Consider the following 144,179-nt stretch of genomic DNA (forward strand, 5'->3'; position numbering starts at 1 on the left):
CTGAACGCACAACACGTCAAACCTTGAGGCAAATGGGCTACAGCAGCAGAAGACCACACTGTGTGATACTCCTGTCAGCTAAGAAGAGGAAACTGAGGCTACAATTCGTACAGGCTCACCAAAATTGGACAATAGAAGATAAACGTGGTAAATCGTTGCCTGGTCTGATGAGTCTCGATTTCTGCTGGGACATTCAGATGGTAGGCTCAGAATTTGGCGTCAACAACATGAAATGTTGGATCCATCCTGCCTTGTATCAACGGTTCAGGCTGCTGGTGGTGGTGTAATGGTGTGGGGGATATTTTCTTGGCACACTTCTTGGCCCCTTAATACCAATTGAGCATCGTTTCAATGCCACAGCCTACCTGAGTATTGTTGCTGATCATGTCCATCCCTTTATGACCACAGAGTACCCATCTTCTGATGGCTACTTCCAGCAGGATAACGCACCATGTCATAAAGCTCGAATCATCTTAGATTGGTTTCTTGAACATGACAATGAGTTCACTGTACTCAAATGGATATCTGGTAACTGTTTACCAGATATCAATCCAATAGAGCACCTTTGGGATGTGGTTGAACTGGATATTCGCATCATGGATGCATATATATAAATTCTCTGCTTGGCTGCTAGCACCTCATCTAGATGGTTGGATCTGTATCATTGTCCTCTGGAGATTCAGTCTCTCCTCTTCTCTCCCTTGCTCCTTAGTTTGCATGCTATCATGTCTCTCCCTCCCTCCATGTGTTTGTTTTTCTCTCCTATCTGTGTGAATGCTGTGCTTGCCTCTTCTGTGTTGTCTCTTCTGGCCTGCCATCTTTCTATGTCTCCATGGTTGAGAGGAGGTCCTACCTATTTGGCGACATCTGAAGCTACTCAACGTCTTCCAGGATCCATTATCTTTTACAATCTACATACAGGTCCATTTGTACTTTTGTGATATTTTGCTTATCCATTCTGTACACATGACATGGGGTGGCTGTGGAGCTCAGGAGTTAGAGTGGTTTGGTGGTTTGATCCCTTGCCCTTGCAGTTTATGTCCTTCAAGATACTGAACTCCAAATTGCTGTCACTTTAATACAAGCAAAAATAGATTACATATCATAAAACCAAGTAAAATACGACATTTTAAAAGAAGTGCAGCAGTACATAAGCGCAAGGCAAAGCGCAAGAGTTTCAGAGCTGTGTCAGGAAGGAAGGATAGCTAGTTAAAGGCTAAAGTGAAGAGATACATTTTTAGCTTTCTTTTGAAAATATTCAGCAAGCTTCTTCCTTGATATCTATCAGTAATTGGTTCCAGAGCTTTGCGGCGTAATTGACAAAGGCTGCATCCCTGATTTTCTTTCGACTGCTGCTGGACACCTCCAGTAGACCAGCAGCAGATGATCACAGTGTTCATGAAGACAAATAATAAATGAGAGAGTCAGCAATGTATCTTGGTCCTAGTCCATTAGGGCCTTTGTATACAAGCAGGAGGACCTTAAAATCAATTGTAAATGTTACAGGAGGCCAGTGCAGAACAGCTACTGGACTAAAACTGGACTAATGTGACTCTCGTCTTGGTTCTAGTTAACAGCCAAGCCACAGAATTTTGAGTAAAGTATTGAAAGTAAAAGTATCTGTTATTCAGAATGGCTGTTAGAGCGTTATATATTTATGTACCACCAACTTTCCTTGCGATCACATCGTGACAATAAAAGCATATTTTGTTATTGCTGAGTTGAGTTAATGATTCGACACATGCATTAACATGTAAGCAGCATTTTAATGTTGTAGCTGTTTGAAATCAAGATATGTTTTTACATGTTGCTGTTGAGGTTTAACTTAACTAATCATATTATAATAGCTCACTTGTTTTTCTGGAAAATCTTATTAAAGTAACCAGTAACCCCAGCTGTCAGATAACTGTGGTGCAATATGAAGTACAATATTTCCCTCTGAAATGTACTGGAGTAGAAGTATTAAGAAGAATAAAATTTAAAATTCTCGAGTAAAATAGAACTACCTCACATCTGCACTTAAATACAGTACTTGAGTAAAATTAGTATTTTGTATTTAGTTACTTCCCACTACTTAGCACTTCTTACAGGTACTTTATGTTGTTTTTGTTTGGGAGGAATGGTGAGGAAGGTTAATGGCTGTACTCTGTGTTCACTTTTTCTATTTTTAATTTTTTAAACCAAACAGTGCAGGCTACTATATATTTAAATGTAATGTCTTAATTACTGACTATTTAGCCTTTTCATACCATTGACAGTATTTTTCAAAGTATTTCCTCTATGCAAGCTGGGATGAAAAACATCCACTGATATTTATGCTAAAACTGACAATAAACAGTATATAAAAAAGTTCATACAGTATTTTAAAAGCACCTTATTTCCTAGATTTCCGGCGGACGTTAAACGCAACATTAGTTTGCCCCGTCTTGGGTGACGTCAGCAGCTCAGGTGAAGCGGCACACCTTACCTTATCCGTGTACACACGCGCACAAGACCAGTCGTCTGAAAATATGCGGAAGTGGAGCGAGGAGAAGAGTCACTGATGAGATAAATTTTAATTTATGATTGGCTGATTTTAATAATGCAGCGCTGTTAATGAGGCCGGGCAGAGCTGCACGCGGGAACATGTACTTCCTTGGATGTAGTTTTCTCTGACCGACGCAGCAACACGGCTGGAACTTCCAACATGTTCTTCAAGACTGTGGAGGTAAACTAACTCTCTCTCTCACAGACACACACACACACACACACACACACACACACACACACACACACACACACACACAGCTGAACTTAAGTTCACTGAAGTTTCAGGTGTGGGTGTTAGCTAGCTGCAGTAAATTGTGTTATCAGGCTTGTAATGAATAACGGAACTGCTCACTGTTAAAAAATTCACTTCACTCTCAGTAATGCTAACTAGCTATCCTTTATCATGTAACTAAATTCATTACTTCAAGTGAAATTTCGAGGTGCTTCAGTGTTTTAGGCTAGGTCTTGCCTAGTTTATACCTCTATTCCACTACATGTTAGTGTACTCTTACAGACAAAACATATGTATGATGTCCAGTCATTAATCCGATGCATTTAATTGCCCAACAATCTATAAATATAGTCTAAGTATGTGTAGATGTGTGTGTGTGTGTGTGTGTGTGTGTGTGTGTGTGTGTGTTTTGGGCTTTAATATATGCCCAAAACATTTGTTTACTTGTCATTCTTTTTCATGTTTCTCACTTTGACTTTACAATAATACATATAAAGTAAGTTATACACAATTATAAGGTAAACAAAAAGATAAACCATATTCATCGTTTAATACCATTGTTGTTTCAGGAGACTCTCTCAGGTTTGTCCATTGAATGTAACAGGGCACCAAACCTTTTAACTAGGAATTGGTCCTTAATTCTATCTTTTCATATGGGACACAAGAGCGCAGCCAACAGGACCACATTCATACACAGAGTGCAGTATAAGGGCTGGCTTCTTTTATTGCTCTTATCAGGAAAGGTGAAATGGTTAATCGACTAGAAGCAGGATACAAAGTTTTTGTGGGCAGATTGTTTTCTGTTAATGTACTAAAAGGTTTAAAAAACATTTAATCCGGACCCATCAAATGTCCTGGTTCACTTCTGGGACTGACCTGGGAACACTAAGACAGCACTAAGAGAGAAGGCTCTCTTTTTCAAATGACATTATAATTACCTGAAAACTTGAATTGCTAACACAGTTTCTTTCCCAGCAGTCTTCATCAGATTTTCTAAAATGTGTGCAACTTCCCAAATCTTCATAGATGTCAAATATGAATACATTTTGGGGAACCCTGAATATAGACATGTTTTAAACAAGTGCCAAAATAAGTAGACTTAAGCTGCACCTAACAGTTATTTTCATTATCAATTAATCTGCTGATTATTTTCTCTAATAACTGAGTCATTGTTTTGGTCTGTAAAATATCAGAAAATGAAGAGTGACGTTTACAATTTCCCACAGCCCAGGATAAAAAGTGTTTCATTTTGTCCCACCAGGAGTCTAAAAATATTCAGTTTGAGAGACTAAAAACATGGTTAATAGTCACGTTTCAGAGGCTAGACCAGAGACTGTTGATTTGAAATAATTTTCTGATGCTGCATGAATTGATTAGCTGTGAAGAGTGTGAAACTGAAGAGATGAATGAACGGCCTTCTCTGTGACTGTCGTTAAATGTGTGTGAAGAGTCAGTGATCAGTTAAATCAGTTGTGTATGTGTGGGCTCAGAAGTGAAACCTGTTTATCACTGGGACCAGTCAGGGTCACACCCATGATTAAGGTTCACTGCAGTATATGTGGATCCAGCAGATCCAGAGACTAGGCTTATCTATCAGCTTATCTCAAATGTAAATTGTGTAAGGGTAGTAAAAGGTGGAAACGGTGTTGAGCAGAACAAGGCAGAGGCTGAGAGAGGGAGAAAACAAGACAGGTCTGGACGTGCAGGCTGCTAAATGTCTGCTAGGGAGGAAAACAAAGAATGACAGCTGGCCACGGTTGTATCATATGAATCACAACACACCATGTGATCAGCTGGAGGAATGATTTAAGGTTTTACAAGCAGCCTTGCTAAAAGTTATTTTAAAATAAGTTATTCCACTCATCACACACAGTGATCAGTAAGTGGAGATCTTTGTAATTCAACAGCCGTGTTATAGATCCTCCTTAATGAACTTATAATGTTGGCTCATGTAGGATCATGTTGTGAGCTGGTGAACTGTGATGTGTTATACTGACAGGTGTTTCTGTTGCTCAGCCACCCCTCATTGATATAACCAGTACCTGACTGTCAGATTCATATTGGGACCCTATGAAATCTATTCTGTTTTATATTTTCTCAAATTCTGTGTCTTCCACTTTGATTTTTCTGAATTCTGTGTTTTATAATTCAGGCTAATTATCATTAATCATTAATTATCATTCAGAAACAGTGTCTAATCATGTGTAATGATGAGTAAAACAAGTAATGAGTAAAATTCCAACAATTAAATGAAAAAACATTCAAAATGTAATGAATATCAATTAATTGGATACAACACAACATCATGTTGTCTATCAAAGAAAGTGCTTCAATATAGTTAGAAAACAAATCATTTCATCTCTTTGTAAAATCAAGTGCTTCATGTATGTTGTGTGTGACAATAACAAATCTTCTTGGAAAGAATCTCCTTCACGTCTGAACTTCACATTGTTTTGCTCTAAATTTAGCTGCATTTGTCGAGTTCCTCAGTTTTTTGGGCCTCTTCGACATGACTGCAAGGTCCTTGGATTTCTTCTGTCAGCAACTCAACATCAAAGAATGAAGTCATTTCCCTCACAATTCAGTTGGATTTCTTCATTTAATAGGGGCGCTAATGTCTTTTATACTTCCTGTGAATATAAGCCAATTAATCTTATTTCTGTGTATGTGTGTGATTCTACTCTGTGTTAACCCCACGGTGAAAAAAAATCATTGAAAAAAATTAAAAAGTTAGAGTTAATAGGAGCTTGTTAAAGACACTGACAGTTACAGATTTAAGGTGAAACTTCTCTAACACTGGGAGATAATGTAGCAGAAAATATCGAAACATGGGGTAGCAACTCAAATGAAAAAATATCTTTGTTAACATTTAAGCACCACAAGCAAACTGGTCACACAGACCAGACAGGCACTAAAACCACTGAGTGTATTCATTTGAGGAAGAGTAGTGACTGAACTTTTCAAAAGAAATAATGAGACTTTTCTCCTTTCAGGACTTACAGAGAACTTATCATTTCTTTGTAGAGATCTTAAAAGTGAAGTTATTTGTAACTCCAGGTCAGCATTTGAATTCCAGAGAAGACATGATGTAATAAGAAACGGAATTGTAAAGTTGTCACATTGACATTTCAGATCTGTCAGTTGATTCACAATTGAGTAACATGCACAAAAACATGCCACCTTAAAAGTTGCCAGTAGCTGCGAGTAGCCTTTGAGTGGCCTTTTTTCTCAAGTCTATAGTTAGCTAACATTAACTATTAAAAATTAAAGGCAGCAGAACATCCTTTCATTCATCATTCCCTCATTTTGATGGGTTCTTCATTTCTGATGCATTTGCAAAGAAACATTACAAAACCAGCCTGTTAAGCTCGGCCAGCTTGTGCTGCATCCACAATGCCTGCAGGAAATGAAAGCTTGCATAGCTATGTTTTCAGAGCCTATTAGATGAGCTTGATGTCTGCCTGCATGTCAGCTTGTTCTCAGAATAGATGTTTCAATGCGGCTTCATTTGCTTGTCTTGCAAAAATATATCCAATGCTTGTGCTGACATCAGGGCTCCTGTTATATAGCATGAACAGAATAGATGTGCTCCGGTATTTAAACAAATAGCTCAGGAGAACAAGAAAAAAATGTTGATTTAACTGTTATGAGCATCAACGGGCCACTGGCCTTTCCCCAGCTGATGAAAAAAAAACACTGCAGTTCTTCTAGATAACATCCACCATAAGTCAACTGGTCATACCAGACAAGGTGAAACTGCAGTAGTAAACACGCGAGTGACCTGAAATGACTGTTTCAAGGACAATCTAAGAATTTAAGCTTTTATTTGTAAGAGTAGTAATGTGTCAAGTTACACAGTATAAACATACATGTCAGGAGCAAAATGAGACAGGGTTTAAAAACATTTTAATGCTAATCTTTCTCTCTCTCTAATATTTACAGTCAAACCAAAAAAAAAGCAACTCACTTTTCAGAGAAAATCCTTTTCTAAAAAAAAGTCCTCTGCCTGGCACAGCCCTCGATAAAACACTTGAAACCATTTTGTAATGTACATAATGTAATGTGATGTACCTTTAACCTGAGTGTGTTTGTGTGTGTGTGTTTAAGGAAAACATTGAACTGTGGGACAGACAGAAGGACAGTTACGACACTGAGCCTTTACTTCCTTTAACGGTAAGAATCCTCGTTTCTGTCCTCCTCCTCTTCTGAACTTTTCATACATGAAGCAGATAACTGTTGACAGACCTCATCATTAGCATGCACATGGAGAACATATCTGCTTATATGAAAGGATTCATTGACTCTGTTGAACAGATAAACCTGTGTGCCATGAGACATGAACAGATACCAAGTTTCCTGTTAAATGCCCTGCTGTCACCATTCAAGATAAAACCGTGAACCTGTCAGCTGTCTCATTTGCATGTTGTATCTTGTTTATTGGACAAAACATGTGTAAGAACATTTCCTATCATTAAACGGTTCTGTCACATGTGCTCACTGCTGTAACTCTGAACAACAGCACATGATGTTACTCAGAGCAGGTGTAGTAACCTGAACCTGTGTCTTTGGACAGAACTCAGCTGACTCATTCAATGAGTGGATGACTAGCTTACTAGCTAACAAGACACAGCATGTAGGTAAGACAGGTGTGTTGTTGCAGGGCCTCTAGTCTTTGTGCTCAGCTGAGGTGCTGGACTGTGAGTCCTTCAACATCTCAGAGATCACAGACTAACGATATCAAACCGTAAAAAGGTTGTACAAACAAAATGCCATCAAAAACTCTTTAAACTCAGGATATATAATTCCTTTTTTGTGTTAGTGTCCCTCCACGGCAGTCAACGAGGAAACACTGTGAAAACACAAAAAGGAAATTTCATACTTAAAAATTTGGAAGATAACCACTTGATGTGTCAGATTGTTTTAGCCTCCATTATTTGCATTGAAAACACATTGTGATCTGTTAATATCCAGTATAAACAGGAGGAATGATTACAGGAGAAAACCCTGTTTCAATGTTCATATAGACACCTATAGTATTATTTTAAGGCACACTTCAAAAATTATAAACTGGTCCTTTGTAGGTACGGTAGTTCAACATTTTGGCAAATTTCAAAAGTACAGAGCTCTCAGAACCATGGGTGGTGCTGAGGTGGGCCATATTAAGCCTGGTCGCTGAAATCTACCAGCCAGCTGTCACTTTTTTAAGCTTTTGGAAGTTTGCAGTTTATAGATCCTCTGCTTGCCAACATTCCCCTCCCTGTCTAGCTGTCTCCCCCCTCTATCCAGTCTTTATGCTGAACTAAGGTATCTATCTCCTGGCTCATCTTTGAAAGTGATCTGATAAATTGGACTTAAACCAGCTTAGTACAGTTCTTTTAATGCCAATTAAATGTTCCAGTCTCGAATAATAGTAATAGGATGTGATTGTCAATGGTGTTGAGTGCAGCACTAAGATCTAACAAGACAAGTACAGAGACAAGTCCTTTGTCTGATGCAGTTTAAAGGTCATTTGGAACCTCCACCTGCCTTAGTGCTATGATGGACTCTTTCTAGAAATGAGACGTGCTGCATCAAAAATGGGAAGAATTCCATCTTCCGAATCAGACCAGGTCCTTCCCAAAAAAAGTGCTAACTATCTACAAAGCCAGCATCATGTGCTCAAGAGCAAGCTGTTCATCGATGACATGTGGCTAAACATATCATCACTGGTTAGATTTGGTCAAGGTCCAGAGAAAACTATGGAGTCTGACATTGTCTTTATATATGGACAAATCAGCAGTATTAATTTTGGTGGCCTTGCCGTAATCAGGTGTCGTTTCCACCGACATGAATACCAATCTACCAACAACTGAGTTTCCTTGGTTACTTCCAATTCACTAAGCCTCGCCTCAAACACAGCCATTAAACTATTTTTATTACATGTACCAGTAACACTAAAGGAGGCAGAGCTAAATATCTGACACACTGAGCAAGAGATAACAGAATGAGAGGGAGAGAGAGAGGCGATCGATAACTGTGAACACAACTGAGATAAGCTAGGGCAGCAAAAGTATACTACCAGAAAGACACAGTAACACAGTAATCGGAAATCAGATAGCATACTGACACCTTAATACAGAGTCCTAAGGAAATGTTAGCTCTCTTTCACACTTTGTTTCTATTGGTCAAGGGGAAAACAATGGTCCACAGTTGTCCTTCAGTTCTGGTTCAGTTCATGTTCACACCGACTTTTACAAACAGACCAGTAGGAGTAAACATGAAGTCATATAGACTGACAGGTAACGTACTAATTGGACAGTTTTGGTGATGTTATCCTGCAACATCAGCACATCACATTCAGGTGACTGACAGCAGGTCTTTAGAAGCACTTTAATGCTTCTGATATTTTAATTTATCTCCTCTGGTGTCACAAAGCTCACAAAGAAATAACTGATTGTAAACATTATTAGTATTATGAGACTGAAACAACTGTATGTTTTGAATAATGACAAATAGGTAGAGACAGGAGGAAAAGAGTTGTCGTGTACAGAAACAGGAGGAATACTGTGGGTTAAGTCACTTATCCCAAATATCATTTATCCATCACATTGAGACATCTTTGATATACTTTGTTTTAGCATATGGACACTATATTGCCAAAAGTATTTGCTCACCCATCCAAGTAATTGAAGCCAGGTGTTCTAATGACATGGCCACAGGTGTATAAAATCAAGCACCAAGCCGTGCAGACTGTTTCTACAGACATTTGTGAAAGAATGGCTCACTCTCAGGAGCTCAGTGAATTCCAGCATGGTGCTGTGATAGGATGCCAGCTGTGCAACACGTCCAATCGGGAAATTTCCTTGCTGCTAAATTTTCCACAGTCAACTGTCAGTGGTATTATAACAAACTGGAAGCAATTAGGATCGACAGCAACTCAGCCACGAAGTGGTTGGCCATGTAAAATGATGGCGCAGGATGCTGAGGTGCTTAGTGCACAGAGGTCGCCAACTTCCTGCAGAGTCAATCGCTATAGACCGAGTCAAGGCAGGTGAGCCAATACTTTTCGCAATATAGTGTCTCTGACTACAGTACTTATTTTGAGCTACTTAACAATATGTAAATATTTATTTGACAGCCCACCCAGAGGACATTTGACTATGTCCTGGTGGCCGACAGGGTGGATGATGACATGGACCAGAGGGTGCAGAGACAGACAGCCTTCATCCAGCAGCTCGAAAAGAAAAACATCACTGTCACCGTGAGTCTGCTTCCTTTACTGTCCCACGTTTCTTCCAAACACCCTTACCTAACACGTGATGTAATATGGTGGGAATGATTGTATGAATAAACTAAAACGTTTGTGTTAGAGGATCACCCACGATGACAAAGTGTTTTTTGGCCTCCGTGCTCCGCATGAGACTTTTGAAGACTACAAGTACCTACTCAAAGTCTCTGACTCCTGCAACTGGTGCGGAGATGTGAGGGGCAGCGTCACCCAGGCTACCAGGTAACACAAAAACACATATATACATATACATAAGGGCATTCACGACTGCTGTATTTTAGTAGTCATGAACAACTTCCAAAAATTAGTCAAGTAGTTGATTAATTGCAGGAGATGTATTTTTTCACCGAATGTCAATGATCAGTTCTCATCAAAAAGGTCTGAAATACAACCAGTAACTGGTTAACTAATGTAGGCAGGACCAACCAGGGGGTTGGTTAGCAGAGTCCTTGGTTGGCCCTTAGAAGCTGACAAATGAGTCATGTTGTGATTGGACTAAACTCCTGGCACGCTTATCTGAGCTGGAGATACTGTTAGACAACAATAACAGTACAACCGCGTTCTCGCAGGGATAAAGGGAAAAGTCTTCTCTAAATGCCTTGAATTCTGTTTGGTATAATGTAGAAAATGATTGTTGTCTGCTCTTATAAAGTATATACTACGGTATATGGGATACTCCATTCAAAATATTATTCTACCTGTAAGGTAGAGCAGAGTAGAGTAGTGTAAGGTTAAGAATCTAAGAGCAACCTGTGCCTTAATGTAGGTTAATTAGTGAATGTAATGCGATTCATTCTCAGAGTTAGACAAGGTGTTGGATTAGGCATCTCAGCAGCATTTATTTGGCAGAAAACCCAAAGTACATTATATAACTACAGTCATTGTACCATGGAGCATGTCTATCAAGCACATTTACATATGACAGCCACAGACACACATGATGGGGCACGCAGCAGAGGGGGCTTTCTGTACCAACAAAACCAGCTGAGTTTGTGTATTACATTGTGAATTGTGCAGATGACGTTGGGTCCAGACTACACAAAAAGCAACATGAAAAAACATTTTCCTACATCCAACCTGCTTCTCTGGTTATTTAATTGGCTTCAAATAAGGCTTAATGTTCACACAGTTTCTCTTGACTGTCCCTCAATATTAAATATGGCAACGTTGCTTCAGCATGTGGGTCAACAATAGATGCTACTAGCCACAGTAACCATGGGACATGCTAACAGCAAATTCAACAGGCTAACCAGCAAAATAAACAGTAAAGCAACATAAAAATGGCAAAAGAGGTTCAGTCAGTTTGAAGTCAGGATTGATTCATCCTTCAGCTTCAATTTTGAAGTAAAACCTGCTCTGTTTTAGGCCTCAAAGCAGTTCAAAGTAAAATGATTAACAAACACACAGACATTTCAAGTTCATCCACTGGGCTTCCACTTCCTGAGATGGTGTCAGTGAAGAAGAAGAAGACTTTTGTGTTGGTTACCTTTCATATCTCAATATTACAGAAGTCAGCTTTATAGCGAGGGAAATAGTAGTTGGTGGATGTTACTCCAGTTCTATGAGTACATGTGTAGCCCTCTACCTACATGTTATCGCAGCCAATGTAAAGCACACTATTTATATAGGCTAAAACATTTGTCACACTATTGCAAAATCCAAGGGTGACAGTGACAGAACTGTTTCACCCCCCACCCCTAACAGCAACCAAAGCAGAGCAACAGATCATGTGTGCACTGACTGCTTTTTTGGTTCATGAAGGTGCAGCAGCACAAAGTGCAAAAGAGCTGGGTGAAGGTGAAAATAGATCAGAGGGTGTTAAGATTAATAAATAAACCCTCAGCCAATCACATTTCTGGTCTAAATCACTCTGAAACGGCTGAGCAAATCACAGTGAGGCATGAGAACAACTGCAATAAATCATGCTGTTGTCTGGACATTATAGCGCGGCACAACCTGAACACATAGAACCACAAATCAACAGCCAGAGTCAGACAGTGATGTTTTTTTATTTAATCTGTACAATGGTGATAAAACAAAAGAAAAATGTTGAAGGAGCTTGAAGCAGGTTATATAATCACATCAATCCGCTGTTTCTACTTCATCTCATGTTGTAAATGTTACATCATATTGTAAACGATGTGACAACAGCATTTACACTGTAATGTATTTCAAGAATAAAACTTGAACGTCTGTTCCAAATAAAGCTATAAAGGAGGCTGTGACACACAGGACTAATGAGCTCTGGTAATGGTATATCTCACACATACAACAGAATACAGAGTTATAACGGACCAGTCTGATGTGTGTAGAGGTGTGTGTGGTTATTCTATAGCAGCCTGATACATGATTTCATGTGGTTAGCTGTGTGTGGTGTAACTGCACTCCCCCTACCTGTTTTTTCCTCTCTTCAAACTGTTTGTTCCTCCCCACCTGTTTGCCCCTCTCCTCCACCTCTTTACTCCTCTCCACCCACCTGTGTTTTTCTCTCCTTGCACTTGTTTGCTCCTGTCTTTCATCTGTTTGTTCCTCTACTCCCACCTATTATTCTACTCCTCCACCTCTTTGCTCCTTCCCTCCACCAGTTTGTTCCTCTCCTCCACTTATTTGTTCCTCTCCTCCACCTGTTGGAAGAGGAGCAGAACTTAAGTTTTATTGACAGCTGGACTGACTGGATTTAGGATACGGGATGGATTTATATGCTGTATACTAACAGCTGTACAGTCAAAATACTGTCCAGTCAAAATACTATATGAATATTCATATATTCTATGAACCTACTCATTCGGATCCCACAGATACAGTTTTTTCACTTTTTACTTTTTGTTGTTTCACCAGGATCCGAATTGTCAATTTTATCCTTCATCAGACCTTCATCAACACAGGAGGTGAGTGTGATTGGTTTTATTTGATACTATCATCTGTGGCTTTGTAGACCTTCAGCAAACATACAGGAAATATGAGAACATATCATCCACACAGACATTTAACAGGCATGAGTATTGAATATCACCATAACAGATGTATAATGTCTTTTATCATGGAACAAATGGCAGTCTTTCATGCAGATAATGTTTTATTCAATCAGAGAACCTGGAGGAACTGTTGATGAAAGATGTGTTTGAGACCGTGTTCTGCCTGCATGAGGTGAGTCAATATTTGACTGATCTCTTCAAACTATCTTACATTCATCAGCTTCACTACTGACACATCTGATTTTTCACACTTTACTCACACAACACTGAAGACACTGGTTCAGAACTATTAAGCTGATAAGTTTAAATAATTGATCTGATATGAATAAACATTTAATTGGAGAGCTTGACTCATGAAACTGACTTGAAGCAATCTGCCAGAGAGAACACATCTCGCTGTAGATGTTGAACTATAGAAACACTCAGTCAACTGTGATTTTCCAATGGTGATACAGAGTGGACCTTGTTCCCTCACAAATGGTCTTTGGTTGAGTACAGCCACACAAACCAACGAAAACAGATAAGTTTCACTGTGTCCTGTCATCAAGTTATGTACAGAATTAACATGAATTACTGACAGCTGATATGACCTGAAGCCAGAGATGTTTGTCATTTTAACCAGTGAAAGTGACGGTCAGTGCCAGCAAAAATGAAATGTTGCTTCCTTCACCAGGTCTTGTAAAAGCTGAGCTGTCACCCCACACACGATTTACCTAATTTTGCCAATTTACAAAAGCCATGGAAGTCTGTCGTTCACTATTTATTGGAGGGAGGACGTGTCTAAGTCCAAACAAGAAGAATCCTGTGCCTTGTAATGTAATTACATAAGGGTAATGAATGCCACCAGGTCACGGCCGTGCCTCGGAAGGGGTCATCAATGGGGGGACACCAAACTGAATCTGTTTATATGCTGCATTTCAAATTCAGAGCTTTTCGGTGTACTGTTTTCTTGGAAATCCACATGACATAATGTGGCCCCTCAGGTACACCTTTAAGGCTACCCAGAAGCGTTCTAATATCAATAAAGTGAGATTCATACTGACTAACAACCCTATCTGAGTAGACAAAAATTCTACAAAGGCACTGGAAAAAAGGGGGACTGAAAGTTGGACATTCCCATCGATTCCCATTGTGTCATCTGTGATCATAATTCATGAGCGAAAAAAAATGACTTTGTGTAAAGATGACAAACACATAAAAGGCTCAATAACTTGACACTGTAGTTAAAAAGTAACATGACACACTCACACACAAAAAATCATAGCCGTGTCCTCAGGGTTTGACAAGAGTGTGAGCTTTGTATTTCATGAGCAGTATGTCATGAAAAACATGACTTTTACTTTTACATTTTTCTAAATATAACCCAGTAAGAAGGTGATGAAACAGAAAGATCTGTTATTTCTTCTCTTTTACAAAGGCATCAGTGTTTCTCTCTGCTATTGACATTGAGTGAGAACTGTGAAGGTGAACACATGAAATATTTCTAAACACTTTGAAATACACTTTGCCCAGATGTTGTGGTGTTGATGTGAAATGTGTTCAGTGTATTATTATACAGGATAAAATCCTAATGTTTCCATGTTGATTTTTTTCCATGATCTTCAGAGAAAGAAGCAGAAACAGCTGAAGAAGAAGTGGGCTCGATGGTCGGCTTTGTTTACAGGCCAACCAGTCAGCGATGTCAAGTCAGTCTTACTGTATTTCACTGTCTGTCTGTGTTTAACTTTAATGCACGTATGTGTCTGTATCTGTGACTGTTTCTGTATCTGTGTTTAAATCTTTGTAACTTTATCTGTATGTAACTGTTTGACTGTAGCTGTCTGTTTGTCTGTCATTGTTAAGGATGTTAGCGTAATGGATTAAGGAAACCAGATAAAACCTGTTGAAGTCAGGTGTTTTAAAACTGAAGATACTGTGTGATGTGAAAGGGACAGGTGCGTGCAAGTGTTGCAAAAACAGCAGTTTTGCGTCTGGCTGCTGATTTGACCAGTTACAGTACAGTCAGCAGTTGAAGCAGCAGCAGTGGCTGTGACACACAGCTCAGATGTTTAAGGTAGTTAAAAACACAGATTGCTGCAATTTGTGTCACACTTCCACTTCCAGAGTCTATTATTATCTCTGATGTCCATCATAAATAAACATCCATGAATCTGCTTAGGAATCATAGAAAAAAAGACTCTACTCATAACAGCAGAATCTGCACGAGAAGCTTTTCTTTGGCATCGAAGTAATTCAGTTGTCTGTACATCCATGGGTCCATTGCAAACATCCATCCATCCATCCATTGTCTTCCGCTTATCCGGGGCCAGGACCCCGGGGCGTTCCCAGGCCAGTCGAGTGACATAGTCCCTCCAGCGTGTCCTGGGTCTTCCCCAGGGCCTCTTCCTGGTGGGGCATGCCCGGAACACCCTCCCAGGAAGGCGTCCAGGAGACATCCGATAAAGATGGCCGAGCCACCTCAGCTGGCTCCTCTCGACATGGAGGAGCAGTGGCTCTACTCTGAGCTGCTCCCGAGTGACAGAGCTCCTCACCCTGTCTCTAAGGGAGCGCCCCGCCACCCTGCGGAGGAAACTCATTTCAGCCGCTTGTATTCGAGATCTTGTTCTTTCGGTCGTGACCCAAAGTTCATGACCAGAGGTGAGGGTAGGAACGTAGATTGACTGGTAAATCGAGAGCTTTGCCTTTCGGCTCAGCTCCTTCTTCACCACGACGAACTGGTGATTTATGACAAGTTTGCCCGGTACAACGACTGCATTACTGCTGCTGCACCGATCCGCCTGTCAATCTCAAACTCCATTCCATGTCGCCATTGCCAGATTCTGAGTCCAGGGATTGGGCCGTCGGGGCCCCTGCCCATGACTGCCACCCAAATCCCACAGCATCGGCCCCTTCTGATCCCTCCTGTGGGTGATGGGCCTACTGGAGGACGGGCCCATGTCGCTCCTTCGGGCTATGCTCGGCCACCAGGCACTCGCCTGCGAGCCCCAACCCCAGGCCTGGCTCCATGGTGGGGCCCCGGTAATGCCAGTTCGGGCGACGTAGTGGTCCTTGTTTTCTTGTCTTTCATAGGGGATTGTGGAACCGCTCTTAATCTGACCCATCACCTAGGACCTGTTTGCCTTGGGCAATAAGCCCCAGACAACATAGCTCCTAGGATCATTTGAGTACTCAAACCCCTCCACCACAGTAAGGGGGCAGTTTAAGGAGGGGCCCATTCAGAGTCTGGCCCTTTAATATTGTTGGAGCCATTCAGAGACATTAGGCTCTGATTTTATTTGTGGGGTTGTTGTCTTACTTTAAAATAAGTCATCTTCCAGATTGCAGCAGGTTTTCCTCCGGGATTGTTTTATTTTGCTGTATTTGTATTTCCCTGTAGCTTTGCAAGTCTTCAGGGCTGCAGAGAAAGCAGTCTTTATGATTTATGTCTGCTGATCCTTGAAACAAACTAGATCATATGACGTTTCAGTTGTTGAAAGGCCGAAGTGTTTATAGCTCTTCTGAATTCACTGGTCTTTGTAAAGCCTGTATCGCACTGCCTCTCCCAAACTACAATCCCATCTTGCCGTGTCTTTCTTCCCTGCAGGTGTTACTTTGGAGAGAAGGTGGCTCTGTACTACCTGTGGCTTGGCTGGTACACCAAGCTGCTGGTTCCAGCTGCAGCTCTGGGTGTTGTAGTTTTTCTCTATGGACTTGCCTTTTTCAACACCAACACTCTCATGTGAGTTATAGAAGTAATATTATGTGGTAAATGGTTTAAACCTTGGAAAACACTTGTCCTTTTGCATTAACAAACTGCTATAAAACAGTTTAGAACTTGAAAATGTATGATGTTGGGGACTTCTAGTGGTTGTATCCAAAAAATACAAACATCAGCCATCATGAAAGAACATTTTCATATTCTTCTCCTAACCTATCTGAGTTTCTCTGTGAGCTTTGTGTGAATTATTAAAGTCTGATTCAGTAGAGTCTTTTAACTGGGCAAACTCGTCATAAATCACTCATTTCAACCTGTTGAATACCATCTATATCTAAGCCATCGTGACATTTGATCGTGAGTATAATCAGCTCCCCTAAAATTGGCATAGGATTCCTGTTCTGAACTGTGGGCAAGTTTCATTCACAAGATGTTACCAAAGAGTAAGACAAATTTAGCTGTGTGGAGAGGCTGAAACGACGAGAAAATGGGAATAGTACAGCTAAAAACAACATGCTCTCAGAGCAGAGCTGTACTCTGACAGAGAATGATATTACATTCTACAGCAAGTTGTCAGCTGTTATAACAGAAGATGATACTGGACAGAGACCAGATGCTGAGACAGCTGGATTTATGTAGCATCTACAATAAGCTGCTCTACTGAAATATGACAAGAAAAATAATTGAACAAATATGAAGAAAATTCAGTCAATTAGCAGCCATGATGATCTGACGGAGAGCGTATTTATTTGGCATTTTGTCTTTAAGTTATATTTAATATATAATTATATATTTTGTATCAAGTTTGGTACCATATTTAAACTCTAGTTTCATTCAGATTAAGAAATCATGATTCCCAGGGCAAGTGTTTTCCCCTTGTTGAGAAAGTCAGCAGACTGTACATGACTTAACAGATTTGGAAATCTTGTGAAATTAATTTGTGCCTAACAAACTATTTTGAATACGAGAAAATGGGTGAAGGCTACACATTCTGTTAAATCACCCCTACATGCTACTTAAAACAAATCTGTTCATATGACCGGTTCTTGCATAGGATCCATTGTCACTTCACTTCACTTTCCACAGCAAGCCTTTATTTGAAAAAAATTCTTTCACTGGACCTCAGCAGAGCAATGCGAAGCCAGCTCTTCCTGTTGATCGTGTTTGTGCAGACAAGAAGCAGCTGAATCACTGACACAACATGATTGACCTTATATTTCCATTAACCCTTTAATCATTGTCTCTATGTGTGTCCTCAGTAAGGAAGTGTGTCAGTCCAACATCATCATGTGTCCTCGATGTGATAAGAGGTGTACAGTGTGGCATCTGTCAGACACATGCACCTACGCTAAGGTGAACTCATCTCATCTCATCTCTGTCTTTATTCTGTTGATCTGATCTCCTCATCCAGCTGCTGGCAGTTCAAATTAGAGTGTGAATCAAATGTATAACTTCTCCATTACTCACTTAAAATGGATTGTAACACACAAACTAGGTGTGACTGAGATTACGTCTGCATTAAGTTATTTAAATTTTAAAGTCCTGTTTTTGTGTGATAACAATTTGTGTCCACACCAACGGTGGTTCCAGGTGATTTTAGTAGAGGTTTTAGCAGTAGCTCATCTGTCTGCAGTGAAACACCTGAGCAATATAAAAACAGTTCAATCTCCTCTATCCTCCTCTTGCCAGTTACAGTCAACCAAACAGCATCACAGCCATCATTTGTTGAGGAAATCATTATTTTCTGACAAAATCAACATTGATCCACATTAATGACAGCTCTGCTGTTAATTGCATATATCAACATTTAAAGTGATGGATTGCACAGAAAGTTTGTGGCAAGTGTTGTTTGACCTATACAGAGTCACAAAGTCCACCTTTGCTGGGCATCATACATTATCATTTTTTTGAAGCTCAGTTTCCCTCATACACATTGAAGCACCACGTTTAGCTATACACTCTGGAGAGAGTTTTAATGAAGCCCCTTTAAACAGGCTTCTTCTTGGTTGACCCTTATTTTACAGTGTATGATGCTGCACTGACTTATAGGAGGTCCCTGGGGTTAACATGAGCTGTTCAGCCCTGTTAACCAACTTCTGTGCTTACCAGCTGATATCCATGTCGAAAAAAATTGAAATGAAGAAACAGCATTGTTGCTGTATTGCAGAGTAGTTGGTTAGTCCTAATAGCCCCAGCTAACAGGATTATAAGGAAAAATACTGTATTATATTATACCAGGAAAGAAAAATGTTATTTTGCTCTTACAAACTGTCTGCATATAGATAAACATACTGAGATGAGCCACGCAGAGGTTAGAATTGTGCTTCATTAATGTTTCAGGGTGAGGACTAACCGATGAGTATGTCATGCAACACTATCTCTCGTAACAAGTTAGGGTATAGTATCATCAGTCTTGCTGCAGCTTTAGCATGTAGATAGATGTAAAGCTGGACAGGTCTGGAGTACCAAGTCACAGCTGCTAATGTATGTTGGGATAAGGGTTTGGAATTTACCACAAACAACTGACACAAGTGGGGTGCTATAAATATTTCTTAGTAACTGAGTAACAAACGCTTTACCAGCTAACAGTCCTTAAATTTGAGTGGTGAAGAGGTCTGGGTTTGTGTGGTACCAGATTTTTGATCTTCCTTCTTTGTTTTGTTACACAATGATGTGTTTGTATCTACACAGGTCAGCCATCTGTTTGACAATGAGGGCACTGTGGCTTTTGCCATGTTCATGGCAGTCTGGGGTGAGTGATGTATTATGATGTCTAATCTAATATGATCTCTTGTGATTTGGAGTACCTCTTTATCTGGCTGTCTCTTTGTTTTCAGCCACTCTGTTCCTGGAGCTGTGGAAGAGACATAGAGCCAGACATGTTTCTAAGTGGAAGGTCTATGACTGGTGTGAGGAGGAGGTACTTCTTTCTGCTTAAATGTGCAGATCATACTGTATCTTTGACTGAAGACAAATCTTCATCTGAGTATAGATCCTGTGCAGTTATAAGTAGTGTTGTGTTGCACCTCACTGATTGCATCCCTACAATCAGTGATGTACTGCTATGAAAAATCTCAAACTGCTCATGAAAGTTCCTTCTTTATGGTGTCAAGCTGAGCTCAGTGGAACGTTCATAAAAATCATAAAAAAATCCCTAAATGTGTTACCTGAATCATAAACCTCTCATTCTCCAACGCAGGGTTGTACAATGAAATCTTAGCTGTAGTCTCTTTACATTGCACACAAAACAAAAGAAAACCCTTTCATTTATGGCAGAGTGTTGAGGATGAATTGAGGAGTCTCACAGTCTACATAAAGAAGCCGCTCTGTTCTCTGGTGGTACAGCAGCGTTTACATCCTGTCCATGCTGTGCTATGTAGATGGATACCAGTAATGCTCTGGGCAGGTTTAATCACCTACTGCAGGGCCCTTATGGGTCGTGCATATCCCATTTTGTATTGTTTCCAGTCAGGATGCTTTCAATAGCACCTTTGTAAAAGTTAAAGGGAGCAGGGGAAATTTTCCTTCTTCCCTTAATAAATAAAGTAATTTCCGAGCTTTTCTCACCTGACTGAAGATGTGTGATGTCCATGACAGGTTTTCTGGGATACTAATTCCCAGGAAACTAAAACTGTTCACCTGCTCCACCTCAGCTCAACTGATGTAGACAAGGATGTGTGTCTTTGCCTCCTTTTTCCTAAAATTAGTGTGTGCACCACCCTGCAAGGTTGTTAATTACATTGCAATATGAAGTCACATCATTGTTTGAAATCTGGCCAACAATGGTTGTGTCGCTCGCAGACTTCAAAACAGAATTCTCTCCATCTTGGGGATTGCAGTTGTGGGTGTACAGTGTTTAAAGGAGAGGGCTGACCACACAAACCTGGCAGGCTCAGGTGTTGAACACCAAAGTCAAGGTCCAACTGCCTGAGATCTCATGGTTGGAAGTCCAATATCCAGTTTCAGAGTGTGGTACTCAAGCCCAGAGCACAGTTTTCCAATCAGTTTCATGGAGGAGATTATATTAAATGCTGAGATGAAATTAACAAACAATATTCAAATGAACTGCAGGTGTTGGCATTTTCAAGATGTGGGAAGACTAAGTGGAGGAGAGTGTAGATGGCATTCTCTGTAGATCTGTTGGTTCTGAATGCAAACTGGTGAGGGTCCAAGCTGGCTGAGATGTCTTTGATGTACTGGAGAGCCAGTTTCTCAAAGCACTTCATCATAATGGGGGTGTGTTAAAACAGGCAGTCATTTAGGGTTGTCCAAAGTAGGACCCACGAGTTAAAGTTAATTGATCCGACTGACCAAAATGTGGGCCAGGGAAGGCTTTGTAGCTGCTATGAATGTTAATGTAAACATGGTCCAGGGTTGCTTACTGGTGTTGATGTGGATATGCCAGTGAAATTTAGGTAAATAGTTCTGTGGTCTGGTTGATTAAAATCACCACCAACAATAAAAATACCATTCTTGTTATGGCTGCTAGTGACCTCATGCAGTTCCTGTAGTGCATTATTTGAATCTTAATCTTCAACACAAACACACACACTTTGACTACATTTGAGCACCAACCACCAGTGATGTAAACACAGAGTCTGCTTCTCCTTGTCTGACCAGAGTCTTGCATTCTGTCAGCACAGAACATGGTCCACCCCCCAAGTGCAATAGTTTGATCCAGGATGTTGTGATGGAGCCAAGTCTGTAAAGATTTGGGCACAAAAGTTTCTGACTTCCTGTTTTTTTTTTTGTAACATTATTAGAGAGAAGCACTCCTGAAAGTCAGATTAGCTTTGCTTTTATTCCGGCTTTCCTCCCTCTCTTCCTAAGGGGATCACACCATTTGCAGTGGTGTTTGGTCTGGTTGGTCCGGCTCTGTGGCCGGGAGCGATTGTAGCAAGGTCCGCTGCACTTAATGCAGTGAAATATCAATAGCTCCTGTTCAACACAGACCTGCCCTAGAGAGCAGCATAAAACATTATTACAACAATAAATACACACAACCCAACCCAAACAGTCACACGCTACAAACAATATACCCAATATCCAGTTAATATGCTGTAAAGGAGTGTACCCAATATCCAGCTAATATACAGTAGAACACTATATTATCCAGTTAATATGTAGTATACACAATATGCTGTTAATATCCCTTAAGACATCACAACTTCTCAGATCTTTTTCTCCTTTGCTCTTAGCCCTCAGTTTGTTTGTTCTTCTCATGCTGCAGCCTGCATGTTTTACTATATCATAAGTAAATTAGCTGCACCAGACAGATCCTCACTGACTGCATGTTGTGATGTAAACCTGTACAGTCAGTGGGCACAGCAGCTGCATGATACTGGGAAAATGATGGTTAAATTCATTTAGTTTTTTAGGTTGATGGGTAAAAACTACACAAGTGGACACATACTACTGTGTCTAACTACTGCATATCTGTTTTAAAGTGTGACTTGGGCCACATATTTCTGTCCAAACCCACCCCTAGTCCAACTGAGCAGTGACCATGGCCGACCGGAATCCAACAGGCATTCTGTCCTTATGTACGAACCCAACCTGATCCCAGCACAGTTAATGTAAGCTGAAGGGTTGAGTTTGTGTTGCCCTTTCAAGCAGTTGTTACCATTGGTTCCTGTAGGCTATAGGTAGATTGTTTAGTAAATAAATTCTAGTTTTCATTTACAGAATTACAGTTACATTTATTTACGATTTAGATGATACATTTCCAGATTTGTTTTTTCAATCATGATTATTTTTTTTATCTTTACATTCCACTGAGCTCAGTTAAGTGTCATCATTCTGGACCTTGGAAAATTTTAAGTCAAGGTCTGCTGAGGGGCTTCTGCTTACAGTGTATGTAGAAACAGCTGATCTTAAATCATATTATCTGGAAACAAGTTTTTAGTTGCAGGTTTCTTTCAAATGATCACCACTAATATTTACAGTCACACCCAAAAAAGCAACTCACTTTTCAGAGAAAATCCTTTTCTGAAAAAACACCTCTGCCTGGCACAGCTCTTGATAAAGCACTTGATCCATAGACAGAAACCTTTCTGTAATGTGCATGTACCTTTAACCTGTGTGTGTGTGTGTGTGTGTGTGTGTGTGTGTGTGTGTGTGTGTGTGTGTGTGTGTGTGTGTGTGTGTGTGTGTGTGTGTGTGTGTGTGTGTGTGTGTGTGTGTGTGTGTGTGTTTTGACAGGAGGAACTGATTCTGGAAATAGTGAATGATCCAAACTGTAAACCCAAACAGTTCAGACACTCCTACCTGCGCAGCGCTCTAGTCCTCATTCTGGTAACACTCATGGTAAGAAACACACACACATAAGGGTTTGTAGTCTGAGACCTAAAGTTAGTGTGTTGAAAGCGTCCCTCAGGAAGAGTATCTATCCTGCACACATCACTGACAACTCACTATCCAAGGAATATTCACTAACTACTGACATGTTCACCTGCTAAAATGAAACCACTTCACGACTGAAAGATCAGTTGGGATTACAGCTGTAATATCATATTACCCACCTCTTCCTGTTCACAAGACACTGAACCCCACATTGCTCCCAATAGTAAGGCCAGTACCCATTGTGGTCCCTCACTGCCATCAGCGTGAGTGTGTAAATGGGTGAATGAGCGTTTTAGATAAAAGTTCTATATAGATGTTGGCATTTGCCATTTAACATGCACTTGCAACTGTGCACTTTATTGCAAAATAATTAAAATTAATAAAGAAAGTAAGGCCAGCACAATAGAAGAAGACATAAATGGTCGTGGTGGACTGCAGCAGAGGGGGTGTGCTGGAGCAGGAATAAGATGCAACATGTTGGTGTTTTTAATTATGTTCCAGTTGATGCTGATCATTGGCCTCGCTCATGCCCTGGTGGTGTTTCGAGTGGTGGCTGCCCCCTTGATGTCTGAGGGCAGCTGGGAGTTTATCAGGGACCATGCCAACACTGTGGCTGTGATGCTGGGAGCTGTGCTGCACTACCTCACCATTCAGATCATGACCCGGGTGCGTATACCTGTATCCTGATCCTCATGCTGCAGTCACACAGTGTCCACGCAGTATTCCAAGGTAGTTACGATAAATGCTAACCTTGTAGCCATACCAAACAAACAAACAAGGTTCATTAGTTGCATTTCGCATTTGTAGCAGTTAGTTACAAAGTGAAACCAGATGAAAAGAGGGAGAGAGAAAAGTGAAAACTCTACCTGACAACAAAGTGTTGTTGGATTCTGTTGGTGGTATGTGAGAGCTCAGACTCAAAGCTGGTTTGATTTTTATGATCCTGCCTCTTATACAAGAGCATAACAGATTGTGCCAGGCATGTGATGGCTCTGTCATTCATGTTAGAGATATTGGGTGTTGAAAGGCAGATGCTGGTAAATCTATTGATCACAGAGCCTGACAAACCTTCTCACTCTTCATTAAATCAATATTCTCCACCCATAACTTTTGTGTTTGTGCAGTTCGGGGCACAAAAACAACATCACATGGTGATCTCCACTTCAGTTCTTAGTAATTCTGGCTTGCAGTTTCCATGTGTCGAAGTGCATCTCACTCATGATCGTCTATAAATGCTTTCACAAAAGCTCTCTCCATCATCTTTAAACTGACAGGACCATCATCAGACTACTGAGAGGAAGAATGTTCTGCTGGAAGCTCATGAAGAGCAGCTGTTAAATGTGAACAACCAAACCTGTAAACACCAAGCTTCCAGCTCTCAGAAAGGTCTACCTGCTAACAGTGTATTAACCATAAGATCTCTCCTTTCTGTGTGTCTCTCTCCTTCAACACCACCCATAGGTAAACAGATGGGTCTCCCTCAAGCTGTGTGAAATAGGTGAGAACAAAGTAGGACACTTCATTCAGTATGTTGTACTAGCAGGTGTACAAGGGTTCAATACACAGATAAAGAAATACACTCATTCTTGTCATTCATGTCTAGTTAAAATATAAAAAACACAATTCTATTATTGAACTGTGACAAAATCAGATATTCCAAGACATTTTGTCAAATATCTGTGTGTGTCTGTGTGTGTGCGCGTGTGTGTGCGCGTGTGTGTGCGTGCGCGTGTGTGTGCGTGTATGTGCGTGTATGTATGTGCGTGTGTGTGCGTGTTTGTGTGTGTGTGTGCGTGTCTGTGTGTGTGCGTGTGTGTGTGTCTCTCTCTCTCTTCAGAGAAGACTAACTCATTCGCTGCCACAGAGAGGAGCTTCACAGTCAAGATGTTCACCTTCCAGTTCTTCACTCTCTTCTCCTCCCTCTTCTATGTGGCCTTCTTCCTGGGCAGGTACTCTGTCTGTCTGTAACTGTCTCTCTCTGGATCTGGTGAAGTCAGGTTTATATGGCCAAATATCACAAATCACAAGCCACAGCAGGTGACACCCTCTATAGTGGGAAGAAAATGGAAGAAACCAGCAAAAGCAACACAGAGAACCCTCTTCAGGATGCACAGACACTGACAGACTGTACTCTGAGGTCACCTTATTTTAAATCATGAAACATTCAGTATCAGAAGTGACCCGGTGCACACTTTGTCGTGTATTGTTATGTGGCTCATGATGTCAGTAGCCGAGATGGCTGCAGCTAATTAGTTTAAAGTAGCTCCACCTTTTCAGTCTTCATATAGTTGCTTTTTGCTCCTGCATGTAGTTCAGAAGGTTAAAATTCTGATGTGAGGTTGATATTTTCTTATCATAGGATAAACGGCCATCCAGGAGACTATGTGCGTATCGCCGGATGCAGAATGGAGGAGGTGAGGAGATTCATTGTGTTTTTAGTCAAACAGCATGAGTACTCTGCAGTGCTAACCTTTAGATTTGTTCTATGTCTTGTAGTGCCATCCTAGTGGCTGTTTGACAGACCTCTTCATCCAGATGGCTGTTATCATGCTGCTCAAACAGACTCTCAACAACATCTTTGAGTTTACTGTGCCGTGAGTGTGTTTTCATTTAACATCTCCTGCACAGCAGCAGACGTGATGAGTTAAAAACACATTCTGTAAACATGGAAGCATGTCAGACCTTGCATTCATGTTAAGATGATGTGTTTTCTAGCTGGTTGAAGAGCTGTCTGAGCAGAAACACGGCAAAAAAGCTGCAGAGGAAGTGCGGTCACTGTTACAGGAAGGCCTGCCGTGATGAAGAGGGACGTGTTGAACCGTGTGACATATGCAAACTTCGGGACTGGCTACGTAACTACCACCTGGCCAACACTGACGCCTTCAGCCTCTTCAACGAGTTCCTGGAGATGGGTAGGTCCGCAGTCTCCCCCTGACCCTCACACCTGAAAACCCAACTCTCTCGTTTGAACGTGGATTCCAACAGTAGCTGAACGAGAAACGTCAGCACTAGAAGGCAACATATATTTTTATACACTTGTGGCAGCAGTATTCTCATTGTCCTGTATAATGTACATATACATATCTATACCTTTTTTTTATTGACAATTTTGATCCTCTGCTGTCTATCTTTTATTGTTTGCAGCATGTAACAATTTAATTTCCGCGGTGTGGGATTAAATAAGTGTTATTTTATCTTAATCCCACTGATGATTAAAGGGAGGACAGGTTCGTCCCCTTGTGCTGCCCCGTCACTGCTTCCCCATCTCTTCCTCCTCAGTTTGCAGAGAACATCGGGTCTCTCCTGGGAAGCACCGCCGTGTTACAGAGCGATATCTCATGGTGTAAACATTGGGCCCATGGCTGCGTTCAGGATCCCCAGACATGATTATAAACAATGCAAAAACCGTTGGAAAGACCAGGGCAAATGATTTTAGTCTCCATGGTGTATGAACAAGCTAAAAAGAGTAATTGCACCATCTGAAGTCCTAAAAAACACCACTCATGCAGCACCAGAAGTCAAGTTCAAATGCAGTTATCCCAAAACAAATTCAAACCTTATTGCAGTATTTTGGAGTCTCTTTTTGTGACCTTCATTTCCTCTATTTGATGTTCAAACTGGACCTCCTGGAATGCATTTAATGTCTCACCTTCACCATCTAGCATAACATTGCAGCATCATACCGTTGTATGTAAACAGCACACATTTCTCAGAATTTGTTAAATTTACTCCTAATGCTTTTTGCCAGGACACAATGAAACACTGAATCTAAAATTAGCATAAGTGCTTAAAAGAATTACTTCTATGTTACTAACTTACTGCCTGTCCCCTCCAGTGGTCCAGTTCAGTTTCACCACCATATTCGTGGCAGCGTTCCCCCTTGCCCCCCTCCTGGCTCTCATGAACAACATCTTTGAGATCCGTCTGGACGCCATCAAGATGGTCCGCCTGGAACGGCGGCTGGTTCCCAGGAAGACCAACGACATCGGTAAGCTGTGTGGGTGTTTTTTGAATATCTGTGCTTAAGATTTATTTTGAATTCTTGTAATTCCAGTGTTTTAATTTGAAGATGATAGAAAATAAAAACGTAATTTCATGTAGAAGGATTTATACAGTCCTCTGTGTACAGGTGGACGTGTCTCACAGCACTGTCCTCTGTGTACAGCTGGACGTGTCTCACAGCACTGTCCTCTGTGTACAGCTGGATGTGTCTCACAGCACTGTCCTCTGTCTGCAGGTGTGTGGACGAAGGTGTTGGAGGTCATTGGTGTGTTGGCAGTGATTGCTAATGGTCTGGTCATTGGCGTCTCATCAGACTTCATTCCACGGCTCGTCTTCCGTTACCATTATGGCCCCTGTGCTAACGGAAGCACTCACACAGAGTTAGTCATGTTTCAGCTGGTAGACACTGCTGATAACTAATCAGCAGGCTGCGTCGTGTCTCATCGTGTGCGCTTGGTTCTCTTGTTGCAGCTGCATGCAGGGCTACATTAATGACACTCTGTCCACGGCCTTGGTGACACACCCAGCGGTTAGACGGGACTTTCTTCCACATCAAATGGTCACAGACAATGGCATCAATGTCACACAGTGTAGGTGAGAGGAGCTTGCTCTTACTCTGGTTGGCACAAACATAACAGAAGCAGCCAGAGTTCTGATAAACATGACAAGCTGTCTCTCTGCATGTGTGTGTGCAGCTACAGAGACTACAGGAGTGATGAGGACTACACACTGACTTCTCAGTTCTGGTTGGTCTTGGCTGTGCGCTTTGCCTTTGTCATCCTCTTTGAGGTTTGTACTTGGGATATGTTAGACAGTGTTGTCCATTTAAACTGAAAGAGATAGTTAAATCGTTTCTGAATGTGTTTTATCTGTGTTTTGTAGCACGTTGTGGTGGTGTGTAAGTTTGTAGCGGCTTGGTTTGTCCCCAATAATCCTATTCAAGTGAAGAATGATCGGCTGCACGACAAACTGGCCCGGCTCAAAGAGGAGCTCCGGTAAGTCAGCAGTTCCACAGGTCAAAGGTCACATCACATGAGATGAAGCTAAAGCTCTGAAGATTCTCATCCAATCATGTTGTAGGAATACTGTCAGAACGTCTCCCAAAACTGTAAGAACATAACAGCAGCTGGCAGAAACAGCAGAAGGTGGACAGAGCTGTCTGTCTCTCTTTCAGGGTCTTTCTATATGCATGTCTGTCTGTCTTTCAGTCTTTCTGTCTTCCTTTCTGTTTGTCTCTCTCTCCACCACTTTACTTAGATTGAAATATCTCAACGATGGATGAATTGTCATGAAATGTGGTTCAGACATTCATGTTCTCTCAGGATGAGTTGTAATAAGTTTTTTGACTCTGACTTTCCATCTAGCGCCATCATCAGGTCAATACTTTAATCTGGCCGATAATAGACATTCCCATTAGCCTCAGCTGTACTTTGTGTTACCTGCTATTTCGCTAATGTTAGCATGCCAACATGCTAAACTATGATGGTGAACATGGTACCTGTTAAACATCAGCATGTTAACATTATGACAACCACTACATACATGTTGTTCATAGTTTATGTCTCCTCCTAATTTTCTGTTTACTTTGTGTTTGGCTTTACTACTTACTCTACTAAACCACAACTGTGAAGCTAAACAGCATTTTATCCGGAGGAGTTTAGTATCCCTGATATGTTCAGAAAACACTCTGCAGCTCTCCAAACACCACCACAGGTGTAGCTCTGCACTCTGCTCCTTATTCTATAACGTGTGTGTGTTTTTCTTCTTATTTCAGTGAAATGAAACGCACCAAATCAACAGAGGTCTAACCTTCTACAGCTGACCTCAGATATCCTTACACTGTGGTCCTGGCTGGTTGAAATGTCGAAGGGAAACATGGTGTCTTGTTTTTATAATTTATGTTTGCTGATGGAGCACAAGGCTGGACTGTGGTAAACTGTAATGTTGTGTGAGGTTTATGTGTCAAGATATCACCAGACTTTAATTTACTCCTGCTGACTTGTCGCCACACAACCATCACACTACCCTTAGCACACCAGCTAACACTCACGTGATGTTTTTATATTAAAAATGTTTGAAGATATATTATTGTCATTTAATGTTGTTATTAAGTTGTTGCTGTTCTTCTGAGACACAGGCTCAGTGAGTTCTCTTAAAGAAACATTTTCCTGCCCAGCATTAGATGAGAAAATCAATAACTCCAATAAACTCCACACTGAATGTGTTCAGTCAGACAAAGGGTCTGTCCCAATACCAACGCTTGGCCTTGAGCACTTACATGCAAGTTCATGCACCACAAAGTGTTAACAAGTGTGTCCCCTGTCAGAAAAAAATGGATAAACACTTCTAACACCACTTCAGAGATCAGTGTATCCCACAATTCACTGTGGTTTCTTGCTCTTCACCAGTCCAGCTGTTGGTGGTGAGAAATGCATAAACTGGTTTTAGACCAACAACGAGAAACATTTAGTTTATGACATGCTAGATTCTGACTGAATATTATTATTATTGCCCAAAAACGACACAGTTAGAACAGAACCTCCACCGATTTATTTTATCACTTAACAGCAACATCATGTTTTTCTTCAAGGTTCATGGTTCAGTTATTGGTCATTCTGCAGCACTGTTGCTGGGGTGGCTATTCTCTTTTAATGCCCTTTAGGCTCTGCACAAATGAGAATGACAATGATATCATTCATCTGACACTGTCAGCATAAATATTAAATACCCCTTTATCTGTAATTGTGAGAAATATGTTCCATTCATAAATGTGCTACCAGAGACCATTAAAATAGTATTATGTTGTTTTATATAAAAGTGATTCTTCTAGATTACTTGTATTTCTCCTCTCAGCTCCCAAATGTGCTTTTTTATTTTTTTTTTACTGTCCATCTATAATAATGTAAGGTTGATCCTATATTTGTTCCCACAAAGCATATGGCCATGCATTTGTATTTGGTGAAGTCACTAGATGTTCGTATCATCAAGTATGTCCCAATGAGCTCTGCAGCTGGAAATTACACAAATGAGTCTGATGACAAGACTTGTTACTGCAGCCGCCTGTTGATCATCAAGAAATTGTTCCAGCACACAACTCTGTACAACCAAACTGTTGTTTTTACATTTCTGTTCAGATCAGACAAACAAGATATAACATGTTAATCAGGAAGCTTTACTGGTGCTGGGCAGAGCCAGGCTAGCGGTTTCCCCCAGTTCCCAGTCTTCATGCTAAGATAAGCTAATTACCACCCGACTCCAGCCCCAGCCCTGTGGTTAACACACAGACATGAGGATGAATCAATATTCTGTCTGTGGAATATAGAACATGTTCTGAGCTTTACAGAATGATGTTCTTCACTGTTTTTGGATCAGAGCTCAGAGGAGGGCCAGGGTTGGGGTCTGGTTTGGTCGACGTGTGACGCTTGATGTTCCTCATTCTCCAGTCCAGTTTGTGTGGTATGTCCCTCTACATGTGCATGACAATATGCAGTCATCTAAACTTCACTACATTTAAACCTCCTCTACCTCCTCTAATGTGTTCAGTCACAGTATATCTGTCCTCTCACTCATGGACTCATTGATGGGCTGAAGTTTGTGAAACATCATCTGAAACAATCATGAACTTTTAAGAGTGGAAAAACATCTGGCCCACCTCTGTTTACGTATTCCCCTCTTCATCCTCATTTCTTGTCATTTCTGTGCTTTCAGTTTTACTATAAAGACAGAAATATCCCCAAAATAAAAATGGTAATATAAAACCTTCTGCCTCCTGTTGTGACATTTTAGTTCACAATATCTATAGTGAAAGCAAATTTAAATCGAATCTTTTTTCTTTCTTTTTTTTTTTTAATCAACACATTTTCATCTTTAAATTTTAAATTTTGTTTTTAATTTCATGCAGGGGTGTGTTTCTGTGTTTGTCTTGGAAACTAAAGAATCACCTTTTAGATCTGGATTTCATTGATGGTTCAGATGATGTGGTTTACTGAGCTGGGTCGGGTCTCAGATGTGATTCTCTTTCATTCTACAGTCCGCAGACAGGTTATCATTTGTGTCTTTCAGCCATCACAGTGTCACCAGGTTCAAAAACGTTTAAAACTGTTGGTTAACTAGTTAAGAGACGGTACCTTTGAAAAACTTATATTGCACTATCATTGTCAATATAGAAAAAATATACTATATGTCATAAAACTAGACCACTGGCATTTTGACATGTAGGCTGCTGAGGCTGGGGATCGAACCACCAACCTTCTGATAAGGGGACGACCACCCTGCCTATCTTATGCATTCTCTGTTTTCTATTTCCATCCTATTTTTTTTTTTTTTTTGTCTTATTTGTACTATTATCAAGTGGGTTTTATTTTCCATCTAATTTTCCTTTAATTTTCCACCTCTGATTTCATGCTCATTCTGTTATGCTATGTGGTGCTATACAAATAAAGTTTATTATTACTTGTAATGCTAATATGATACTTACTTATGCTCTTTTATCATGTGATTGTGTTTATTTGTTCTTTACACACCTCATTTGTGATGGTAACTCATGCACATACACACAAAATTAAATTCTATGTTGATTTTATTTTCCTTCTATTGCTAACAAATGTTTTAAAAGTACTGACAATAAAATGTAAAGAGATGTGAAATCAGCTGTAGCAGTTTTTAAAGCTCTCACACATTATTGCAGGCAAGCCATTTTGTCCTTGCCATTTTGCTTTCCTTAATCGTGTTTGTTTTAATTCAATTCAGTTCACTTTTATTTAAATAGTATCAAATCAAAACCCAAGTTGTCTCAGGACACTTTCCATGTAGAGCAGGTACAGACTAAACTCTTTATCAGACACCCAGCAAGTCACTCATGAGCAACACTTGGTGTCAGTGGAGAGGAAAAACTTCCTTTTAACAGGCTGAAACCTCGAGCAGAACCAGGATCTGGGTGGACAGCCATCTGTTTCGACCGGTTGGGTGAGAGAGAGAGAGAGAGACATTGCATCCTCGTTTCCCTGTCCTTGCGTCTTAGTCCCTCCCACTGGGGATGCACGGAGAGACGAAAGGAAACCACGCAAGGAGAGAAGAAGCAAGGAAATCAGTTTTAAGAGAATTGAGACGTCCTTTCCTCTGAAGCATCATGTTTCTGATGATGTGGCACAGCTGAATCTGCTGCATGTACCGTTATATTCACACTGACAAAAAAACACCCCCCACCCTCAATACTCTGTTTAGACACACTCACTTAGTTACTCATTAGACAAAAGTCATCAGCACTAGCAAATAAGTACAGTGCATCCAGAAAGTATTCATAGCACTTGACTTTTTCCACATTTTGTTATGTTCCAGCCTTATTCCAAAATGGAATAAATTCATTTGTCCCTCAAAATTCTACACACAACACCCCGTTACGACAACGTGAAAAAAGTGTTTTAGAAATGTTGGCAAATTTATTAAAAATAAAAAGACTAGGAAATCGCATGTACATAAGTATTGACAGTGTTTGCTCAATACTTTGTTGATTCACCTTTGTCAGCAATTACAGCCTCAACCCTTTTTGAATATGATGCCACAAGCTTGGCACACCTATCTTTGGGCAGTTTCGCCGGTTCCTCTTTGCAGCACCTCTCAAGTTTCATCAGGTTGGATGGGAAGCGTCGGTGCACAGCCATTTCAGATCTCTCCAGAGATGTTTAATCGGATTCAAGTCTGGGCTCTGGCTGGGCCACTCCAGGACATTCACAGAGTTGACCTGAAGCCACTCCTCTGATATTCTGGCTGTGTGCTTAGGGTCGTTCCTGCTGAAAGGTGAACCGTCGTCCCAGTCTGAGGTCAAGAGCCCTGCATCCAGGATGTCTCTGTACATCTCTATCCTGACTAGTCCCCCAGTTCACATCCCCACAGCATGATGCCGCCACCACCATGCTTACTGTGGGGATGGTGGTGGCCTGGTACCATCTGCATCGTCACTCTCTCTTGCAGCTCCCTCTACACCTGCTCAAAGGTGTTCTTCCAGAAACATATGAACATTTCCTTGTAGGAAGGTTAGTCAAACCCAGTGGTTCATTGTTGCTGCTTATCCTGCTGATAAACAATAGTCTTTTCAGAGTGTAATGTGGAACATTGATGTCTGCTGTATGGAAATGATACAGAAGTGTGAGCAATGTCAGAGGGCAGGTTGAGGGTGTGAACTGTTTAGAGACTTTTTCACTTCAAGCTCAGGGGAAATACCAGTCTGTCATGATGACCCGTTTAATTCCAATGAACACGTCACACAATTCTAGCCTAAACGACCACGCACCTTATTTTTTTGTTAGTGACAAACACAATACCAGCATGCAGTGACCACCAGTATAACCAGTGCCACACACCCCTTCAAGCACAAGGTCAAATCCACCAGACACTCCCTCAGGCTTGGCACATAAGAACGTTCATCTGTCACAGATAAGTGAATGTTATTTCCAAGTAGGCCTGTTATGTCTGAAGACAGAATAGTGAGAAGAATGTTAGCAGTGTGGTTTCTACAGACGTGCTGGTAGCACTGTGAGGCTTGCCACAATGATGCTTTCAACCATATGCTAACTCCATGTGAACACACTGACCTCTTCACTATGTTCATCATCTTGATTAAGCATGTTAGCATACTAATCTAAGCAGTTAGCAACAGAAAATGTGGGTGTGGTGGAGTATTCCCTCCCCCTCCATTAGCCGGCTGATGTGCCCTTGAGCAAGGCACTTAACCCCCCACAATATGCTCCCCGGGCGCTTGATTGCAGCCCACTGCTCCTGTGTGTGTTTCACTGCATGTTGCATGTGTGTGTGTCTCCCAGTGATGGGTTAAAAGCAGAGAATAATTTCCCAGTCTTGGGATCAATAAAGTAAATAAACTTAAACTTAATTAGCACTATGATGAGGCTGATGGGATGAGGAAAGAAGAACTATGGGTTATGTTAGCACACATTGCCTGATAATTGATTAGTAACAGTGGTCGTGTGAGCTCAGATGAGCTACTACACAAAGTGGAATAAATGTTGTACACATGAAAGACAGAGGTAGCTGTAAAACAGTTTATTTTTTGTTGGAAGACTCCATGAAATAAACACTTTTGTCAGACTACCTGGACAAGGCCTCTAAGAAAATGTGTTGCATAGGTGTTCTATTGTGTTTCTATTCTGCTTTGTGGTTGTCAGACATTTCTCAACATTGCTTTTACTGTAACTGAGAGTAGTAGTAGTATTTTTGGCTTAACATGATGTGACAGATACAGACCTACAAATAGAAATAGAAATAGTAGCAGTAGTACTGCAGAAGCAAAACATTTCAGTCTGTCAAGAACAAAATCCAGAATTCCACCTACAGCTCAACAGTGTCAGCACAGCGTTAAGTCAGCTTCTCTAAGCAAGTCAATTATAAAAAGCATGCTGGGGAGCAGCAATGTGAGAGGCAAACCTGCACTCAGGTACTCAGACATCCCCAGGTGTTCAAGAAGTACTGACACAAAGAACTGTGTTTGTATTGAGGAAGAAACAGCTGACAGCCCACCATGTTTCACATTTTCTGTTACAAACAGGAACAAGGAAGTCCTGCATGTTTCCTAATGACTCAGAAAGAAAGGGTACAGACAGACATGTATTTGTTCGCTCTGTCCTCTACTGCACAATACACATTACACATCCACATTGTTTGGTTAAACGCGTTTCCAATGCAGCAAGCAGCAGTTTATTCTTTGAAACTTCAGAGCTGATGAGATAAAGTTTTGGTACTGCCATCACAATGTATTTTCTTTGAGGAATGTTAATCTTTTTCCATAAAAAATAGTTTTTGATTTAATCAAATAAATAAAAACTTCTCAATTTCATAAGTGAAGCAGGCAAAATCCAAGCAAAATTCAGTTTAAAATCATCAAACAACACAATTTCAATCCAGAAACATCTGATCAAAAACTAAAAATACGACCAGAAAGTCAACACCAACTTTTTCTATGGAAATGTTTAAATCGTTTGCAAAAAATACTTTTCTTCCATACACCTCTATTGGTTATCACTCTTAAGTGTTGAGTGCTTGTGACAAATAAATGGAAGAAAGAGTGAAGTATCTTCCCAGCACTCTCGCAGAATGATTGATTTTCTGGCAATAGGATATGATCAGAAACAGCATTTTCATAACTGTCTCCATGTAAAACAGCAACTGTCAGATTACCTGGGTGGGAAACCTCTGACACTCCTTCAGCCTGTTAACAAGGCCCTGTTAAACCATACGCACCTTCAGCTAAAACCTGTCTGTGTTTCCACACGTGTGAACGTGGTCCATATGCAACAAGGTGAAAAACTAAAGCAAAAGCTAAAGTAGAATTTTTCAGACGCTGGTTTTATGGTATCATATACAGTAAATATCCACAATGCATCTATCTGCCACACACTGCTACGACATTGTTGTTGCAGTACCTCTTGGGTGACAATAGAGGGCAGTGGACGTTCGGGTATGTAATGTCTCTCTTGTGAGGCACACTGGATCCTGCAGCGACGCTCAGTGCCATCACAGGTCGATGGTTCCTCTCACTTTAAACTTCTTCGCGGAGCGCTCACTGGCTCGCTGCTCAAACTTGCTTCCATAGATGTGGGAGATGAAGCCGTTGATCTCCACTGAAAACACACTGTTCCGCTTTGGGATCACTGTCACACAAGCAGAGGGTGAGGAAAAGCAGAGGAACAAATGTGTTTAAATGTGTGAATGGTGACAGATTTCATGCCATTACGCTGCCATTAAACTAGTGCTTAGAGAGACAGTGTCCAAGAGGAGGAGGTTTCACCATTATTTGGTTGGAACACCAGAATATTGTATTGTAACAACATTCCCATATGGAGGTTCACAGTTCTCATGTCTAAATGAATACGCTGAATTTCATTACATTTTTCAGATATCACTGCATACTGTGCTGAATGCATTTGAAACTGATCAATCAATCAATCAATGCAATGAAAAGACCTTTTTCACAGCAAATATTTTGACTGGTCACAGCAGGAACAGCAAAGGTGAAACAAATTTTAAGGGTGGCTCCATTCCAACAACAGTGTCTCAGCAAGCCATGCCACACCTGCCATTAACATGTGTCTCGGTTGATCGGATCACAAGTGGACGATGCTAAATGCACTGTGATCTGATCATTCAAACCACTTGCAGAGGTGGTCTGGGACGCATGTGACTACATACAGTGCACCTGGAAAGCACTCATAGCGCTTCACTTTTCCCACATTTTGTTATGTTACAGCCTCATTCTAAAATTGAATAAAATCATTTTTCCCTCAAAATTCTCCAGACAACACCCCACTATGACAACATCAAAAAAGTGCTTTTGAAATGTTAGCAAATGTATTCAAATAAAAACTAAATCACATGTACATTAGTATTCACAGCTTTCACCATGAAGCTCAAATGGAACTCAGGTGCATCCTGTTTCCACTGATCACCCTTGAGACGAGTCCACCTGTGGTAAATTCAGTTGTTTGGACATCTTCTTTACCTCCTGGATGCACTGTACCTTTTGTAAACGCTAATGTGTCCCTGACAAAACAGGAAGATAACTCATCAACACAGGACGTGGTGTTTGTTTTGGTTACAGCTTGAAAAAATGCAGTGCAGCACTGATGTACATGGAGTTTTTCATCTTGTCCCGCCTTCATTTGCAAGTCGCAAATGACTTGTCCTGTCAACCTCAACAGCTGCAATACCCTGTGTATGAATATCAGTTCTCATGTAACACTTAATAACAGTTTGCGGGCCCTTTGACTTTCCAGCAGAAGTGATGTGGGCAGTAACAAAATCTGAACACAAGTGGTCAGCTGGACATTTGGGAGACACATGACAGACACAAGCTGTCCACTTGTGATCAGATCACCCGAGACACATGTTAATGCCAGGTGTAAACAGGCCCAGAGTCAGCATGCATAACATCAGGACCCTGGAACCAGCTCACCTAAACGAAATGTAATCATATTGAATGTTTCCGGCTACATCAAGAAAGGGTATGTTACAAATGTAAAACAAATTCAAGTTCAGTAACCAGTATTGTTAGTTTGGAATTACAATTCAGAATCATTAGAGAATGGTAACATAGGTCTGTTAGTCCATGAGCAGCTGAAGTTTCAGTAAGTGAGACACGCCCAACTGTCTAACCTTTCAGTTTGTCTTCTTTAGTGATGATTTTGAAGACATGTTTGAACTCTTGGACTAGAATACCCGTAGTCCCCACATATGATGGGCACTTAGACCGGATCACTGTGAGAGAGAAAAGACAACAAGCAGTTAGTATAACACTATCGTAGCTGCATCTGTGCTCACAGAAATACATCCAAATCCAAAATCTTTAAGTGCGCACACGCGTGCATGTATGTGTGTGTGTGTATGTATATATATATATATATGTGTATATATACACTGCTCACAAAAATTAAAGGAGCACCTTAAAGAAACACATAAGATACATCAGATCAAAATATGAAGTTGGATATCTATACCAATAATGACAGGGCACTGTTTTAGGAACAAAAGGATGCCAAGTCTTTTAATGGAAATAAACGTTTTCAGCTTACAGAGGGCGCAATTGTGTAGACACCGTAAAATCAGAGTGAAATGAAGATGTTAAGGGCTAGTCCATTTTTTCCAAAACTTAATTTTTGCCACTCAAAATGCCTTTCAGTATCTTGTGTGGCCCCCACGAGCTTGTATGCATGCTTGACAACGTCGCGGCATGCTCCTAATGAGACGACGGATGGCGTCTTGTGGCATTTCCTCCCAGATCTGTGTGAGGGCATCCCTGAGCTGTTGTACAGTCTGAGGAGCAACCTGGCGGCGCCTAATGGACCGAAACATAATGTCCCAGAGATGTTCTATTAGGTTTAAGTCAGGGGATCGTGAAGGCCATTCAATTGTTTCAATTCCTTCATCCTCCAGGTACTGCCTGCATACTCTTGCCACGTGAGGCCGGGCATTGTCGTGCATTAGGAGGAAACCAGGACCTACTGCACCAGCGTAGGGTCTGACAATGGGTTCAAGGATTTCATCTCGATACCTTATGGCAGTCAGAGCACCATTTCCTAGGCAGTAGAGGTCTGTGCGTCCCTCCATGGATATGCCTCCCCAGACCATCACTGACCCACCACCAAACCTGTCATGTTGAACGACGTTGCAGTCAGCATAGCGTCCTCCTTGTCTTCTCCAGACTCTTTCACGTCTATCACAGGTGCTCAGGGTGAACCTGCTCTCGTCTGTGAAAAGTACAGGGCGCCAGTGGCGGACTTGCCAATTCTGGTGTTCTTGAGCAAATGCCAGTCGAGCTCCACGGTGCTGGGCAGTGAGCACAGGGCCCACTACAGGCCACCTTCATGAAGTCTGCTCCTGATTGTTTGGGTAGAGATATTCACACCAGTGGCCCTCTGGAGGTCATTCTGTAGGGCACGAGCAGTGCCCAGCCTGTTCCGCCTTGCACAAAGGAGCAGGTATCGGTCCTGCTGAGGGGTTGAGGACCTTCTACGGCCCTGTCCAGCTCTCCGAGAATAACCACCAGTCTCCTGAAATCTCCTCCATGTTCTGGAGATTGTGCTGGGAGACACATTAAACCTTCTTGCTGCAGCACGGGTGGATGTGCCATCCTGGAGAAGTTGGACAACCTGTGCAACTTCTGTTGGGTTAAGGAATCGCCTCATACTGCAAGTAGGGATATTTACGCAAGCCAAAATCAGCACGAGTGGAAAACCAGCCGAAAAAGATGAAGAGGGAGAAACTTGAAATGACCTCCACATGTAAAACCAGTCCTGTTTTGAGGGTTTTCTAATTGTTGCCACTGAAGTGCACCTGTTGTTTATTCCATGAACACCAATACAGCTGAAATTGATTAACGAGGCCCTCAGCTGCTTAACCAACCAGAAAATTATCAGACAGGTTTAATTCAATTCATGCCAGGGCCAATGAAAAAGGTGTTCCTTTAATTTTTGTGAGCAGTGTATATATATGTGTATATATACATATATGTATATATATATGTGTGTATATATATATATATATATATATATATATATATATATATATATATATATATATATATATATATATATGTATATGTATGTGTGTGTGTGTATATATATATATATATATATATATGTGTGTGTGTATATATATATATGTATATATATATATAAGTCTAAGAACTACAGAAAAATAATGCAATAATTTGGGGAATGTGAACAGGAAATGTAATGTTGCCATGGATTCAGTGGGTTTTTTCTGTGGGCAACAACTTGCACCCAGACTTTTTTTAGTTGTATTTGTTGAGATTTTAGTAAAGTGGCACCATTAAAGTATGCTGATTTATCTATTAGTAGTTCCAGCGTACCCATGGCTGGATCAGAAAATTAGCACTGGATTACTCAGATACTACAGAAAAGTCTGTAGTTCTGAAGCATCCGTTTTCCAAGTGGATTTATGGGCACTGATTCTTGGTGGATATCTGATAATGATATCCTCAGGAAGTGTCACTTGGAATCAAAAAAAAAAAAAAAAAAAAAACATGTTTCATGTGTGTTCAGACCTCTGATCTAAATGTTTGCTAAATGCTCTCTTACCTCTGACTACAATTACTACAATTTCTTTCATTGAGAATTATTATTAGAATTATTATTATTTGACCTCCAAAATCCCATCTGACATGAGATGAGATGCCATGCTGGGATATATGAGTGGCGAGGTGCATCGAGGTATGTGAGTAGATGTATTTAAAATCTCTCTAGGTCTCTTTTTTCCTTTCTTCACACAAACACTTTGTTACTTTTCATGTGAACAACAGCGTGCAACACCATGAATGCCCACAAGGAGAGACTGTAAATGTGCATAGACTGAACTGATTCTCTCACCTGACCATTATGGACCGTGGCAAAAACTGAACTTGAGACATCTAGCTGTGTGAGGCTAAACCCAGGGTCTTTACAGCAAATATTAAACTTAACTGTAACTTCAAACATTACTTAGTGATTAAAGTTATTGTGATGTTTGAGAGAAAACTGAAATCCACCTGTGATGATAGCACCATGGAAGTCCGCCTTCAGAAGTTTCTGCTGCACAAACTGTGGACTGCTGTAAAGACAACATGACAAATGAGACTGAATATTCAGTAAAAGTAGGACTGAAGGACTGAAATTGCCTCATTTGAACAATTAATGAGAAATGTCACAGTTCACATCAGTACAGCTCCAAACTGATTTACCTTGTTGGTTTCAAGCCATTGCACAGGTCAGTAATGTATTGTCTCCAGAGTTCATGCAGCGGCAAGAAAAGCTCGTATCTACAATGATATGACAAAGACAGTGATGCTGGGTAGATGGGAAATATATGACAATCAGTTTTGACAATAATATTCTGCTGCAGTCATGTACAATCCCAAAAAATTGGAACACTGCATAAAAAATACTGTGATAATTTCTTCATCCTTTTGGACACACACTCAACTGAAAACAGCCCAAAGACAGTATATTTAACACTTGACCTCATCAACTTCATTGATAGTTGTAAATATCTGCTTATTCTGAATTTGATGCAGCAGCACATTTCAAACAAGTTGGGACAGGAGCAACTAAAGACTGGGAAAGATGCGGAGCGCTCCAGATACACCTGTTTGGATCATTCCACAGGTAAACAGGTTGATTGGTGACAGGTGATAGTATCATGATTGGGTATGAAAGGGACATTCTCGAAAAGCTCAGTCGTTCACAAGCGAGGATGGAGCGAGGTTCACCACTTTGTGAACTCATGACGGTATAAAGGATGTTACTGCATGGACTCAGGAACACTTTGTAAAACTGTTGTCGGTAAACATAGATTGCAAATGATTGCATTGTTTAAACGTATGTTGTACATCAGTTTTTTCAGTTTTTATAGGGCTTCAGATTCCTGACCAACCTCTGGTGCTCAGGCTTGATCTGGAAGACCTTCATTGTCCTCTTCTGCTGAGCGTTCAGTCCTTTGGCTTTCTTGCTGGTCCTTTTCAGTGTGTCCTTCTTGGGCCTGGCGTAGCCAAGTATCACAGCTTTGTAACTCAGCATGTTCTTCAGATCATGTCTTTCGTGATGTTGAAGGCTGTTCCTCAGGAACGCCTGGGTGAAGGCCTCAGCTTTGGAGTTGATCTGAGATCGGAATGAGGGAATAACACCATTTATACAGATTATGTAAAAGTGTCTTTTTTTCCTGTAACACAAAGTCCAGTCTGAACAGTTTGGTCAGACTTTTGAAATAAATCTCATGTCAGATGTGATTTTGGAGGTCAAAATAATAATAATTCTAATAATAATTCTCAATGAAAGAAATTGTAGTAATACATCATCGGATTCTCCTTACTGGCGATAATCCCCACACTTTGTGTAGTGAAGAGTTTTGACACAAATATGGACTGAGGCTGATTATTTTATAGTGAAAAACTGTACTATCAAACATAAACAATAAAATTAGTAAAATTATCAAACTTTATAAAGTTTCACAGCCACTATAGAGTCTCCTACATGCTTGGAAGGGGAGGGTGAGTGGAGGGGCTTTCAATTGTTTGCATTTTGCAGCCTCACCACTAGATGGCACTAAATCCTACACACTGGACCTTTAAGCTGAATTTGAAAGCCTAACCAGGGATAGGGGCTGTATATTAGCTTCAGCTAGACATTCTATACATATTTCATTTCTTTTCCCTGTGTAACAATAGTTATCTGTACTGGTTTAGTTAAATCAGCCAACAAATAGATAAATAAAAACAACAACAATCTAACTAAAAAGAATAACAAACTACTAACCCTTAGTTATTTGTGCTACTTATTGGCCGATATTGGCTATGCTGTGATATATAGGAAGACATTTGTATAAGATCATTAGGGCTCAAACTAACGCTTAATGAGATTCATTAATTAATCTATGGACTGTTTTGTCTATACCAGGGGTCGGCAACCCGCGGCTCCGGAGCCACTCTTTCATCCCTCTGATGCGGCTCCTGAAAATAATTAATGAGCATTTAATTAAAATGTATTTTGTTTTATTTGTTCGCTTTGAAACAAATCGCTCGCGCTCATAGATGACAGCTTATCCTGCGTAAAGACGCAGGTGACAGCAAGGTTCAGGAGCAGAAATCACATTAACTACGTTTGATTAATATTTTAATTGCCTATTATTTAGCATATATTCATATTTTTTCACTGTTCAGTGAAATAGTCCTTTTATTATTCAGGTTGACGCTTTTGGATGCTTTTTATCTTGCTGCCGGTGGAGAATTTTTTCAGAAATACAGGAGGACTCAAATAGACATTGAGTATTTTACTTGAAAAAACCTTCAACCCAACGTCTTTAATTCTGAGTTCAAAATGTTTTTGTTGCACGCAGAAATGTCATTTCGTTTTCTCTGCAGTCGTTCAGTGATTTCATAAATGCAGCACATTATCGTTTGTTTATACATAGCATAAAGGCAAAAAACGTTATATGCAGTGTTTTTTCATTTTAAATGTCAAAGGGGTTTGTGGCTCCCAGTGTTTTCTTTGCTGTGGGAAACGGGTCCAAATGGCTCTTTGAGTCGTAAAGGTTGCCGACCCCTGGTCTAGACAATACCAGAGAATAGTGGTAGTAAAAATACCTGTCATGATTGTGTTATTGTTGTATCCAATCAACAGTCCAAACCCCAAAGCCAATGTATATTATCACTAACACATCCAAGGAAAGCATCATATCCTCATATTTGATAAGGTGGAACCAGCAAAATCAACTGATAAACACAAATAGCTGCAGAATTACTTCCTGTTTACTAATCGATTCAAATGGCAAATGCACTGTATTTATACAACGTTTTTCTAGTCTGCTGACCACTCAAAGTGCACACAAGCCTGCATTCACCCATTCACACCCTGCCGAGGCCAGGGATCGAACCAGCAACCTTCTGCCTGAGGCACAGTTGCCACGATTCACTGACCAGTTTAACTTCTAGATCTAAAGTGACTTTCTCTGCAAGAAAATCCTTTGCACAATAAGACTGGAAAATATATGAGAGATCACATGGATTACACAGTTCATAGTTACACGATACAGAAAACACATGTCCAGTGTGAAGCTCCTTCTTACCTTGACACCAAGAACCTTCACCAGATCACGAGGAATCGCGGCACGAACAAGTGCTTCTGTTGAAAGGACAAACAGAACAAGTATTACACAAAAATTATCAACTCACTGAGACACTGGACCAAAATGCAGGAGTGGTCGTAGGACCACTGCAGACCCCAGCAGCCAGCCACAGAGCCACATTAAAAACAAGAACACAGATATAGCTGCAAGCTTCAATGACCCTTTTTGGCCGTCCAACACATTCTCAGCAACACACAAAGCCTTCCTGCCAGGAAGCATGGTGTGAAACGATCAGTAGACTCTTCCTCTTCATCATCTGGCTCTTAGCATCCAATATTGACATGGAGGGTTTTACAGTGGAGGGAGCTGAAAGTGACAAAGTGGCGATATTTGACACGCTGGGAATGAAAACAGGCTGAAATTACATATTCATAAGTGTTTCTATCAAACAAAACCCCTCATGCCTTCAAATGGTTTTGATGTACCTCTTCTCCTTCTCCCCCCAATCTTTGTTCATTTGCTCACTGTTACAATGACCACAGAGCAAGAAAACATTTGTTGGAGGGAAATAACACAGGTATAACATCCTTTTGTAGTTTGCACCACCCTGCAGAGGTGGAGTTGGTTCCTTAGACATGTGATGTATGAAACCACCTCTGTCTGACTCCGTGTTTTTGAGACTGTCACTGGTACCCTGCAGGTTCACTGCAGAAAGGCTCGGTCATCTGTCATCAATGAAGTGACAAAGTACAATACGAGAGCTGAACAGACCGGCACTGGCCGAGGAGTACCGGCGTTAGTCTGCAGCCTGTTCATACCGACTGGTTAGGGTCAGGGTGCAGGTTAAGGTCAGAGGAGACACATGTAGATAGGATAGGTCGTAACGCCTGAAGGATGGATTACAGCTAAGGGACCATGCCCACTTAAGCAAATCAACGAAGACGGACTGCCATGCACGTCTTACAGACGGTCACCAAACTAACAAACTGAGGGACAGGTCGTGATTTGATTTCAAACAAGGTTCGTTTCATTTGAAACAAGGTTTGACATGAGGCTAGCTAATGTCGGGGTTCTGGTTCCAGCATCAAAAACTCATCAACTTGTTCTTTAGCTTCTTCGTCCAAAATGAAACTTACCATCCATGTTCACGTTTTGCGGACTTCCCGAAGAAAACGTGTTTAAACGAAACCAGCCTGTGTGGCTCCGTGAAAACAGCAGAGCAGCTCCACACATGTGGAACACAACACAAACTCACGTCCTCTCCCTTCTTCTTCTGCAGCGTTCAGTCTGTCCGCTGAGGCGGAGTGCTGCCCTCTTCAGTCAGGACCACACATTACACGTCATTTCTGAACACCAAACACAAGACTTACTAATATGACACATATGACACGATACACTTGAAAACATGTTACATTTCAACATTTCCTTGACTTTTGACTTGCTAGCATGAAAACACTTGTTTGTTTTCTCATTCAACCTGACTTCATCTCCACATTTTTTCCCTGCCATGTATACCTCTCCTGCAGTAACTCCATACCCTGTGGGAGGCCTGCCCCTCAGTATGAACACCACTGCTCTAGTACATGATTGTTTCCTGCTTCCATGCATGGAGCAAAAGTCCCAAAACAAATGTAGGCTAACAGCCCAGCTTTGACATGTTCTTGCTAAAGTGGTTTGTCCACTGTTAGATGTGATAAAATAAGCAACAGATTTTTGTCATATCTAACTGATGAAACTGAAGTCGGTGGGAGTGAGCCTCAATCATCGTCATACACCATCTGTGCTGATGATTGACAAACAAGTCACAGAGCCAAGCAGCCATTCACTGTAAATCCATCATTTGAGTTGTTCATGAAGGCAAGTTCCTACAACTGCTCTACATCTGCTGCCCATCATTTTTTTGTGTTGTGTAATTTTAAATTCCTGCACAGATCAAGTGGCTTGTTTTTCTCACCTTAATGTCAGCACAGCTTGGTTTTCTCAGACCACCACAGCCTCCAATGTAACTACAGCAGCAGCTGTGCCCGGAGAAAGGTGGCAGCAACAAGAGAGGAAAGGACTGGTGTTGTCCTTATGTATGTGCAGTTTTTTGCTACTGTCACTATAGAACGCTCTTCTTTTGTTACTTATTATTATCTGACTCACTGGTGTTTTCCTGCAGTGAAGAGGAGAAAAGACACCAACTCATCAAGGATGGTCCGTCATGTGCTAAAAGGACAACTGGAATGACTGCATACAGTGAAAGAGAAAACCTGCTAATTCTTTGTAAACAAGCACCATAAAGCAGCAGTTGTCATACATTTTTTATTAATATACCAGAGTGTGATGAGAGAATATGCTTCGAATTTTTGTGGTTGAACAATTGCAATGCAAAACCCAAACTTTAAAAAAATAAAACCTCTTGAATTTAGTGGTTTACCCGGTAACTGTGGAGGTTCTTCCTAACACACATGCTCACACATGCTCACACACACACACACACACACACACACACACACACACACACACACACACACACGTGTGAGAGCCTCTACGAATGAGAAAATGTTGTACCATTGAAACTGCAGTGGTTTAACTCATGACAAACAGTAGGAACTTGTGCCTGCTACTGCTTTCAGTAGACGTAATCACATATTACAATATTACAAATTAAAATACACTGGTAGTAGAACACTGTCATTTTGACCTCTCAGTGCTTCCACCACAGTCATTTAGTAACAGTCTTGACTTGTTATTGCAGATAAGTGCTGGTGCTCTGTGCGTGTGTGTGTGTGTCTGGCCATTGTAGGTGTAAGTGAGGGTGTTGGTGTAGTTGACAAAGTAATTCCTCTTCTGTGGGCTCCTGGATCTGCGCTCTGCAGAGAAAGGGGGTCAATTCACAGAGAAAAGAGGAAAGGTGTGACAAACAGTTAAAGCTACATTTTGGAGTTACATGACTTAAAACAGAACAGCAGTGTAAACCTACTTGAACATGAGCTGAACAGAGGTTTCATATCTGATTCTCTCCACATCTGTTACAGAGCAGCTGTGACTGCGGTCCCACTTATAGATGAAGTTCTGTTAGAAAACAGGGGACAAAAAATATTTGTGTTGTTAGCATGTTTAATATAGAAAAGATAAGGCTGCCATTATTTTAGATTTTTCTTAAGCAAGACACACAAACTGGGCCTTTTTTCAGCCAGCCAGTGTCAGGAGACTCATACTCCTCCCTGATGAAAGGCAAAAACAACTCTGGACATCTTGCATTTTTGAACGTTGAATTTATTTATTTAACTGTTGAGTTGACTTGAGAAAGAACTTCCCTGAAACCCTGAAAAAAATCAATCCAGCTTGGCGACAATACAGCTCTGGAGAATGACTGCATTCCTGTTAGCTGTTGGCATGAAAATGGTTAAACTCAGAGTAAAGATCAGCACATGGCAGCTTTAAGCCAAAAACTCATATTAGTGAAGATTTGAACGTTGGGAGTCATATTATGAATGAATGCATCTGTCTGTGTCTGAGTGAACTGACCTCTAAGATGAGCGCCACAAACAAGTTGACCCACATGACAGAGGAGGTGAGCCACCAACACACAAAGTAGATCTTGGCCCACCTGGAAGAATGAAAGCATTCTTCATCAACATTATCATCAACATTAGCTGCTGTGTATGTAAAATATATTTTTTCTTACTCTGTGGTGTATCTGCTATATGCATCCATGAAGGCCTGCCAGTTGTTGACGATCATGACGTCATACAGCAAAATGATAGATGCCTGAGAGGGAGGGAGGGAGAGATACTGTGTATCTGCAGTCTTCAGTAATACAAAATATTTCATCTCAATGTTGCAGGGGCTTCTTTTGCAATAATCACAGTCCCTAACCCATCACACAAGCACTGGAGAATCATCACTGACAAACTCCTAAACAACTCATAAAAACATCATTATCACGATAACACAAAGCAGGTAAATCATTCCTTAAAAAAGTGGGGATACAAAGAATAAACAAAAGTGTGTTGTACTGTAACTGGTAAAAGAGAGTTCTTTCTGAAAGAGAGAGAAGGGTGAAAAGTAACTGACACAAAAGACAGCACTGAAATTCTCACTCTTCTTGTTACTTACAGCAAAGTCATCAAAGTTATTTGGCCAGTAGCCCAGCTGTTCATAGGTGCCACACTCCATGCTGAAGTTAGAGGTGATGTTCTCCATGGTGGTGTTGGACAGCACACTGGCACACACACACATACAGATATTAACACACACAATCAGAGATGGCTCACTGAACCAGGGAAGCCTGTTGGTGATCTCAAGAGGTTTTACGTTTTTTGTTGTCAGCATAATGATTCAGATTCCTATAGCTCAGAGCTCAGATTCCTAAAGTGATCTAACAATTGTAAGATCATTATTTAAGTCGGTTAATGTGATCTAAGCAATGTCTGCACTTGATTACAGCTCACTTAGGGAATGACTCTACAGTTGTAAGTGGACTGACAAGGATATTTACAAACCTTTGGAAATCAGCGTCAGAGGTTTGCATTACTACATATATTCCCATTTAACAGGGTATTTCCTCACGCTGCAGATGTCAATGAGCTCAGCAGCAGTTCATCTGATTTACATTAAGTGGCACAAAATAACACCTCATCCTGGGCCGCGCTGACATTTGGATTGCATATCTGGAGAGCAATGGAACACAAAAGAGTTTTCTACTGCTGAACTTAGAGTGCTGCTTGAAGAGACAAAAGATGAGGGAGATTTGTAGTCATATTGAACTGCACTGGATCTGTTGTAAGCCAAGTCACAGCCTCTGCAAAGAAACATAAGGCTTGTACTCAATGTACTCAACAGTGTTGTAGTACCTAAGAAAAGACCTCCAGTATTTGAATCAAACAGCTGTTACAAATATAAGGTTTGCAAAGTCAGTAGGATAAAGCTGCTATCCTACTGTGTGAGATACACACTGTGATAAGATACCAAACTCATCACAGGTTCTAAACATTATGTAGGCTTCCACTCCAAACTGGTGTTTCTGCTTTCTTTACCAACAAAAAGGTGGGAAACTGTCTGCACCACTCCATACCTCATCTCTGGAGGAGGTTTAATGGATCCCTCAAACAGCCAGATCCCAAACACAGCGAACACATAGTACACTACCTGCACAGAGAGCATGAAGACAACATCAACCGGTCCCCATGTTAAACTCTGAACGTCACTGTCAAGTGAAACCTTGTATCTTTGCCACTCACCACCAGTATCCCTGCAAAGGCTCTGAGGTTTTTCACCAGGTCCAGCAGTGTACTTGCAACCAAAGCCATGAGCTAGACAACAAGGTGGAACACAAGAAAGGTAAAAAGGGGACATAAGGGCACAGGAATGTATTTGTGTCTGTAAATGAAGACTGTGAGAGGACATAATGCTGAATCTTGGATATACACAATGCAACAATGTTAGGGTAGAGTCGCTACATGTTTTGGCTAGGGATACAACATATATTATTTTCATTCTAAGTTTGGTTACTTAGAACAGACATCAACTGATACATGAGTACTGCTATACCTGTTCTTAAAAAACGTGTTTTTTCAGTTTTATTTTGGCCTGTATATCAAAAACGTTTTTACACACATCATATGAATGGGGAGAGGAAAGTGTCAGTGTCCTGAGGATATATGCAGGCTGGATGTTCTGAGTCTTAGCAGTGTCGAAATGTGCTGATAGTTCAAATAGTTCCAGTAATGTCCAGTTTGCATGGATTTCATCACTTCCACTATCTTTCTGTTTCTTACTTGAGTTTAGGATGAGCAGGATGTGTAATGTTGACATGGAGTCGGTGAACTATGGACTAACATCTATATAGAACCCCAAAATGTTCAATATTAAATGACTAAAAGACATAAATAAATAATCTTAGGAATAAATTATGTGAAATGTATAAATTATTCATATATATGCCAACAATTTGTGAAATTGCATGACAAGAAATTAATAAAACTCAGCAGACTGAGAGTGTGAATTATATTGGACCTTAATGTGACTTCAGGACTCAATTAGTTAAATTAGCTGAACATCGTCCTCCAGCCACCTACTAGGTACCTTAATATCTGGGATGATTCGCAGGAAGCGGAAGACAATCAGCATGTTGACCAAACGAACCATCTCCCATAGAGACATTACACCATGAGAGGATGGGTCCCTGTAGTGACACACACACACACACACACACACACGCACGCACACACACACACACACACATACACAAACACACACGCACGCACACACAGATTTAACAGATACATGTTTAAAATGATGCAAGACTCTTGTCCTGCCAAATATGTGTGCAGTTAAGAAGCATTTTTAACTTTTTTCATTGATAGACAGCATCTTGATTCCTGAGTGAAAAATCTGGATTGCATTTGATCCAACGATGTGCAATTGTGTAATTGCTGTCTGTTTCTACTGCTCACATAGAGATGGGAAGGAAAATGTTCTGTGCTCCATCGTCTAGAGTTTGCAGTTGGTCACTCTGGATGAATTTATTATTTTTAGCTTCAATGACTAGCTACTTTGTTTTGATATATTCCTGCAATTCAAATGCCAACCATCCATTTAGAATTTCAATATAAAAACAATGCTTACATGAATTGAATATACACACAAACATCCAAACAAATGGAAGAAAAAACAAACCTACCAGTGGGAATAAGGAAACCTGTAGGTGGCATATATACTGATCTGTATGACCTGATGGGAAAAAACACACATCACACATAAGATCAGTATTAAAAGTGGGAAATATAGCAATAAACCAAATGTTCATGAGATGTTTTAGTTCAGTAAATCTGCAACTGATTGTTTTGGCCACTTCAGTGCAGCAGAAACATATTGTGAAAACAACTTTTGTTGTTTGTTGTTTGTTTTGTTGCTTTAACATAGTGTAGAAACCATGTTTCTGTCATTTTCTCCGAAGGCAAAAGAAAGTAAAACAGAGGAAGAAAGCTCATCCTGACTGAAGACGAATCACTCTCTGCTGGTGGGCAGCAAGCCAGCAGGAGCAGAAGAGGAGCAGAGCGAGTTTTCCTGCCATGCAGCAGAGGACACAGGGCACCACGGAGCATTCGCTTGCCACCATGAGGTAATTCAAGAGGGCTGTAACAGCGACAGTGGTGAGGATATGAAATCCAATAATAATCATAAATTCACCCACTTCGCAGAATGAAAGGCACTACTTGCTAATCACTGTACCTCATTACTAAACATCCACAATGAATAAAGATCTGGGTCCTCATGTATAAAAGACTGCACAGCTGTCTGAAAGAGGACACGTTCACAATGCACAGCAGTTGCCACATGTATAAAACTGTGCACACACCAAGTCCTGTGCTAGGTCCGTGTTCTGGGTGGCCACTCTGGGAGAGTCACAGTGTTGGTCAGTTTTTCAGTTGTCACTTTCTGTTTGTTATAAGCTTCAATGATTAAGTCACGTAGCTGCTGGACCTTCATCGTGAGAGGATCTGCTAATAAACTCAGGTAATGCTTAAAGTTGAAGAGTTTTTTTAAAGTTTGTGTCTTCTTCCATCTCTGGTTCAATTCTAGACCAGAAGCAGGCTTTGTGGAGGTGGTTGCAGTATGCCTGGGGACTCTCCCGTCTGCCTCGTCTGACATCCATCGCCAGACAGCCAAGGATCTTTGCCAACTCTTTGTTTTGTTGTCTCTATGGTGGCATTTTCCACAAGCTTGTCTATGTTTTGGTCAATGTGAACAATCATTGGCTTCTGTTGAAGAATATCTTAAACCAGCGGTTAGCAAACTTGTCACTCAAGTGTCCACATCTGATTTTCATTCAAGGTCAGAGGCCCACAACAAAAAAAATATTCAATTAAGATGTAATCAACAGAACATGTCTTGTGACTGGGCCCACATGAAACCCAGGCTGACAAGGCTCAGACAGCTGGTCCATATTTATATCTGACTCACACATGTTCTTGCAACTACAGTTACACCTGTTGTAGAAATTGTATCCTGAGAAAAAGACATCCTGTTTCTGATGATTGTCCAGTGTGACGTTATGCATATGCATGCTAACAGACGTAGACCAAATATAAATATAAATAAATAAATAAATATAAATAGAACAATTAATATTCATGAATACAATGTCTGTGTATTTCATGCAGTTATAGCTGCAGGAACATATTTTGAGGTAGACATGCAGACAATCATATAAAACCAACTTTGTACAACGAACACTGTGACTCACATCTTGGCAATATGAAAATGGAAGGAAGAAACAGTTAAGAAACGTACTTAACAGAATTAGTTCTACATTTTGGAAAATATGCTTATTTGCTTTCTTGCTAAGAGCTTCGTGACAGGGAAGCCAACCCACTGCTGTATAGACTTTAATATAAACTGAGCACACATATTTCAGGAGGGAAGCAGACACAGCCACTTTAATCAGCTGCTCCTCGTCTCACATTTTTTGACACAACACACATACATTTTGCACCATGTGCTCAGCAGGGTCTCCTAAGTCTTGTCATCCCCATTTAGGCAACAGAGGTTAGCTAGAAGCAGGAGTATTTTTAGCTGCTTCTAAATTAAGCCAGTTTTGCAGTTTAGCTCGTCAACCAATGCAATTTACCTCCCAGTTTATACTGGGTCTCATCCTTCCTCCCTTTCCTACTTTTTTACGATATCCCACCATTTGTACTCTTTTCAACTTTTGTCTACTCATTCATACTAAGCAACAAACTCGATTCAAACCTTACAATGTTTCGTATCTTTCTGACATTATGAGTTTTATTCAACTTTTAAGTCCTATTCATATTAAGACCCTTTCCCACGTTTCCAACTCTTCATACAACTTTAGCTACTCCATACAAATTTAAGTCAGCAGTTTGTTTAGCATCAGCTTTTCAACAAATCTTAAAATATTTCACGTACTCATCATTCCACAGTGTTAGCTATATGAACTTGAGCAATAACACATGTATCTACGCGAGTTGAGTCAAGCTAACTCTGAGCAGCAAGGACACTTTCTGTTACCTTCCCAGACTGCAACTGGCTACTCTGGTCTACTTTTAAGGCAAGCATCAACCCATCTCATTCAAGGCTAACGTATTCGGTCTTGCATGAACGTGAGTGAGCGAAGAACCTAGCAGCGATAACCTTAATCCTATTTCACGCACAATTCCCGATAAATTACTGGAACAATCTTTCGGGCAACGCTGGTGCTTTTCACTACTGAAACATGCAGCTACATTCAGGAACATTTCCATCTTGCACCTTTTCATATATGCCATGGCAATGCTGGAATAGGTGAGGCAAGGAACAGTCATAGAGATGGATGCTAAATGGCATAAAACTCAACAGAAGAAGATGGGGACACCTTATATGACAATAATGGTAGTGTGTGGGTAGAGCAGTGTTACCAATAACATGATGGTGAGGAAGCCGTCAAAGATGTTGTTCCTGTAGGACAGGTACCCTCTCCAGCCAAAGGCAAAGATCTTCACACACATTTCAAACAGGTAATAGAGGATGAAGCACAGGTTGATGATCTGGCGGTTGGACAGTGAAAGAGTGAAATCAGTTCATTTCTGTTGTGGGTTATGTTCACAACTCCGAGAAGGCTGCCATGTTCATTTTACCCCCAAAAGGCTATTGGGTGAAACAAACAATTTACTGATAATTTTGGGATTTTTTAAAACCTCAAGTTCATTTTAAAGGGGAGCTAGAGAAGAGGCCTTTGAAAGAAAAAAAAACTGTTTTTCTTATAGGTTCAAACAATGTAAATCTTAATTTTGTTAACAGGGCTGTGCCAGGCAAAAAGAAGGATCTGTGCAAAACTACCACATTGTTTTCAGTTTAAAACAACATTTAAAGTGAAGACGTATTAGTGTGAACATACCCAGAGCCAATTGTTTGTGGTAGGTGAATGTTTGTGTGTTTGTGTGTCTGTGAGGTGAATTGATAGCGCATGGCTATTCTACTTGGTAGCTGGAGTCTACTGTGTGCAAAAAATCTTGTCCGTGGCTGCATGGAGTCCATACATCCCATCCCAATTCCCACAACTGCTGCTATATTGGTACAAGGAGGCTGCGTTTCGAAATGCGAGTCCTAATGCAAGGCAGAAGATCTATCCATGTATCAATAGTTATGCAGATGACACACAACTGTACATCTCTGCTGAACCAAATGATGCTGTAGCTATAAAGTCTATTACTAACTGTCTTTTGGTCTTAAATAAATGAATGAACATTAATTCATATCACATCATCATTTCATATCATCATGTTTCTTTCTGTGCAATATCATTAATGCTGTAGTCACTTTATCCATTCCATTTGCAATCTGTGTGTGTCTGTGAAATTCAACAGAATTCTTAGCAGTATATTTTTATGGCAATTTTTCTTACAGTTCTATGCAAATACATATATTTTTTTATATATGTTTTTTTTACATACTTTTTTTCTGACTTAAGCCCTTGGTATAATTGTACATATATACAGCCTACTTTAATTTTGTATCTTGTATTTCCCTATTTCTATTGCTATTTTTTTCTGCCAATACCTGCTGCTTGTAAAAACTGAATTTCCTCAGATGGGGATTCATAAAGTCTTGTCTTATCTCATCTTATTTTATCTAAATTTCTTGAAGTTAAACAAAGGCAAAACTGAAATCCTACTCGTTGGCCCTAAAGCAAAAAGAGATATGATGTTAAATAATCTCAACTCCCTGGATTAAATCTGAGGTTACAAATATTGATATTACCCTAGATTTAGCTCTAAACTTCAAATCCCACATGGTGACAAAATCTTAATTTTTTCACCTTGGAAACATACAACCATTGATAAATCAAAAAGATGCCGAAAAACACATTCAATGCCTTTATTCCAAGATAACTCGATTACTAGTACTCCCGAAAAAAAAAAAAAAAAAAAACACTCAGAGACTTCAGCTCATTCAGTACTCTGCAGCTCTGCTATTAACCAGAACCAAGAGGAGACAGCACATTAGTCCATGTTTAGGTGCTACATTTCTAACTCCCTTGTTCACGATTTGCCTTCATGAACACTGTGATCATCTGCTGCTGGTCTACTGGAGGTTTTCAGCAACAGCCGAAAGAGAATCGGGGATGCAGCCTTTGTCAATTATGCTGCATTGTTGGGTTTTATTTATTGTACTCTGTAAACTCAACTCTATTCTAGTATTCACTGGATTCTATTTTCCATATTGTGCCATGCATTCTTTTTATTCTATTTTCATACTGAAGCTTCGAGGCCCCAGAGATAGTATTCAGGCCCTACTGAGCAATCAAAACCTGCTGTGAGATGGTGGCGGCAGAGATGCATCTCATAAGCCGGATGTGTGATTTACAGTACACATATATAAGTGAGCTGAGCTAGATGACACAGGGCCTGCACATGAGGAGGGCCCACAAAAATACTTGAATGAGTAGCCATGGAACAAAAACACTTTAGATTTATACTGTATCAATTTGAGTTAAGATAAATTACACTGTATGATGATATAAGTTTACTGAGATTTGTACTGCTCAATTGAAGCATATATATGGATGTACTGTATAGCAAGGCATGTTTTGCTAGTGATTGAACTCTATTATTTGTAGTTGTTTTTAGAACTGGTAAGAGATGTTTTATATATGTGCTACAATTTGGTGATGTGTGCTGCAAAACTTTAATCTCTGTAGCACCAGTGCTATGTGCAAAGAAAATGAACATACAGCCCTGGTTAATGTTTGAAAAATTGACACAGTTACATTAGATGTTCAAAATATCAACCTTGAGCGTGGGGGAACGTTGGGTATTTTGAGGGTCTGTTGTGTGCTTTAAAAAACAAACAAGTGAATGTGATAAGCAAACTTCATGGCAAACAGTTTTTGGTATTTTTTGTAAAAGTTTGAATTGAACAATTGAACTGACAGGTCAAGAAAAACACCAGAAGTCAAGATTCACAGTTAATTTCACAATATCCAGGCATACATTTTTGGGGTTCAGGGTTGTCACCATAAAGATTCAGAATCATGGTTTGTGAACAATGAACACCAATAAAATAATTTATGACTGTGTTCACCTCCATGATGTAGTTGTTTCTCTCTGCTGTGGACTTTTCAGAGTTCAATACCAGGACAGTCTGAAACACACACAGAGGTAATATTGCCATTGGTAGTGTGATGGGGTGTACAGTGAGTATATAGAGTATATAGATCTATATCTATATCGATATATATGTGTGCGTGTGTATGTGTGTAACTTACAAATATGCACATGACATTGGCCAGTGCCACCGCATTGCCAAGTATAGTGAGATAGTAGTGACTGAAGATCACCTGGAGTCTCTGCAGAACTGGGGAGCTGTACTGAGGCAAGGGAGGGTGCTGGGCAGAACGCACACACGACACACACACACACGACACACACACACTAAGTCAGAGGTGTGAAACAGATGTCAAAGTGAAATGTAATGATGAGTGAACTTTGAAACCTTAGCCCATGAGCACAGCACTACCTCCTTAATGCGATCTTTATCAAGTTCATCAAATATTTTCCTGAACTGCTCTCGGTCCATGAAGCCCACATCTGCATACTGCTGTGCCTCCTGAGGTCCACATGGTGTAGAGGAAGAGAGTCAAGGTGAAGAATCAGAGGATACATTTTCTCATTTGAATGTGTTCTATATTGAAATATTCTTGTGGTCTAACCCACTCAAATGCTTTATTTTTACTGGGATTTATGCTTTATTGTATGTAAAATACCGTTGATTGATTGACTAATTAACTAACTATTAAAGCTGTATTAAGTACTTTTTTTGCCCACTTGGGGGAAGAAGAACTCAACATGTGAATGACCCAATGCTGAAATATTACCTAATGAAATTTTGACAGCAAACATGCCAGAAAAAAAATTGCCTGTTTACACATCCAGCAGATACAGAGCAACATTAGCATTTATTTAAAGTCCTGTTTGTATCTCCATTCCAGACTTTACAATGGGATTAAAATGGAAAGAGGCTGAGGAAAGAAGTTGCTCTGTGATCTGGTGGTACAGCAGCAGATACTTCTGTATTGCTTGTCAGACAGCAGCAGGGTTAAGAGGCTGTGTCTAGGGTGGGTATTGTCTTTTAGAATCCTTTGAGCTCTGCATTTGCACACAATCAGATGTTGCTGTGTTGGTGTTGTTCCTACAACATAGTAATTATAATGTTGCTCCAGGACCATCACTGAAACTGCTTCTTGGTGAGTTGCAATGATGGTCCTGGAGACATTAATTACGTTGGAACACACCAACACTTCGATATCAGACAAACCCTGCACAGGGGTCTCACCTCACTTATGCATTTGTACTTGGCAGATGTGTACCAGTGATGTTCTGAGCGGTTTAATCACCTGGTGCAGAAGCCTCCTGTCTTAGGCCATGCACAATCTATGCCGATTTACAATGTTATGTGCATCAGGGATTGTAACAAAAAAGCTAAAAGATTTAGAAAATATGCATATTAACTACAGTTTGTACAGTTTTGGTGACCAACATGTTTACCAAATCCTCTTGCACATTTTAATAATCTGACCGTGTTTAAGCAAAACATTAATATAGAAGAAAACTAAGCATAATTTGCTTTGTATTTAGGTGACAGGGACCACCTGAGTGGTTTAGTGTATGTATGTGTGGAGAAAGGTGTGGGGTTGGCTCTGACCGTGGTGATGGCTGCTCTGTAGTAGCTCTTCATCTGGACCCTGGACATGACCTCCAGCACTGCAACAACACGCACACGCTCCCTGACAGAGAAAGTAATACAATTCCATTTTTTAGCTTAATTTTATATTAGTGGAAGAATATTTTGAGCCGTCCTCACCACCACAGGAGCCTGAACACTCCTCCTCCAGCAGCAGCAAACAATACAACTTTTGGAGATGTTATAATTGTAATTATATCATGATACCTAATTATATGCTTTCTGATTTATTAATCTAAATAAATTGGATATAAAATTTGCCACAGGTAGATTTACTCAGTCTGCTTATGAACTGTTGAAAGCTGTTTGGTCGTGGCTTTCCGGGACTGGTTGCTCACCGTAGGGACTGTGCTTGGTTGGACCTATGCATGTTGCTAAGTGCTTCATGTTGAGGTGATCATTCAGGCTTGAATTATGGGGTACTTCCTGTCATGTCTCGTCAGATCTGTTAAGTGTTTTTGTTCACGAGCATCATGTCTTGTCTTACACTTTCTGTTTTATTGTGAAACCTAACTCTCCTCTCATTTCAGGCCCTTGACTTCCTGGTGTGTTTCCCGCCTGTCTGATTGTCTACCCCGCCCTAATTGTCTCCACCTGTTCATTGTTACCTCGTGTATATATAGTCCGCATCTCCCTTTGTCCTGTGCCAGTGTCTCATGCCATGTCCTTGATTTATCTAGCTCTCGTGATCCTTGTCTTCCTGTTCGTGCTTTGTATTTTGTTTGTAAGTAAGTCATCATTGATTGAGTATTTTTCTAGTCTTGTCTTGATTCATTTGTTATTTGGTTTCATAGCCATTTGAGCCTCTTTAAGTTTTGATTTTTGTATTCTAAATTATCCTAAGCGTCCTTTGTTTCTACTTTGAAGCCATACGTTGTATGTGCTGTTATCATTTATCCTGAGCGCCTTTTGTTAAATAAATTACTTCTTGATTTTGAAAACTTGCTGATTGTGTCTGAGTCTTGCATTTGAGTCCTGAAACCTCGTGCCTCTGGGCTTGTCACTTCCGGTGGTATGAAAATTCCTTACTGTAGAAACTGAACAGAATGGTGGTCCTAGCAACAGTTCAATTTGGGTGGGTTTTAAATGTGACTATTCCATTCACTAGCCCTAGTGACACCATTTTGTTACCTGCGTCAATCATGTTTACCAAGCTACTATGGGCGCTTGTATGTTTGGTGACGTATGGGGCCAAGGGGCTTTACAGATCAAAATTATTTTTTTCTATATAGAACAGGGTAATTCAATGTCACACTGATCACATGTAATCTAATCTTTAATTTTATTGTTCTCAAATGAATTCAAAGAATGACACCTTGTGATAAAGACACATTCATGCAGTTAAGATATGATGACTTGTGGGTGTGTGTGGTTGTGTGTGACTTACTCAGCAGTCTGTTGAGCTCCTTGGCAGGTGAGGACCTGGAAAGCAGCTCTGATCCCCAGTCGCCTCCTGATGATGGACGTTTGGACCGACATCTGGACCAAAACAAGAACAGAAAGATTCTACGACTGTAGGTTTTTAATATGTTAATCTGTGGAACCGTACAGCTTGAAGAAAGATGGTGTCCTGTTGTCTAGTGGTGCAGCAGAAGATGCTGCTGTATCAGATGGCAACAAGGTAAACAGGCTGGTGCCGGGGTGGTTGCTAAGAAGGCAAAGCCAGTGAGTTGTTTGTGTACAAATCATTCCAATTCATTATGTTTCCAGTCAGGATACTTTCTATCTCTCCTGTAAAAGTTGACAAGAACTTGGCATGGCAATTTTTCTTTCCTTAAGAAATACAGCGGTTTCTGGGCTTCTTTAACCAGGGTCGGGATGTTAGATGACCATGACAGGTTCTCTGTGATGCTGATTCCCTGGAACCTGCTCTAGCTCAGCTCCATTGATGTAACATGAGCTGATAATGTGAGAAGAAAGGACTCACCTCATTTTTTTCTAAAAATGTTTGCCGTTCACCTTATGATTTTTTTAAAATAATCTTTTTACAAATCAAGAAAATGTACTCATATTCTGCATGTAACTGGTATTTCTTTTCCAGTCTGGTCTGTGTCTTCACCTTCTGTTTTTTGAAATCATTGATCAGCCCCCTGGTTTTCTTGGCATTGAGCAGTAGGTTGTTCTCTGTGCTCCACCCTGCAAGATTGTGGATTTCCTCACGATAAGAGTTAAGGGACAAGTTTTGATGCTATTTTCACAGACACATATACCTGACATTAGTCAACCACGTCACATCTCACTTAAAATCGATAAAAACAACATGTCCTTCTGTCCACTAGTTTGGTAATGGTTTCAAAAACGTGCATGTCGGTACCTGTTCAAATATCTGTGTAAGGGTGCTGTTAAAGTGCAAGTGATTACAAAGATCTGTCTGATCCAGGCCATAGATATCCAAGGAGGGTTGAATCTAGAGCAACTGGATTTGATTGCAGAAGCTTGAAAAGATTTTGCCTCTCTTCCAAGGGGCTTCTTCAGGTCTAACTGACTGGTGGGGTGTGTATTTAAACTCTGTGGGGTCATTATCAAGGTCATTGATACCACCTGGTTTGTAGTCCTGTGTAACGGCTGTCCTTCCAGTCGCCTAAGGCCAAGTGTGAAGTTTAGGTAAAGCACAAAATCAGACCACATTACTTAATGTTGGGCATAGGCTGTAGGCATACATAATATGATTCCTCCTGACTACCCGCCACTGCCGAGGCTTGGTTTTTCCTGTTGATGCACCCACTTTTCCAGCTGGAAACGCAGGCACAGTAGTCATGATTTGTTTAGTACAAATAAAAAACCCTCTTACAGGCCACATACAGTATTCAACCACAGTGCTCACTTGCCACCATTAGATGACTAGGCTTGTACTGGGTGGCTTCCAGTATGAATGCATAGAGCTGTAATTACAAGATAATTCTCAGGAAAATGAAATGCTCCTAGCAGTATAATGTCATGCTGTACATGTGACTCACCAGTAAATATCCCCTGAACTGGTTATAGATGATGGCTGTCAGTAAGTTCATCAGACAGTAGGTTCCTGCAAGGAGGCAAAACAATTTCCCTCTAAAACACTTAATGTACATGTATATTACTTTAACAGCAAAACAACGATCTACTATCTGCTGCTGCACTGACACAGACAATAATAATCACTGCTTACCGATTACACTGAAGGTGACAAAGAAAATGGAGTAGCCCCTGTTTAAGGAGTAGGCAGGGATCATCACTGTGACAGGACAGAAGAAATGTTGAAAGGATGATAGTTGATAGTTGTATCACAGGAACAGTGAAGAGTAATCAACAAACATGGCTTGTTTTAACATGTGATTGATTGTGTACCATCTGGGTTGTTGGCTGTGGTGAGCAGCACCAGCAGAGAGGTGAGGGAATTGGGCAGGTTTTTGAAATATACTCTCCACTCCTCATTCTTCTTTGGATCCTGAGTAGAAACAAAGAGGGTGACTGATGAACTGAGACGAGGAGGCACTTAGTGGACAAACACACACACATTTGGAGGTTGGAACCAGATTTGGTTCCAACCTGTCATGACCCGTGCCATGCACATCGGTTTTTGTTAAGTTTCCCATTGTGTCTTGTCTTTGCCTGGTTTTTGTTACTTCCTATTTTATTTTGAAGGTTCATGTTATGCGTCTTTGTGTTGCTTTACTTCCTGTGTTTTCCCTCCCGTGTGATTGTCTGATGGGTTTCACCTGTGTGTCATTAGCGTTCCTACCTTGTGTATTTAATTCTGTGTCTTTCCCCCAGTCTTTGTCGGGTTGTTGTCTGTGTTACCTTGCTGTCTACGTTCTTCACCATAGTCATAGTCATAGTCATAGTCTGTGTCATTGTCATAGTTCTAGCCATAGTCCCTTAGTGAGTGTTTGTTATGTTTCATGTAAGTGTTTCTTGTTGCGTTACCTTTGTTCATATCCGTGTTTCTGTTCAGGTCTGAGTTGTTCCTTGTTTCGTCTTTGTCTTTTATTTTCCACAGTTCTAGTTACTTTATTGCCTTGTTCTTGTCTTTGTTCATGTCTTGTTTTATGTAGAGTCCCTGTCCTTAGTGTTGTCTGCGTTTCCCTTGTTAGTTTAAGTTCCATGCCATGTTCCTTTCATGAGTGTTAATTGTTTGTAAAGTTTATAATTTAGTTTCTGCTTAGCCGATTTGTTCTCCTTGTTAAGAGCGATTTTCTGTTAGATTACTTTTGTTATTTAGATTCTTGTTCTTCCGTTTGCTAGTAGTGAATTTTGGGTTGTTAGTTTTTCATATCTAGTTCTTTCAGTTGGTCAGTTGCGTTTTCATAGCTTTTGTGTTTTCCTCCTTCGGGAGTGTTTTCTGTTCTTTATTTTATTCCCTGATAGTTTGTTCCTAGTTGTGTCTATGTCTTTAGTCCTGCCACAGTTTATGTAATTGAGTTTCTAGTCTTGTTATAGTTCCGCCACGTTTTGTGATAGTGAGTTCTTGTGTTGTCTTGTCTCTCGCTCCGTTGTGTTGCATGTTAGTGATAGTTCCCCGGTGTTGTCTTGGTTCTTTGTTTGTGAACCCGTTACCCTAGTGTGTCTTAAATCTCAGTTCCCTGAGTTTTGGTTTCCCTTGGATGTCACTGTGATAAATAAATTTGTTTAGTTATTCCTACGTCCCTTGTGTCTGCGTCTGGGTTCTATCCATAGTTCTCCTTTAGTTTCCCCTTAAGTCCTAACCTTCCTGACACAACCTCTCAAATAAAAAACAATCTCTCAAATAGAAAGATTTACTGTTTTTTTCTGTTTTAAGTTTCTGGATTGTCTAATATAATACAATATTTTTCTATCAGAGAACCTGTGACAGGCATTTATCATTAGTTTGGATATTTCATATAGAGAAGCCATGTAGGCTTCTAGACTAATTGACATACTAATATATAAACCCATAATGAAAATTAGCTCTGTGATGAACTGGCGACCTGTCCAGGCTGTACCACACCTCTCATCCAATGTCAGCTGGGATGGGTTCCAGCCCCCCCACAACCCTCCAAAGGATATGCAATAATGGAAAATGGATGCAGTTCTGTAATCCAGTACAGTTTCTCTTGAAGAATTTCTTTAATCTGTCTTTCTAATATGTAAAACATGCTTCTAGAGTTTACAAGTCAACATAACTCAGTATCTTAAGCAGCAACTACAAGTCAAAAACATTTATGATTTTAAAGTTAAACAAATGTTATAATATCTATGATATCCCTGTTCTCTTCATAATTTTAGCTATAATATCTGCTGGCTAAAAAGCATTTATATAATTTGTCCCTCCCCTGTCCATTCTCATAGCTCATTCAAACTGACAAACCTTCAAGAGTTTCTGGGAGATGGTGTCCATTTAAGGATAAGGCTTCCAATATGCTATGGTTTTTATTGTCAACAAATCCCAATGAAAATGTACCATGATAAATATGGTGGTGGTGGTGAATAATTTCTACATCTTTACAGAAAACCGTTGAACGTCTCCAATACTGTTGCTCATTTGACCTCTGGATTATAAAATAGACCCTACCTGGAGTCTAGGATGCATTAATGAAAAATCTAAGTGACAGCTGTCCCATTTACAACATCCATACACAGCACGGACCTGCACAGGCCTCAAACTAAACCACCACTCCCCACAAGACTCAGACACAGAGACAAAGGACAAAGAAAAATACTTTGCCATTCACAATTACAATGTATATCAAGTAATATGCTATGTTTTACCAAGCATTTGAAAAGTACTCTAGTTTTCATTTCACATGCTGGTTGGACTGCAGGATCAGCAGAAACTGTATTAACAACTGTTTAATGTTCATACATTCAATCTGGAAAAGATGCCATGATTCTTAGAGTAGATGGTGTCGCAAAAATGTCTAACCAGAAAACTGATCATAGCTTGTGATAAAAGAAATGTAAGATTGAAATGCCAACCCTGCATAAAGCCTACATCCATCTGACAGACAAGGAAAATACTTGTTTGATACAAAATAACTGAAATGTATGGATGCTGACATGTATTAACTTTATTTTACTCAATGTGCTGTGCATACATGCATATACTGTATATATATGCATTTATATATGTACATGTGTTTGTGGATCAGAATTTAAGAGGCCCAACTGTTGAACATTGAGGCATTAAATGTGTAATACACTAAATTAATTCCTCAAAAAAGAAATTGGAACAACAAAATTCAGTGTGGGAGGGCCACTGGCCCATTCTTTTGGACACCAGTTTGCCTCCATCAACCAGAGACCAGATTAATCCTGAGGCTCCAGTGTAGGAGATAGAAGCCACTGATATCAAGACAAGGAAGTTCCTCACAGTGCATGGAGGGTTTTATCCCAAGTCCAGCACCCTGAGACTGTACGCTAAGCAGAACGAGGGAGGACGAGGAGTGGTGAGCATCAGAGCCTCTGTCCAGGATGAAACAACAACAAAGATCCAGAAATACATCCTGAAGATGGCCCACAAAGATGAGCAACTTAACTTTGGGGGCCAAATACCTCAGGCAACAGAAAGCATGGAGGGACACGGCCCTTAAGGGAATGTACAGAGACAGAGGCTGATATCAAGAAATCCTACCAGAGGCTGGAAAAGGCTGGACTGAAAGACAGCACAGAAGCACTAATCATGGCTGCATAAGAATAGAAGCAGGGATCTACCACACCAGACAGGACCCCTGGTGCAGGCTGTGCAAAGGTGCTCTGGAGACAGTTCAGCACATAGTAAGATGTAAGCTGCTGGCAGGAAAAACAAGTGGCAGACAAAATGTACAGGAACACCTGTACTGAGTTTGGAAGACACCTCCAAAGGTGGTGGAGAATGACTGAGCAAAGATCCTGGGGAACTTTCAGATCCAGACTGACAAGATGGTGGTGGTTACCATCGTGTTGATAGACAAACAACAGAAGACTGCAGTTGTGAGAGACGTAGTGATCACAAACGACAGCAACATCAAGAAGAAGCAACACGAGAAGCTTGAAAAAACTGAAGGGCAGACAGAGGAGCCAGAGAAGATGTGGGGAGTAAAGGCAACTGTGGCACCAGTGGTAATCGGCGTACTGGGGGCCCCCACTGACCAGTCAAAATCCCCACAAGGGATTTTTTGTTGTTGTTGTTTGCTGACTATATATATGTACATTTTACACAAAGGGCTATGTCAGAGAAAAAAAATTGCAAAAATATATACATAAAAAATATTTATTGCTGTAAAGAACTGTAAGAAAAATTACCATAAAAATATACTGCCAAACATTCTGTAGAATTTCACAGACTATACACAAATTGCACATGGTGGATAAAGTGACTACAGCATTAATGATACTTCAGAGTGAAAAAGAGCAGTATTGCAAAGTAATAGTTGTAGTAATTGTTCTTGTTTTCACATTTCACATCCTATCTATCAAACCTTTTCTGGGCCAGTCTGTGACAATGTGTCATTTTTTAATTAATGTCTTTATTTTTGCAAATTTATAAACGATGGACTAGTGCCATTTTTTTTAACAATGACCCTTGACTGTTGAGTTGCCATCATGGTCTGGGACATGTCCACATGTACATATACACACACACAAGCATGTGCACACATGTCTGTTCGAGGCAAAGTGTCAGCAGCACAGTACAGTAGTGTGTATTTAACAGGGTGTGACCACAAACACCTGAACTCACCTCAGTTTTAGCAAACAACAGCATGCCGATCATAGTGAAGAGGCAGAGGTGGAGCGCCAGCAGCAGGATGACACTGCAGAGATAGAACACACACACTCAGGGTGGAGTCTCTTGAATAATTTTAAAGTACTACAGCTGCCATGACTCCTGTCAGCTCCTAGCATTCATTCTGTTGTCTGCTCTGTTTTCCCTCCCATTTCAGACCCAGCCACTCCCTCCTGTCCGCAGTGATCACTTTTCCAAGCTTGCTATTGTTTTGAACCATTCAGGTTTATGCAATGGCCATTAGTTTTAATTATTCGAGTATGTTTCCTTAAGTTAATTATGGCAGATGGTTCTAAATACTATAATACTAATGAGCCTCAGTAACTGTTGCTATAAAAAAGAAGCCAGACAGCACTGCAGCAATTTCAGGATGCTTTGTTGCTAATAACTTTTGCTGCTGAGTAGTTAGTAATGTAATGCAATCGGTAAGACTAAAAAAGGATTTGCCAGGACTGACTCAAGCCTGGAAAACCAGCTGTGCGTGAGAGTAGCATTATCATCATCACTGCCATCTGACATCAGACGCCTCACCAAAGAGGAGCAGTTCGTGTCATCACAGAGGTTAGTGTGACATATGTGTTAATGATACAATGTTTTAGTATGGCCAGGGGCGCCGGCAAGGTGGGGCCAGGGGGGCCAAGGCCATCCTGATAAAACTGCTGATCCACCCAACTGAGCCCCCGACCCCCTCAAACGATGTTACAAAAATTGAAATGGTCCTTGATAAGAAAACGGTTCCCCATCCCTGTTTTAGCATATGTCATTGTCCTATAATTGTTACTTGTGGTCACAGAGTTGCAAAAGTTAAAAAAAAAAATTACTTGAGACACGTTACATGAATCAATAAATCTTTGATAGTTCTGCCAACGTAAAGGAGTCAAGTGTGACCGGAGGGTCGCCGGTGCCCCTTCGCAAAGGCCTGATGCGGCAGCCCACTGCTCCTGTGTGTTCACTGCATGTTGCATGTGCATGTGTGTGTTTACAGTGATGGGTGATTAATAAAGTGAATAAAAAAAAATACCTGGCGATCTCTGGCAGAGTCCTCTTAATGCACTTCAGTGTCTTTTTCATCAAGGAAGAGTTTTGCAGGAGGAAAAACGGCCGCAGGAGTCGCCGTACTCTCAGTTTCTGATTAACAGAGAAAAGACAAGGTCACGGTTTTGGATGCAGGGTGCCTGTGACTTCTACATGGTTCACTTGAATTCACTGGGCTCTTCTCAGTATGTTAAGTGTGAAGTCACACCCTTGGGAGTTGGAACTTTGCAAATTGAACCCAGGTGTGCAAACTTACAAGAACAGGTATTTGTTTAATACTTTATGTACAACTAGGATTATTGTTATGACACTTTAACAGAGATGAAAATAATTGCAATGACAAAGCCTATTTAACTACCTTAGTCAGAGATTTCAACCCCACTGACTATGAGATGCAGTCAACAGATGCAACTTTTATCCTTACTGTAATGTATATTTACAATATAGAAGAAATTGTGTAATATGCTACACTTTTCCTTTTCAATTTAATTCATTCATTCATTCATTATCCATACACCGCTGAATCCTTTGCAGGGTCACAGGGGAGCTGGAGCCTATCCCAGCTGTCTCTCGGGTGAAGGCAGGGGACACCCTGGGCAGGTCGCCAGCCTACCACAGGGCTACACATAAAGACAGACAACCAAGCACACCACTCATTCACACCTACGGACAATTTAGAATCATCAATTAACCTCAGCATGTTTTTGGACTGTGGGAGGAAGCCGGGGAACCCGGTGAAAACCAATTTAATTCAATTCAATTTTATTTATATAACACCAAATCACAACCAAATTTGTCTCAGGACACTTTCCATATAGAGCAGGTACAGACCAAACTCATTAGCTACAGAGACCCAACAACTGAATTGAACTTCCTTTTAGGAGGCAGAAACCTCGAGCAGAAGCAGGCTCTGGGTGGGCAGCCATCTGCCTCAACCAGTTGGGTGAGAGAGAGAGATTCATTTTTATATATCTATTCACTGCTATTGTAGTATGGTGAGATCTGCCAATATTAGGAGCCAAAAAATACACACAGGCAGTACTGTTGTACAACTTTAACTGTCCAGTAAAAACATGAACCTTACATTTACCTTCAGGCAAATTGATCTGGCATGAACAAAGATTAACTACAGACATTGACCAGCCAGTTATCTCAGGAGCCGGCCTGCTAACTGCCAATATGACCAGCTAGTAGGTCTAAAATAAAATTAGGTGCAAACCTTAAAGTGGGCATTGCATTGATTCATTTAATTAAGACATTATTTTCATGAAGCATTGACAGCTGTAGAATGAAAAATGTAAGAGTTTTGAACCTGGCTCCAATTCTCCTCCCCTGCTGCTGGTTGATGAGTAATGCATGCTGGAATACTTGCATGGACAGAGGAAGTAGGGGTGCTGAGGGGCCTGCAGCAGCCCCTCTTCCTCGCTATACAGCTTCATGCATTAGCTCAGTGTTGTTATCTTTGAGGTTGCTGTAGCTCCTTTCACAGACAGTATGAAAACTAAAAGCTATGGATGTTTCCCAGCATTTAGTATGACGTCATTGCTGTATATAGGCCGAGTTTCTTTCAGCACCCCAACTCTGACTGACTTTCAGCATCCCAGGTTACCTATCTACCCCAAATTTAGTCAGCTCCCAAAGTATCCACTATAACAAGGATGGAGCAAGGCCACGTTCAGTCATTAGGACTGGCTAAATGTGAACTTGGAACTGGGCCATGACTGATGATGCTTCACAGGTCAACTAGAACAGACCAGAACACAGGTTGAGAGTGGTCTATTTTGTTTTGTACTGTCCCACTGACTTCTCTACAGTTGCAACCATACTGTATATCTCAAGCTTTTCTTTTTCCACAAGAATGACAGAAGGCAGCCTCACCTCATCACACACCATGCTGACAGACAACACCCAGTCAATGATGGAGACTGAAAGGACTACTGTGTAGCCAATCAGCCATTTGCTCTTTCTGAATTCCTCCCAGCCAATCAAGAAGCTCTGAGGACAAAACAGGTGGAGTGAAGCAGTGGTAAATTCTTCATATAACAAGAAGCAAGATTATTGGAAATCACATTTGACAAAATCCATGTTGAAACCCTTGTTAAACCAGACAGCTGCTAAACAAACAACTATTTCCATCCTGGCTGTGCTTACCTTGACTGCAAGATCAAGAGAGAAGACAATGAGGCAGACCATTTCGATACTCTCAGTGAGGCCACATGGAGGCTCCCAGGGTGGAGAGCGATATCGGGGGTCAGAGGAGACGGAGAGGGAGGACGGGCGCTCAACAAATGCCAGCAACAACACCACTGCAATGGTTAGGCCCAAGCCCCTGAGGCATTATAAGATGAGTGAGTGGATTGACAAATGGATGTAAGAATGGCAGAAATACAACAGAGCACTCTAAAGATCATTCAGTCAACTTGCTCATGAGGGAATTGTTGGGTCTCTGTAGATAAAGAGTTTGGTTTGTATCTGCTCTAAATGTAAAGTGTCCTGAGACAACTTCGGTTGTGATTTGGCGCTATATAAATAAAATCGAATTGAATTGAATTGAACTCATGTTGATGAGACTTACCCAGATGGTGCTGTCAGAAGCTAAAGTCCACATTGTTAAAGGAAGGTTCAACTTTTTGGAAAATGCATTTATTCGCCTTTTGCCAAGTCAGAGGAGAAGAATGATGGCTGATATGAAGCTAGAGCCAGCTAAGCTTAGCATAAAAACTCATAGGAGATAATGGACAGTGAAATGGCCTAATCATAGAATTTAGTCTCTATTAAGACACAATATGAAGCTGTGAAAGCTCTGTAATTGTTTGTATGATCACTCTGCTGATGGAGGGTTGCAACAGACCCAAGTCATCACTGCTGCATTTATAGAGTTGACAAATACCTTAGTGTTGTGATCACTTTCATGTCTTACATTTCTTGCATGTGTGTTTCTAATGTGTTGTAAATCCTGAGCCAGGTTTGTGACACTGCTGTTTTTGACAAACCTACAGTAAATCATCACCTTTGACAAGACACATTTTCACTGTTGCTGTAAGGTTTTGAGGACACTGGTTTATGTGGAGAGAACACATGCTCATCTGCACCAGGTCAGATGAACTTATTGAACACCTCTCCTCCCACTTAATGTCTCTGCCCAAACACTGCCACTTCTATTGACTGCAAACATAAACAGGTACAACTAGAATCATACATGACCTGACCTGAGCAGACATAAGAAGGTGTGCACTTACCACTGGCATACCCTGGAGTAGTACCATCGATACAGGCGAAGCGAGCTGGCATCCACCCGATGGTTGATGGACCGGTACTATAAGCATTTAAAAACGAGAAGACAAAATTTTCAAACCACAAAAAGCCTAGGAAAATCCAGTATTCTTAAAATGTGCATTCATCTGGCTTCTTTGAGACTTTGAAGAAGGCTGTACGAGGTTCACAAATCTGACTTTTCCCTACAAATACAGATTTCAGTACCTCAACACAGGTTGTGTCAATGAGTTATGATCTTCTACCAGTGCTGCTCAAAATTTTAAACCTGTTAGCCTCACTGCATGAAATTCATTGAGATCTTTGCAGGTGTGGTGGGGTGGGGTGCTTGGGTCTCTGTACAGAAAGAGTTTGGGCTGAACCAGCTCTATGTGGCACTTCGGTTGTGCTTTGACACTATATAAATAAAATTGAATTAAATTGAATTGAATCATTTTTACCAAAGCTGAAATGAGTTGAGGAATTGCAGCAGAATATAAAATTGAGTCAGCAGCCCAACATGACTGGAAGAATGTAATTGATAGCAGAAACATTAACGTTATATAATGACACTGTCAAAGAAACTAGAATTAAATCCGGATCGATCATGTCTTGTCTGAAGTATTGGATCCGTGCATACCTCTTCCAGAGTTGATGAGCAACAACAGCATGAGCACCTCTGGTTTCAGTCTGGACCTTGAATATCCAGATGTTTCTCAGCTCCTAGACTCTTAACCACAGAGGTGCCATGCAATGCTTTATATGTCCACAGCAAAATTTTGAAATCAATCCTATATGTGACAGGGAGCCAAAGAGAGACTATCGCTAGTGTAACTTAATATGATGGAATTTATGTTTATTTTTTGCAAAAAGCCTTGCTGTAGACGTCTGGACCAAGATCATTTGCTGAGGCAGGTGCAGTCCCATAGCATGACCATAGCAAACAGCTTATTGAATAGTTCAATTACGTAGGTGACTACCATCAAATTGTGGCTGTGATGGCTGTGCTGTGGTTGCTAGCTTGGTGTTAGCCACCAAAAGTGGTTTACTTGTTGGTACACCACTTTTTTATGAATCAGAGCAGAGGTGATCAGCAGCTCTGACCAGGACTCTTACTCCAGGGATGGATGATAAAGACACAGCAGCCTGGTACAACAGAGCTGTGAAGCTTGAAGCAGAGAAAGTTAAGTTGATCATCACCAGCATGGAAAAGCAGCAACTAGAGTCAGAATATTTTGCCATCTAAGGCAGAGACCGAAGGAGGATGACAGGAAAACGGAGCCGAGGTGAATTATAGTGGCTCTTTTTCCCACTGCTTTCACATGCTGCTGTAATGCCCAAATTTTTCTTATCTTAAAAACACTAAGAGTGCTTGTGAAACGTAGCAAACACGCTACTTGCATACATCTCCCAGCAGAAACTATAGGGGATACAAAGTGGTATTAAGAGACAGAACGTGCTGCAGCTAACATGTTAGATATCTCTACAACACAATACAGACACCTTTGACATACCATCAGAACTGTTATTTCTCCATGTTCTGTTGATAATGGTAGTTCAATTTGTGAACATTTTAAACTAAAATTATGGCCATATCTTAAACCTTGCACCTTAAAAAAAACAAAAACAAAAGAAACTTCTCGAGAGGTTGGCCTCACTCAAGTTGTTACACACAAGACAAAACCAGTCCAGCAGATCACCAGCAAAGGGTGAGGTTTGATCGCTATCAGAAACAGCCAATTGTTTCAGACTTTCATCCCACAATAAAAACACGATATTCCTTATGTAATGTTGCAAGATAGTTGACTACAAAAGAAGCATTTATATCCAATAACAACAACAACAATAATAACTCAAATCTTGTCCACACCAGCCCACTGGGTCTGGAGAGGTGTTACAGTAGTAAAGTCACTGTGTGATTGAAAAAAAAAAAAAAGACTTGGTATATCTTTAGGCTGAAGGAACGGCCTGACTTTCGCCAGGACTGAGGCATAAATTTCACATGAAGCTGAAAATTTAGGGTTGTGTTCAAAATTCATCAAGACGCACATCAAACTTGTGTATATTTTCATATGATGATATGCTGTGAACATCCAAAATGCCTCACAGTAATGTGAATTCACAGAGGATGAGTATGAAGAATGGCAAAGAGATCCCTGAGGTCCAGTCCTTCCCAAAATACTATACTGTATTCTGTTCATGCATTTGTATGTCCATTTACTGTACCTTCTCTAATTATTTAACAGAGAGAAATAAAGACAGCCAAGTCATTATACTTACCTGTATGGCATCCTCAATGAACACGACAGCTTGTTGGATGTAGATGTCCTCATCATCTGTGGACAGTGAACCAAGTGAGAGTAGTGGGGGCATCTGAACAGTTTGACTCAGATGAATAATTTAAAAAGATCTTTACATATCCCTAAAGTGCTCTAAACGTAGTGATCTTCACTCAACAAGTGTACCCAGTGAACTTGGCAAGATTCCTGTACAACACAAGATAGAGCTCTGACTAAAATAGTCAACAGAAACTGTCTCTGTGATGTTGTCTGTAGAACTGGTTGGACTGGGAGCTGAAATCAAGGTTTATATTTTCTTGAGGCAAAACTGGGGAAAACAGCAGCTGGGATACAGCTGAGTACCCTATTAAAACTACGGTTTATCTACTAAAACACAAAAACTACCCACTCATATGAAAGCTGTGATCATTCTATAATAAAGCTGAATAGTATATCTTACTACAGTGCATGTACATAATACAAGACCTAAAAGCCTAAAGCCACATCAGTGGATACTAGACACTTAAATCTTCATTACCCCGAGCAAAACAAGAGCTTTGGACAGAAGAAACAGCATACTGATGATTGAGGTATCCATACAGCCTCACCAGTACTGACATTAAAATTGCAAAGTTTGGCCTCAGGATGGCGTAGAAGAAAGACCATGGTATCACAAAATCAAAAAGGTTCTTTGGGAAACGTGACAGTTTAATACTTGCAATTCAATACTGCACACAAGAGATTTAAAAAAAAAGACCTAAAAAAAAACCTAAGCAACAGAGGCTAGATATCCAGATTTTTAGTCACTAGTATGGACTAACACCCAGCAACACAGGATCCTCATTAATGCAATATAATAATGAAGTTATTATTATGCATCCATACCGTAGCACATAGCATAGTTTAATGATAAACACCCATATCTTTCAAACTTAATGTCCAGTTTAAAATACAGGCTCTCTGTAATATATTTTTAGTCTCCAAGCTCAAGCTGAGATAACCCTAATGACATCATCAGGGTTATTTTGTCAGACATCAGAGCCACTGAAGACATTTTAGAGTAGTGGTCTTTATGAGCAGTAAACTGACCGCCATGGTTAAAATTGGTGTCCCTTTAAAGAACCCCTTATATGCCCGTCATATTTTCAGTAAAAGTGAAAATGCGCTTGAAAAAGTTACTTTGTTAAATGATGGTGAGCAGCTGATGAGCCTTCCTGTAGCATGGCAGTATCTGAAGATATCACCAGTCGCCAAGAATGTGAACTCTCTTTATCAACTCTTTCTCTTTTTTTGCATTACCTTAAGTCTGTCATGTAATACTTTTTCCAAGGCACTGTGACACTCCTAACAATCAGATGGCTAGTTTGAAGAATTAGGCCAGAGATGGTTGGCCAGATATATGAAGCTCTCCTTTTTAAAATCATATTATGCCACATCTATAAGGTAGGGGATGGAGTACAACATGAAAACTGTATTTTCTTAAATTTGCTTCTTGTTGCTGATAGATGTGGAGTGTAGCCCTGAAGAGAATGGTGCACTAAAACCAAATACAGGTGTCAGCAGCGGGTGACTACTGACAAATCAGAGAAGGATGGACAGACATGCTTAAGGGTTAACAGAAGCTTCCAACTGGGTGTAAGTAAAACATGAAACAAAAGACAAATGACTGGAAACGTTGTGGAATGCTCAAAAACACCTGTTTGGAACATTCCACAGGTAAACAGGTGATAGTATCAGGTTTGGGTATGAAAGGAGCATCTTCGAAAGCTTCGTCTCATCTGCCCTGCTCTCCTGCCTCTGACCCCAGCTCAGCCCAGCAACTCTCAACATTCTGCTCTGGACCTGGCTCGCTCATATTCTCATCCCATTTTCCCTGCAATAAATTTTCTTAAATCTCTCACCAGCTACCCCCTAAACCCCCTAAGAGGAGCTGTACTGCCTGATCAGCGGGCAGATGAACGACAACCCGGAGGCGGCCGTGATTGTGGCGGGGGACTTTAATCACGTTGAACTGAAGGCGGTGTTTCCCAAATTTCATAAGTACATAAAGTTTCCTACCAGAGACAGTAACATTTTGGATCAAGTTTACTGCAACATCCCTGCTGCTTACAAGGCTGTAGCAGCTCCACACCTGGGCATGTCAGACCACATCTCCGTGAAACTCATTCCTGCCTACAAGCCTCTGGCCTGCAGAACAAAGCCGACCACCAGGACAGTACAGATATGGACTGAGGAGGCCTCCTCTGCACTTCAGGACTGCTTCGAACTGACAGACTGGACTGTGTTCAGAGAAGAGGCAGACCTTGAGGAGTACACATCATCTGTATTGTCTTATGTTCAGTTCTGCACTGATGCTGTCCTCCCTGTTAAGACCATCACAGTGTTTCCCAACCAGAAACCATGGCTGGACAGCACAGTGCGGTCCCTGCTGAAAGCCCGGGATACTGCCTACAGATCTGGAGACAGGCTGGCTTATAGCAGGGCTCGAGCAGAGCTGAAGAAAGGAATCAAGCAGGCCAAGCTCCAGTACAAAAACAAAATTGAAGATCACTTCAAGAACAACAACCCACAGAGCATGTGGAGAGGCATCAGAACCATAACGGACTACAAGCTGAACACTCAGCTCACCAGCCACGACCCCGCCCTGCCTGACACCTTGAACAGCTTCTTTGCCCGCTTCGACACATCAGGCAGCAGAGAAGTCACACACCTACCCTGGCTGGAGGAGCAGCACCAGCCCCTCGTCCTGCAGCGGCACCAGGTGTCATCCACCCTGAGGAGGATCAACACCCGCAGAGCTGCAGGACCGGATAAGGTGTCAGGCAAGACTTTGAGGACATGCGCTGACCAGCTAGCAGGAGTGTTCCTGGACATTTTCAACCTGTCCCTGCAGCTGTCCACGGTTCCTGAGTGCCTCAAGTCCTCCACCATCATTCCGGTACCGAAGAAGACATCCATCACCTGCCTGAATGACTACCGGCCTGTTGCACTGACCCCGGTAATCATGAAGTGCTTTGAGAGGATTATTCTCAGGTACATCAGAGACTTCATCCCCTCGGACCTAGACAGCCTTCAGTTTGCTTACAGAGGGAATCGGTCCACAGAGGATGCTGTCTCCATCACCCTGCACACAGCCCTGACCCACCTGCAGCAGCCCAACACCTACGTCAGGATGCTATTTGTAGACTTTAGCTCAGCTTTTAACACCGTCATCCCAGACAAGCTGGTGCTGAAGCTACACACGGTGGGTCTGCCTGCGTCTCTGTGCCACTGGATCAGAGACTTTCTCACCAACAGGCCTCAGGTGGTGAGAATAGGGAACATCACATCATCCCCTCTGGTCCTCAGCACGGGCACGCCACAGGGTTGTGTGCTCAGCCCGGCCCTCTTCACCCTGTTTACTCACGACTGTGCTGCCATCCACCCCACCAACACAGTCGTGAAGTTTGCGGACGACACTACAGTAGTGGGTCTCATCTCAGATAACAACGAGACCCACTACAGAGAGGAGATACACCAGCTCACCCAGTGGTGTTCAGCCAACAACCTGGTGCTGAACACAGGGAAAACCAAGGAGGTCATTGTGGACTTCAGGAGGTCCAGGAAGACGGATCACGCCCCCCTCCTCATGGACGGAGAAGTGGTGGAGCGTGTGGACAACATCAGGTTCCTGGGCCTCCACATCACATCTGACCTCTCCTGGTCCATGAACACCTCCCGCCTGGTGAAGAAGGCACAACAAAGGCTCTTCTTCCTCAGGAAGCTGAAACGGGCTGGACTCTCCTCTCGGTTGCTCGTTAACTTCTACAGGGCCACAATTGAAAGCATCCTCTGCCTCAGTGTGACAGTGTGGTATGGCAGCTGCACGGCACAGGAGAGGAAACAACTGGCACGGGTGGTTAAAACTGCACAGGGCATCGTGAGCTGCCCCCTCCCTGACCTAGACTCTATATATGAAGGTCGGGTCAGAAAGAGGGCGAGATCCATCGCCACGGACCCCAGCCACCCGGGCCACAGACTGTTTGTACCGCTTCCATCAGGAAAGCGGTACAGGAACATCCGCACCACCACTAACAGACTGAGAGACAGCTTCTTCCCCAGAGCTGTTAGAGCTATCACCCCCAGCAGCCCCTCACTGCAGTGAGAGACTGTGTGAACTGTGAACACTGCACACCGCACTTTACACCTACACCTACACCTCTACCTCCACCTGCACCTTCTGTGTACTTGACTTTTATGTACACACATATACTATAATTATATACATTTTAGTATATCAGCACATTTCAGTTTCATTGGCATATTTTATTCTGTCGGTACATTTCACTGTGTATATTTTATATTTTATTCTGCTTGTATATTTTATTCTGTTTGCACATTTCACTTCCATATTTTATTGTTTATTGTTTAGTATATTCTATTGCCTAAGTATATTTTCATTCTGTTATATTTTTAATTGCTTCACGAATATTTTTTTTATTGCATGTTGGTTTATTTTATTTTATTGTAGTTATCTTAATTTTATTCACTCTTTCTAGTCTTATCTTTCTTACCATCTAACATGGGGGTTGCAATGAAAATTTCATTGACATGTGCAATGACAATAAAGACTCTTGAATCTTGAAACAGTTCTGAACTGGATTATGGGAATTAGAAGTCACGTTATTTTTAGCAGTTTAAAATAGAGTAGTCCTGAATAGATAGGAACACGGTATCAGAGACTCAGGCTATCATACAGCACAAGCTTGTTGCACAGCAGTTAAGTGATTATGTTCAATGACTGTAACTTTTCCACCCAGCAGTTGTATAGACATAGATATGATGAGTCAGTTCAGGCTTCACACACATCGGTGCTGCTGACTCCATGCGTCAGAGCAGAATGTGTCATAGCAGCAGTGGAGACGCTGCAGTGCTGCCGAATCACACACAGCCAACACACTCCACAGTGGACAAACAGGTGTGAGCTGAACTTCTCACACTTTCTGCTGCTGCAGCAGTAATGAAACATTAATTACCCATAATGCAATATTATCTTTTCAGATTGTCTTGCAAGTTAATATAATTTTAAATGGCCAACAATATAGTATAATGTTTAACTTTTAAGATTTAAAAGTTTAGGAAACCCATCTGGATTGGCCTTTGGCCGGGCTGTTCGATGCCCTCCCACCTTTACAACTGAAGATGCAGCTGCTCCAGAGGGTCTGGATGCAGTGCCTGTCTGTGATAGTTGTGGCGCTGGAGAGTCTGCGTGCCAGTTAGTTACCAGACCTGGTGTAACTGGGGTTGGTGGGCTTATGGCCAATGTCAGACTGGCCCACAGCCCTGTCCCAGGCAGGGGGCACCGTTTTTACATGTCCAATCCTGCCCAATGCTCTGAGATTTTTCCTATAGCACTGCTAAACTAGGACTCTAAGCTTTTTAAGCTTAGAGTCAGAATGTTTAAGCTTAGAGTCAGAATGTTTGTAACTGCAGCCCCTGGCCAGCCGAGCATGGGTCACAGGCTACCACAGCCCACCTGAGTGTTGTTGCTCATCATGAGCATCCTCTAATAGCAACAGTCCATCTTCTACTGGAGGCTTTCAGCAGGATAATGCTCTGTGTCATAAAGGAATATTTCCAGAACCTCAGGGGCATAAAAGCTCCAGATTAACAATGTTCATGATTTGTTCACGAGTTTAGAGGCAAATTATTTTGTGGCTATCTCATTTTTAATCAAAATTGCACCGGTCTCTTAACATCTTATTTATCCCGAGGCCGGTCATGCAAAAGGGCGAAAAAAAAAAAAAAAGAAAAAAAAAAAAAGATTTAATACACAGTTATTGATAGGCTTGTAACATGCTTACATGATGCACTCTCTTATATTAATCTGTTTAATTTGTGTAGTTGATGGTAACAGGATACACGTACAATACCAGGTGGTCAGTGGTATAGGAGGTGTCATTAGGGGACCACAGCTCATTTTGGCTGCAGGGGCCCCCAGGTAGCTGCAACCTGTGATGCTGACAGGGGCCCTTTTCCATCATACAGACGTTATTTTTTATAAAGTCTGTACGTACAGTACAGTTCACAATATAGTTTTGAATCTGGGACTTTTGCTTGTAACGACAATATGGAGAGTTAAATCAGGATCTGAACATCCACCTCTGGCTTTTGTACCGAGTGAGGAGCAGAGGAGCGGCAGTCACCTCTCCTTCCGCATTGCTCGCATAATGTCAAACTTTTTCTCATGTTACTGCAAGGACTGCCACAACCCACTTCCACTCACCTGTGTGCCCCTCAACACTGCACGACTCCCCGGCGACTGAGTACGACATCCGTCTGCTGCCCGGGGCCCGTCCATGCCCTGTGCCCGACCCGGAGCCGTAATCCCCGGAGGCTCCGTTCACATTCCCGCGGAGCAAGCTGTCCGTCTCCATTCAGGAAGAGGACGACTTGTTCGGTACCGGCTCGCCAGCTGTGAAAGTGAAAGTGGCAGAAGTGGAGGGGGAGCGAGGCTCAGTCCAAGCAGGTCTGCGAAGGTCTGACAAGGTTTCACACAGAGACGGAAGGGGAGTGTGTTTAGCAGAAGTCGCCCCTCTGTTCTCGTCCTGCCCCCCCCCTCCTGTCCGTGAGTGTCACTTTACACTGACTTTAAAAGCGCTAACTCCACCTACTACGACTGACACTTCAACTCATATGGAGAGCCGAGTGGGCCCCACAGCAGCTACAGGAAAGACAGCCTCACAGGAAAAGGTTTCAACCAGCTCCCATCAAAGTGCACGTACAGGAGCTGCAGGTCCAGAGCCCAGACCTGGGTCCAGTCCAGGAATAACACGCGTTTCTTCCTGTGCGTGAGCGCTGCTGCTCACTTCTGACAACAACAACAACAACAACAACAACAACAACAACAACAACAACAACAATAATAATAATAATACAATAACAGCTCACGCTCGGTCTAAGTCACAATAATGACTCGAAACTGACTTTTACAGTCATCATCACGTCACAGTGGTATATTAAATCAGTGTTTTTCCGTCAGAATCATGAGATCGCGTCAAACTTTGCTCATAATTTTCACTTAGTAAATCAGTAAATCTTTGAAATTGACCAAGAATTTGACTTCTGTCATAAGTTTGACATTAAACGCAAGTCTACAACCAATGATTCTGCGTCATCGATTGATCTGTAGATGACAGTTTTGAATCAATTCGCAGTTTAGTCTCTAACTGGTCAGAAAACATAAGTGCCCAACACAAATTCCCAGACATCCTCAAATTACTGATTTTATCTGACAAATACTCCAAAACCACAAAATATTCAATCGGCAGTTATATAAAACACTGACAGTACATTCTCACGTTTGAGGAGCTAAATTCAGAGAATGTTTGGCATTTTTGATCAAACAATGACATAAACAATTAATTTCTACCATTATTCTACATTTTCCATGTAATCATCTGATTGAATAAGCAACTAACCATCTTGGTACTAATAAAGAGCAACAATTTCGACTTTGCTACCTTTTCATTTATATTATCTCATAATCTGACATTAAAAGTAAAAATGTTCATGGAAAGTCACGATTTTGACTTAAAAGGTTATGATTTGACTTACGAGTTAATATGTCACACAATGTTCTGTGAGTCGACAATTATATAAGCACCACACAGAAGCAACACATGTTCAAATCACTTTATTTCCAGCAAATCTTCTACCTACTTCATCAGTACTGTACAGTAACTGTATCATTTTGGTCTTTTAAGAGCAGAAATATGAATTATAGCTTTTTGTTAATGTTTTGAGGTAGAACAAAGGCTCTATATCTAAAGTATTATTTCCCCTATTTTACTGTGTGCTTGCAAGCACAATACAAAGTATGTGGCTTTAATTCCATCTGTGCAAAATCATCAACAATATTTGATCCGTTACAGTTCTGATGGATTTTCACTGGACAATGAAGACTGCAGGTTCCTATTGCTTTGGGGTATTTGCTTCCATCTGGCACACCTGTGGAAATGAAATGAAAAAGAAAAACAACTATTTAAAGATATTTATTTAGCCCACAATAAAAGTCACCATTGTTTGTCTCATATTATAGAGTATATGGATAGATCATATTGACCACACTTCATTCCTGTATGTCTACGTTATTGTCCTTTTCTGTGTCAGGTTTTAGATTTTATTTAGTTATTTCTGTGTACCCTGTATCATTCAAACATACAGTGAAACAAAGCTTCTGCCTTATGCATTGATTGCTACCTGGTTGTCGATGCACCTGAACTGCCAGACCCAGCGTGTGTTGTAGAGGAAAGGACGCAGGTCAAAGCGGTTGTCGTCAGGACTGTAGCTCTCAGCATGGTAGGAGGGTGTCACCGTGGTCATCTTGTGCCGGTTCACTGAGTACATCCGAAAGAAGTGTTTCACCTTCTGGGCCACCTGAAGAAAGATGACAGCGTGCTGTTATTTTTAGAGAAAAGTCTTATTCAATCACAGTATTTTTTACCAGTGTCCAAAAGACAAATTTTCATTTTAGAACATCAATTTGGCAAAAAACTGTCAAATGTCCAAAGATAATCGAGAGCTGACGGGTTTGTTGTTCTCATGTTGAAACTGTGTAGTTTTTAAATCTTAACAGCAGTGATTTCAGCAGTGTCATAGCAACCTGCAGGAGGTGACGTTTTAGCTGGTGACTGTTCTGCCTTTTGTTTGTGGTCTAGTTGATACACTCTGCATGCCAGTGTCTGAACTACTTATGGTTGACCAAAGACGATTGTGTCAAAGAAGACAAACCACTCTGAGTAACTCTGATGTTTGGAAATAGAAAAGATCTTGCTCCAGATAAATGATGTAACGATTGCCTCATATTAATTCCAGACAGGTTGCTCACCGGTAGCCTTTCAGCTGTAAACAACAGTCACTGAACAGTTTACTGAAATCTCTCACCAAACTAAGATAACATGACCATCATTTGAAGCTCCTCACTTTGAAAGATCTGAATCTGAACCTGTGCTTCAGAGCTGATTAGCAACTCGTCCTGTCAGTCTGTGAAACATTAATGTGTTAGTTCTCAGTTATAAGACCGACCTCAAGCATTGTCTGATGTGCCTTCAGTTTAGTATTAGTATTTTTTAGCTTTGTTTCATTCTGCCATATTACACTGTAGACATAACAAACCAAACCAAGTTTGTCAGTGTTACCAGAAAGGATCAGCTGCTGTATGAAGCCATTCTCAATACATATTGTTATAAAGACACTTACATGCAATCATTACAGTATATTTATATATTATTGAGTAATGTTAAGTATGCGAGTAATATCTAAATACATGTAAGCTAAACTCCTTAATTTCCCCACAGAAAACAAGCTGGTTTACTTTGTTGATTTTGATTTTGATAAAAACACAGGACACCAGGTCATTCATCTGGCGGTTAACTGACCTCCATGGGAGAGAGTGCATCCTTCCACACGTGAATAAGTTTACAGAACATACTGAAGGGGCCACACTTGGAGATCTTCCTCAGTCGACCAATCACAGATAACTCAGAGTAGGTCATCCCCATGTCTGCCTGGGGAGGGAGGTATAGTGATGGTTACAGATAGCAAACACCATGATCCCATATGCAGAGTAAATGAGCTGCTAGTCATAGAGTCTTTCAGGTTAAGTCTTTTGGGTGAACCAACGCTAGCGTTCAACTTAGCTCCATTTGGATAGGATAGATTTCTCTAGGGGAATTAAGGTTATATTAATTTCACATGTGCTTGTCAGTGATTTCATTTTTCTAAGAAAAAAATGTAGCATCAGACTCAGACTGCCATTTCATTCTACCGTAACGCTGTTTTATTTTTTTTTACAGAAGGTTTGATTTTGGATAACATAACACAGGGCAGATGATGAAATGGGCTGCAGTTACGCTGTAGTAAGGGCCTTCTATCTGAAAACAAATCCTGATTATAGGGTCAGTGATACTAGCTCACAATGAGATCACTGTTTGGTTCTTTTTATTGTAATTCTGTTAAGAGGCTGTTACAATTGACTTTTGCTTTGTTCACTTTAGTCGTACTTTTTCAGTGAACTCATGAAACTTACTGGTTGTTCTCATTTTATCAACAATGTGATCAAAAAATGTGCCCAGGTTCATTTTGAGCCGACAAAATTATCTACGTTTTAAAGTTTGAATGAAGTCTCTAGGAGAAAGTATGGCGAAGCAGCAGAAACTTGTAAAAGGCTGAAATTTGAGGAAATTTCCCATTCATTTCTTATGGGAAATTCTTCGCAGTTTTTTGCGTATAACTTTGCGAATTATTGACGAAAGAGCTATAAAAGACACCATTCCCGATCAAGCCACACGTTTTGATATATAGTGTGCGAGGGTTTTCTCAAAGCTGTGGGACTAGTTACGCGCCGGAATTCTGGCGGAAGATGAAAAATGGTGGAAGATGAAAAATGGGAAGAAAAAACGCGTGGGAAAACAATAATACTCGCTTCTATAGCTTTTTGATTGTTCTTGTGTTTCAGGTACATGGGCCAGACGTGGCCATCAAACAGGCCGGGGGGGGTCTGGCACCGTGTGGTTCCTAGAGCACCTCCTCTTTTTGCATTCTTCGTATGGGATGGAAATAAAGTTGGTTCAGCACGTCGATCAAAGGTCTGTAGGTATAGAGCAGGAAGCCCTCCACAATGAGGATGTGAGTCTCCTCTTCCTCCTTATGGTCAGACTTTGGGACGATCTCAGTGTCCAGGGTGTTATTAACGCCATGAGACTTCTCAAACTTCACCGGGTTGTCCAACCATGCATAGATCGTACTCATCATGGCGGCCAAGTCCAGAGCAGTGATGACATGGTACTGCTTAAAGCCATCTTCAACAACTTCAATCTGATCTTGGGGCTTGAAGAAGTCATCCTGATGAACCACACAACAGTTGGGCAGGTTCTTGATCAGTCTGTTGGTGAGGGTGGTTTTCCCTCCGTTGGTTAGCCCTTTGAGCTATAGAGGCGAGTGGCTCTTGTGTTGCCTCGTGCCACTAATAAAGGTGCAACTAAGAACAAAAAGTGAGCAATAATGCAAGTCCAACCTCTGTACGGGGCAGTCCCAGCCCAGAAAGATAACTTTGAACCACACCCGGAAATCGGGGCTCCTTCTGACAGAGATCCTGTAGAGCTCTGTTACTCCGGTTACTCCAAGCCAGCGCTGCCTTACTTTACCTGTGTGACCTAAATTAATTCTACATCTGTGAACTGGAGAGTTCTCCGGTTTGTTCTTGGGCTTCCAACTAAATAATTGGGTTAACAAGGTCTACAGATATATTTCCATTTCTTACCTCATCTGTTTGCGACACCTCTCCATCTGTCAGTGGCTCCAGCTCAGCTGTGGGTGGAGCAGCCAGGATGCTAAATGGAATGTTATATTGAATGTTACTCATCTATTAATTAAGTGTGCCTTCAATTTTCAATCAACTGTAAACAATGTCACCAGCAAAGCACCCCCACGCCATCACACCTCCTCCTCCATGCTTCATGGTGGGACCTCACATGCAGATACCATCCATTCACTTTCTCTGAGTCTCACAAAGACACAGTGACTGGAACCAAATATCTCAAAATTTTCCAACCAAATTACAGTTTTGGACTGGTCTACTATCTACTCCTTGTATTTCTTGGCCCAAGCCTTGGCCCCTTCTTCTTCTTGTTGCTCTTCCTTAGTATTGGTTTCTTTGCAGCAGTTTGACCATTCTCCTTACTTAGTTAAGTGAATCTTGCCATAATATGGCTTAATGCAGTAGTCAGGACAGAACAACCAGGACTCTTCAGAGGCTTTCCAGCCAGTCAAACTGTGCAATCGGGGTAAGAAGGGCCTTGGTAAGAAAGAGGACCAAGAACCCGATGGTCACTGTGGCTGAGCTGCAGAGATCCTGGATGGTGATGGGAGAAACTTCCAGACAACTGTCACTGCAATAATCTTCTTTATCTCCTCAGGGTCGAGGGAAGGCTGAAGTAGAGCGAAGTACAGAGGTATCCTTGGGCTCAGAGAAGTCAGCAGTACTTCTGGATGTTATATATATATATATATATATATGGTTTTTCATTTGCATGGCAGTTTTAACTTGCATTTGTAGACTGAATGACAATATGTGTTTACCAACAATGGTTTTTGAAATGTTCAAGAGGGCTCTGGAACATGTGGATAAGTGTAGCTAAGAGCAATATTCTTCATACCAGGTTTTCTCAGAGTCTAGACATTGGACAGGCCAAAAAGTCAGTAATTCATACTTCACCCATTCGACAGAATCAGATTATTCTCCAAAGCCATCCTCTCTACCCCACAGACCCACCATCAAACCTCTCTGCTCCCCAGCTGGCCTTTACCTGGAGCCAACAGCAGTGAACTGGTCAGACTACAGGAGGTAACTCTGGAGTTGTCAGAGAATCAGTAAGCTTGTCTATGAGACGCAAAACATGTCATTTGAGCTTATTTTTGTTGGCCAACTGTTTTTATATATATATACAGGATTTGCAAGTCATTACATTTTACAAACCATCCCAGCTTTTATGGAATCGGGTTGTATAAGTTTAAATGTACTATCATTGTCCAGTATTTAAAAGTAAAATATACTAAATGAAAATCTGTATGAAATCATGGCCAAGACCATTAAACCCTCTATCCCCCATTGGTGGTTCTGGTGTTTGTGCCATATTTCCCATTAATTTAACTTCTACTTCAGAAGGCTCACCCTTTCTGTAAAATACTGGAGCTAGCTTTCAGCAGCTTTCTGTTTCAGTCTTTTGAGTCTGTTTTCTCAATACTAACAGGTAGATTATCCAGCAGTTGAACAGTCCGTCAGCTGAACTTACCCTCTCAGAGTGGTGAGCTGGAACTGCTCAACACAGTAAAGCAGGAAGCTCTTCAGGTCCGTCTTGCTGATGCCACCTATTGGGTTGATGTCAGCACTGGAGCAGTCATACTTGGTGAAATATCCTGTCAGACTGAGCATGAAGATGTTTGATGAAGAATAAGAACATTTATCTTTTGGTATCTGCACTGCTTTAGCTACATTAACAATAATTTGTGACTGGATTTTTGCCAGTACACAGAACGGTTACTGTATTGTTTTTTGTTGAATAGCCACAAGCTAAAAACTGTTACAAGGTGCTGAAACCGAAAGCAGCACTACGTTAACAAAGACAAGGGGCTGTAGTGGTAGGAGGATGTGGTGAGTGAAAGAAAAACGATACAAAGGAGGGCCAGTTTGAGTCACAGAAACCTTCAAACTCAGAGTTTGTCAAGTTTGGCCACCAAAAAATAGCAACAAACAAACACTGCTCAGAAGTTTATAATTCTATGAGATAGGATTTTATAGAAGTTACCACAATGATGACTGTACAACGATTGAAGACAAAAGATTTAACTTTGTTCCTCTCACTACAGGCAACATTCATCTCAGACACACAAAATCACACAGTGTGAAGGGGTCACCTCACTACTGAGGCACATCTATTTCCCTATGAAACATCTGCAGTCATAGAATATATTTTAGAAAGAAATATGAAATATCACAGACAAGTATGCAGTAGTAATAGCTCCAGTGATACCTCTCATCTACGTTGGCTGAGCCCAGCACCAGCAATCCACCTGGCTTCCCCCGGGCCCACAGACTCAGCTGGGCAAAAAGGTATGCCAGGACCATCCTGACCCGAGCCTGGCAAAACACACAGACACACATAGACACACACAGACACACACAGACACACACAGACACACATAGACACACACAGACACACATAGACACACACAGACACACACAGACACACACATAGACACAGACACACACAGACACACATAGACACACACAGACACAGACACACACAGACACACACAGACACACACAGACACACACACACACAAGAGGTGCATATCAAATCACCTGCGGCACAGAGAAAAACTACTTTGCTGTCACATTTGTGTTACTGAAGCATCAGTGTGAATACTGTGGTCTAACTGTCAGAACGTGCGGTGACAGAGACCAAGAGTAAAAAGTAACTGGTCACAGAAAAAATCAAGACAAAGACAAATGAGAGGTAACCGTTGTGACGATGAATCCATTATGATGACAGAACAAAGATACAGGCAGAGAGTGAGAGAGTGTCTAACCTGCACATTCTGCAGGGCCAGGTTTTCTCTGTGGCTTCCTCCATTGGCGCGAAACTGAGGCCACCTTCCAGTAACTACTGAGAAGATACCCAGAAGGCCTTTCACTGCCACGTCTATGTTAATATTCATGTGTGTGCTGCAAACCAAGAGATAAATGACAAAGGGTGAAAACATTTTTATTACAAAGTAACTCTAAGGAGACTAACCCTACAGAAAATAATATGCACTAATGTGTTATTCATCCACACGACTCTGAACTAAAGAGAACAACGCAAACAGACATCCCTCATTCCTTATGAAAGCCTATCATTTTAGATTTCCATTATATTTTTCAAATATAAATAAACCCGTTTATACATGCCATAGTAATTTTTTTTTGCTAACTATGTTTTCATTTTTACCTTCTGCATATGGTAATTCATATACCTTTACAATATGTCTTCATTTTTTTCATATGACAGTCTAGCATCATAATTGTGACTGTGTTATTATCATTAGCATGCATTTGTATTATTGCAGTGCTCATTTGATACTGAAACCAACATCATCCTATAACCTGTTGAGGGTGACATCAGCAGCTACCTAATTTTAACCCATTATTAAACTTTGATTTTACACAATCTGTGCATGCACAGATGCAATACATGGTACTCTCCTTTACCATTTAATCCTCAAACACTTCACCATTTGCGTGCTACTTTATACAGTGCATTGCATTTCATCTCCTTAAATAAAAACTCTTCAGATTGAATCCTGCCTACCTGCCGATCTGATTGGCCAGGCCTTTGGCCCTGCTGCATGTGTCCTCTGTAGAGTTTTCACTTCCCATGTAGCAGGTGGTGAAGATGCGACCACACAGCTCTCTTGGGTGCTGAGGACGGTATGAGTCATCTCCTACCACTCTGCGAACATCCTCTAGTACCTGGCTGTCTGAGAGATGGACAGAGACATAGATAGACAGGAAAGAGGGGAAAAGAAAAGTAGACTTTTTGGAACAGGAAAGACAGGAAAGTGCAGAGGAAGGTGTGTGTGTCAGGCAGGAACTTAGAGCTGTAATTCAACTCCTGTTGTATCCTGTCGTTCTGTTTCCCTACTTCTCTGCCATGCTAACAGTTGCCAACATATATTGACCTGATACCAAAAAAGCTTGAATGCTGTGTAAAACAAAAATTAAACAGAATGTGATTTTGTGACTTTTGTGACTTTGTGAACACATGACTGTATAAAGGAGATTACTGCATGGACTCAGGAATGCTTCATAGAACCATTGTTGGTGAACATTGTTCATTTACAAATGATTGCATTCTGTTTTTATTTATGATTCACAAAGCATCTCAACTTTTTTAGACTAAAACCATAGTGTGTTCAGAATTCTCTCAATACTTTCTGGCCCTACCCCGTCTGTCTGTAACAGCTGGCCTGGTAGTTTTTAGCAAATGTTACTCAAACTGGAGGAAATACTGCATTTGTTGGGGAAGAATTTTTTCAGCAGCCATTAATCCACATTTGGTGCTTTAGTGAGTGTGCAGGGCAACAGGATGGTGTATGTCAGACTGAGTCAAAATAAACTACAGTGTGTGCGCTCATGGAGATGAATCAATATGTCAGCCAACAGTGAGGCTCACTGATGTGTTTTTAATAGTTTTCTGACAGCAATGGAGCTCTATGGCACAGAGGATTAAGAGATATCAGGATTTGATACACACACAGTATTTGTTAGTAGATACATTCAGTGTTGGTTTGAGTGTGCACATGGGATGTGTTGAGAATATGGAAAATATAGAATATTGCCAGGTTTACTGCAACTTATCCTTTACATGAACATGTATCAATAGTCACATAGAGAGAATTTGTGTGTTTACAATAAATTGAAAATTAAATCTCAATTGAAATTGAAATAAATTGAAATTAAAGCAAAGTGAATCATACTCACTGCCATCCTCTATAGCCTGGCAGAGCAGCACACACATAGAGTGGACAATACAGGCGGTGGACGAGCTGTCCACACCTCCACTCAAAGGCAACAGAAAACCAGCCTGGAACAAAAATCAGAACATTCACAAACACCGAAGTGAGTTCACAAAGTCAATATCTGATTAATTCATTTCAGTTATTTCTAAGGCCTAATAATCCAACTGATTCTCAATGTCCTTGTTCTTCCTCACCTGTCCACTTCTCCTTAGGTAGTCCCACAGCCAGCAGGCCGGCCCTAGACTGAGCAACACATGTCAGCTGCTGTTCAATGGACTTCTGCATGGAGTATATATCTAACTAGCCCCTTTCAAGAGCTAAAAACGATACATATTTTATACCAAATGAAATGTATTTACCTGATCTCTTCCTCTGGTGTATGAAAGTGCCATGTTATTGGCTGGTGGGTTGGGAGACAGGTATCATCACCATCAGATAAAGAGAAGTCAGCTTTGACCCTGTGGCAGGGTTTAGGTTCACTTTCCTACAACAGCGAGTAAGAGAGTGAGAGGAGAAGGAGAGACAAAGTCACACATACTCAAAACTACCAGACTGATCAGGAAATGATGATGGGTCTTTTTAACTGCCAACATTTCTTCAAACACTAGGTTGACAGGTTAGTGGTTAGCCACAGTTCATTTGTACATGAATTGTGCATGAGTAAAAAGTAAAGATAATGAAATGGAATATGAATTTTAAGTATGACTACATGTTCAGAAGGAAACAATCTGAGAACAAAAGATTTGCTGAAGGCTACGTTCATTCATTTTTTTGGCAACCTGGGGGCAGCATAGGAGGTTAAACACACACTGTCTGACATATATTATGAGGTTAACAGTTGTTAGCAAGTTGCCTCTTTACACATCCAGCAGATACAGAGCAACATGACATTGAATTGAAGTCATGTCTGTGTCCACTGGATTAATGTAAATCCAATATTCAGTTCTGTTTTCATCTCCAACAACTCAGATAAGTGTCTTGGTTGAAGCTTGCTAGATGTTTCTTCACTGGCCGGTCACTAACTTTATGTGTCTGGTGTTTTGGTGGGCAGGAAGAATCAGTATCAGATTTTTTTATTGCTAATAACAGCTTCCTGCTGCTACTGAAATAGTTGATTTTGCACGACAAAAAATCAAAACAATGAGCAAAAAGGGTCTAAAATACTCCTCTTCAATACTTATACTCCTAATTACTTAAAGCTGCATTAATGAATTTTTGTTACTTGGGAGCAACAGGCTGTAAACACAACATCTGGCATATTGTCACTTTGTGAAGTTGTTATGGTGAAACTATTAGCAATCAGGAAATGTTTAAGTTATTTTCTCCATTTGAGCAGTACTGAACTCTTTTGTCCTGACTCACTTCTCTTCATTTCCAGTTAAACCATGACTTGAGGCTTGACCTCTAACAGCAGAGATCTGACATATGCCTAACTCAGGACTTTTTAGATTTGCATCTCAAGACCAGCAGACCAGCTCACAGGTCTGCAAAGAGAGGCACCTCATTATGAGAGCACGACCTAGAGCGAGCTCTGTTCCAGTCTCACTGGCTGTAATATGTAACACACAAACATCAGGCCTGCTCACAATGACAATGTTACCATCCTGATATATGGCAGGTATAGTGTGTGCCATGTTCACCATCTTAGTTTGGCATGTTAGCATGCATTGTGATTGATAATTACTGAGCTTTCAAAATGACAGAAAGCTATAATGATTAAAAGCAATACAAAAACCAATAAGCCATCATTTGGCATCTTCATACATTACAAAGGGTGGAAGGTGTTGCTTTCTCACCAGATTTGGCTGGCATACTTCTCCTCTGTAGCCACGCACATCCTCAAGGTCAAGAGTGGCTGTAATCACCTCCTACAACACACACACACACACACACACACACACACACACACGCGCGCACACACACACACACACACACACACACACACACACACGGATCAGTCTGGCTCTCGTGTGGCTCAGGAATGTTATCTGCCTGCTGTCTTTCTGCTCCACCTGTCTCTCAACACTAACCCCATACACCTGGACACACAGGAAACCTTTATACACAAAAAGTACTACACTCCTCATCATTTATGATTTTCAACTGCGTGAAGACTTATTTGCAGGAATGTTTTGAGCTGGGTCTGGTTCTTTTCACGTCCATACCACATCATTAAGGGAGAACTGTGCTCCCTGTGCCACAATGTCTCCGTTGATGGCCACCATGGCACAACCGTCGTAGTAGACACGGTCTCCATCGCAGCCCCTCTGGTTGGCATACAGGTAGATACCTCCACTCTGGAACAACACCATTAATATACTGAATGCAGTCAGTCAAACTATTGCATACTCAAAGCCCAAAATGTGCTAAAAACAAGGACGTTATGGTGGTACTACGCCCTGTATTTGTTGTACAACACTGCCCTCTAGTGATCTCTGCCTTGAACTCCAGACCACTTTTTGTGTTCTACACAGTCTTAAACAACATTCATATGTTTGTACTACAGAAAATCACACATTTTAGATGGTTGTACATGAACAGACCAGCAAATATTTAAGGACTCCTAGTTAAAGTATACCTTGATGGTGGCTGACTTCACTAAGTTGACTCTTTGGTCAGCTTTGCGAAGCTCGTGGTGACTGGCAGACGAATTAGTAAAGATTTCAACCCCATCCAGACCCATCTGAATATGGGGGCTGAGGAAAAGACACAGGATTCAGCCTTCAGGAATTAGGTTTGTTTCACCATACAATTCTTTTACCATGGCAAGCGGGGCCCGCGGACCAACTTTGAATATAAGGTTCAATTTGGCCTGCACGATGCTTGTAGCAAAAAAAGAAAAGAAAAATTATTTAAAATAAATTGTACTATAAATCACTGTAAAAATCAATCAATCATTGTCTCTTTGTATCTTAACAATACAACAGAGTAAGTGTTTGCTTTTAGCCCAGGGCCCACCACTAAGTCTCAGTTTTGGCCCTCCGAGGGAAAAAATCTGGACACATCTGCCTTGTACAGTCCTCTGTTGCTCTACCTTCTGGGGTTCCAGAGCTCGGCGCATATCTCACTGCCGATGCAGGTGTCCTTTGTGGACAGTACACAGTCACCGAATGGGACTGTATCCTGATGAACAGAGGGAACAGAATTAGCCTTCTCCCAATTCATGTTTCCTTGGTTTAAGCTTGGGTTTCTTGTAACTGATCAAAGTCTCAGCTAAACACAGATGATGATGATGATGACAGGGGGGGGTTTACCTGCCCTGTTACCTCCTGGATCATTCTGGGCAGGAAATACTCCTCCACTTGCCTTGAAGAAACAAACAAAAAGACAAGAGCTTTCTTACCATTACCAAGTGAAACAGTGGTAAGAACATTTGGCCTTGTGTCTTGGCCTCATAGAAACACTTCCAGCATTTTGGGAAGTATGCTAACCTATCTTAGCTCAAAGACCTCAATCATAGGGATACTGGTAGCTTAGCTTCTCCTAAAGTAAAAAAAACAAAAAACAATACAGTCCTCATTCACCAACTCTAATATGGTCATACATATTTAAGTGTACCTTGCGTTTTTAACTTGTGTGGTTTTAGTAGAAGTTAGTTAGCTGTGTCCTAATATTAAGGTTTGATCAGGGTCCCAAATATGAATAAAACCTAGCTGACAGGTTTTTGGTTAGATGACTGAAATAAGGTCTGTAGTTAACAAAACCTTTAGAGGTTTTCATGTTTTGTTCTACAACATAAAATATGTCAGAAAATACCCTCTGATGAATTTTGAAGCTTGTATGTATCTTGAAAAAGGCAGTTGCTAACATGTGGCTAAATGAGACTACAGAGGTGGTCAGAGACATTAAACTTCACCAGCCGAACACAGAAACTCATCTACTTGTTAATCCTTCTTTACAACTTTGTGTTTATAATTGCACTCTTGAACACTATTCTAACTCAGACGTTCCTACTTTTATTGTATGTGTGTCTAGTATAGAGCAGTATCAGTAGCACACGCTATGGTTGACCTCTGAGTGATGACCGACCTCAGCTGGTTCCATGGTGAGAACCAGCGCATCTCTCTGTAGTTCCCGTAGTTGGCCATCAGCATTTTAGGTCTTATCAGCAGGATCTTTCTGAAGAATGGAAGAGAAATGCAAAACATATATAGGGTTAACCCTACCCTAACCATTATGCTCCAAATGAACATTTTGTTCAGTGAAATGAAATAAAACATGTCACTTATCAGACTGGACTAACTGCTGACATACCTGTTGAGGAACAGGACCCGACAGTTGTAGCGCACATTATGATGCATGATGGGCCTGAGGAACAGAAGCCAAAACACCTTATCAAATGTCAAATCAAACGACGCACAAGATGAGGTTTTTAAGGTAGAAACAAACTCTCTCTCCTCTCAGCCATGAACAGTGACTGATTAAACTTGTTTTAAAAATTAAAACTGATTACAAACAGAAAATATTTATAGTCGCAGCATTGTGCAGTACAACAACTTTTTCATGATTTATAGACTATTGAAGCCTTTGATATGAAAAAAACTTTCAAATGTTGCCACTAATTATTCAGCAGGACATCTGCACAAAACAATGTGATACTCAATGTTCAGACAAGAGTGAATAGTGATTTGGACTAGTTGTACCCACATTCCCACATCACAGATGATGTCCTGGGTGATGGGAGATTCCAGAAGCTTCCTCAGGACCTGAAAGCTGTGGAGCAACGTGTCTGACTCATAGAAGTGGTCTGCACAGCCATACCCGCTGCAAAAACATAGTGAATTAAAAAAGACAAGTCAGCTGAGTAAAGGAAAAGTAAACCTCCAAACTCTGGCAGTGTTAGTACCTTCTAAAACCTCCGAGCTACAAGGCACTGACAATGTTTTATTACAGTTAGTCCAGTAGTTCTAAAGACGATGCTTTGAACAAACACAATTTTGGCAAAGATAGTCATACTATGACATTTTAATAATTGAATATACTTATGACAGAGTGAAACCTAAGCAAATGTCTTGGAAAATAAGAAATACTCTCCCATCATACCATATCTCCAGCTCTGGGCCCAGTCTGTATTTTGCTCCATGAGCCTTAGCGATCTCAACACCTGCAGAGAAACACACAGAGAGAAACAAGCAGGATTACTGTTTCATGGCAAAAATTATTGTTGGCTTTGGGTGTGTTGACCGGGGGGGAAATCATCTCAAGACAGAAACCTCCAGGTCAGGTCAGAGTGCAGAATTAGCTACTAGCTCTAGTGATCTAGTCAGAGCCCTGGATTTTGTATGGTGCAAAGTCCTAGAAGGGGCTGTAAATTATATGCTTTTTCATGGTAAGATAGTTCACACTGTTACTGCATGTTTATAGCTGTTAATTGAATTATGCAAACAGTTTCAAACTGAAGGTTTTGGAGGTTTCTTCCGTTGTTTCTCCTCTCATTCAAAGGTCTAAGGATAGAGAATGTCCTTTGCTGTACAGTTTGTGAAGCCCCTTGTGGCAAGTTTTTGATTTGTAATATAGGGAGACATGAATAAATTAACTTGACTTTGTTAGGCTTTGCCGTTGTTGTTCTGTTGTATGTCTATTAGTTTGCAAGTTCACTGAGAGAAACTAAAAAGTTAAATTCCTTGCATGTGTTCACATGGTTGGCCAATAAAGCTGTAGCCATGACAGCAGAAAATGCTTCAGATACGGATGTTGCTGCCCAGAAGCTACAAATTATTCTTCTTCACATACACCTTCAACCCACCGTTTCAGTGGGCACCCAAGATTAGTGTCTCCAATTCAGTAGTATCTGACAAGATTCATTTAACACTAACTGTGACTATATACGTATATATATGAAAATGACTAAAATGTAGTTAAACAATTTAAAACTACCAAAATCTCTCTTTCTTCATTGGCAAAAAGAGGAGATGAAATATTGTATTCTAGGTTTTGTCAATGCAGTAATTGAGCTTTCTGTGCTGCGTATGTCATATCAGGACTATACTGGCAGCACACACAGTGAGCACAGTCAGGACCATAGACTGTAGAAAACATAGATGTAGTCTCCATGACGCCATCTATAGGTTTCTGAAGAGCCATTGTGAAGCTCAGTGAAAGTGTTTGGGTGTCCAAACATTCTAACAGGGACAGTGTTATGAAGTTTTATGGTGAGCGAGCTAATAGCTAAGAAGGAACAAAAGCCTGCTTTGGCATCTGGATCTGGTGGTCTTAGTGAGAGGCCTCACCAAAACAATAGCAACTGAACATATTTAATGTCTGAGCAAAACCTGGAAAACCAGCTGCAAGTAGCATCATCATCGCTTCCCTCTGACATTGCATAGTTTATATTGTTAACATTACCACTGCTTTTCCATGTATCATGTCAGCTAGCCAGAGCTGTCACATTCACATACACATCTACCTTTAAAATCGTAGCAATGTGCTACCCTGCCATGCACATGCCTTCCCCACGATGGAAGCTGAGAACATATCTTCTTAAAATAAAAATTCCTCCTTTATCCAGTCACAGCATTACGGTAGAGTGGGGAAAAAAAGCAATATTGAGAACAAAGCATCATGCTCTGGGGATGCCTGCAGCAAGCCACGGGAGACTTGAGAGGACAGAGAAAAAATTAGTGCAAGAAAATCCAGAGAAATCCTGGAGCACAACCTGCTGCAGTCTGAAAGAAGTGTGTATATAAAGTCCATCCATTTACTCATGATTATGCAATTTTAAGGTTATATTTTTTAAACTGGTGCACAAATTGTGCCTTTAACAGATTTGACGGGTCTTAACAAAGGACATCACGAACCTCGTCAACATATTCTCATCACGAGGATTACTAAGCTTGCTCCCAAAAAGCCATGAAATCTGCTCGCTTGCTGCTGCAGTATAAGCTCAAATAAGCTTGATATTTCATCACTTTCTGAAACATGGCTTGACAATTCTGTGAACGACTCAAAAAACTGAATTTGAAAACTACACAATCATAAGAAAGGACAGAAATTGAAATGGTGGAGAGGTTCGTGAGTCAGTAAAAGCTTGATTCAGTTTTCAGGCTGACATTTACCATGAAGAATTAAGACTGTTTGGCTGGATATAGTTTTTCTAAGGGTAAACCAATACTACTTGGAGCTTGTTACAGGCCTCCGGACCAAAACGATTACTGTGAACTGCTGGAGGACATCTGTGCAAACAACATCACAAATTTAGAAGCAATTTTATAAGTGACTTGAACACAGACATTCTGGGCTAACTCTGCTGATATATGACCACGTGCTACCTGTACCACTGACACTATTGTTGATCTGATTCTTGTTTCAGATAACGATAACATTTATAATAGTGCAGTACTAACTTATAGCTTGAGTGATCATAATATTGTCATAATCAGGAGGTGGCTGAACACTTGAATTCAAATTTTGCTACAACTGCTAAAAAACTGGTTGAAAACCTTCCACATCCTTCAGGTATTTTTGGTAAAAAAATCTAAAGGCACTGCATTTGATCAGTTAACAGCAAGTTTTCTGACAGATGCTGCAGAAGTGATCGCTCCTTTTGTTGTAAATATAATCAATACGTCTATTCAGTCAAGTAGATAAGCTAAAAATGGAAAGAGTTATTCCATTATATAAAGAAGGAAGCAAATGCGACCCAAGCAACCTCAGACCTGTATCCATTCCAAGTGCTCTTTAGATGGTGAAGGAATAATACCAGACAAATGCATTTATTTGAGGTTTTAGAAAAACAGACTTGCTGTATCTATCAGAACGTATTTGAAGAGAAGTGGACAAAGTGAAGTTTTGTGGTATGCTGATGCTGGATTTAGAGAAAGCATTTGATAGAGTCGATCACAGCATTTTATTAATGAAAGAGAGCCATTGGTTTGAGTGGTGTGACTCTAAATTACATGCAGTCTTACCTATGAAATCATACTTAAGTAATTGACTCTAATGGGACCCTTTCAGAGTCAAGAATCATGGAATACAGGGTGCCACAGGGTAGCATACTGGTTCCTATAAAGTCCTCTATTGTTTACACATGGGCACAGACGTTAGCACTGTGCAACATGAAGGTCCTCCCAGTGGAAAGACTGGAGATCCCCGTAGAAATAAAGAGAAGGAAGCAGGGATGCAGAGCTGGAGCAAAGTGCCGTGACAAGAAAAGGCGGTATAAACCATCCATACATCTCTTATTATGGTGAACGTGAGATCTCTCCCAAATAAGATGGAAGAGCTAACGGCGCAAACCAGACTGCAGAGCTGGCCCAGTTCCCTTACTACAGTTCCTTTGGTTGTCTGAACCTCAGTTATGACTGACCTCAGCTGATTTTTGTTTTCTTCCTACGCCAACAGTTCCTGTCAATAATATTATCAGATAAGATTTATCATCCTCAGATTTGGAAATCTGTGGAAAACAGCCCACAAATCATTTGTGCAAATGGAAACTGAACCAGTGACCTTTCATCAGAGTGGCTTTGTGTCTAACACAGGAGTTTCAAACACAGGTTAAATGAAGCAGACGGCTGGAAAAACATCAAAACTAAATGTGGGAAGTGGCAAAACAGCTCAGAAAACAGAATAATAATAATTATCACATTTTGGAAAAACATTTAGATTCATCTTTGTAAAGTTTTCTCCTGTTTGTATGAAACTGTTCAGTATGTTGATTTCTTCTATACTAACAGCAAAAACAGTACAGTACAAAGATATTAACATTCAGAATAAATATTTAACAACTTCAAATATATATCTATATGTATACACACACAGATAGATAGAACCCTGATAGATAGATAGATAGATAGATAGATAGATAGATAGATAGATAGATGTTAAATTGTATTTTATTGTTATGGAAATTCATTCTCTGCATTTCACCCATACTATCAGGGTTGCATTAGGAGACTTACTGTTGGGATTATGCATCCACCTCCCTCATTGTATGCGATCATGTGCTCTGCCAGTGAATAAGGTTTGTGTCTGGAATACTTCAGTTGCATTTTGACTTGTTAATATTCCAACAACAGGTTTTGCAGTCTTAATGGAGTCACCTCTACATCGCTGTCACTGTAACACCGCACAGCAGTTAGTCTGAGTGATATATTACTGCTGAAATAGCTCAAAATATACAACTATGCACTAGCAATAGTCCGACTTACTCTTTAGTATTCTCTCCAAGTTGCCTTCAAAGTCCAAAGCCCACTGATTCAAGGAGCACGTAGCTAGAGTAACTTTCCGTCCCATGTCCTCGCAGTTTGAGAACGTCGTTAAACAAAGCAGAAGGTCGGTGTCACTGGTTTGAGCTTGTGCAGTTATAACTATACAGCTACTGTGTCGTTAGATCTACTTTTCTATGTGTGTGGCTGTCATTAAACGTGTGTGGACCTGAACTGGGGATATGTCGAAGCCGCTCCTCCTCCCACTCTTCTTCTTCTTCTTCTTCTTCTTCTTCTTCTTCTTCTTCTTCTTCTTCTTCTTCTTCTTCGAGGATCCTCCTCCTCTTCTTCTGATTCTTTGAGAGTTTAAACGCTCTTGAGCACATTACTGCCCTCCACATGAGCATGGATGAATTACTTCAGTCATCATGCAAACGCTGATTAAATACCTGTAGCTGTGTGTGTGTGTGTGTGTGTGTGTGTGTGTGTGTGTGTGTGTGTGTGTGTATATATGCTTTCTGGCTGATATTTTGGTCACTTTTGAATGCTGGCGGTGCTTTCATCTAGTGGCAGCATGAGATGAGTCTACAACCCACACAAGTGGCTCAGGTAGTGCAGCTCATCCAGGATGGCACATCAATGCGAGCTGTGGCAAGAAGGTTTGCTGTGTCTGTCAGTGCAGTGTCCAGAGCATAGAGGCGCTACCAGGAGACAGGCCAGTACATCAGGAGACGTGGAGGAGGCCGTAGGAGGGCAACAGTCCAGCAGCAGGACCGCTACCTCCGCCTTTGTGCAAGGAGGAACAGGAGGAGCACTGCCAGAGCCCTGCAAAGTGACCTCCAGCAGGCCACAAATGTGCATGTGTCTGCTTAAACGGTCAGAAACAGACTCCATGAGGGTGGTATGAGGGCCCGATGTCCACAGGTGGGGGTTGTGCTTTCAGCCCAACACCGTGCAGGACGTTTGGCATTTGCCAGAGAACACCAAGATTGCAAAATTCCAAATTTCGCCACTGGCGCCCTGTGCTCTTCACAGATGAAAGCAGGTTCACACTGAGCACATGTGATAATGTGACAGAGTCTGGAGACTCTGTGGAGAACGTTCTGCTGCCTGCAACATCCTCCAGCATGACCGGTTTGGCAGCGGGTCAGTAATGATGTGGGGTGGCATTTCTTTGGGGGGCCGCACAGCCCTCCATGTGCTCACCAGAGGTAGCCTGACTGCCATTAGGTACCAAGATGAGATCCTCAGACCCCTTGTGAGACCATATGCTGGTGTGGTTGGCCCTGGGTTCCTCCTAATGCAAGACAATGCTAGACCTCATGTGGCTGGAGTGTGTCAGCAGTTCCTGCACCCGAATCCAATTGAGCACACCTGGGACATCATGTCTCGCTCCATCCAACAACGCCACGTTGCACCTCAGACTGTCCAGGAGGAGGAATACTGCAGGTCTGGGAGGAGATCCCTTGGGAGACCATCCGCCACCTCATCAGGAGCATGCCCAGGCGTAAGGAGGTCATACAGGCAGGTGGAGGCCACACACACTACTGAGCCTCATTTCAACTTGTTTTAAGGTCATTACATCAAAGCTGGATCAGCCTGTGGTGTGTTTTTCCACTTTAATTTTGAATTTGACTCCAAATCCAGACCTCCATTGATAATAAATTTGATTTCCATTGCTGATTTTTGTGTGATTTTCTTGTCAGCACATTCAGCTATATAAAGAACAAAGTATTTAATAAGAATCTTTCATTCATTCAGATCTAGGATGTGTGTTCCCTTTATTTTTTTTTGAGCAGTGTATATACACTGCCTGGCCAAAAAAAAAGTCACCACCAAATGAAAAGGTCATACACTCTAATATTTCATTGGACCGCCTTTAGCTTTGATTACGGCACGCATTCACTGTGGCATTGTTTCAATAATGTTATGGCCTGATTTTCCTGTGCTCATATCTGGTGCCTCTCTCACACTCTCTCTCTCTCCACCTGTCACAGGCAGAGCACAAAGAGGCGGGGCGATCACCTCGGCAGGCTTCCCCAAACGCACCTGGTTGAATTACTCCAATCAGCCTGACTACTTAAGGCACCTCCTGATACACTCCTGTGCCGGATGATTACTCAAGTTACCCTATGCGTGTTCGCTGTCGGCTCGATCTCCCGCCTCTAGTGTCTCTTGTATATCTAGTTTATCACAGATATTGTTCTTGTGAGCTTTTGTTATACGCCAGCGTGTGATATTCCTTTTGAGCTAATCCTCTCGTTTTTCCCTGGTTATCAGGCGATTTTGTGTTACGTTGTTACTTTTCCCGTTGTGGCTAAACCATTGCTTTGTTTATTCTAAGCTGCCGTGTTTTTTCCCCGCAAGGTGGTTTTCAGTTTTTTTCCTGTGCTTAATAAACTACCATCTCCGAACTTCTGCTGTTGGATCCGGACTCTCCTTTACGCAGCCCGCAACAAATAAGCTTCTGCAATGTCACAAGATTTGTTTCCATCCAATGTTCCATCCATTTATTTTTCACCGAGATCTTGCATTGATGATGGTTGAGTCTGACCGCTGCGCAAAGCCTTCTCCAGCACATCCCAAAGATTCTCAGTGGGGTTAAGGTCTGGACTCAGTGGTGGTCAATCCATGTGTGAAAATGATGTCAAATGCTCCCTGAACCAGTCTTTCACAATTTGAGCCTGATGAATCCTGGCATTGTCATCTTGGAATATGCCCGTACCATCAGGGAAGAAAAAATCCATTGATGGAATAACCTGGTCACTCAGTATATTCAGGTAGTCAGCTGACCTCATTCTTTGAGCACATACTGTTGCTGAACCTAGACCTGACCAACTGCAGCAACCCCAGATCAGAACACTGCCCCCACAGGCTTGTACAGTAGGCACTAGGCATGATGGGTGCATCACTTCATCTGTCTCTCTTCTTACCCTGATGCGCCCATCACTCTGGAACAGGGTAAATCTGAACTCATCAGACCACATGACCTTCTTTCATTGCTCCAGAGTCCAGTGTGTGTGTGTATATACACATATACTGTGTGTGTAATCTATTAGACCACCACCAAGTGTATACCGTTTGCCACAGCTGCCCTGAATTAACAGTATTGCTAAAGACCATAATATTTTTTTATGTTTCTGTAATGGTTAATCCACCAATATGTTGTACATAAGGTTGTGTGTTATTCTTGATCAATTTCTGACTACTCAGAGTTTTCCAGTGTGCTGGCACTCCTGTTCAAAATGGTGAAGCGACCATAGCTCCTCCGAGATCCCACCTTGCTCTTGGCTCCTCACTCCTTGGAGCAGAAATAAGAGCTTTAGGACGGCCAGCAAGATGGCAGACCAGAAGTACTTTCGGTTCAAGCGAGGATTGAGGACAAAAACAATTAAGAGAATTGAGATGCACCCTGTGTCTCTCTCTGTGTCTCCTCATGGGGTGGACAGCAGTCGTTGAAACTCTGGCAGGGGTTTCTTCTTGGTTGAAGAGCCTCTGGGAGGAATGCAGGAGGAGACGCTTCAAGTAAATCTTTGGTTCTCTTGCCTTCAGCACACTGCCTGACTTGAAGGCTCAGTGCAACATGGCTGCTTAAAGAAGTTTTTCACTTGACTGGCTCACTTTGACTCAATATGATCAATCTATCTTTATCAACAGGTTGTGTTTCACAATCCTTTAAAGCAGCTGTAATTTAACCTCTTTTTAAATAACCTTCTCTTGATCTGACTACAGACCTACAGTATATCTAACCTCTCCTTTCTCTCTAAAACTGGTGAAGACAGATGGTCATGGAACACTGGACCAGCTCTACACCCTCCGCAGGGTGCTCAAGGGTTCGTGGGAGTTTGCCCAACCAGTCCACAAGTTTTGTGGACTTGGAGAAGGCCTTCCACCGTGTCCCTCATAGCATTCTATGGGAGGTGCTTTGGGAGTATGGATTCCGGGGGCCTCTGGTTCGCATTGCCGGCAGTAAGTCAGACCTGTTCCCAGCTCATGTTGGACTCCGACAGGGCTGCCCTTTGTCACCAGTTCTGTTCATTATTTTTATGGACAGAAATTCTAGGCGCAGCGCGGATGATGTTGTCCTGTTGGCTTCTTCGAACTAGGACCTTCAAGCGAAGGGGGCTGGGATGAGAATCAGCACCTCCAAGTCCGAGGCCATGGTTCTCGTCCGGAAAAGGGTGGCTTCTCCCCTCTGGGTTGAAGAAGAGCTCCTGCCTCTGTGGAGGAGTTCAAGTATCTTGGGGTCTTGTTCAAGAGTGAGGGAAGGATGGAGCGTGAGATTGACAGGAGGATCGATGCGGTGGCTGCAGTAATGCGGTCGTTGTACTGATCTGTTGTGGTGAAAAAGGAGCTGAGCCGAAAGACAAAGCTCTCGATTTACCAGTCAATCTACGTTCCAAATTTGAGATTTTTTGATCCAACCACCATGTCTTTGTGAGACAGCTGTCATCATTTCAAAAGGTGGTGCCCTGAAGAATCAAAAATGCAAAACATTTTTTTTGTTTACCACATAATTTCATATTTGTTATTTCATAGTTCATACATGTCTTTAATATTAATCTATGATGTAGAAAATAATAAAAATAAAACGTTTGTTCATTCACTTTGTGGACCTCACTCAGACTGTAGAATACTGTAAACATGATCTGTCCCGCTCTTTAATTCAACTCCAAAAGAACTGAGTTCAGCTCTGATCAGTTGAAACACAGAGTGAACATAGGCTTCATCTCTCAACTTTATGGCTAATATTTTACATGCAACAGTAGTTTTCAAAAAAGAAAAGGCAAAGCATAAAATGGAAAGCTACACTGTTGAGTGCACTTTATTTTCTACAAAACATGCACTTGGTGTAGACAGTTTAAATGAGTGAAAACAACATTTTATCATTGGTTGCAAAGTCAAGAGAAGGTTGTAGCCATTGGTGAGAACTGACACTGTTACTGTGATAGCAACTACAATCACACACACACACACACACACACACACACACACACACACACACACACACACACACACCATAACCCCCAACCATTTATATCGATCATCTCTTCCATTTAACACTTTGCTGTGTCATTTTTGTGCTCAGAGAAGTGTTTCATAGAGCAATATCACCAGTAAAGATGTTCAGATTTGACTTAGTCGCATCTTATTAGCTCTGAGCTGGCTTTCTGAAACAGCTTAATCCTGGTTTAGTTTGTTAAGCTCGTTTAAGACAGGCTTTTCACTATGAGCCCTGCTTGTCTGAGCCTTCTTTATGAAACAACTCTCTGTAAGATTCCTCCCGCTATATTATTCACAAAACAAACAGACAAAACTAGCAAAAGAGGAGACGTGAAACATTCACACCGTGAGAGGGGACAGTGCCGAAGACAAGATGATGAACCAGAAATGAAGCCACACTGACAAAGTGTCGACCGGCTATCATCTGCTGTATCAACATTGCAAGGTAGATAAAGATGGTGTCTGCATCTCTCTCTCTCTTTCTCTCTCTCCCTCACACACATGCACATTTCATATGAAATAAATAGCAATATGTGCGAGATTATGCCAAGAGGGAAGAAAGTTATACAGCATGTAAGTACACAAAACACATCTACACACAGTACTCAACTTACATAATGTAAACAATCGACATAATTCTTAGCCCTGTCATGTTAGAGTGGCCTAAAAACAATAAACTAGGAAATGTAAATTGACTAGGATTGCAGCATTAATCATGCTGACTCAGATCTAGACTGAGTCCAGATATGAGGCATTTTATCATGGTGTGAAGGCAGTTGGTGTGTTTCCAGATGTCACATTGCTGTGGTAAAATCTCCACAGTCACATTAACAGTCTTAATCCCTAATGACTGAATCAAAAGGCAGCAACAAAAGCATGATCTCTCATATTAGTCTTTCTTGTGGCATGTTAATCATATCCTCCCACCACTAGCTCACCTAGAAAGTCTCAACAAAATGAACAGCTAAAATCTCTGTCAGACAAAGTATATCAGAAGGCAAAGGCAGTAAGTAGTAAAGTCAAGCTGTTTTGATGAACCGGTCGGTGTTCTGTCTTTCTCCTTTGACAGCCTCCTGAAATGGTCAAACAGACAGCTTTGGGACAATCTCAAGGTCGGTGGTGGGAAGCAGGGTATGTAAAAGGGAAGTTCAAGGTTACAATGGTGAGACTTTAAATAGATTAACCTCAGAATCATTCATGCTAGAAAAAAATATAGATAGATACCACCCATATAAGGGTCAGTCATAGGTCTGGTTCAGCGTCCTCTTCTGAGTATGATATACTTTGACAATAAGGTGATAATATGAGTTGATTTGAAAACTGTGTGCTCACAGCAATAATAGAGTTCTGCTTGGGCCTCAAACTGAAACCAGAACCTAGCTCTTACCTTTCGTCCTTCACACCTGACCTGACTGAATTTGACTGGCATTGTCAAAGACCCAAAACTAAATATTTGTTTTATTTTATTCATCGCTGACTGTTAGTCCATGCGACACATCGGTTGCTTAAAAGGCTTTCTCTACTTGGCAAAGTATATCTTCTTAAAACACATGACACACATGGAAGCAGACTACTGGACAGTCAGAGAGAGAAAAAGAGAAATATATCGATAAATTTCATTTGAAAATAACCAAACCCAATACAGACCCAAGCCCCAAACTGTATGCTACAAAATGACCCAACCCAACCCAAAACTTGATTCTCTGTTCAGATCAGCAGAACTCTAAACTGTGTGGTTTATCAAAGTTGCACAGTTTTGAGCTTACTGTGTATCTCCATTTCTCTTGTAAATGGCCTCACTTGTTCAAAGCCTGCCTGATTGCCTGACCTCTTGTCTTTCTTGCCCCAGTTTTTTTCCAGTGTTTTGGGAGAGCTCCCCATTTCAGTATTTAGAGTTTTGTTGCTCTAGTAAGAAAGAAACTATTAGGAATAATTATTATCTGGCATTCAAGGGATCAAATATAAAGACACTGATTATCAGTTATTGGCAGGTTCAGTCTGAATGTATTAAAAATCCATCTATGTTGACCTCTGCATTGTAAGCCCCTCCTCTAACTCTAATTCTAACCCTGGCATCACATAAGAAAATTACAAGGTTGTGCAAATATAGCTCAACAGAAGCATGTGGCTACTAGGAGGTATAACAGGATACATGCCAGAGAAAGTGGGATGCTCTAAGGGTGAATATCGGTTCAAGTACAGCAGCTGATCCAGAAAAATGAATCCGTGAATCAGTTTCATTCCACAATTCAGAGTGATTCAGAACTTCAGCATGGCCAGTAACTGCAAAGTCACATCAGTTATCAGCAAACTCAAAGACATACAGTGAAATTATCAAGTGTTGTTCTTACAAGTGTGTCAGCTGGTACTGGTACACTGGGAACTTTCCACAGGTGCATTTCCAATGATAGCAGAGTCCGTGCTGTGCTTGTAAGGCACCATGCTGTCCTGGTCCATGCAGTATTCAATTTAACACACTCGGGTTTATTTCCACTAATCCCATTTGGAACTCCAGCCTTCTAGCGTACTCACACCATATAAAAAACATTGGAGAGTTGACCAAAATTTGGCATTTCACAGATTCCTTACTAAAATATCATGTCAAGCCAGGTAGCTTGGTCATAATATTGTTTTGCCAATAAAAACCTTGATCTTTTTTGAACTGACATGATTCTACAATGTCCCATCAAATACATTGCAAAAGCGTTTATACCTATACAAAATGGCCACATTCAAAGGTGGGGTGAAAAGCCTGCCCGAGGTCTTGGCACAGTGAAGTGACAAAAATTAGTAAAAATTCCAATATTTTAATAATAATATATGAATATTTTCTATGATTTAAATGGAGCATTTCTTTTTATATACTTTATTAAGAAAGTTTTCCTGTTTTTACAACACAAAAAACAATGAACAAATAAGAATGGAAAAGTAGAACAAAATAAAACAAACTGCCAGCTCACAGAAAAAGTTCACATAGACACGTCAATAAGTGCAGTGACTGAATTTCCACAAGTGGACTGAAGGTCAGAAACAGAGTCTGTGGAACCAAGACCAAACAAGGCTGAGGAAGACCCAAGACAAAGACTCGAAAAACTGATCAGTACAGTCCAGAAAAATTAGTTCCCAGATTAGCACCTCTCCCTTTTAATATGTTCTATGAAGTCCCCATCTTAAGAAACATGAGGTGGGCATTGGGCAGGACATAACACATTTCTTATTTAGCCATAATTCAAAAACAAAATTCTTAATTTGCAGATTCCCCCAAAAATCACATTTCACCTGAAGTTGAGCAAAAGATGCAAAATGGTTGTTACTGTTGAAATCCTTAATAGTTGTAGTCGGCCCTTTTGTGATCAGTGTGAAAAAACATCCATTAGGCCTGGTTTAGAAGAAGGGCTCGGACAAATAGGAGCATAAATAGACAATTCTGAGAGACCCAGCACACCTCTGATTTACCTTAGACTCTTAAATGTTAGGCAAAATAAAGTCATCCTTCAGTTGTTTCATAAGTAGATTTCATTTGGAAAATAAAACGGCTGTTAAGCAGGCCCCACTAAGTGATGCTGCCTTACAGGACTCGCTCCACCACCCAGACATAGCTGGAGCATGATTCCAGAAAATCCATGCTCTGGAATTACAGGCCCAGTAATAATGTCCAAAGCGAAGACAGGAAGGCCCGGATCACCTTCAGCCATGGGCTTCTGTAAGAGGGCCAGCATGATGCTTCTGTCAGGGGGGAGAGTTAGCCCAGATATATGTGATAAACACTGGCTGTTAGAAAAGGGGAATCTATCTGGAATGAAACCTGTTTGGTCAGGATGGATTAATGTGCAAATGTTTTCATTTAATTGGTTTGCCAAATAAATTTGCAATAATCTTTTGATCACTGTTTTAGCAGGATGATAGGATACAACATTAGTGCCATCACTGATATGAACATAATACAAAGTATTTCACAGAGCAATTTACCATCTGGAGTAAAAGGGGGCAATTATGTCTACATGTGCTTCATAAAATTCTATTCCAAATCTGTCTGGGCCACTGGCCTTTCCACGTGGAAAAGAAAGAATGGCAGTTCTGATTTCTTCCTGCGTGAAGTCGGAGACCATTTCCTGCCTCGTAGCTTTATCAAACACTGGAGCGTACAGTGCACTGTGAAAATCAGCAATATCCACATCTACGTATATATAAACTACAGAAACATCAGTTTCCAAGTCTTTGTCAAAACAAATTATATGTGATGTCACATAATGGACAGCTAGGTCGATTTTAACAATAAAAAATAAGGATCCCAGAGCTATTATTGACACTGATGCGCTAAGAAATCATATCCATATGCATGCACCACAACCAGCAGTGACAAACCGAGTTGTGGTATGAGGCACCAGTGGAGAACTGGGCAGGTGTCTTGGTGAGTGAGCAGCATGAGCTAACAAATGCTGTGTAGTTTCACAACTAACACATGCTATCCACTGTATCTTGTACTACCAGAGATTTACTATTTAAAACAGAATTTCAATTCAACTGCCCCTTAAAACTTTTCACCCCCCCCCCTCCAGAGTGACACAGTGGAAACAGGTGGAAACATTTTTGCCTTTAGACCTGGTTGACCAAATTGCAATACGACCTTTGTGGTTGAAAGCATATTCAGTCAGTACTTAAATCAGTAGGCATTATATACTATTTTGCCAGGCAGAGTGTGAAAAAATGCCAAATGTTCCCTGTTTACCCAATTTTCTTGCAGTCTTTTGCGGAATTTAGTTTTCACTTGCTGCTCCCTGCATACAGGATGGTAAATTGGCCAGTGTTAGTCCAACTTCAACATCTCCTGTGAGGTGTAACAAACCTACAACATCTCCTGTGAGGTGTAATGTTGGGCTGTAAAACTAACATAAGGAGGGAGAATGTGACTTCCTTTCAGTGAATTGTGTGTGCCTGTACGCATGTGGGTATGTGTGTGTTTGCGTCTTCTTCATTGTCCATATCTTCTGTGTGCGTGTCATTGTTTGGGCTACGTGTAGTAGTGTGTTGGGGAGTGTGTGTGTATGTGTGCGTGAGACCGTGCATGTGTATTTGCCAAAGGCAGCGTGGCGTGGCGCTCGGGTGGCAGGCGAGTGGACAGCAAGTCGTCTTCTGCGGCGTCACCTACAGATAGAACAGAAATGTGTTATTAATGAGCTTTTAAAGGTGCCTATAGGTGTGTTTTTTCACTGTGCACAGACCCTCGCCAGCTGTTTCCCGTCTGACTCCACTGATTCCAGCTTTGTACTTAACGCTCAGACATGAAATTGATATTTTGTTCACTCTCGGAAAGCCAATAAGCATATTAATCATTCTAAAACTGTATATGAGATGTTAAAGTTTGCCATTATTTTAGCTTTGAAGTGATGGCTACAGGTTTTTAAATCAACTAAAACACACAGACCTTTTTAATTTCAAGTTGTTCATTGTTCGGCAGTGCAGGCTTGAATTGCATTAAAAGTTGTGTTTCAGTTCTCATCTAAATCTTAACAAGATAAAAACGTATATTTAAGTGAAAGTGGCCAAACTCAAAACACATTTATTTACTCTGTTTCTGGTGTGTATAACTTCTTCTCCAGCTAGGGTGGTGGAAGCAGGTTTGTTTGGAGCCAAATAAATAGGTACAGACACAAAGAATTATATGTGATGGCTTTGTACTACACATATAGTAAGTGGTATAATGCCTACATAAGAACAAATGGACAACAATTGTCTAAAGGCTGGTGTGTGGCCTACCATTGCCAGGGTCCATGCCGATCTGGTTTCCAGTGATGTGGTGCCAGTAGGCAGATCGGGGTAGGATAGCGGTGGGGGTGCAGGGGTAGGAGCCAGGCTCTGAACCCACAGAACTCATCAACTGGGAGTCACATGCACACAAAATCATGAATTTTAAAAAACTGCACTGCTGATAAGTAATTTTAAAGAAAGTACCACGATTAACAATATTTTTGTGAATCTATGTCACTGCACTATTTGTTATATCTCGTCAAGTCTGTTAATGTGTTTTGTTCACGAGCGTCATGTCTTGTCTTGCACTTCCTGTTTTATTGTGAAACCTAACTCTCCTCTCGTTTCAGGCCCTTGACTTCCCGGTGTGTTTCCCGCCTGTCTGATTGTCTACCCCGCCCTAATTGTCTCCACCTGTTCATTGTTACCTCGTGTATATATAGTCCGCGTCTCCCTTTGTCCTGTGCCAGATTGTCTCGTGCCATGTCTTGTACTGCCTTGCTGTCTAGCTTTCTTGATCCTTGTCTCCTGATTCCCTAGTAAGTCTTGTTAGTAGCTTTGAGTCATATCTTTTGTTGTTACTTTTCCTCTGAAGTTAAGTTTTGCCTTGCGCCTTTTGTTTGATACTTTTCTCTTAGTTCATTGCCTAATTAGTTTGCTATTTTCTCCATTTTGATCCTTAGCGCTTTTGGTTTGTACTTTGATTATCTTACCTCATTTTGTTGTATCATCCTGAGCGATTTAAGTTAATAAATTATTCTTATTGTGTAATCTCTCGCTGCTGTGTGGGTCTGTATTATTGAGTCCAGAAACCTCGTGCCTCCGGGCTTGTCACTATTGACTCTTACTAAAAAGATTGAAATTTAAATTTGAGATTTGTCCATTACTAAATGAACGATGCCGTATCTTTTGACTGGTTTGAAGCCAATGTTGTGTTTTACACGTGTGTGTGAGCGTGTGTTATCCAGGCTGTCACCCTGCTGTTTTTCTCCATCTCCAGCAGGACCTTCTTGTGCTGCTCTGCTATGGCCAGTGTAGAGGAGTGAACCCTCTGGTAGATCTGCTCTCCCTCTCTGGTCTGGAAGGTGTAGAGGCCTTCACCACTGTCACACATCCTACACATAACAGCAACTCAAAATGAACCCAGTGTGCAAAGCAGCAGTGGCTGACATACTGGTCAATACAGTATAATGGAGGACGGTCTTAGAGCACTCTTACTCCTACTACACCTTGGTAATCATTGTGGGAATTCAGGGAGTGATTCAGTGTGCTCTAATCTAAATGCTGTTTCATTCTGACAACAACACAACTTCAACGGAAACACGAACTGAAAAATGTAACCATTAAGACTGACATGTTACTCATTCATTGGACAATTTTGGTGACATCATCTTGCATCATCCCACAACCGTTCCAGCCCTAGTCTCACCGTCCAGCCTCGAAGGTGAAACGGGTGGCATCACGTCCATAGCGCCGCAGGGAGCAGAGTGGCCAGGTGACCAGCTTGGTGCGAGGATTGTGAATGTCCCACAGGTAAATGTTCTCATGGGTGATCTGCATCATGCACTCTCCATAGATGTCCAGGTTGGGACAGGGGAGGAGGAACACATTGAAACGCTCTGAGGAGGCCAATGAATGACAGTAACAATTTCAGGGACCTATTTTCAGTGTAGTCTGAGTAACCTCAGAAATTTCACAGGTTAGCAGAGAGCCAAAGTCCTGCCTCACAGGTCAGCTCTGTTGCTGGTTTCTTTCTTAAAAGATGAAACATGTTCCTGTTTATTTTCTTTCCATATTCCAAGTTAAGTAAGTATTTTTTAAGGCAAGATAAGGCAAGTTTATTTGTATAGTGCCTCTAAGTAGCAATTAGACATTAAAGGCATTAATAAAAGAAACGTGGCAATATAAAAAGACATCAATATATTTTAAAAGAGTAAAACAAAATAGAAATGACATTAAAACATTAAATAAAATAAACTGAGATAGATTAAACAAGACAATAGGATTGCAGAGCAGTTACAGTACAGTGCAAGGCGCAATTAAATAGTCCCAAATCTAAGTTAATTAAAAGCAGTGCCAAACAGAAAAGTCATAAGTCTTGATTTCAAAGAACTGATATTTGGTGCAAAGGACTTGTATAATGTGAAAGGGTCGCATGTCTGTGACAAACTCACAGACAGCTGTGTTTGATGGAGTCTGAGCTGGAAGCATCAGATCTGTGGTGGTGGCAGTAAAAGCATAACCATTCTGTTGAGATTTAAACTTTTACTCTGCATGCTTGATTGTGTGTGTTTGAATACCTGTGTGCTCACACTGCACTCCAGCAGCCAGGAGGTCAGGCTCTCCCATACTGATGTCATTGAGCCGTGTACCCAGACACTCAACTGACAACATCTTAAACCAGTCCTCAGCCTCCAGCTCTGCATAGGAAGAGAGAGAGAGAGAGAGATCACGTCAACTGGAAGGGAACTATACTGACAGTGTTTGGTGGAAAGGTGGCTTAAGTCAGACATATTTTCCAATGTGGTGGAGTGTTGGGGGCAAGTTTAGGCTTGAGTCAATACAGCACTATGAATCTGGTTGTGTGTGTGTGTGTCCATAGATTACCTGACTCACAGGTGAAGGTGCGTGAGGTGTCATCTGTAAACACGATGGCCACTGCCTGTCGCTTGGTATCTCGAGGCAACCGGGTAACATTCTTGACGTTGCTAATCTCTGTCACCTAAGGCAACAGGTTGAAGGTAATCAGGGCTGATTTACTCACTAGTTACTGTCAGTAAAATCTGCTTGAAAAAGCTGTGACACATTAAAATGGAGATTAATCACACTCAGCTTGAACATATCTCAATAATCACATTCACTAAAGTGAAATTGAATTAAAAAAATATGTGTCTGAGAAGGCTTAGCTTGTTCATTGGTTTGTATGAAATAACTGTTTTGTACAAAAAACCATGTGAAACCATATGTAAAACTTCTATGTTAATAATGTTCACAGTGTAAAGTGTACAGTACAGAAAAAAAAGATAACATAGATAAAAAGTTTGGTGGAAAACTATGATATGGCTGGACTGTGCATGGTCAATGTGCCATTGTTACACAGATGGTCAGAGGTAGTGTCTCTAATAAAAATTATTGCATATTAAATGCTCATTAGGGACATGGGGCAACGTCCCGAGTCACTGGCTCCTGCAGCTATGAAAAAGCTGCAGGGATATTGTTATCCCGTGTGTTTCTTCTTCTTCTTCTTCTTATTAGGGACACGGGGCATGCTCCGAGTCACTTATTACTATCCCGCGCGTTTCTTCTTATTATTAGGGACACGGGACACGCACCGAGTCACTGGCTCCTACAGCTATTTCATAGCTGTTTTCGAGCTACGACCATCTGAAGACCATAAAGATTCTCACAAAAATGCTCAGATTTTCTCCCCCTACAGTGGGTGATGTCATCGCTTAGAGTGAGACAGCCGGTGAGAAATCGCCTGAAATTGTTTTCTAAAATTGCCGTTAAATCCAAACGGTGAATAGGAGACACATAATTTTTGGATATTTTTGTAGACAAACTTGTCCTCTTTCGTGTGATGCCCTCGAAAAAGCCGAGAGACTTACTGAATTTAAATAGTGAGGCTTTTTGTGCAGCCAGCTCCCTCCAGCTCTCCATTGACTCCAATGCAAAAATTCAGAGCTGTTTTGTGAGAAAAACAGAAATGCCTCCTGTCTTTAGATCGCCATAAAAAGAAAATTTGTTGTCTCAGGAATAAAACGAGATGATATTCGGACTCAGGAAGGTCTCGGGAGTCCGATGATCTATAGTACACTCTGATACGAGGTACGGTTCTCTCACCAGAGGATTTAGTTCAGGAGGTTCGCCAAACCCAAATCTCACTGCATACAATACAAACTCCTGTTCTCTGAGTCGCAGCCTGGCGGACAGTGTCTTTTAAATCGACCATTTAGTCATTTTCCTAAAGAATATCTGGACATAAAACACACGTACATCTGGCCCAGACTTGTCTGCATCTCACAGTGTAATCGTTTTTTTTATAGCAGCTACGGTTTTGTCACAAACGCAAGTTGTTCGGAAGAAACCGACAGCGAAAAAGCCGCTTTTCAAGGGAAGAGTTTAACAGTTGCAACTGTCATTTACACACATACCTGTCAATAACCCACGCACACACATCTGCAGGACAACAAGCCTGAGAATGATTATCTTAACGAGCTCAGTCAAAACAAGGGCATTGTTTGAAAACAATCTCCGTCCAACAAGCAGTTAAACTCAGCTTCAGAAAGCACTTTGCCAAAAAGGTTGAGACAGTAGTCACACAAACGCACACACAAACAGGGCTAACCAACAGCTAAAAAGTGATTAAAAACAAGCACGTCAAAACTGAACAGGAACAGGTAAAAAGTGGGAGAGGTAGAGAGGTAATTATCAGCAGGTGGGGCAGAAGTTACACACGCACACACACATACACATTAAGACACACATATACCAGACACATCTCCATGTGGAGCTGGTTGGGCTGCTTGTGTAGTTCAAGCAGACACACACACACAAACAGACGAAGACACACACATACGCAGTCACACACAACGACAGAGACATAAACACACACACACACAGACAAATGCATAATGAAAACCCCACCCCCCCGCCCACTTGTTAGCACCGTTAGCTCTGTTAGCACCGTTAGCTCTGTTAGCATTAGCGCCATTAGCTGTTAGCTCCGTTAGTGTTAGCTCTGTTAGCTCCGTTAGCATTAGCTCCATTCATGTTTATTGATTCAGTTCATTAATTCATGTTAACAGAGACATGAAGCAGAGGAGAGAAGCAGACACAGACAGCTGAGGTGATCAACAGAGACAGACAAGGAGAAGGCCACAGAAACACTGGCACTGAGAGGGTTGAAAATGGGGGAAAAAAGTGGGAGAGGTAGAGAGGTAATTATCTGCTGTTTCATCAAATTGCAGCCTTTTTCAATTGTCCGCTGCTTCGCCATACTTTCTCCTAGAGACTTCATTCAAACTTTAAAATGTAGATAATTTTGTAATTTTGTTGGCTTAAACACACACACACACACACACACACACACACATACACACATGCAGGCACATACAGGTAACTTGATTACAGACATACTTAATGTGATTACAGCTCCTCAATCATTGCTCAGTGAAAGATGATCATGTCTATGTTGACAGAGATGGTTCCCCCCCGTGTCCCTTTCAAAGATTCCCAGAGGGAATTTTCTAGTTTGCAATGTTCTGCAATATTTCTTCTTGAAGTTTACTGAAGTAGCATATTACATGACATGGTTAAGCTACGTTTGAGTTAAAAAATGTTATAATTGCAGTTGCAAGAACTACACTTTCCACTGATCAAGATGTTTGACTTGAAAGAGAAGTTATTCTGATTAGAATTATAACTATTCTAATTATGTGTGGACTGCTCCCTCCAGCTCTCCATTGACTCCAATGCAAAAATTCAGAGCTGTTTTGTGAGAAAAGCAGAAATGCCTCCTGTCTTTAGATCCTGCTCCTTCATTTGTTTCTATCTATGAGATGTCGTTTGTTTCTCTATGACTCAGTCTGTATTGAGTGTTGTGTATGAGTGACTATTATTTTGTGTGCTTTAACTTTGCGCTCTCCCTCATACCTCTGAGCACGTGGAGAGCTGTTTTCTCTCCTACTCGACTCTTTGCTGGACTGTTAGAGTGTTTAACTATCATCTCCCTGCGTATGACAGCAGTAGGTTTTTATGTTGTTATCCATTTTCATTCCTTCATGCTAAATATCAGGTATCAGGTGTAGCTGTGTTATTATCAAATTAGGCCAATTGTGAATTCCCAACGGTGCTATGCCTAACATGGGGCACCAATAGATGTACGTGCAGCAGGGTTATAATCGAACATTGATTAATCAGGCATCTCAATATATACATATATTAAACAGCTGAATTTAACTTACACTACAATCATCTCGGGCACAACCCTTAAAGAAGAGGAAACAATAGCAAATTAATTGATTCAGTCTCACAAATTACTCTAAACTACTAATTTGGAACTCCCATTAATAACTAAATTGATAACTAGACCCAAAATTACCATATAAATAGCTCATAAGGCTTGAAGGGTTTTGGAGTTAGTAATAGCTGAGGTGGCAGTATTCACTCCTGTGCAACATTAAATAGGCCGGTATGTATTTTAAAAAGCATTTATTTAAAATAAAACAGGATATGTGTGCTCAAGTGAGCACATGTAAAACATAAAGACACGATGATTCCTTGTTTGCCTCTGTATGTTACAAGTACATGAGCATGTTTCAGAAACAAAGAAAGGATGTGTAGCAGGGGCTTTTGAGTTTTTCAACACTGACTGTGCAGTCCTGTCTGATCTTGGCACACTTCACAATTTTGTCCCTCAGGCAGGTGGTGCTGTGGGAGTATCATCACATTTTCCAAAGTCACAAAGTCCTAATGACTGTATCATGGTTTTTGTTTGATTTTATAGTGATGTTCTAAACCTGCGTTGGATAAGGACATGTGTATGACCAACTCTCTCAGGTCATGATGGGGTTTCCTAAGCTAGCATCTTTTTGACAAAATGCAACCAAGGAGCTCTTCCAAGTGTGCTTGCAAAGTTGGACAGTGGTGTCTGAGTCTAGGCTTTCTCAACTAACAGAATGTCAGGCTATTACTGAGTTCAGATTTATTGAGTTTGTTGTTGTTACTGACAAATCCAAGTTTGCCGATGTACATTGTAACTGCAAGAAAAGTAAGGCACCCTGAGCTAGCATCTATCTTACTGTCAGTACAGGGGTGGACTGGTGTTAGCGATGACCACAAGGAGCAAACTCTGGAGATCTTGTGTTTTAGGTTTTTCTTAATTTATGGCTAAGGGCTGTAATGTTTTGGGTAATCAGAGGCAGAGAGGCGTTCAGGGGTGCTGTCACTGTCTAATGGATTCTGACCATGTTTTGAATTGTGTTCAGAGATGCTGCTGTCCTTGTCTGATCTGTCTATTGGCTGGTGATGATTCTGGGCCAGAATTTCTGAGTATGGCCTTCTATGGCTTCTATTGAGAAAATAAGAAATGGCTGTTACATTCCCCCTCCTCTGTTTCCTGCCCAAGAAGAGGAAATATCTGGAAGAAGGCTCATGCTGCCTGTGATCTGCCGAGGAGAATAAGCTGATCGCCGATCGTCACCACAGGGAATACAAACCAGGTCAGAAAGTTTGGCTTTCTTCCAAAAATGTTCCCCTGAAAACTGCCTCCAAGAAGCCCAGTCCTTAGGTCCATTCATTATAGAATCTACTATCAACCTTTCTGCCATAAAACACCTGTTTTCCATCCACAAGCCTCACCTTAATTCTGGAGACACATTGACTACCCGTTGTTACTAATCTCAGTGATCATTAAAAAATGTTGAACCCTTTCCCTATCTTTTGTGCTCTCTGCCTATATTTGCCATTCTGGGTCCAGTAAATTCACTAACTTAACACTTCCTCTGAGCTTGGTCATACAGGACTTTGTCCCTGCTTCTGTAGGCCTCCTCCTTAGGCTGGCAAAGCTGTCTGAGTTTAGCTGTGAACCATGGTTTACTGTTGTGTGTGCAGAAGGTTGAAATTGGCACACGCAAGTCCTCACAAATTAGTGTAAGATGTCACAGTGTTAATGAGTTAACCACATCATCTGTTGCAGCAACCTCAAAAACACTTCAATCAGTGCAGTCAAAGCAGGCCTGTAGTTCCAGCTCTGTGTCAGGGGTCCCTCTTTTCGGGCAAACAACAGGCTTAGCAGATTTAAATTTCTTCCAGTAGGGTGGTGGAAGATAGACCAAACAGTGATCGGAGAGAATTTAGACTAAGGTCTGAGCCATCAAGAGCAAGAGTTTTAGGAAGTGATTGGAGGAGAGGTGCGACTGTTTCCATAATGGCTTATGTTTCACAGTAAAAAAGTTCAGTTTAAGTCACACAATGAATGAAATCATCTGTGGAGTTTCAAATGTACTTGTGCGCATATGATGTCCTAGGATGCATCATTGTGCTGTGAAGCATTGTTGATGTGTGGACAGGTTATTGATTTCTCCAGAGGCAGTGTATGTTGTGTTTGTGGAGCCAGTGGGGCATGTGCTACATCCTGCTTCGCTTTTATCCCCCTAGTGAAAGCATTACAGGGTGAAACCTATATGAAATAGAATGTTAGTTATGTACTCACAACTCTAGATTCTGTGAGTGCAGGTACAACCTCCTAAGCTGTGGGTTCCTTTAACTAGCTGGAGAAAAAGCTGTTTAACTGTTTTAACAAACACACATGAGACTGAGGTGGGGTCCAGTTTGTAAGTGGGTATAGACTAAATGTCTTCAGTGCTGCTTGAGTGCGAGTGAGGAATGAACCCACTGGCGATAGCCTTCGAGGGCTGCACCCACACTCATAGATACTGTTAGACTGTTACAAACAAATGCTTGCACCAACTCATTTTGAAGGTAAAACAGACATTGGGGAAACTCAAATACATGTTCTACCTTCAACACTCACTCAGTAAGAAGAATACACAATATAATATAAGAATATATAAATTTCAACCTGAGACAAATGACAAGATTAAGCATTTGCATGGTTATTAGTTGCTAACATTTTCCTATTGAACAAATAATCAAAGGTTTACACCACCCCTTTCAACCTAATTGATAATTAATTCAGATTGGGCTGGCTAAGGCCAATCTCTCCAGCTGAGGTGGTGACATGAGGCATTTCTCTTCTGACTGGGCTGATATTTCAATATTGGTGGAATATTAGGATCCATATAAACACACACACACACACACAAACACACACACACACACACACACACACACACACACACCTTAGGATAGGCTCTGATGTAGGCAGACTTCTCATCAGGGTATTTCTCCAGACGACGAGGCCCTTTACTGGATGACTTCTTGAACACCAGCCAGCAACGTCGATAGATCTGTAATATGTACATGCAAGCACAGACACACACCAACACACAGAGACAGGATCAAATTGATTTAATATTCAATACTGCTCTCATTTTAGTCAGAAACAGTGAGTTGATCAAAAACCAAACCTCATGTAATAGAACAAAAATAAGTACTGTATATCAACACACACAGCTTGTGATTACGATATGCTTAGAATTTTAGTAATTTGAAATCTCTCTATTCTGTTGTTGTTTTCTGCCATTGACTGCTGCCTGTAATACCTGAATTTCCCCGGCTGGGGATCAATAAAGTATTATCTTATCTAACTTACCATCAAATCAGTTGTAACACATGTACGCAGACAAAACACAAGCAAATGAAGAAAACATTTTCATCAGTTTGACAAAACAACATATAGAAAAAACATGCTGCAAAGAGATAAAACGCTTTAAGTTGCACAGAAGGCACGTACATGACATAACATATAACCCATTTCTGTTGTGTTCTGTGCAACTTGTTTTTTGTATTTAGGTGTGTTTCCTGTGTTTGGTTGTTTTCTGTATTTGACTGTGCTTTGTATATTTGCATGTGTTTCCTAAGTGCCTGTGCATTGAGCTTTCTGGGCTGCCAGAAAATTGTGTTTCATCTCAAAAATGTCACGACTGGCCACCCAACTAAATCTTGCTAAACTCTCTTATTTAACTTCTCAGTTGTTTATAAGAGCTTAGTTCAGTCTCAGGAGTGGGACTGTGAAAGAGAATGAGAAGCTCAGACCCAATCTCCATTGAACTATGGAATACCAATATTTTCTCACTTCTCCCTAAAAGGAAATGTGATCACAATAGGCCACAGAGTCTGCCTTTTGAAATTAGGACTGATACAGGTGAGTTGAGTTGAGCTGAACTGACTCTTTCAGCAACTCCCCAGCACATATTTACACCTGGTCATTGATACAATAATATTAAGTTTCTATCTTTTATCGAAGTTATGATGTTAAGCTGATACTAAGCTTTCAGTAAAATACAAACTGGTGGTCAAATATAAGCTAGTTCTGGCTGGCTGCAGGCATGATTGCTATGTTAGGCCTGGGGTAAAAAAAAACAAAGGCTGTATAAACTCTTGGTACCCTGGATTACTCATCTTAGCTGTTACGACCTGAGTTCATGTCTCAGCCAAACTACATTTTGTAGTAACACATGCCACAAGATGGCTGCAGCCACATTTGAAGAACAGTATGGGAACATAGCAAGTCACTGAATTTTCCACAACACCGCCCTGCAAATATTTCACAATAAAAGCCTTGTTAGAAAATAATGGGATTCTGTCTGCTGAAACACCTTTGGGCTTTTAATTTGAAACAAAACATTTATAATTATAAATCAACAAAATAAGCTCAGAGGCGCATGAATAAAATGCACCCTTTTTTAAATTAGCACTTAGAATAAGCATAACACCTCATCATTTTGAACGTCTTAAACATGCATGTATATAAGACAGGCAAAAGGCATAAAAAAATGAATAGGCTAAATGCATTTTGCAACAAGGAAACTGGCAGATTTGAACATTGTCAAAGCTTGATAAATTAGTCTGCTTTGCTACTTTTTCTGTCACACAGTGACGGAACAGTGACTCACCCTATACAGTGAATGAAAGGATGTTAAAGAAGAAATACACATAAGACTTTCAATAACAGCAGTACCATCACATTCCACAATTTCAAATCCCTCTGTGTCTTTCTACTTTTTCTCAGTTTTCTCAGTTTTTCAAGCCATGTTCTGTAAAATAGTCAGTTAAGTTGAACTGAAGGGAAAATGTGTGATGAAGAAGTAAAACAGCTGACCATTATACAAAATGCCCATGCAGCCATTAAAGTCTACTGTCGATGCAGCACTTCAAGGATAATGCCAACGCCATGCCTGCCATAACATCATTTTCTCTCTTTCATGTGAGTAACCCCTCTGGAATAACAGTGGCTCCAAACTGTTTCACATCAATTTCATCTTTGAAGCTGTGAGAAGGGAGCAATTAGCACTTTCTATCTTCCCCCTCCCTCCCACCCCTTCCTAAGTTTAACTTCACTTAGCACTCCTCAGAGATAGTTTGTCTGCCAAGAACTGATTACTTCAAACGCAGGATGGTGAAGCGATATAGGCAAAGGAGAAGAGCCATGAAGGGGAGGAGGGAGATTTCTGATTAGGAGGGTGGGCTGAAAAGAGATAGTGGACATGAAGGCTTCAAAAAATTCTTACTCATATTCATGATTTTTTCCTCTAAAAATTCCTACAACAGTTTCAACATTTGATATGTTGTCTTAGGTGTGCTATTTTCATTTATGTATGTGTATACACACACACACAAACACACACACATATGTATGTTGTGTGTGTGTGTGTGTGTGTGTGTGTGTGTGTGTGTGTGTGTGTGGCAGAATGCGTCACATCTGCACCTGAAAAACGGCTGTAAAAGTCACTGTGAATCTATCCCGGACTGAGAGACTGAGACAGAGTGCCAGAGCCTGAAGGTGCAAGAAAACCTGTTTGAAGAGATTTGTCATGGCCCCTGCTGTGCCTCTCCTACATTCTGAGCGTGTCTGCTATTTGTCCCTTCCTCACGTTCCTTGTTGGTTCCCTGTGTGTTCTCCTTGTCTCTGTGTGTAAAAGTTTGGCTGGGTACAGCTCTCCATTCCCTCCTGCTGCCAATCTACCTGTACACCTGCTATCAATCCACTCAAACCTAAGCACTATACTATATACCCTGTCTCTTGTCTTCACCAGATTGTTCAGTGTGGCAAAGTGGTACTTACAATACAGCCAGTTAAAACTCCAGTTTTGTAATGACTTGTGGTTGTTTGAAAGTCTGATTAATCTGGTGTTTCCCTGTTCCTCAGGCTCATTTCCTCTATGTAATCTCTGTCTGCTTGCCTCACTCAGTACCTTGCCTTACTCTCCAACCAACGGTCTCCCCCTTTACCTGCCACACTGTGTAGCCAAGCTCAGCTCTTCAATACTCTATCTTTTCATGTCTTTGATAAAGATGCATTTGACCTGTTGCAAGTTCATGTGTCTGGGTATTGTTTTTGGAACCAAGTTTCATTAAATGTAACAGAATGATGTGGCCAATATGGACCCAGCAGATTCAGACCACAAACAGAAAGCAACCTCCAGTCAAGAAATATTCTTGGGCCATCACAAGCATCTCCTTCAGACCCTCTCTGACAGCAATCAGGCTAGCAATCATGTCCCTCTGGCTCCACCTTCTGTGTCCCCTCCACCCAGCAAGTCCTATGTCCTAGACCTAGAACCCTTCACTAGGGATTTGGCAAAGTGTTGTGGTTCCTCCTTCGGTGCTCCAGTGTTCAATCAATCCTCAAATACACTTTACAGTGTGTCTCACCCCGAAAGAGAGGCCATTTTCAAATCTCTTCAATAAAACTACATTTGAACTGTTGCAAGCTGTGTGTCTGAGTCTTGTTTTTGGGTCCAGAGTATATATGTATGTATAAATATATATTTAGAACTCTTAAATACTCGATTCTGATTGGTCAATCACCAAAAATTCAACTGTGTTTATTTCTCGACAGACAACCGCCTGCTCAGGAATTTTTAACAGTCATTGGCTAAAGGGGCAATCCGTTAATGTAACAAGCGCAATAACAAATTACCAGCTGAATTGGTGGCAAAATATGGAGCATTTTCTAGACATTACTTATAATTTGTTTGACATGTCCCCTGCAAAAAAAGAAACGTAAAGAACAACACTGGACCAACAGGAGAATCGATATTAAGGCAGGTCTGGGATGTACCGTCACTTCTCCACATTTGACATGATTTCTCTGAATAACTGTAAAGAAATAAGTTCTCCTGCCTGCAGGCCTGTGCACAGTGCGAGGCGGTTGCTAGGCAACGCACGTGTTTACTTTCAGAGCCGCTGCGCAGTGAGAGCAGTACCAGACGAGAGTAGGCTCATTTTAAATCAATAAAATATGTTTTAATCAGGCGGATCGGTGTGGCGGCAGCAGTAATGCAGTCGTTGTACCGGTCAGTCGTGGTGAAGGAGCTGAGTGGAAAGGCAAAGCTCTCGATTTACCGGCCAATCTAAGTTCCTACCCACACCTATGGTCATGAACTCTGGGTCATGACTGTAAGAACAAGATCTCGGATACAAGCGGCTGAAATGAGTTTCCTCCGCAGGGTGGTGGGGCGCTCCCTTAGAGATAGGGTGAGGAGCTCTGTCAGGAGCTCAGAGTAGAGCCGCTGCTCCTCCATGTCGAGAGGAGCCAGCTGAGGTGGCTCGGGCATCTTTATCGGATGCCTCCTGGACGCCTTCCTGGGTGTTCCGGGCATGCCCCACCGGATCATCAAAAGGATTATAGATAAATGGTAAGTATTTATATAGCGCTTTTTTGTCTTAACAACCACTCAAAGCGCTTTTTGTTTGTTTTGTACAAATGGACCCAAATGAAATTCAGACAAGGGGGGCAGGAGTTGGGTAAAAAGTCATATCTTTTAATAAGCACTTGAAAGAATGTGCAACAGACAAATCCAGATATCTACATAAAAAACTAGAGAGATAACTGAGGGAACAGGCAGGGAGAGTTTCCAATTCCTGTAAACTCACAAGGCACAGACAGACAGGACATGCACTGAAGCAGGCGGTGGTTTGGCAAAACTAGTATAAGGGTGTTACATTGAGATGGTGGTAGTCCAGTGATAAAATCCAGGGCAGTGTGCGACCAGGGACTACCAGGAATTGGCAACAGTCTTATTAACAGCAGGTGCTTGATGTGATGTTTTCCCCTGGGCACAGACAGAGCTGGCAGCAACATACTACCAGGTGTCCTCCATCCCAGGCCACCAGACATGTTACTTGAGCAACTTGAGGGTTCAGTTGGTGCCAGGGTGACAGGCGATCCAGGGTGTGTGGGCCCATTGCAGACCCAGGGAACAGACAGTAGACAATAGTAGTAGACTATAGACAGTGAGGAGGTCCATTACTTGGATCAGGCTGGAGCCATTGAGCCTCCCTGACAACGGACTCTATTTCCCAGGTCACTGCTGCCACCACGTATGAATAGGAAAAGGTGGGTTTGGGTTCATAATTGGTCTCATCAGCACTGTGTTGCCGGGAGAGGGTGTCAGGTTTAGCATTTCTGGGACCACAGTGGTGGGTGAGGGTAAAATTGAATGGACTGAAGAACAGGGACCACTGCACTGTGTCCTTGCCTACATCCAGTCACTTGTCTGACTGGATGTAGGCAAGGTTCTTACGGTCAGTCCAGACCACAACTGGTTGCTTCGAGCCCTTCAGCCAGTGACGCCACTCCTGCAGTGCCATCTTTACCTCCAAGAATTTCCAGTATCCAACGTTGTAGTTCAACACTGCTCCAACCCCAGTGTCGGGAGCATCCACTGCAACCACAAACTGCAGTACAGGGTCACGTTGAATGATGACTGGGGCTGATGTGAACAAAGCCTTAGCTTTTGAGAGGACCAGGAAAATGGTAGAAGTAGCCAAAGCCCACGAAATGCTGGAGCTGTTTCCGATTTTCAGGGATGGGCCATTCCTCCACCGCTTTTATTTTCTCAGAGTCCGTCTTCACCTGTTCACTCTCAATTACAAAGCTTAAAAACCTGACTGAGGTGGGGTGAAACTTGCATTTTTAGGCTTTGATGAATACTTTGTTCTCAAGCAATCTCGGCAAAACCTGCCACATGTGACTAGTGTGCTCCTCCTGACTCTTAGTAGTTCAGAAAGTCATTACCTAGGTTCTGGAAAACAGCTGGAGTACTGGTGAGTCCAAAAGTCATCACCAGGTACCCAGTGGTGTGTTGAATGCTGTCTTCCACTTATCTCATTCTCACCAAATGATAGGTGTTTCGGAGGTCTAGTTTGGAGAAGAGGAGAGCAGAGGATATCAAAGGCAGAAGATACTTATTTTAACAGTGATAGCATTCAAGCAACATGGTCATGGTCTTCCTCTCGGGGTGTGACAGGTTGTAGAGACTGATGGGTAGGGGTCTCTGGGAGGGAGGTCAATGGTGCAAGGGCTAGAAATCATGGTACTCAAGGGGCATTGTAGACAAATCTGGTGGTTTCATTGATTTGGGGACTGAAGAGACTCTCTCAGGAAATGGAGCGGACTGCAGACAGTGAATTAAACAGAATAGGCTCCAAGCAGAGATTTTACAAGTCCAGTCAATCTGAGGGTTATGGATTTTGAGCTAGGGAAAACCAAGAACCAAGGAGGTGTGAGGTGCAGACACGACACACAAACTGATCTGCTCATTACGGCAGCCCCTTCCAACCATTACGGGTTGGAAGGGGCTCCAGCAGTAATCCACATTGTTTGGCCATTTTTTTTATTGATAAAGTTGTCCTCTGCCCCAGAATCCACCAATGCTTGAAGCTGAAGAGAGAGAGACTGAAAGCACAGTGTAGCAGGTAACTGCAGTCTCAACATGACTGAGTTGTTAGTTGTGGGCTGACTTGCCAATACCCCCACTGCTGTTGGTGAGCCTGGTCTTTTGGGCACACAGGACAATTCATTATGCAGTGTCCCAAGTTTCTACAATATAAACCTGCCTTTATGTGACGCTGTCTCTCCTCACAAGACAGCCCCATGAATTTCTCTCCAAGGGTGGTGACAGTAGAGAGCATCTCCTCGCACCCAGGAGACTGCCTGAATGATGAGGAGGACAAGATTACTGAGCAAGAGGAAAGAGGAGATGAGCCTTTCTCTTCACGGCTACCTAATTTGGCTATTGAGCTGAATTGCCAAACTGACCACTGATGGAGGGTCTGATGGAAAATCACGTGTGGCTAGTTCATCTTTTAGTTACAGGTTCATCTAAACTTGTGACGAAAACATCACAGAGTGCCTCTACCAAAACTCCGCTGCCGGGGTCCAGAACTCCACCGAGTAGTCTGCCACACTTTGGACTCCCTTAAATTTAACAGAGTTGGACTGGTTAATGGAGGTCAGTAAGGTCTGTTGCTGCTCTTGAAGCATGTCCAGGGGTTGTCTGTGCTGTCCAAGCAGCCTTCCCTGGTGGAACAAGGCTTGCTGTAAGCCCTAAAACTCCCTTTTCGAGTTAGCTGGGTCCATGCTGGTCGAATTATCACTGACCCAAATGATAAACTCAGACAAGGGAGGCAGGAGTTGAGTAAAAAGTCAATGGGTTTTAATGAGCACTTCAAAGAATGTGCAATAGACAAATCCAGATGATCCACACAAAAACTGGAGAGATGACTGAGAGGGAACAGGCACAGATGGACAGGGAATGGACAGAAGCAGGCAATTGTTTGGCACCTGAGCACAAAAACAAGAGTCAGGAAGGCAGGTAAGCAGACAGGGAAAGATATCAAAAAATGCACAAGCGATTCTTTGGAAGGTCTCAGTCCTTACCACGTAGAACTGATCTGACAATTTGACGAATACTGGGTGGAAGACCAGTGCTTAAAAACTGCTGTAGCAGGTGAGTCTTGATTGTCTGATTATAAGCAGGTGTCAAACGTCATAGTTTTTTCTTTGGAGACTAATGCATTGCTGCACAATACACTACCAGTTTTAGCAGCAAAACCTAAATTGTTAATAAATATAATTGTTATTGTAATTTCGGCGACCTTTACATAATTCACTCAATGTAGGCCAAAGACACACTGCACACATGAAAAGCATTGGATTACTTTAGTCGAGTTTTATAGTTTATTTGTCAGGGACAAGTACAGAATATCATTAATAGTTGCAGAAGCTGTGTTTGATGTACTGTACACATCCATACAGTTAAAGATCAGTTTCAAAACCAGTCCGCTGACAGTCATAATAATCAAAAACAAGAACATCAGCCATCTATTACAATATACAAGCAAACATATAGAGAAATAAAACCAAACTTAGTGTATAGTATGAGTTTCAGTACATAAATGATGAGTAGTCAGTGTCATAATTTCAGTTCTGGCTAATTGGGATATGAGCTATAATTGGGGCATATGAAGTGATTTATCTTATTTGATGAAGTTAGTCCTATCAGATTAGACAAATCTTCTCCTAGCAGGACAATCACCTTTGACCACAGCGGATCGATCTGCTGTTGTGGGGCCTCTGGTAGTGCTGTGTCCTGTTCAGCACAATGTCCCCACAGGTATCATTTAAGATGATCTGATCTTATTGCTTTAATAACCTTTTGGCTGCCACTTTGCTGCAAAGTCCTAACTTTTCCAGACTAGCAGCAGCATATGGCTCCTTTCAATGACAGTGTAATAATATACAGTAAGCCTTATTGCTATTTTTGAAAATGACTTTAGCCTTCTTGTCTCATAGAAAGCAAGGTCAGTGCTAACAGCTACCAAAATAATTGTTTTGACTGATGTGGGTGCTTCACTTATCAAGGAGGTGGAAGACCTGATTATTCAACAGTATCCAGTCAGCCAAATGTGTTGCAAATCCCTGGCTAACTGCCAATATAACATTGACAGAAGCACTATTCGTTTGCACAGGAGAATGAGGAGAGTGCTGCAACATGAAATGTGGGCGATCACACAAGAATTATTTTTTGCAAGAAAAAATCTGCTATCTGCACGTCACAAATTTGCAAAATACATGTTCTTTAAGACACATTTTCTCACTACTGGTGTCTGGCCATGCAGAGGGTTTTGCCCAGTTTTATTTAAGATTCTTGCTAAAATGGAATTTCATTTGTGGTGTTCTCATCATAGAAATATAGATGGTACACAGTGAAAAATGAGGCAAAGTGGAGGCAGAAGTAAGAGCGGGGTATTAGGGATATCTGACCTGATGATCTGGCGACCTGCTGTACTACAAATTCTCTGCTAGCTGCAGCACTGGCGTCAGTACCCGCTGAATGGTCATGAATGAACAAAACAATTAGTCAGTTTGAAGTGGTTAGTTGTTTAAACTAAAACTCTGAAGATTTAAAAATATCATTAACATTAGTCAACTGATATTATGTCTAAATTGCAGGTGTAAGGTGTGCTTATTTGTGATCATTGCTCATAAGCAACACTTTATCAAATAACTTATTAATGTATGCAAGAATGCCCCACAAAAGCAAATTAGGACATCAGCTCATTTTTTAAGAAGAGCCGAAGCGTAGTGGAGTAATAGCTTAGGTGTTCTGTAATTATTCCAAACATTTATCATCTTTAACATCACTTTTCACATCAAGCAGAAACAGAGTATTCAACAATGTTGGGGTTAGCACAACAAGCTGATTGCCGTGCCAGTCAGTCACACTATAGCGAGAACAAATAACAGCATTGGAGAGAAAGCTGTGGATAAGACAATGATGATGTATTGCTGTTGCTCCTCTGTCGTAGGGTTTGTGAATGGAAACACATCAACCTTGCTAATTTTACTGCTTAATATAGTGCAATACGTAAATGTTTGGGTACTTTGGATGTTTAAATGTAGCCAAGGTGGAAACACTCCCAACGCATATTCTACTTATTTTGTGTTCTAAATTTCATAGCATAAGACATAACAGTTTGCCTACTGTGGCCTTTTGGGAAAGTGTTTGTAGCAAAATGCTACTTTAGTCTTCAGTAAAAGGACACATGTACTACTGTCCGTTCAAAACATGTACGCCAATTTAGCATACTAGCACCGAACCATGACTCCTAAACCAGGGTATGAACCACACCGTGACTTCTGTGTACAATTACACCCGTAATACTTTTCACAGTGTTTTTCTTTTAGCAGTAAGAAGTGCAACTTTTACAGGCTGGAGGTTGTTACAAAGAAGGAGGTGGAAAAATGAACCTGGGAACAAACTGTTGCAAAATTTACAACCTCTTGGTGACGTTTGGAAAATGTCATAAATATAGGAGCTGTGCACATGAACACTTTGCATGATGGAGTAAACATGACAGAGGCAAACAGGACTTTCATGTCCTTTCAAGTTCATGTCTGATTACAGGGATCAAAACAACATTGTATAATTGGTGTAAACACTTTTTAATGAAATACATCTTTTTTTAATCAGGAGGCTTCCCTTCTTCCCTCAGATATCCTATCCTCAACTGCAAATCCACCATCCCTTTTTTTATACAAAGGTTTAAATGGTTGTCTATAAACAGCTGCATAGTTACCTGTCACTCCACAATCTGTATGATGTTTATTAATCAAGTTCAGGACCAACAGCACTGAAACAAAAAACTCATAAAATTAGTCAATAATCTGAAGATCAACAGATCATCCTTCCATTTTAGTATTACAGGATCTGACTGCAGACTTCGACACGTCAACCATGACATTTTACTCAGTAGGCTAAATAAGTTCAGTTTGCCTGTTTGGGCAATCTGTGTGATTAACTGGCTCTCTTCTTATGTAACAGGCAGGACATTCTCTGTGTCTCTAAACAACTTTGAATCTGGCAAATTTAAGGTCTCTCACTGTTCAGTCTATATACAGTATGCTGCCACTTGATTCCTTACACAGAAGCATAACAAATCTTACCATTCATATGCTGATGATACACAATTGTATATTTCACTTTCACATGATAAACTCAGCTGGATGAATGACCTTGTCAGTGGTATCAGTGACATTAGACCATGGGTGCTGAACCTCAGTGACAGCCCACAAAGTAATTCATAAATATAAAAAAGCAAATTTTCTTTCTTTTTTCCTCCACCACTATGTGCAAGTGGATTCACGTCAGTTTATCATGGTGACTGTGAAGAAAACAAAAGCAGATGAGGAGGTTCATGTTTCCCAAGAAAAATGGACAAAGAAGTACTTTTTTGTTTGAAATAAAAGGTAAGCCAGTGTGCCTACATTAGACACAGTCCATTTACCATCCATTTAGCTGAACCTCAAGCTCCAGCCAACTTCTCAGTTCTCTGCTTTCAAATGTGAAGTCATTTGTGCAACTGGAAAGAAATAAAAGCCTGCTGTGACATCTGAATATGTTGGTGAGTGTGTAAAACTCCTTCAGGTATTTGGCAAGAGGTTTCAGAACATGAAAAGTAGACAAAGGGACTGAACATGTTTGTTACACCATTTAATGTGGAACCAGCTGAAGTACTCGACAACCTACAACGTGAAATGAAAGCAACTACCGACTAGCAGTTTTTTCAAAACTGAGTATTACAAAAACTTGGTGCTGTTTGACACAAACCTGATTGACCCAAACCTGGAAAATCAACTGTGATTGCCAACAGCATCCTTATCACTACCATCTGATATTAGATGTCTTGTCAAAGAGACGTAGTTCCAGCCATTGCAGAGTGTGGTGTGCATATGTGTTCAACAATTTAGTATGGCCTTGAAGGATGCTATAAAATTGAAATGGCCTTTGATATGAAAAAGGTTCCCCACCCCTGCACTAGACACTGGATGACTGAAAACTGGCTGCAGTTACACAAAGACAAGACTGTGAGACAGGAGATCCACTCCAAGCTGATCTAGCTGTCCCTGAAACCTGGTGACTGGGTTAGAAATGTAGGTGTTATCTTAGATTCAAAGCTCAACTTCACAAGCCACCTAAAATATTTCCATAGTTATTTTCATTATGTCCCAGTCAGATGCTGAGAAACTAACTCATGTATTCATCTCCTCTGGGCTAGACTAAAAGACTGCAGGGTGGCTCCAGCTCAGTCAAAATGCTGCAGTGGTCACTGTGCCACATGAAACTTAACATATTACTCCTGTACGTAGATCATGTCACTGGCTTCTGATAAAATACAGAACTGGTTTATCTCCTAAATACATACCTAACCCGCTCACTGCTTACAAACCCTCTCAAATCATCACACACTGGCCTCCTAACTGTACCATGATGAGAAGTAAATCCGGTGACGGTGCATTCTGTTATTATAGTGCCACTCTCTGGAACATGCTTGATGGTATAAGATGTTCTGCAACTGTGCCATCTTTTTAAAGAAAGCTTAAGATGTACCTTTTTTCACGCCTATGGCTAGCTGGTGCCTCCTGGGTGGGCAGGGAAAGAATAATGTTTTTTATATGATGTGGTAAAGTGTGCAAAATGTGCAAAACTAGCAAAACAGAAAATTCCATGTCATTTATTTACAATGGAGTTGAGGCATCTCACAGTCTGAAGAAAGAAGCTGCTGTGGGGGCCGAGCACACAGCCATGGGGATCTCCAGTGTTCAACACTCGAGTGGAGGATGTTTGACTGCCAACTACTACAGAGCTCAAACCCAGAATGCTATGTTTGCCAATCACTTTCAAGGGGGTGGTTGTGTTGAAGGCTGAGCTGAAATCAACAAACAGAATTTTGATGTGAGGTGTGTTATTTTCAAGGTGTGTGGAGGGCAGTGGAGAGGGCATCCTCCGTGGATTTGTTGGCTCTGAATGCAAACTGATGAGGGTCCAGGCTGGCTGGGACGTTGTCTTCGATATGCCAGAGAACCAGTTTTTCAAAGTACTTTATCAGGATGGAGGTGAGTTCAATTGGGTGGAGGTCATTTAGACTAGACACGTCAGACTTCTTATATACAGGGATGAGGGGAACTTTCTTGAAGCAAGTGGTAACACTCGCCTGTGACAGTAGCTGTGTTTCCATCTATTGTCAAGCAAATTTTAATTAAACATTTGAAATGTTGCAAAAAGGAAAATGCAAATTAGGCATGTTTCCATAAACTGGTTTGCAGTGAATAGAGTAGGCCACATATCCAGGCTTTCTGGCTGCATACTGATCTACCTGTCCAATAGTGGCCTCTATTCACCTTCACTACATTGTGAGATTAATAATAAAGTCGTATCTTATCTAATTGCAGAGACAGACATTACTATTAATCATTTGATAATCCACAGTAATCTTTTACTTTTAACTTTACAGGCAGTACTTCTCCAAAGAGGACAAACATTAAACTAGGAATATGCTACTGTATTCTTGCAGTGCACTATAATGAAGCCAAAGCTACATCTGTCCAGACTGAGTGACCTAAATTTACCTCTTGATAGCCATGGCACTGTCTAAAAACAGATAAAAAGGAGCACTAGATGAGGATACGCAGTAGCATTGTACTCTGGAGGAGCAGTGGAGGATATCATGGAGAAGCAGGGAGGTCAAAACGCCTGCAGCCAGAGTAGTGAGATGAGAGGTGAAGCTGAATACCAGATCAGGGAGCTGAAGCTCTAAGGAGCAGGCGATTATAACTACCTTATTACCTATTAGCCTGCGAGGGTTGCTTATGTAATTATGTTGTCAAGGCATATAAACACATTTACACGTTATTTGGACTGAATAGAGAAAACTGGATGTGGCAGGGTGAGTGTGAGACTGGATCGAAATGTAAGGTCATCATGCACTTCAATTTGATTATTTTTCTTAGTCTACAGACTGATGTAAACTCATGGATGCCTTTATTTAGTTTTTGTGTGCAGCATCAAGGTAGGTAAATGTTGACAATCTGTATTAGCTAAATGTTTGGATTTGATAATTACCAGTGAACTTAATGTTAAAGCTACAATAATAAATAATTTATATTAAAAATGAATCAAATGACTATGTGAAATGTGACCCACAGAAAATGATCATCTAACTCTGTAGTTCCTATCAGACTCATGAAGTGTTTTAGCATTTTTTAGCTCATTATTTAGGTTTTTTGGGGGAAAGGCTTAGATAAAAAAAGACAAACAACAGCAGACAGACAAATTTGGTACATAGTGGAACATTTAGCAGTGAAGAGCCAGACATTTCCATGTGTCTGCGGCGTTGTGTCTGCGCATACCTTGCGCGGTCCTCGTCTTCCGAAGATTCTCCTGTGAGATTGCGCGGACCCTATTTGATGTAAGCTAAGTAATTAGCTAATGTAAGCAATCAAAGTAAGAAATCATGTAAGATATCCTAAACTACAAGTGGCCCAGCACTGGATGCTCTGACAGTAGGGCTGGAAGCACTGCAGCTAACCTTTAAAGATTCCCTTGATGCATCGCCTGAAGGGCTGATACTGCTGCCACACAACGACCCACACTCACGCAGGAACAAACACAAACATAATGACATGGAAACACACCTAGCAGCTTCGCAAAGTCAAGGGACAGGAGTGATTTATCATAGCCACTGATCAGAACACATGGGCTGTTTTTAAGATTAACATAAACCTTTATATCCCTGTGTGTGAATTCCATTTATCAGAATCAGGTTTTTACTCATACTAGGAACATGTTTTCGACCGTTGGTGTTTAACACTAAATAGTAGATCTGTGAAAAATTGACACTTTAACTTGGATTAATCACGTTCTGTTTTTAATCTGATTAAAATCTTTAATCACACTAATCACAAGCCCCAACTTTATTTAAAACTCGATGATTTGTAGTGAGAGGGACGGGAGAAGACTTCGGAAGACTCCGGACCGCGCAAGGTATGCTGGGATACACGCCGCTTGAGGCAGTTTAGTCGCTCCCCTGTTTTACCATGGAGTCTGCCATGTTGCATCATCATGTTTCTAAAGTAGTCTGGAATGGACAAACCAAACACTGGCTCTAGAGAGCGTCTTTTACATTTTTCCATGTTTCTGTCACGTTTTTAGCAACCACTGTAGGGAAGGGTGAGACAAGATGCATTCAGTCGGCTCTCTCACCACTAGATGCCAGTAAATCCTAAACAGGATCTTTAAGTTTTAGTAATACCTTTGGAAAGATTAAGTGTTGGCCGGACATCAAAAAATCTTCAAAAGTCTTCAAGCAGAAGTGTTGTAATCAAAACTAGACAATTCCGGCGCTGCCGAAATTTTGACAGTGGCACGAGGGGGCTGCTGGTCTTATTAACTGAATCAATAAACATGAATGAATTGAATGGAAATGAACCATCTCTATTATCATCCAAGGTTTCCTTTTACTAACAGAGCTAATGCTGCTAACGGCGCTTACAGAGCTAACACTAATGGAGCTAACAGCTAATGGTGCTAATAGAGCTAACGGCACTAACGCTAACAGAGCTAATGTGCTAACAGAGCTAACAGTGCTAACATTTCTAATGTGACTATGTCTGTGTGTATGTATTTGTCATTGTGTGTGACTGCGTATGTGTGTGTCTTCGTCTGTTTGTGTGTGTGTGACTGCTTGAACTACACATTTATCAAATTGTCCCAAGTATTTTGAACAAGCAGCCCAACCAGTTCCTACATGGAGATGTGTCTGGTATATGTGTGTCTGAATGTGTGTATGTGTGTGTGTAACTTCTGCCCCACCTGCTGTTAATTACCTCTCTACCTCTCCCACTTTTTACCTGTTCCTGAACAGCTACATTTTCGCTGTCGGTTTCTTCCGAACAACTTGTGATTGTGACAAAACGGTAGCTGCTATCAAAAAAAAAAATGATTACACTGTGAGATGCGGACAAGTCTGGGCCAGATGAACGTGTGTTTTATGTCCAGATATTCTTTAGAAAAATTACTAAATGGTTGATTTAAAAAGACACACTGTGACTCAGAAAACAGGAGATTGTATGGGTTTAAATGGAGCAGCAGAGCAGGGCAGCTGGTGCAAGATCCCTCTTTATTTAAATTGAAACTTTGACGAGAGAAGAAAGGTTTGTCTACAAAAAGATCCAAAAATTATGTGTCTCCTATTCACCGTTTGGATTTTACAATTTTGGAAAAAAAAACTTCAGGTGATTTCTCACTGGCTCTCTCACTCTAACTGATGATGTCATCCACTCTAGGGGGAGAAATTCTGAGCATTTTTTGAGAAACTTTATGGTCTTCAGATGGTCATAGCTCGAAAACAGTAAGAGATATCAAAAAACGTGCCGAGGTTCAATTCGACACGACAAAATTATCTACGTTTTAAAGTTTGAATGAAGTCTCTAGGAGAAAGTATGGCGAAGCAGTGGACAATTAAAAAAGGCTGAAATTTGAGGAAATTTCCCATTCATTTCTTATGGGAAATTCTTCACAGTTTTTTGTGTATAACTTTGCGAATCATTGACGAAAGAGCTATAAAAGACATAGCACACCATTCCCGATCAAGCCGCACATTTTGATATATAGTTTGCAAGGGTTTTCTCAAAGCTGCGGGACTAGTTACGTGCCGAAATTCTGGCGGAAGATGAAAAATGGGAAGAAAAAACAATAGCATAGCTTGAGCCACTCGCCTCTATAGCTCTTTGAGCTCTTTGACCACAGTGGTTCTTGCGTTGCCTCGTGTCACTAAAAACAACTTAACAAGAAAAACATTATAACTACTGTATGTTCCATGGTACATCGGACCTTCTTGTTCAGTCTTGGCTGGTAAAAGTAAAGAAATAAAGAACAAAGGCACAATTGGCTCCAGATGTGGCAGAAGACAAAGACAAACCTGAGGCTTATCAAGACTTTGCTATCCTAAACATGGATGTATCACAAATTCATAAACAAAAGCAAGCAAAACCAGACTTTTTCCAAGTTAAAGATACACAGATGAATACTTTTTTCTAACACTGGATAAAATTACTATGGGTGCTTGCTAATAGTGACCAATTCACAATTATCACCTGATGCTGCATTTCCCCTCAGCTCTAAGGACCATTTCAGTGTCTTTTATCTCACTGGTTTAGTGTTTTCAGTGACAAAGTCCTGATAAACTCTACACCGTGACAGGGTGAGGAGCTTGGGTACCCAAAAGAAGCCTGGAGTATAACAGCAGCTCCTTTGCACTAAAAGGGAACCACTACGGTAGTTTAGCAAAGCAGGAACCAAAAACTTGAGCAGTTAGTAATTCAAAACAAAACATGAAAAGATTCCCAAAGAGAGAGAGACAGTCAGACAGAATAGAGAGAGGGAAAGTGTGAAACAAAAATTTGCTTTGGTCCAGTTAATTCAGCTACCAGCTCAAATGTAGTGTAGACATGAAGTGTAGATGAAGTGTATATATTTTCTGTGAATTATTTTAGAATAAAAACGATGTTGGCCTAGGGCTGGGTGATATGGGAAAATCTAACAGCCTATAATAGCAAATAAACGCAACAACAGCCAGTCAGTCTACAGTCCTTCTTTGCATGTAAAAGTAGGCTACATGCCCATTTCCTACCACACAGCATTTTTTGAGCTACCAGTAAAGAAAGCGGATGTGAACATGGGTGTCCTCTGGAAAAGAGGAAAATGAACTGAGCGGCACAAAAGCACCTTTTACCTTTCTGCATCTGCTTTCTCTGTTGCTGCCGGTTTGCACAAGGGCGGGGCTGAGTTCTTCATGTGCCCAATGGTCGGAACAGACTTTAGGATATATTTTGCTGGTGTCAATCATGACACTGGTCTTTATCCATAATGATGGACAAATACAAAATGAGAACAGTACAGTGGACCAGTCCAGTTTAGTATCTACCTCAACAATAAACTGGACTTGTCCGCCAACACTGATGCCCTGTATAGGAAGGGCCAAAGTCATCTCCATCTGCTGGGAAGACTGAGGTCCTTTGGAGTATGTAGGACATTACTGAGGACTTTCTATAACTCTGTGGTTGCATCTGCAATCTTTTACGCAGTGGTCTGCTGGGGCTGTGGAAGCTCTGAGAGGGACAGGAAGAGACTAAACAAACCAGTCAGGAGAACTGGCTCTGTCCTGGACTGCCCTCTCGACACCACTGAGGATGTAGGTGAGACAACCCCTCCCGCCCTCAGCAGCTCCTTCAGTAACAGACTGCTGCATCAACTCTGTAGGAAGGAACACTACCGCAGGTCCTTCATACCAACAGCTGTGTTCAGAGTTCAGAGTGTTCAACTCCAGCATTGCTTAGCTTAGCATTGCTTTCCATATTCTTTCTTTGCACTGATGTGTGATTTATCATACACCTATTACCTTGCAATATTGAGTACTCTACCTATCAGTACATACTGGTATTCTACTGTGACATATATATTTATTACTGTGCAATATCATAAATGTCACCTTATCCACTGTTGTGCAATTTGTGGAACTGCCAGAAACTGTCCTCATTTAAACCGCACCCCGTTTGATTCACTCAGCCATACTTTATGCAAAGTGCTGAAAATGAACTTGTGTAAAGGTGTGGAAATTGTTAACAAAAATGTTAAATGACTTCAGTTATATGGAAGTGGTTTGGATATCTCAGAGACAATTAAGCTCTAAGATGGTCTGCATAATATGCCATTGATAGGTACCAATCAAAATGGGAAACAACATATCTTTGGCATCACCTGATAATGTAGCAACCTCACCATTATTTTAATAAATTACAAGGCAAATTAACTGGTTTTGTTGTGGCAGATAAAGCATGTTTGCAGAGTTACATATTGCATTTGTATGTTATTCAATGTTTTTTTATTACAAAATATATTCCAAAACAAGACATGTTTCCACACTTAAATGTTTACATTTTGTTGTGTTCTATTTTTACACTAATAAATTCTATTTTGTAATTTAACTAACCCTCTGGCTTCTTTAGGCTTCAGTCATTATCAGGATACTCTCCAAACTGGCAGCATTCTCAAATTGTATATTGTGATTCATATCCATATTGATCAATATGGAAAAAAAATATTATGATCATAGCGCTACACTGGCTGGTCAAATCAATACTACTTTGGTAACAACACAATACACAAATGTGCACAAACTTGTATGTTGCCTGTACTTCTTGCACCTATTGATAACTGATTTTCAACCTCTTCATCTAAATGGGATTAATCCTAACTGAGAATCTGACAATGTTAATGTTGTGTGTGAAAATGTTAAAATGAACAAAAGCAGACAGATCGACACACCTCCATCCCTCAACTTCATGATGGAGAAGAGAAAGCAATCCATCTCAGCATCACAGACAGTTTCTGCAGCTGATCCAAAGCCTTACAGATGAGGACTCTGAAAGTACAACTCTGGAAATAATCTGCATTGACTCTGCCAAGTGACCTTGTCATGTCAAAGTTCCCAAAAAGGATCCCAGCAATTGTCTGCTATGTTGCCTCAAACCACATTTTTCACATTTCAAACTTAACAGTGACTGTATCCACAATCAAACATATTAAAGCAAAGAGAGCTGCACAGTTTCTACACACAATATAATGCTAGTTAACTCACCAAGTTGGTGGTAAATTTGCAGCTACTCTAAGAAAAAAATCAGTCAACTTGAGTGAGATTGTCCTTTTGTGATTAACTTAATAAAACATCATTGGAGAGACAAAACACACACACACATACACATACTCACCCCCAGCTTGCGGCTACGCATGCGTACGTAGCCCTGCTTGACAATATCATTGAAGTTGGAGGCCATCTTCTGAGGGGTGGTAACCTGCTGACTGTACCCGTGGAGACCATCCAGATGTTTCTTCCGTCCCTCAGCCGGTCCTTGTTTTATGTTCCTTCTTTTCCAAAGCTCCCACCTTCTTTGTCCAGTGTAGCTCTGTCTCTTTCACTTTCAAACCTGGACTAAGGACTGTGTATATTTCCTCCCTATAACACTTCCTGTTTCCATCTATCTTCAATTCTGTTTCTCCTCTTTTTCAGAGCTCCTCACATCCCCCCACACTCCCTTTTCTCCTTCTTCCATTTCTCTTTGTGCTGTTCTATTAGATTTGTTTCTCTTCTTCTTTGCCTTTTGGTCTTCGCCTGTTTGTCCTTTACTTTGTCCTTCTTTCATTCACTCTTCAGTAGATGGTCTTTCCTCATCCTCCTCTTTGGCATATCTAAGAAATGGACAGAAAGAAAGAAAAGAAAGACAGAAAGAGACAGAGGTGGACTTGTAGAGAGCTAGAGGCAGACATGTAGATATGTGTGTGTGTGTATTTATATGTGTTTGTGTGTGTGTGTATATGCATATACAGTACAGGCCAAAAATTTGGACACACCTTCTCATTCAATGCGTTTTCTTTATTTTTATGACTATTTACATTGTAGATTCTCATTGAAGGCATCAAAACTATGATGAACACATGTGGACTTATGTACTTAACAAAAAAATGTGAAATAACTGAAAACATGCTTCATATTCTAGTTTCTTCAAAATAGCCACCCTTAATAATAATAATAATTGATTTTATTTAAAAACACATTGTTGAAACAATCTCAAAGTGCTACAATTTGGAAATAAAGCCATAAAAACAAGTGAAAACACAACAGCCAAGACACTGACATTTCAAAGATTAAAATGTCTCCTAAAAAGAAAGGTTTTCAGTCCCTTTTTAAAACACAGTCTGTGGAGCCCTCAGGTTGTCAAGGAGGGCGTTCCACAGGCGTGGAGCGGCAGAACAGAATGCCCTTGGTCTTGGTCCTGGGGAGGAGATGAGTCGGGATCATGCTGAGGTGTATTGGGTGAGGAGCTCTGTCAAATATTAGGGGGCATTGCCATGAATACAATGGAAAGTGAGGAGAGAGACCTTGTACTTAATCCTTGCCGAGATGGGGAGCCAGTGAAGTTTATGGAGGATGGGGGAGATAAGAGACAAACGCATGGATAAGCTTCTAGACATCAGGGAGCGTTAGAGTGGGATGGAGTTTTGCTATATTTCTCTGGTGGTATAAAAAAGCAGTCTTGGAGAGGTGTTTGATCTGAGCCTCAAAGGTCAGATCAGGGTCGAACCTAACACCCAAGTTGGTGAATATAGATGATAATTTGTCCTGGCCAGAGAAAGCAATGCTGGTTATGGTTGTTTATGTTCTGGTTTGATGAGGGGTGCTGACTAACAATACTTCAGTTTTGGAGCTGTTGAGATGTACAAAAGTTGTGTCTCATCCACGCCTTTATCTCCTCCAGATAGGCAGTGAGTGTGGACAGTGATGATGGGGATGGTGACAATGATAGTGAGGGATGAGTGTCCATTTTTATATAAAGCTGAGTGTCATCAGCATAGCAGTGGAATGATATTCCAAAGCGGCTGATGACTTGGCCAAGGGGGAGCACGTACAGGGTAAAAAGTATGGGGCCAAGCACTGATCCTTGGGGGACCCCACAGGTGACAGTATGAGTCCTGGACCTTGAGCCACCCATGGAAACATACTCAGTTCTTTCAGACAGGTAGGATATGAACCAAGTCAGGGCAGTCAGAGTCAGAGTCCAATAGTTTATTGTAACCTGTTGAGAAGGATGTGGTGATTGATGGTATCAAATGCTGCAGACAGGCCAAGGAGGCCAGGTCATCTGCCAAGCACTCCATCACTCTCCTTCTTGGTCAAATAGCCCTTACACAGCCTGGAGGTGTGTTTGGGGCCATTGTCCTGTTGAAAAATAAATTATCGTCCAACTAAACGCAAACCGGATGGGATGGCATGTCGCTGCAGGATGCTGTGGTAGCCATGCTGGTTCAGTGTGCCTTCAATTTTTAATAAATCCCTAACAGTGTCACCAGCAAAACACCCCCACACCATCACACCTCCTCCTCCATGCTTCACAGTGGGAACCAGGCATGTGGAATCCATCCGTTCACCTTTTCTGTGTCTCACAAAGACACGGCGGTTGGAACCAAAGATCTCAAATTTGGACTCATTCAGACCAAAGCACAGATTTCCACTGGTCTAATGTCCATTCCTTGTCTTTCTTGGCCCAAACACATCTGTTCTGCTTGTTGCCTCTCCTTAGCAGTGGTTTCCTAGCAGCTATTTGACCATGAAGGCCTGATTCATGCAGTCTCCTCTTAACAGTTGCTGTAGAGATGGGTCTGCTGCTAGAACCCTGTGTGTTCATTTGGTCTCTGATCTGAGCTGCTGTTAACTTGCGATTTCTGAGGCTGGTGACTCGGATTAACTTATCCTCAGAAGCAGAGGTGACTCTTGGTCTTCTTTTCCTGGGTCGGTCCTCATGTGTGCCAGTTTTGTTGTAGCGCTTGATGGTTTTTGCGACTCCACTTGGGGAAACCTTTAAAGTTTTTGCAATTTTCCGGACTGACTGGCCATAATTTCTTAAAGTAATGATGGCCACTGGTTTTTCTTTAGTTAGCTGTTTTTTTTTTTAAATTTACTTTATTGATCCCAAACTGTGAAATTACTTCTCTGCATTTAACCCATCGCTGATTAAAACACACACATGTAACATGCAGTGAAACACACTCAGTGGCAGTGGGCTGCCGCGTCAGGCACCCGGGGAGCATATAGGGGGGTTAGGTGCCTTACTTAGGGGGACATCAGCCGGTTAATGGAGGGGGAGTGGTGGATACTCCACCACACCCAAATTTTTCTGCCAGTCCGTTGGGGGAATCAAACCGGCAACCGCTTCTCACACAAGCCGCTTCTCCAACCTCCAGGCCACAGCTGCCCCCCCGACTTTTTTTTTTTAACGTTCTTGCCATAATATGAATTTTAACAGTTGTCCAATAGGGCTGAGGCTGTGTATTAACCTGACTTCTGCACAACACAACTGATGGTCCCAACCCCATTGATAAAGCAAGAAATTCCACTAATTAACTCTGATAAGACACACATGTGAAGTGAAAACCATTTCAGGGGACGACCTCTTGAAGCTCATCGAGAGAATGCCAAGAGTGTGCAAAGCAGTAATCAGAGCAAAGGGTGGCTATTTTGAAGAAAAAAGAATATATAACATGTTTTCAGTTATTTCACCTTTTTTGTTAAGTACATAACTCCAATGTGTTCATTCATAGTTTTGATGCCTTCAGTGAGAATCTACAATATAAATAGTCATGAAAATAAAGAAAACGCATTGAATGAGAAGGTGTGTCCAAACTTTTGGCCTGTACTGTATGTATATATATGTGTGTGTGTGTGTGTGTGTGTGAATAGTTCATTGAAGAGTGAGGAGCACAAAATTGTCATCCATTATTCATGCTAATGGAACACACCGTTATTGAGGGCAAGTATGCAGGGTGGTTGCTTGTGACATGTCATAGTGCTGGGATGTTCAGTATATTATATATCTGGTCATATTAACTGGTTATATACCTGGTTGTTTTTTTTTGTTTGAGTTTGTGTATTTAATCTGAGTAAACAAGCATGAGTGAACTTTCAGATACCCTGATCGCTTCATACTTTCAGCATTGGTTATGTCGCTGTGCTGCTGGAGATACAAGGTTTCTGTACTATATTACTGTATTAACATCATTATGCAAACATTGATCCAGTGTCCTTAGTTGTCCTCATTTGATCTTATTTGTTAAAATAGCACTCATTTTTTATGTTGACAATAATATGACTATGCGTCATGTGAGCTGTCATTCAGACACTCTCCAACTTTTGCCCTCTTTTAGCTTGGATAAACCCGCCATACTACTACCTTGTTCCAGTTCTCTGAGCTGCCATCCACATCTGGTGAAAATGACATATGTATTTTTCTCCAACAACTGGAGAAACCAATCAGAGCTTTAAAGTTGGGATAAAGATGTGGATGTCATCCTACCCAGTTGCTTACTTACACATCCAACAGATATGAACAACACTGGCATTCATTTGGAGTCAAGTTTGGATCCACCTGACGAATGTAAATTCTTACTCTCCTATTAGTTCTATTTTGAAGATATGTGTTGTTTACCAGCAAGTTGTCTGTCTGTTGTTTAGTGCTGAGTAGGTAGTGTACAGCAGGTGTAACCCAGCTTATTGCTTAGAACATATTTCTGCTGCTGCTGTAAAAAAAACACAACCACAACACTAACTGAAAAATGTTAAAGCACTTTACAGAGTTGGTGATAGTTCCCCATGGGTTCATCACTAAGAGCAACCCTTTTTCATATACATGGGGTAATTTGGTTCAGTCAATCTAAAAATATCATAGCAGATTTAAATTAGCATATTTCTTTGAGGGGGAGAGATGTATAGAGTCAGTGATTTCTTAATTCTTAATGGGTGATCACCCAATGGGAGTACCTCACCCATGTTAAGACATCTTAACCACTATTGACATTCCTAATTTTACAATAGATAGAGATAGAGAAAAACTGTTAAATATGTCACATCAACAAGGTGATTAAAATCTAATTTTTATGGTGTTGCGTTGGCAGTCACACAAAGTTAAAGACCACAAAAATTGACAAAGAGATATAAAAAACACATGGAGGACATGCTTACATGTCTCTGATAAGAAGAAGGAGGGGAGCAAGGCATGCTACCATCCAAATCAAAAAGATGCTGAAAAACTGATGAATGCCTTTATTTCAACTTCAGTTGATTGAAAACTCAGCTCGGCTATTAACCAGAACCAAGACAACAGAGCAAATGAGTCCAGGTTTAGATGCTCTGCAATGGTTTCCTGTAACATTTACGATTGATTTTAAGGACCTCCTCCTTGTATACAAAGCCCTTAATGGGCAAGGACCAAGGTACACTGCTAACTGCATTGCTCACTATTTGCCTTCAAGAACACTGCGATCATCTGCTGCCAGTTTATTGGCAACAGCTGAAAGAAAATAGGGGATGCAGCCTTTGTCAATTAGGCCCCAAAGCTTTGGAACACACTACTTATAGATATCTTGTAGAATATTTTCAACAGAAAGCTTTGGCAAACTTTTGCCATTAACTAGAACTGAACTACTGCACTTCTTTTAAAATGTTGTATCATTCTTTATTTTATGCATTAAAATGGGGGGGGGGGGGGGGGGGGGGGGGGGGCAGCAGGGCAGACATTTCCTGTGGGGATCTGTGGTAAACAGTGGAACAAAGACATTAAACTTTAATGAGGGCGTCATTAATGCACACACACACACACACACACACACACACACACACACACACACACACAAACATGAGGCTGGCAAAATAGGAGGAGAAGAGAGGCTTATCGTTATGTCAGTGTTGTTGTAGCTAAGTGACTCATGCACAAATGAGTATTAAACATGAAACAAACACACAGAATCAGAGTCAATGGAAGAGCACACAGAACACATGCACAGATCTCAATGATGACAACATACACATGTACATGTGAATGTGTAAATGGAGCTATTTTTCATGGAGGCAGAGTACAATACACACTACATTCAAGGTGTTCTGTTCATGAATTATGACATGAATAAGTCATTACCATAATCATTTGTGGACATTAGTGTATTCTCCCTAAATAATTAAACACACCGGAAAACAACAAGCCTCTAAAAGTGTACCACTGGTACAATGCATAAAAGATTTCAGGGAAATATCGAATTCTAACTTTTCTGACTGTGATTGAAAGACGCTCTGATCAATATTTGAATGCTAGCAATGGATCAAATGACGTTGTGTTATGTTAAAGGGGTTGCTCCTAGCAACAAAGAAGCAGAGAACTATCATACATGGGGCAGCCGTGGCTCAGAAGGTAGAGCAGATCGGCAAATAATCCGAGGGTTGGTACTTTGGTGCTTAAGTCTGCATGTCAAAGTGTTGTTGTCCAAGACGCTGAACAGTTCAAAATTTTGTAAGAATGATGTGTGAATGCAGCACATGTTGTAGAGCACTTTGAGTGGTTGATAGACTAGTAAAGCACTATGTAAATGCAGTCAATTTTCATTTACCAACTCTGCAGTTCTCTTCAGCCCTACTGCTCTACTGAGGATTTTAATGTCTTTCAGCTCTGTGTTTCGGTTTTATAACTCGCAGCTGTTGTTTTAGTGCAGTCTCACTGCTCCAATCAACTTTGTTTCAAGCATCAGCAGCTGTTTTCAGCAAAAAAGCTGAAGATAAATCCACCTCACCACCAAACAGCAGTCAGACAGAGAAGTTAGAGGTTAAAGACTAGCTGGTGAACACAGTGGAGCATTTAGCATCTAAAGAGCCAGATATTTCTCAAGGAGTTGGTGGAGGAGAATGAATATTGGATTAACATTCACTAGGTGACCAGAAACATGTTTGAAAATTAATGATAATGCTGCTCAAACTTCAGTGACAGCTTAGCAGCAATATCAGGAGGGCATGGCCACCTACAGGAGGACATTGGAGGCCAGACTGCACCAGATTAACACCAGGGAGGTGTGGAGAGGCAAGAGAAGGGTATAATCAACCAAATGACCAGGGGTCTGCAGAACTGAACCCGTTTCCCAACAGATTTAACACATGGGCCGACTGCCACCAGCCCTAACCCCCACACAGTTCAACTCACCTGCAATCACCTGCTACTCATAGCTTAGTCCCTCACTGCCCAACCCTGGAGCCCAACACTTGAATTTATATTACAGCATTATTGGACCACAGAGAAAAAAAGGTCCCCACAATGTGGAAAGTGTCATGCCTGGTCCCTCTTCTCAAGAAGAGGCACAAAATCTTAAATGACTGCAGACGCGTGGCCCTGACATCACACGTGATGTTTCTCCAACTCAGGCCCCTGCTCACAACAGCACTGGACCCTGATTTCAGCTCCAACTCCGAGTCATGTCACCTGCAGCAGTTCTTTATCTGCCATCGTGTGGTGTAGCAATGGACGACAGAAGGAGGAATACAGAGACAGAAACAAACGGAACCATCTGCAGCTAAAAATTAGCAAGACGAAGGAGCTGATTGTGGACTTCCACAGGACTATGATCTGAGCCATGTATCCATCCAAGGGGTGGACAGTGAGGTGGTTCACTCTAATAAATACCTTGGAATGCACCTGGACGTCATGTTAGAGTGGACTAGACTAGAGTGGACAAAAAAGGCTCCATGAACAGTTACTGCATCAGAGCTGTTTTACTGTTCTTAAACCTTCAAACTATGCATTTTTAAACATCTTGACTAGCCCTGGCTTGGTCATATAAAATACAGACAAAAAACAGCAAACAAACAAAAACCCCAATACAAATACATTTAAAAACAAACTGCAATATCTTAAAACTGTCTATTACTGCACCTGCTTGAAAGCTTTTCAGTTATTGAAAACACACACACACACACACACACACACACACACACACACACACACACACACAAGGCATCTTGTCAAAGCAAGATTTGGATTATAGAAAGGGCATGACATCGATTCACTGATGCACCCTCACTGATCCTGTTTGTGATGTTATTGACTCAAGAGTGTTCACAGGCTGTTCCCTGACAAGCCAGTAGCCACAGGTTAAACCCTTCTCATCACACTGACAAAAGTGTTAAACATCTTGGTTTCAATGTAAAATGAACTGTAGTGTATTGGTGTAAAAGCTTTGTTGCAGGCTTCTAGAGCAGTCCCACCTGCACCACCAGCCTCATGCCCAAACCCCAGAATGGTTTTGCCTTTGCCACCGATCTCTAGCCCAACCACCAGAGGGGTTCTGCCCTCTCTGTCGGCCTCCTGCCTGGCCTCTGAAACGATTTAGCCCTGCTCAGCCCTGGAGAGGTCCCAAACTCCACTGCTGGTGTCATACATCCAGCTCCGCCTCTGCTCTGTCCCAAGACCTCTACCTGAGGGTTCCTTCTTAACTACTCTACAGTCCCGACATCACCCATCTCATCTCGTCCTCCCCTACTTCAGACCTCTTCCACCCACCCTGCTTGGCATAAACTGCTTTTTCCTGCATCCTCCTGTGGAACTCTGTGGAACCATCTTCCAGTCGTTGTCCAGGAGGCAGACACCCTCTCTACACTTCAGTCGGCTTAAAACTTTCCTTTTTGATAAAGTTTACAGTTAGGGCTGGCTCAGGCTTGCCTTGGACCAGCCCCTAGTTATGCTGCCAAAGGATTAGGCTGCTGAGGGACTTCCAATGACACCCAAACCTCTGTTCTTCTGTCCCTCTCCATCTGTATGCACTCCTGTCCTATCAAGGCATGTTACTGACTTGGCTTCTACCCCGGAGTCTTTGTGCTTTCTCGTCTCACAGGTCCAAAGGGAGAGCGGCTGAGCCTGGATTACAGCTGCATCTCCCGCTGTGGCCCTGCCAGACATCCACTGCAACTTCTATTACTATTAGCTATACTAACAGTATTATCAGATCAAATGTGCTGTATTATGTTCATATACTATCTGCTATTAATATGTAAATATATCACATACATAAATGTATTACATATGTATATACTGTGCCATATGTACTTCATACAGCTAAATCGATTAGAGCTGTCAAGCTGTTTCTCTCTCTCTCTGTCTCTCTCTCTCTCCCTCTCTCTCTCTCACCCAACCGGTCGAAGCTGATGGCCGCCCACCCTGATCCTGGTTCTGCTCAAGGTTTCTGCCTCCTAAAAGGAAGTTTTTCCTCTCCACTGTCGCCAAGCGCTTGCTCATGAGGGAATTGTTGGTCTCTGTAGATAAAGAGTCTGGTCTGTACCTGCTCTA

The 144,179-nt window shown here is 41.2% G+C and overlaps 5 protein-coding genes and 1 pseudogene across 6 annotated transcripts in view; 1 reads left to right on the plus strand and 5 right to left on the minus strand.

Moving 5' to 3' along the window:
• The first annotated feature begins 2,517 nt into the window (after window positions 1–2,517).
• LOC121609533 (anoctamin-9-like) lies at window positions 2,518–31,666 on the plus strand. Of its 2 annotated transcripts, XM_041941193.1 has the most exons (24): window positions 2,518–2,707; window positions 6,869–6,934; window positions 9,879–10,001; window positions 10,111–10,250; window positions 12,867–12,916; window positions 13,117–13,175; window positions 14,609–14,688; window positions 16,587–16,721; window positions 17,957–18,050; window positions 19,389–19,449; window positions 19,535–19,617; window positions 22,899–23,003; window positions 23,541–23,705; window positions 24,501–24,537; window positions 24,877–24,988; window positions 25,399–25,453; window positions 25,536–25,633; window positions 25,755–25,951; window positions 26,875–27,027; window positions 27,277–27,421; window positions 27,513–27,635; window positions 27,737–27,830; window positions 27,924–28,036; window positions 28,816–31,666. In XM_041941193.1, the coding sequence occupies exons 1-24, from the start codon at window positions 2,687–2,689 to the stop codon at window positions 28,847–28,849; spliced, it is 2,343 nt and encodes a 780-aa protein (XP_041797127.1). In that variant the 5' UTR covers window positions 2,518–2,686; the 3' UTR covers window positions 28,850–31,666. The 2 variants fall into 2 exon arrangements, 1 of the variants encoding a protein (XP_041797127.1); XR_006006997.1 differs by lacking the exon at window positions 28,816–31,666 and having other exon boundaries at window positions 27,513–27,631.
• A 2,458-nt stretch (window positions 31,667–34,124) lies between these two features.
• Window positions 34,125–45,297, minus strand: pop4 (POP4 homolog, ribonuclease P/MRP subunit). Its single transcript, XM_041964510.1, has 8 exons — window positions 45,118–45,297; window positions 44,300–44,509; window positions 43,164–43,219; window positions 40,977–41,200; window positions 40,285–40,362; window positions 40,093–40,154; window positions 37,203–37,304; window positions 34,125–35,701 (listed from the first exon to the last, which is right to left on the minus strand). The coding sequence occupies exons 2-8, from the start codon at window positions 44,394–44,396 to the stop codon at window positions 35,565–35,567; spliced, it is 756 nt and encodes a 251-aa protein (XP_041820444.1). The 5' UTR covers window positions 44,397–44,509; window positions 45,118–45,297; the 3' UTR covers window positions 34,125–35,564.
• A 156-nt stretch (window positions 45,298–45,453) lies between these two features.
• Window positions 45,454–77,750, minus strand: tpcn2 (two pore segment channel 2). Its single transcript, XM_041964434.1, has 25 exons — window positions 77,428–77,750; window positions 71,164–71,219; window positions 68,871–68,947; window positions 67,783–67,960; window positions 67,510–67,626; window positions 65,618–65,724; window positions 64,552–64,624; window positions 60,222–60,321; window positions 60,043–60,108; window positions 59,855–59,919; window positions 58,285–58,376; window positions 56,859–56,940; window positions 55,674–55,763; window positions 55,423–55,542; window positions 55,239–55,298; window positions 52,574–52,702; window positions 49,834–49,883; window positions 49,236–49,335; window positions 48,392–48,463; window positions 48,226–48,299; window positions 47,268–47,373; window positions 46,837–46,919; window positions 46,677–46,758; window positions 46,129–46,220; window positions 45,454–46,018 (listed from the first exon to the last, which is right to left on the minus strand). Exons 1-25 carry the CDS (start codon window positions 77,576–77,578, stop codon window positions 45,895–45,897), a joined length of 2,346 nt encoding a protein of 781 aa, XP_041820368.1. The 5' UTR covers window positions 77,579–77,750; the 3' UTR covers window positions 45,454–45,894.
• Window positions 77,751–78,831: 1,081 nt separating this feature from the next.
• Window positions 78,832–96,675, minus strand: nadsyn1 (NAD synthetase 1). Its single transcript, XM_041938243.1, has 21 exons — window positions 96,410–96,675; window positions 92,307–92,367; window positions 91,911–92,027; window positions 91,518–91,571; window positions 91,293–91,382; window positions 90,518–90,569; window positions 90,298–90,386; window positions 89,842–89,959; window positions 89,429–89,560; window positions 89,060–89,131; window positions 87,623–87,747; window positions 87,458–87,506; window positions 87,226–87,328; window positions 86,054–86,222; window positions 85,293–85,428; window positions 84,734–84,840; window positions 83,996–84,127; window positions 82,465–82,534; window positions 80,582–80,710; window positions 79,404–79,580; window positions 78,832–79,151 (listed from the first exon to the last, which is right to left on the minus strand). Exons 1-21 carry the CDS (start codon window positions 96,492–96,494, stop codon window positions 79,116–79,118), a joined length of 2,103 nt encoding a protein of 700 aa, XP_041794177.1. The 5' UTR covers window positions 96,495–96,675; the 3' UTR covers window positions 78,832–79,115.
• LOC121614228 lies at window positions 80,839–82,457 on the minus strand (annotated as a pseudogene).
• A 7,674-nt stretch (window positions 96,676–104,349) lies between the features above and the next one.
• Window positions 104,350–144,179, minus strand: part of dok4 (docking protein 4) — a 63,977-nt gene continuing 24,147 nt past the window's right edge. The window contains exons 2-9 of the mRNA XM_041936982.1: window positions 135,240–135,717; window positions 116,023–116,130; window positions 109,766–109,880; window positions 109,459–109,578; window positions 108,588–108,777; window positions 108,135–108,273; window positions 107,168–107,288; window positions 104,350–106,555 (exon numbers count right to left, since the gene is read on the minus strand). Coding sequence (XP_041792916.1) covers window positions 106,422–106,555; window positions 107,168–107,288; window positions 108,135–108,273; window positions 108,588–108,777; window positions 109,459–109,578; window positions 109,766–109,880; window positions 116,023–116,130; window positions 135,240–135,305 — 993 coding nt within the window. The 5' untranslated portion in view covers window positions 135,306–135,717 and the 3' untranslated portion in view covers window positions 104,350–106,421. The remainder of the gene's footprint in view (window positions 106,556–107,167; window positions 107,289–108,134; window positions 108,274–108,587; window positions 108,778–109,458; window positions 109,579–109,765; window positions 109,881–116,022; window positions 116,131–135,239; window positions 135,718–144,179) is intronic.

The sequence above is a fragment of the Chelmon rostratus genome, chromosome 1 (assembly GCF_017976325.1).
Source record: "Chelmon rostratus isolate fCheRos1 chromosome 1, fCheRos1.pri, whole genome shotgun sequence".
Classification (NCBI taxonomy): domain Eukaryota; kingdom Metazoa; phylum Chordata; class Actinopteri; order Chaetodontiformes; family Chaetodontidae; genus Chelmon; species Chelmon rostratus.

Bases quoted from the DNA above. Each gene is read 5' to 3' on its own strand.
- LOC121609533 (XM_041941193.1), top strand. From the start codon at position 2,687: ATGTTCTTCAAGACTGTGGAG. The intron at 12,917-13,116 runs GTGAGTGTGATT...TTATTCAATCAG, and splicing joins GACCTTCATCAACACAGGAG to AGAACCTGGAGGAACTGTTG. The intron at 24,989-25,398 runs GTACTCTGTCTG...TTCTTATCATAG, and splicing joins GTGGCCTTCTTCCTGGGCAG to GATAAACGGCCATCCAGGAG.
- pop4 (XM_041964510.1), bottom strand. From the start codon at position 44,396: ATGTGTGGAGCTGCTCTGCTGTTTTCACGGAGCCACACAGGCTGGTTT. The intron at 41,201-43,163 runs GTAAGAAGGAGC...TTCCGATCTCAG, and splicing joins TGAAGGTTCTTGGTGTCAAG to ATCAACTCCAAAGCTGAGGC. The intron at 40,363-40,976 runs GTTGGTCAGGAA...ATATCATTGTAG, and splicing joins ATCAAGCCTGAGCACCAGAG to ATACGAGCTTTTCTTGCCGC.
- tpcn2 (XM_041964434.1), bottom strand. From the start codon at position 77,578: ATGGAGACGGACAGCTTGCTCCGCGGGAATGTGAACGGAGCCTCCGGG. The intron at 55,543-55,673 runs GTAGTGCTGTGC...CGTTCTGCCCAG, and splicing joins ATAAAGATCGCATTAAGGAG to CACCCTCCCTTGCCTCAGTA. The intron at 46,221-46,676 runs GTCAGTTCACTC...GTTTTCTAACAG, and splicing joins TTGTGGCGCTCATCTTAGAG to AACTTCATCTATAAGTGGGA.
- nadsyn1 (XM_041938243.1), bottom strand. From the start codon at position 96,494: ATGGGACGGAAAGTTACTCTAGCTACGTGCTCCTTGAATCAGTGGGCT. The intron at 89,561-89,841 runs GTATACTTTAAC...GTGTTGTTCCAG, and splicing joins TGAAGTCAGCCACCATCAAG to AGTGGAGGTATCTACCTGTA. The intron at 79,152-79,403 runs GTAGCAATCAAT...TCATTTCCACAG, and splicing joins TCAGGTGCATCGACAACCAG to GTGTGCCAGATGGAAGCAAA.